General features: G+C 39.2%; 3 protein-coding genes across 11 annotated transcripts; 2 read left to right on the top strand and 1 right to left on the bottom strand.

Annotated features, from left to right (window-relative positions):
* Nucleotides 1-30,079: 30,079 nt before the first annotated feature.
* Nucleotides 30,080-69,246, top strand: JADE1 (jade family PHD finger 1). 8 transcript variants are annotated; one of them, XM_061442481.1, is made up of 11 exons: nt 30,080-30,317; nt 38,534-38,611; nt 49,903-49,985; nt 53,393-53,550; nt 57,172-57,359; nt 59,747-59,958; nt 61,330-61,497; nt 62,089-62,205; nt 64,966-65,496; nt 67,344-67,461; nt 68,295-69,246. In XM_061442481.1, the coding sequence occupies exons 2-11, from the start codon at nt 38,560-38,562 to the stop codon at nt 69,191-69,193; spliced, it is 2,526 nt and encodes an 841-aa protein (XP_061298465.1). In that variant the 5' UTR covers nt 30,080-30,317; nt 38,534-38,559; the 3' UTR covers nt 69,194-69,246. The 8 variants fall into 8 exon arrangements, with proteins under 8 accessions (XP_061298465.1, XP_061298500.1, XP_061298476.1 ...); XM_061442492.1 differs by lacking the exon at nt 30,080-30,317 and adding an exon at nt 30,334-30,460; XM_061442468.1 differs by lacking the exon at nt 30,080-30,317 and adding an exon at nt 30,729-31,185.
* Nucleotides 69,247-74,786: 5,540 nt separating this feature from the next.
* SCLT1 (sodium channel and clathrin linker 1) lies at nt 74,787-108,118 on the bottom strand. Its single transcript, XM_061442535.1, has 22 exons — nt 108,100-108,118; nt 107,773-107,898; nt 107,538-107,596; nt 106,769-106,821; nt 105,820-105,889; nt 104,699-104,754; nt 104,200-104,332; nt 103,665-103,787; nt 102,892-102,957; nt 100,363-100,433; nt 95,613-95,703; nt 95,355-95,446; nt 93,575-93,752; nt 91,393-91,491; nt 89,739-89,810; nt 88,726-88,800; nt 87,138-87,283; nt 85,800-85,992; nt 84,233-84,429; nt 78,867-78,945; nt 77,692-77,787; nt 74,787-75,031 (listed from the first exon to the last, which is right to left on the bottom strand). The coding sequence occupies exons 3-22, from the start codon at nt 107,580-107,582 to the stop codon at nt 74,969-74,971; spliced, it is 1,998 nt and encodes a 665-aa protein (XP_061298519.1). The 5' UTR covers nt 107,583-107,596; nt 107,773-107,898; nt 108,100-108,118; the 3' UTR covers nt 74,787-74,968.
* Nucleotides 108,119-108,413: 295 nt separating this feature from the next.
* On the top strand, nt 108,414-117,911 carry CUNH4orf33 (chromosome unknown C4orf33 homolog). Of its 2 annotated transcripts, XM_061442454.1 has the most exons (5): nt 112,311-112,506; nt 114,296-114,356; nt 114,559-114,607; nt 114,718-114,917; nt 116,537-117,911. In XM_061442454.1, the coding sequence occupies exons 1-5, from the start codon at nt 112,320-112,322 to the stop codon at nt 116,634-116,636; spliced, it is 597 nt and encodes a 198-aa protein (XP_061298438.1). In that variant the 5' UTR covers nt 112,311-112,319; the 3' UTR covers nt 116,637-117,911. The 2 variants fall into 2 exon arrangements, 1 of the variants encoding a protein (XP_061298438.1); XR_009741415.1 differs by lacking the exon at nt 116,537-117,911 and adding an exon at nt 108,414-108,569 and having other exon boundaries at nt 112,317-112,506; nt 114,296-114,860.
* The last annotated feature ends 26,268 nt before the right edge of the window (nt 117,912-144,179 follow it).

Genomic DNA, 144,179 nt, shown 5'->3' with positions numbered 1-144,179 from the left:
TGACACTTACTCTGCAGTCAACATTTGTGTTTTGCCAGCACCAGATATGTGACGGTATCTTCATTTTTTGATTGTGGAAACTCCCCTTTTATATAGCTTAGTTTATCTCTGTCTGAACTGCATCTTCTCCATCTTCGTATCCTGACTCCCATCGTGTCATTAGTTTTTTTTTTTATAAGGCCCTGAACAGTTTTATAATTTTCTGTTGGGGTTGTTTTTTGTTTGGTGGGGGGTTTTTTGCTTTGTTTGTTTTTGTTTTTGTTTTTGTTTTTGTTTTTGTTTCCTCTTTTACTACCTGAGCCTCTTCTGCTGAGAGACATAAAAGAAATCAGCCATCTATCATGACTGGGCTGACAAAGCCCTTTTAAGTGGCTCTACTCACTGCAGGGTCTGCATTAATTACCTGAGTATCCTAATACAGGGTGTTAGTTTACAGCTATCATCTTCCTTCTTTCTTTCCTGCAGGCAGGAGGTGGAATGCCTTGCTTGGCATATACTTGGATATAAATCCTGTCTTGGTTTGTTGCTGTTAGACCTCTGGACTTGTCATGGACTTTGGTACCCATGAGAAGCTACTTCCACAGACTCCTGTGTCTCCAGCGCAGATGAGCTGCTGTTGGGAAGGAAATTCTTTTCTTTCATAGTCTCCAGTGCATCACTTATTTGTACTCACTGGGCTTAGATCATTGATTGCTTTTGAGTATTGAAGCTTTGAATTTGGTTTGCTACACTGTGGAAAGCCAGCATGCATAGTGGGGGGGCACACATATGCATCTACTGTTTCTTAAGGGCCTTATATTCAGGTACACTGTGCTGTTAACAGACTCAGTCACACCTTGGTTCCTCTTGGGCGTACTATGTAAATCATTGTAAGAATGGGCCTTGTAGATGATGAGAAGTCTACTTGTCCAAGCAGCTAATAGTGAAAATTAATTCCAGATGAACAATGTTAAATCCACCATAATTCTAAATGAGAGTACCCATACAAGGATTTAATAGTTTAAGTATTCTGTTAGATTAATTTGGATTTCTGAGTGTACTTAGGTAATCAAGCCTTCCAACGTATGCTCTGAAATTATTTCCTACAGTCTTCAGTACTGTGGAGGATTGTAATTTGAAGATGTTTATACTTCTTGTTTATTCTGCCTCTTAACTGCTCTACCAAGTACATTCTGATACCATCTTTACTTCTCTGCTCACTCCCATGTGATTTGTCTTCGCAGCTGTATTTTAGGTGGGCAGAGATATGAATAAGGTCCAGCAATTTTTGTGGTCTCAAAACTCTTGTCTTAATGCTCCAAGTTTCTCTGAAGCTTATGTTACTTTACCAGAATGCTGTTAGTTTGCCACTGCAACAACTCAGCTGGGGTGTAAATGCTTTGGCTGTACCGAAAAGTTACTTTCACACATTTTCTTTCTCTTCAGATGCTGTTATCTAATGGATAGAACCCTGGATTGTCTGTTGAACAGAGAGGCTCCCATTTATGTGGTCATAGTTTCCAACTGATGTTGACAGAGGCACAAAGGCTGATGAGAAAGATTGGTTTTTTGTGTGCTTCTGGATGACCGTGCCCAAGGTAATGATCTGTAGGTTTCTAGGGTTTTAGCCAATTGTTTGGCTGTGATTCAAGGACTTCAGCTATGTGTTTTGGAAACACAGTTCTGTAGCAAGCATGTGGTAAAAACAATCTCTTTTCCAGTGCTGGTGCAGGGAAAGAAAACAAGTGACAGCAGTTTATTTTACCTGACATATTTACATGTAAGTTCTACCTTGCTAGTTTGTATATAGGACTATTCACAGAGGCATCTTTTGGGCTTGTTTTTAAAAATCAACGTATTTTCCCAAAGAATAGGGTTGTTTTGTTTATTTGTGCCCTGGAGTGCTTGTATATGCTTATGAAGGACCAACATGCATGTTCTATTTCCTGACAGTCAAGGAAAGTTCTCCCCAAAGAGGCAAACAGCTCAGTTAAACATTGTAGCTGACATGGAAGAGTCGCTGATGTGACAGTACTGTGGCTGTTAATGACAGGTTTACTGCTGTTCTTGCTGCCCTGAAGGATTTTTTTTTGCTGAAGGTAGGAATATAGCACAGGCAGTGAGAATTAGATGGCTGCTGCTTCAGATTGCTGGTTTTGCTTGCAATACTGCTTGGCATGGCTTGTAAGGAGATCTTTTGCAAAACCTGAAGTTGTCACTGTCAGCTGAGCTGCAGGCAAACTCCATTGTCTCTGATTGCAGATCTTTATTTGTATACGAAGAGCACAGATTTGCATTATGAGGTGGATGGGAGCATGGGGGGCTTGGGGCAGGTGGAGAGAATTTCACTCTGCCAGAAGGAAGGAATTATTATCCAGGCTTAATAATCTGAAACATCAGATAAATGTGAACATTTGATTTGATTGAGACATTTTTGAGCCACCAGAGGTATAGTCAAAGTGCCTATAAAATGTTGGCTTGGATGCTTATCTTCTCCAGAATCTGAAATGTATGTCTATGCGTGTGTGGAGGAGGGGCACTGGTTTGACTCACAGAAGTAAATGTTTATCTGGAAGCACTGCTTTTTTGAGGCCTACAATTTTTGAAAATTAATCCTTGAGGGACCACCAATGACCCATTTGTTCAAAAACCTTCAGCAGGAGCTTTAAATGAGTTGCAAAAAGAAGGAAGCCTTTTGTTGCTGAAAGAAGTTTGTCAACATACTGTCAGTGTGTCAGGACATGTACCTCGTCCCCTTACCCTGCTTTTTATTGACTATCCTCCTGTTTCATATTGTGGAAAAAAGCCAAGCTGTGCCAAGGACTGGGAATAAACTTGGTCCTTTGTCAATCCTATCCCTTTGCATCTTGGGGAAAAAAGACGTATGTATTTGTAAAAATGTATATGCACAGAAAAATGGAGAAAAAACCCTTAAAAAAAATAAATCCTACAAACCTTTAAGAGCTGATGTTAAGCTTTGGATAGCATTTTTTGTGGAAGAAAAGAGTTTATTCTTGGTTATTCCTTTAGCCACTTTTTATCAGCATGGTAAGAGGTGTCAAGAGGAAGCCTCAGCTGAGAGATGTTGAGCAAATGAAGGGAAGAATGTGTATAAAACTTACTTTGTATTATATTTCTGTCAAGTTAAAACACCTTCAATGCTGAATGTGACTCATAAATTTAGATGTTGTAACAGACCAAACAGCAAAGCTACATGTGGGAAAAACTATACAAAATGACCTTTGCAAATAGAGTCACTTAAGCTCACAGGTTTTAGACTTCGTATACATAGTTATCCAAGTGTGTCAGTATGGGCTGCATGGTCATGAACCCTCTTCATGCTCTGTTTTCCCGTGTTCTGCTGATAGTATCACCCTGATACAGCCTCTAGTCCTGTAGCAATCTCTTCTTTGACAGGCTTTGCCCATAGCATGGCACTGATGCTTCTATCAAAATGGACCTGACCCTTTAATCTCATAGACTGGAACCAGTTCCTGCTGGCAGAATCACTCCCCACTCATGTTAGACCCTGGGCTTCTCTGAACTGTGGCATCCAGGTTTGTTACACACTAGTGTTTACTTCATAGTTCTCCTTCTTTTTCTCTGTAAAACTGCAGGTTGCCTTTGTGTTGAAGGAGACTGACTGCACACACGTACATTTTCTGCTTGGCACATAAGTACTATTTTGTTGGTGTAGATCACTCCCTTAGCCCTATTTCTCATTCCCTGCTGTTTCTCAAAATGGCCACGAGCCACACATTCAGAGGTGTTATGGACTGAAAAACTATTGTTACCAGAATGTGAAAATCTATTTATAAAAGAATTAAAGGGAATTGGGTGCCCAAAACATTTGAATTTCAATTGGAAATATTCAGCCTTGTTAACTGAACGTATTATTTTGCCAGCTTTCTTTTAAATGATATCATGATAAAAGAACTCAACCTGTTTTCAAATGGCTGCATGTAAATAGCTTCTAGCAGGTGCTCAAATCAAGGGAGTCTATGAAATTTCAGAATGTGCCCTCCCCATAAATAAAGCTTGTTTCGTAAAAGTGCATGTGTTTTTAGTCTGGTTTATCAAATGTGTGAGACTATGATCTGTTTGTACTTCTGCTGTTTCGAGATTGGTATTTTGGAAGGATTCAAATTGCATCTGTCTTAAGTGGAAATTCCATATAAGCTTAGCTATGTTGATGTCAAGGCACCTCTAAAAATTTCATTTTAGGGTCCCCAAAGTGCAAAAACAGTTGCGATAAAGCTTCCAGCCGAAAATCCCCAAACCCAACAAACCAAACCGAACAACGACCAAGCAACAAAAAAAAGCCCTAAACTCCTTGAAACATCTTCTTTTTTCACCTGATCTGCAATTGCTCCAAGAAGCTGGCCCAGAAAACTATAGAATTGCATTTTATCTGTAGTTACAGACTGTTCAATATTCTTTATAGCTGACAGTAGGCAGGCAGTGAGGCGTAATTCTTTTTGTTCCTTTGGTTGTTTAGCACAGTAAGTAAATTTAGGTCAAACTCTAAATCATTTGATCACAGGCCTGGAGATGTAATACATTTTGTCTAATAGCTGGGGGAAACAGTCATTTAACCAAGTAACTGTTTCATTTCTTTAAGTGACTAATTTGAAAGACAAGGCACAGTTCATAGGAAAACAATGGATCCTACAATGCGATGTTCTCAGCCTGACCTTTGTGCCCAGCTGCATCTTGGTGGGGCCTGTGAACATGGAGATGAGTGCAAGCAGCATCATACTTATAATAGCGTTTAAGTTACATCATGCAGAGCATTGCATCATGTAGTAGACTACAATTTGCCTCTCTCCTGCCACAAGTTTTCTGAAGGTATGAAGTAAAAGCATTTAGTTAAAAGAAAAGCAAACAGCTTGCTTTACCTGTAATTTTAGAATTGTTAGGGCTTGTGTATTTTTCTTTATCCTGAAAACCCAGTTCAGCACTTTATTGCATACTGGCTATCACACTAGGAGCAGCTAAAACAGCAGGTGGATTTAACATGAAGGGACAGCTGTACTGATGAGCTGCTGTATAAGCAGATTATAAAATATGCAGTTTGAGAGGTGGAACTTATCTACCCTCAGTAAAGAAATCTTTGCTGGTTGTTATTTGATAACTTCAGCCATCATCTCTTGAAGATAAATGTTGATACTGCCATTGTAGCTATGGCTAATTCCACATTGACCTCTTATCAGCATGCAGTCATGGTTTTGACCCTTTGGAAAGGTTTAGTTCATAACAGAAATCTATTTTGCTGGTCTACTTTAATAATGAAACCCTCCTGTTCTTATAGTTAAGCACTGTCAATTGAGCATTTGTAATTATACAATATTCTTGTTCTCCAATGATGCAGTTGCTTTCTGTTTGGTAATGACCTAGGAGAGAGAATCTACATTCATATCTAAACAGAAAACCACTGAGGATCTGTATTGTTCAGTGAGATATTTTTATATTCTGATTTAACTGAAAAAGGACTTTCTACAGCGATTTTATTTTAAATGTGGAAAATAAGGCTGTACAACTAGCTTTGCAAATTGTTCTAGCCATTTCTTCCAACAGAACAAGTATCCGTTTTTGCTGTCTTACTACCACACCTTTTATCCTGGGCTCTCATTGATGTGCCTCCTTGAGGGAAGGTCTTTATTGTACCTTCATCTGTGATGAAAGTTTGCAGCAATTACCTCTCATTCTCTTCTTTCTCTAGAGCATAATATGTGCATAACTTTTTCAAATACATACTAGCTAATAAGCATATTTAAAATAATGTGTCGCAAGGACTAGAGAAAAATAAAATGTATACAGTTTAGCTTCTGAGAAGTCTTTGTTTTCAAACCCAAAATTTATTTCAGTGTTAGTCATATTCCTTTCTTTCATTGCACTTTCACTTCCCACAGGTTCTTTCCTCAATGCTGCTGCTTTGAAAATCTTTTTTCTTCATTTTATTTTCCATTTCACAAAGGTGTAGGGTTCTTGTGTGTTGTAGGTTAGGTTGTCTGCCATGATGCCTCTAGTAGCTCCTACCTTCCAGTGGTAACTGCAGGTGGTCCCTGTACTGTGTTTGTCACTACCTGTTTTTACTCACTCCTCCAGTAATGCAACACTTACTAATGCTTTGCATTCCACTTTTGTTTCTCACCAAAATTATTTGGGTTCTGCCCATTTATGGCTTGAACACTAGCAAGAGTTTTCACTGATTTGGCACATCATTCAAGATTTCTCATGTTCAGGTAGACATACAGAGAAATGCTTTAAAATAGAATGTCTTCCTTCATCTTCCTCCCTCCCCAGCTTAAATTTGATCCACATGCAGCTTGTAGTGGAGAAAAGATCTCTAATTTGACCAAAATAACTAAATCAAGTCATGCTGCCACATTTGAAACCTCATGTGGCTGAAGGAGTGAAGTGAGACTGGAGCACTGGAAAATTTTGTGTAGGCAAATGCAGACCTACGGTACTCTTACATTGAGCACATGTACTAAATTAGTTTAATGGTTGGCATAATTTTATCTTCCTGCCTGGACAAATCCAAAAAGATGAGCAAAATATTATGTTTTCTACAAATGGCAGTTGGGCTAATGTCATTTTGTATCTGCTTTGCACCTCTGAAAATAAGAGGACTAGAGGGCTTTTTTTTATTTAGGCATCAAGATGTATTTCTTTCTAACAAAATGCTTAGAAATTAAGTGTCTGGCTTTGTTTGTGGCACACTTTGGGAACAGTTTTACACACAGGCTTCTCTGGAGACTCCTCTCCCTTGGTTTTTCTATTATTAACATACAAATCACTACCGTTGTAAGTGAGAATGGAACCAATTTTATGATCTCTCACCAGGGTCCTCCCAGTCTTCTCACAGCTAGGGAAAACAAATGGGCCTTTTAGTGTACCCTGAAAGTCAATAGACTAGAACTAGTTTGGAGGGGCCGAGGGTGCAAGTGCCCAAACTGGGGGGCCCCAGCAGAGAGTGCACATCTGCCTCCTTTTAGTGGCATTCCTGCCGTGGTTCTCAGCTGCTGGCAGTCTGGTACAAAGAAATTGTTTTTTGTTGGCTTGTTTTTTTATAGATGCATGCTTTTCCTAAACACTTGAAGGCAAATTTCCTGAATACTTTAGTAATTTAATTTAGTACTTTAGTAGTAATTTAGTAATTTAATTGGCAATAATAAGCTCCTTAAATGCCATGGCCACAAGAGATCAAGAAAAGGATCAAAAGTGTTTTTTGATAACAAATGGGATGCTGATGCTGTAAGTGGCTATTGAATCAGACACATAGCAGTTCATCTGGAAGGGAAAAACTGTAGCTGAGTTGTAACCTCTGATAATCTAATGTAACCTCTGGTAATCTAATGGCAGAGGAAAAAGTTGATTAGGTTGGAGCTGTTAACCTCTTGCTGGTTTGTGGCAGAAATGCATTGGCTGCTGCTTTTTTGTCCTGCAGATGCAAGATTAAAATTCAGTAGGACATCACAGTTTTTCAGGTATAGTAATTTATTAAGTTTCTGTGTACAAAGTTGTAAGGATTAAAGAGAAAAGGAAATAGATTTGCAAAGACCTACTGTCTGTGGCTATTACTGGACAGGAGTGAATGAAAAAGGAAAAAGGAATTGCTTTGATTTCTGGTTTTGTTTAGTCTTTTCTCCCATCTTTCCCAGCAGAAGCTTCCTCACAGGGTGAGAATAAAGTAATGTTCTTATATCCTCAAAAAATAAGGAGGGGGGAGAAAGAGGGAGAGGTGCTGAAGTAGCTTAACATCAAAGATCATGTTTAAAGCAAATATATTTACTCTTAAGAGCTGAGATTGATTAGGCAAAATTAAGTTTATTGCTTTACAAGCAAACAATGATAAGAACATACATAATCTTTAAAATGGCATGATTTCCAGTAGAGGAAGATTTCCTCTGGGGTCTGGTAGTTATCACACTTGGCCTTGAGTATGTTGCTAGCCTCAGGTTACATGAGAACACACCGGGGCAGGACAGGCTTGTCTGAGTCAAACACCTCACTTTGTAAAACATGGCACCTCCATTTTGTGTCTGGCTGAGGGTACCAAAAATGTTCTGTCTCAGTTGTGTGGTTTTGGTTCTTTGTTGACTGGTTTTGAGGTGGTGCGTTTGGGTGGGTTTTTTTCCTTTTCAAAGAGCTTTATTTTAATGTGTGTTGCTTTCTAATAATGAAAAAAGTGGTAAGTTTACAAACCATGGAGTTTTGGGGCTCTTTAGCTTGCTTTAGATTTGAGTAACATAGATGTTAGATCCATACCACATACACTAAAGTATTTGCATCATGTATTATATTAGCATAGATTTTTCGATACCTCCTTGAGAGCTAAAACAAAAGATCTTGATCGCATTGCATATTTTAACACTGAAGTACATAGGCATTATGATATCCTTCTATATAAAGTCTTTATTTTCTCCAGGAAATTCATAAGAAATGGCACGTTTTCAAGTACTGGGCTTTGCCTCTGCAGAAAAATCAAATAAAGGAAACCCCAATTCTAACATATAATAATGCGATTTTCAGGCTTTGCCCACCTACGGTAGATGAACAAAAAAGAAAAGAAATTTAAGGACAGGGTTCACTCTACTCATTTCCTCATGGCTGACTACCTGTTTTGTTTTGTGATAAGACTAAAGACTCTCTGTAGACTAGAAGCTGTCTCTACTAGTGGCAAAAACAAAAGAAACCCATTTCTGGCAGTCAAGACAGAGCCATAATGTTCCAGATGGCTCACAGTATTTGAAGTAACTCTAATATGAAACAGTGTGTTTCAAAAGCTAGAATTGCCTTGTAGGTTTTTTTCTTTTCTCCCTCTCTTTTTTTAACTTGAAGATATTTGAGGAAGTCTATTGTTGAAGAAAAAGAAAGCATTGCAAAAAATGTGCCACTTCACACCAAAAGTTTGGCAGGTTTCAAAATAAACCAGGTCTTATCTTTAAGCTGTGCTCTTGTGGTGAACTCATCACAGGAAGAATCGCCACAATTCTGATGTTTGTAAATGATACAGGTTTGTCTTGGTGTGTATCTAGGATTTCTTACATTATCATACCTAAACATTTCACAGAAAGAGCCTGATAGAAGTGCAGTATCTTAAGATATAAACTGCATTCTGCCAGATAGATAGTCTTTGTAAGTATCAATCACAAATCTAAACTTTCCCTTTAAAGTAATTATTCAACAGGACAAACAGTCCTGATGCAGTTGAATGGGTGAGTGCAATAGTAATAGTAAAATCCCAAGCAGTGCCGGTATCAATGTATTTGCAAAGATATGTATAGATCCTAAGTTAGGAGTTGGTAAGCAGATAGAGTCCAGGAAGGCCAATAGGTTAATTTCACTGATTCTTCAATCTGCTTTTGAGATTCCAGGGACTTGCTTAGATCAATGGAGAAGATGTATTATTTAAAGCGAGCTATTGGAAAAAGGTATTAGAACTCTGCATCCAATCTCTCCTTGGTTTTCAACAAGACTGAAAATACTGGGTTGAATGTAATTGTAGCTAGCATAGAATCTATCAAAAATTAACTTACTGGATTTGAGTGAACATGTCTAAATCCTGGACAAAATACTCATTTAGCATGGTTTGGTCTCTTCTGTGCCGGTTATCTAAATTATATTAGATCCCAGTATGATGATGAGACTTGCCTGTCAGGCCACAACTACTTCCGACCGGCTGTGTGAATACCATGATTTATTCACACAAAAAGTAGGAATGACTACAGCCTTGTGAACAGTAAAGAAATTCCCTGTGGGACCAGCATCAGTTGGAAACAACCTTAAGTGCAGTTACAGTATCTCAAGGACACTGAAATTTATGTGAGCTTTTCAGCTCTATTCAGGGAAATAATTGTATGTTCTTAGTAGCTGCTGAATAGTAGCTTGCTGCTTTCATTTTCTAGAGGCTCCCAAATAAGGAGTAGATCAGTACTGCTTTGCAATTAAAGGCTTTCTCAGATGAAGTATACACAAGAGCTGTGGCCAACATGGTTTTGGGGAGATTTGTACTTTGGGATTGCCTCCTCCTTGCTCTTTTTCTAGAACCTTGTGTCTTTGGAAAGCTTTGGAGCATTTTCATAAATGCGTATGTGGTGTGACTGTGTAGGTCAGACACTGCATGTGACCCTTCCTATTTTAACACCATGAAACTGAGGATTTCACAGTCCTTAGGATTTACAGTGATGGATTTTTGGTTTAGTTCATTACGCTTTATCCCCATGTTTGGGTTTTGCCATCATGAGGTCATCTGGGAAGACCTGATACACAAGGGTCAATATGAGGATCTAAAAGGCTCTCACAGCACCCTGAATTAGTTCTGCCTCTACAAGGGGCTAAATGCCATGAATGCTTTCTGATTTGCTGCTGACTGCCAGCCCTCTGCTCTTGCACTTCTGGTACTCTTTCCTCATTCATCTGTACCTATTTGGATTTGAAATCCTTTCCCTCCTGAACCTGACCATCTTTTGCCATCTTCCCTTGCTGAATTCCTATTTCTTTTAGTTTCCACTTCTGTAGTGCTCTTCTACCTTGTTCACCATTTTCTGACAAATTTCTAGTTACCTGTTTTACTTCATAGAACTTGGAAGCCTGCAACTTGTGGCCCCAAGGAACTGAAATAGTCGCCTCTTCCCATCATCACGCCAGTGCCCAACTAGCCTCTGAGATGCAGCTACCTTTGTATACAAAATCTCCTAATTTTTATATGTTGTATAGGATATCACTTTGGAGTAGCTGGGTCACCTGTCCTGGCCGTGCCCCCTCCCAGTTTCTTGCCCACCCCCAGTCTGTTCTCAAGTGTAAAGTGAAGAAAGAAAGGCGGCCTTGATATTCTGCAAGCACTCTTCAGCCATAGCCAAATCATTGCTTTGTTATCAACCCTGGTTCAGTTGCAAATCTGAAGCACAGCACCATGTGTGCTGCTATGGCAGAAGTTAACTCCATCCCAGACATACCCAGCACAAGAGCTCATGTCATAGTGCATCTGTAGCATGTCCTGTGGTGTAAATGGACACCCAAAAGCTGCAAATGATCATCTGTTATCTCTGTGGCTTTCTGTGTTCATGAGTGATCTTTATGTGGTGCTGAAATATTTGTAAGAAACGGGAAGACGGTGCAGTGCCTCTTGCAGACCTGTAGTTTAGGTTGTGAAGCCCTGGAGGATAACACCCCTTCAGGAAGTTTTGAACAGCTTTGTGAAGACGTTTTGGCCCTTGGCCAGGCTCTGATCCAAAGTAGCCCTCCTAAACCAAAATACAATGGTGATAAGAGGCCTTTCAGCCACAGCCTCATAGATCTGCTGAACAGCTTGCTTTGGGCTCAGTTATTTTCTGATGTGAAATACTATGACTATGAAAAGCTATGGTCCTTGCCATCAGTCCTTTTAGCCACTTAATCTTGTACTCTTAACTCATTTTGTTGCAAAGTACATCACCCTGGTTCTGTACCTAAATACTCATAAAGGGTTCCATTATAACTTGTAAAAACGATGCCAGTTTTTATTAAAAACCTGTGTCACGCTTTCTGACTGTTTTCTTAATGAAGCAACTGCACAGCTGTCGGGATACCATTTATATTGGTGTATGCTACCTAAGCGAGAAGACCAATCTTGTTTTTCATTCTCAGCTTTGGTGTGGCAGGTGCTGCTACAGTGTATCATATCCATCCTGATTGACCTGATTCAGTACTGGCCCTTAAGGGCCAATACTTATTGGGCTCCTTAAGGTTGCGATCTTGTTAATGTTTTGAAGGTAACAGGATTAGGGCAGAGTCACTATTTGCATGGGAAATGCCTTTGGTGAAAAAAAAACCAAATGAAAGTACTAAGGGAAGTTTGTCTGAATTGCTAGATAGTTTTTTTTCTGTGCTACTATTCAGTACTTCACCAGTGGTGTGGCTGGGAGGTGGTTTCTAAGTTGGTATCTTTTAAATGTCAGACTTTTTTAAACTAGTTGTAGTAATGTGATATCATGGTGACATTTACCTTCAGCAAGAAGCATTAGTCTGAGGATCCCAGCCTTCTCCAGCAGGCAAGAGGTGAACTTTGAAAACTTGCCTCTTCTGGGGGTGCCAGTGACACCACATATGCTGCTACTCTAGTTGCAACACTGATCTGTTATAAGTTAACATGAGCGAGCAGTATCTTTTGTAGCTATCAGCTTTCCTTTAGTCACATAAGCAAATTTAAACCCAAAATCCAGAGTTGACAAAACATTGAAAGTGAGAAGCAATGCCAGTAAATCCAACTGTCTTTCCACATGGCACAGTAGCTTCTTGGGCAGCTATGTGAGAGCAGGTCTGTCTTGCCCTGCTGGGTTTGAAGGTGGGTGTGTGGGACTGAGAAATGATTTCTGCAGCTGAAAGTGAAAAAGCTGTCTGTGTTGTCAACTTTCAGAAATAAAACTGTGGCAGCACTGTAGAGAGAAATGTAAATAGAACTAATAACTCTGCAAGACCTGAGAGGAGGAAGTGCACCTCTAAGAGGCTGAAACTCAGCTATTTTGAGAGATGCTTAATGGAAACTTACCAGTTTCAAAGATAACTGACTTCCAAGAAAAACCAAATGAATTTGAGCAACATATAAGTACTCAGAATTCCTGGAAATAATGAAATAACAAGCTGTTATATTTTTGTTCTCCATCTAAATATCAAGGACCAGTTACTAACAAATGACCCCTTCATCTGTGCGTTTGCAGATGCTCACTGACTTTTACAGTGCAGGATTTTGACTGAATGGAAAATATCTCATAGGATAAAATGAGTTTTCTTCAATATTTTGCTCCAGGAGGTATATGGAGAGATATTGATGCCCATCAGAATTGAAAGGTGTTGGTATTGATAGGTACTGATGAGTACTGACAGGCATTGGTGCCTGTTGATCCCTATTGATATCAAAATGTGATGATGCATATAGGTATCAATGCCTATTATGGAATCTTAGAATCATAGAATATTTAGAGTTTGAAAGGACCTTAAGATCATCAAGTTCCAACCCCCCTGCCATGGGCAGGGACACCTCACACTAAACCATGTCACCCAAGGCTCTGTCCAACCTGGCCTTGAACACCACCAGGGATGGAGCATTCACAGCTTCCCTGGGCAACCCATTCCAGTGCCTCACCACCCTCACAGGAAAGAACTTCTTCCTTATATCCAGTCTAAGCTTCCCCTGTTTAAGTTTTAACCTGTTACCCCTTGTCCTGTCACTACAGTCCCTAATGAAGAGTCTGTCCCCAGCATCCCTATAGGCCCCCTTCAGATACTGGAAGGCTGCTATGAGGTCTCCATGCAGCCTTCTCTTCTCCAGGCTGAACAGCCCCAACTTGCTCAGCCTCTCTTCATATGGGAGGTGCTCCAGTGCCCTGATCATCCTCGTGGCCCTCCTCTGGACTTGTTCCAACAGTTCCATGTCCTTTTTATGTTGAGGACACCAGAACTGCACACAATGCTCCAGGTGAGGTCACATGAGAGCAGAGGGGCAGGATCACCTCCTTCAACCTGCTGGTCATGGTCCTTTTGATGCAGCCCAGGATATGGTTGGCTTTCTGGGCTGCGAGCACACACTGAAGCCGGCTCATGTTTATTTTCTCATCAACCAACACCCCCAAGTGTTTCTCCACGGGGCTGCTCTGAATCTCTTCTCTGCCCAACCTGTAGCTGTGCCTGGGATTGCTCCGACCCAGGTGTAGGACCTTGCACTTGGCATGGTTAAACTTCATAAGGTTGGCATCAGCCCACCTCACCAAGTGTGTCAAGGTCCCTCTGGATGGCATTCCTTCCCTCTAGCGTATCAACTGAATCACGCAGCTTGGTGTCATCAGCAAACTTGCTGAGGGTGCACTCAATCCCACTGTCCATGTCAGCGATGAAGATGCCGAAGAAGACCGGTCCCAACACCGATCCCTGAGGGACACCACTCGTTACTGGTCTCCGGCCGGACATTGAGCCATTGACCACAACTCTTTGTGTGCGGCCATCCAGCCAGTTCTTTATCCACTGAGTGGTCCACCTATCAAATTGATGTCTCTCCAATTTAGAGACAAGGATGTCGTGTGGGACAGTGTCGAATGCTTTGCACAAGTCCAGGTAGATGACATCAACTGCTCTACCCCTGTCCATCAATTCCATAGGCCCATCATAGAAAGCCACCAAATTGGTCAGGCAGGATTTCCCCTTAGTGAAGCCATGCTAGCTGTCACCAAGCACCTTGTTGTTTTTCATGTGCCTTAGCATACCTTCCAGGAGAATCTGCTCCAAGATTTTGCCAGGCACAGAGGTGAGACTGACTGGTGTGTAATTCCCTGGGTCATCCATTTTCCCTTCTTGAAAATGGGGGTTATATTCCCCTTTTTCCAGTCATTGGGACCTTCACCTGACTGCCATGATTTTCCAAATATGATGGACAGTGGCTTAGCAGCTTCATTCACCAGCAGCTTCAGGACCCATGGATGGATTTCATCAGGTCCTGTTGATACCAAAGTTGTGAAACCAATAGGTATCAATGAGTAGCAATGCCACTGAGTATTGAAATCAGTTAGTAGCAATGCCACTGATAGCAATATAGGTATCAAAACTGATAGCATCAATATCTTTACTATGCCTAAAGACTTGCAAGTGGGAATATATACAACCAGTGTGCTACCAGTAATTATTTATTGGCTAGTACATTGTCTGGAACAACAGTCTATTAGGCCAACCGGAAATGTGTTCACCACCCCAAACGCAAACAACTGGTAAGTCTCTTCTCACTAGTCAGGTGGAGGTGCATTGGCCTCTGTGGCTTCTTGGAACAAACTGTTCCTTGATCTGGCTGACTTTTTACTGTTACTTCTTTGGACTTTTATACCTTTTCATGGCTGTATTTGGCTCTCGAGTCCTTCAGCTACTGCTTCCAACTAAAAAAAAAAAAAAAAATCACTTTAATCTTTGTTTTTACTTATTACTACTTCTTATCTTGCATACTCTCCCACAGCTCAACAATAATCTTTCAGTAGTGCTGAGCCAAAGTCACCTCTGTGCTTTGCAGAACTCAGCCTCAGACCACAGAAATCTGAACTCCTGGGCCATGGGTCTGGGTTCACTTTACAATGAAAAGACGATAATGGCTCTCAGGAATATGTTAGAATTCCTGTTTAGCTGCACTGACTTGTTATATCCTTTAAGTTTAGTGGAGATGAATGTTGGATGGTCAGACCTACGAGATGTCCCTTGCTTGAATGTAATGATGAATGAATTTAAAACTTGGGGAGCACCTTGATGTTTTAGTGATGGTGCACACATGAGGTGAAGAGCAGAATCTGATTCTTCTTCTTCAGGCAGTCTATACCCATATACATCTATGAAGTTCACTTAGTCTCTAGCATCTGTATTTTATTTCTATATCTGAAAACATCTGTGTCCATATTGCTACAGACAATTGCTTTTCTTTCAAAGGAAAAATGTCTGAGAAATACAACTTTTTCTTCTAATTTTACTTTTCCCACCATAGTCCCATTTAAATTTCCCTAGTGTACCCTAATACTAAACAGACATCTTGGCTCTAACCTTTTTTTGCCCCTCCTAAATCGTTACTCCAAAGTTAGCAGGCTTTGTGATGTTCCTGAAAAGGTACTAGGTTACTAAATGAGGGAAAGCTTTTAAGAATGGAACCCTCATGGAAAATATGTCATTTCTCTATCGTTTTATTCTATATTAAATGTTTTCTGCCTCAAGTACTTCTGCTGATCATCACCAGGTGCATATATGTTAATGTGTTACTTCAGAGAGGGCTTGTCCTAGTGACATGAATCTTTCCATCCTCCTTCCTCACCTCGTGTTGGTTTGTCTTGTCAAATTGTCCTGGAGAACACAAACTGAGTTCCTTTTCGATTAAAACAAGAGGCAGGCTACAGAAGCGTATTTAAAGTGCTTTAACTGCTAATGGTCATTCAGTGCAGGAGCCTGGGGTACAGCTAGTATAAAGCATTTCCCCTTCCCTCCAGAAACGTCTGTAGCATGGGGGTTTGGCTTCCAGTAACACCTGCTATGCTCTTCAGACTTGCTCTGATTGTGCTGCACAACTTGCTAATGAAAGGGTAGCCACAATTATGCTATATTTTTGTCTACCTCAAGTCAGGTGTGAATCCTAAAATTAAGCTTAAATATTGGCATTTTGTTGGTAATTTCAACGGAATAGCATTTTTAATCAGCAATAGCCTACAAGCTTGTTTTAGACCTTACCATCATCAATAAAGCCTACTGAAAAATATAGGTCATCAGCACAGCAGTTTGGAATCTTAAGTCTTTAAAGCAGATGCTTAATATTTAGCATCTGTTTCATCCTGATGTTATCAGATGCTAGTAGAGAGTTCTGTGGATGGTTACCAGAGTGAAATATAATTCAGTTCTTTCACAGACATTCTTTGCTGAATTCAAGGAGTAGTGGGTCTTATTTTCACCACTAAAATAAATGCAAAGGACTCTTTTCTGTGTCAAGGGAACACATTTCTGAAGTGCAGGAGAGCCGCTTCTTAAGGATGGTGACTTCAATGGAACTGGACTTGCAGATCTGAATTTTACCCATTGGCACTGTAGAGCTCCAGAGAAAAACTTTCTGGTTTAAAATCTTGGGCTGTTTGTGTTTACATGGTGGCTTTCCTTCTAAACTGTAAGAATACAGATAGCAGAACTCCTGCCACAGCTCAAACCATGGCATGGATGCTTTTTAAAAGATTGCCATTGTGATTTTTCTCTGAACTTTCATTACTGAAACCACTCAAACTAAACAAAAGTATTCTGCCAATTTTTGTCTGATTCTGCAGATTGTTTTTATTATGGGGTATAAACCTCAGTATTTGCTGGTTAGTAAACTCCATTTACTTTCTGAATTCTCCTCAATTCTTACAAAGTGGACGATAATTGAGAAAATGCACTCAGAGAAATGTCAGATTTATGGTACAAAGAATAAGGACACTTCTGCATTATTTCTATGAAGAGTTCCACAAGTCTTATGCAACTTTTTTTCCTGAGTAGCTTCGCTGAGATCAGCGTATGGCCTTTCCTACAGAAATGATTACGTAAAGCTAATGTTTGCTGGGCCTTCAGTTTCAGAGGAGCAGCTCTATGTAGACAACTATATACTTCTTAGAGGACTTTAAGATTAGTCTTGGACACTTTTTAGGCTATTTAGAGAATTGGGTAGGTATGTACATGGGTGTATTCAGAATATAGGATGTTTTTAAAAGCTAACTCTACAAACCGCTTGTTGATTTCTAAAATGGAGATCTGCAGGCATTATGTTGCACACAGGGTTAAGGATCAGTTTGCTTCAGTAGCCATGTGTCCCTTGAATGTGCTGAAAATCTGAGTATCCCGAGGCAAAGATATAGCAAAGGGCCTGTTTCGAGGAAGGTCAGTATTTGTTGATTCAGACAGCGGCTGGACTAGGAAGTCTCACGAAAAGAGTGACTGAGAGAGAGGTTGTGAGTGCCCTGGAAATGTACCAGAGATGCCAAAGAAAGAGCGAATACTTAAGCCTGTTCAATCCAAGTCAGCCTAGACACATGTAGACTAAATAAGGAGGGCTGAAACCTAACAGCTTGATGAATGTCTTGACAGCACTTTCAGACTGTGACGTGTTTATGACACCAAGTTGGCTGGAGAAGTCCAAATCCAATTCAGTCACAGGATACTCACTCACTGTGGATACCAGCAAGGTCCCCGGCACAAAAATTGCTTCAGAAAGAGGGTGCTCTTGATCAACTAACCATACTGCATTTAGTAACCAGGGGGGCGCCAGTGCGACTCTGCATGGCCAGCAGAGTCCAAGTGACTCCTGTCTTGCTGCTGTTGCAGCTGCTGGGAGGATCAACTGCCAGGAATGAAGACTACATAAAGAATAAGCATGAGGAACAGGAAATAAGAAGCATTAAAATGAAAGAAAAGACACAAGACAGATTCTCCTCGATTAATGGAAGAATTTTTATGAGGAAATTTTATATTGACTGAAGCAGAGTAACCTTTGAGGGAACACGTAATTTGTGTTTTGGCAGCCAGATCTAGCCTGTGATTTCTGGTGAAGAGATACTTTGCAAGAGCTATTTACTTTGACCATGTAGATTATATTAGTAAAATGCTGTTAGGCTTTAGTTACCTATTCACAGGAAGGGATGGCTCATCAGATTTTGGGTTCAAGCTAGGAAAATTTTATAGCCAGCTCGTACTTTGAAGAAAGAAACCAAATTGCAGATTGTTTTCTTAGGCATTTGGAGCTTGGTATACCTAATGAGCAACTTTCTCCTGAAAATGTTATTGCTGTGGTCTATACAAATTAAAATCTTTAATTCATCTGCTGGTTTTGCTGTTTATCAAAGGACAGAAGGGTTTGGTGTAATCATGGCATATATGTGGACATTAAAGTAAAACCACTACAAAGGTCTGGAGTGAAAGAGTTTGAATGTTCTGCTGTTCTAGTCATCAACTTCTCTTCTGTTTTCCTTTTAGTTGTGTAGGATTTAAGTCACTTGATTCATTTGACCTTTAATTCAAAGTATGAAGGCTGATATCAATGAGTATAGAATAAGTGTTTCGATCTTGTACCATGGAATAAGTTTAACATTTAATGGAGTATTCCAAGAACATTCTAGAAATTATGTCCCAAAATCTGGGTTTAAAAAAAAAAAAGGGGGGGAAAGCCATTAACCCTCAAGTTTTATATTTTATGGCATTTTCCTTTCAGAACTGTGTCTGGAATACTAGAAGAGAAGAATTAGTCATTCTGAAGTCTGGAACCTAAACCAGTGCAGAATAAGGGTGCCCCTCCCTATTAAGTGTAACAGTCAGCAGTTCTTATCTAGAGGAAAAGCCAGAAAAGTGTCAGGAAATGAGGATATTCTGAATTCTGAATCACACATTCTGCACATCCACTAAGGGACAATTTGGGTTTTAGAATTTACCACAATATAGCTGTGGAATTGCCCTTCATGTATGTTACTTTCAGTTTGGGGGGGCTAGGAGGTGGGGTCGCTTGTTTTTTGGTTTGATTTCTTGGTGGGTTGTTGTTTTGGTTGTTTGTTTGTGTTTTCTGAGGTGATTTTTTTGTATGAGAGGGGAAGACATGATGCTCAAATATCCCCTACCCTCACAGTACAAGAAAAATTAATGCCAATAATCTGGGTTTTTTTTTCAAAATCCAAATAGAGCTCCACATATATCAGCAATTGCTTTTCTAAGATGATTTTGGATTATCAGGAAAGATCTGTATCTTTGAAGTTACAAAAATGGGTGTGCATTTAAAATAAACTGTGGTAATATTTCACGTATAGGTTCTCTTGTCTGTGTGACCAAAAATACGTATGTACACACAACAGGGATAACATGGTACAAGGACTGAACGTGTGTTAAGGAATACTATCAAAAGGAGAACTACCTCCTAAACATTTAAGTTGAAGTATCACTAAACTGTTTTCTCTTCTTTTAAAAACTAAGTTCTTAATTGCCTGGGGCACTTTAGCACTCCGTCTGCCAAGAACTTAGGAAGTTGTTTAATTTTAGGTATAATAGTCTAGTTGATGCTTCTGGACATAAATGTGTAAATGTGTCTGTGGAGGTACTGAGTCTGTCTGGCAGGCAGTTAACTTTCTTCATAGTAGCTTGTATGGTACTGAAAATACTGGACAAACATTTTCTTCTTGTTGCTTTTGCTTTATTTTCATGCAAAATAACATTCTATGTTTTTAATCACATGAGATCTGAGCATTGATTTTTAATTTGCATTATTTTATACAAGAGGAAACTGAATTAGCAGAACAGCTTTATCCAAAAAGTTAACTACCAGCTTACTACTTTTTTTTTATATATTTATATTTATATTTTATATAAAGATAACAAATCAGTAAATATTACAGTGATTAGTGTTAATCTGACATGTTAAAAAACTATCTAAATGTTAGCTTTTATAAATCATACTGCTCTAGAAGACTCCACTTAGGAAGTTTAGAATTAATTTGCAAATACCTATGTCCTTTATTGCTATCTGTGGTCTGCTTCTGGTCTTATCATGATGAAAAGCTGCACTGGGATGTACTGACTGCCACCTGAAGATTCCCCCAAAGTTTTGGTTGCTTGTTCACTCATGCACATGTTTATGAAGTTCTTCTCTCAGAGTCATCTTCCTGATCTCAATGCAACAGCAGTCTCTCTTGATTTCTGTTGTGCTAGTGAGATCACAGCTTTCATGCTTTCATGATTCTCTTTGCTGCTAAAAGAAAAAGAAAACTGGGAGGACTTCTCTGAACAGAAAAGAAGCAAACTGCTGGTGACAGAGCCATTGGTTGCCTTGAGAGTACCCGGTGCATCCTTCAGTTTAATTTGCTTAATATATGTAATTAATCAAGCAACTACAAAGTGAAAGAAATGTGTTTGTGGATTCAGTCTCTGTGAATTAGCGATAAACCATTTGATACTGCAGGATGCTAGTGCTTTCTCTGTGGGACTAATGATCTCTAATGCCTCAGCAGTCATTTGTAAAGCTCATCATCTTTACCTATTAACATGAAGTCATTAAATTTTGCTGTAGAAATCTTGGAATGCTCCTGGTACTACCTGTATTTGGCTGTGAATTTCTGATCATGAATAGGACCTTGAGTTATGCATACTCCCTTAGTTTTGGTAGTGTTTGCAGAGACATGGTGGATTCAGTTGAAGCATCAGCAGTTAATTTAGGGATGCAGGTCATTCTGCAACCTGAAATTTGACAGAATTACTCTTTTTTGGTGTTTCTTTTTGTTCAGTTTCTTTTTTTTGGAAGCCTTACCTCCCTGATATTTCTCAAGTCTTCTGTATATCAGCTATACGAGACAATTGAAGTGTGATGCATTTTATGGGAGTCTAGGGATTAAGGTGTCCTCTTCAGACCTTGACTTAAAAACAGCTGGGTGTGCACATTTCTGTGTAATGTCATTGGAAAACCTAACGCTACTCATGAGGACCAGTGACTTCAGGGTTAAAATAAGAATCTTAAATAAAGGTAAAGAGTGGTCTCCTGATGGGTGGAGATCATTTAAAATGCTTGGGCTGAAAAGCTACAAGTTGTCTAGAGACAGCTTTAGTGTGTGCAGGTGCTGTGCCTGCATTCTGTGCAGCTTGGGTACTTACATATGCAGCTACCGAGTCTGCATGCACAAATGAGAAATATTTGTATATGAAAACCTTTAGAACAACACACGGAGGCCAAACTGACAGAATTTTCAAAATTAGGCTCAAGACCAGGCCTTACTCCTCCCCTATGCAGCCTTCTTGCTGTTTTTCTTCCCTCAACCTCTTTAAAGGAAACTGATACTTTAACTGGAGTCCAGGCAAGTGGCTGTTGGTGTCATCTGTACCCAAGAGATAAGTGACGTAATCTCAGTGCAAAGAAAAAAAAAATATTGCAACTTCACTTGTTTCTCTCAAAAGGTTTTTTTTTATTTTTTTTTTTGTTTCTAAAAGAAATTCATGTGGTTTGCTGTCATTGTGAAGCACTGTGTCATCCTTATGAACTTCATCTCTTAGAAAATGTCTTATTTGTTTATTCCTGCAAGCTGTGGCCTCCATATGCCAGAGACTTTCCTGTACAGGGAACAAAATGATTGCTCAATAGGGAAGTGTGAGCTGAATTACTGGTACTATTAATATAGGTTAAAAATACAAAAGAGTTGTGATATCCTAATTGGTGTCCTGTGTCTGTAGCATAGCTAGCAAAAGTGTTATGCAAGTTTCAGACCTTAAATAGTAGTGTTGTTTCAAAAAAATGAATAAAGCATTAAGTTTCTTCCTGTAAAAAAGCAGTGTAGCCAGAACAGAATAAGTAAGTACAAAGATATGAGATATAATGTTTTACCCCCAAACTTAGGCAGAGATGTGTGTTCTCCATCCCTTTTATTAAAGTTGAGGCATTGTGCAACAGAGTGCATACAAGTCACGAAGCAGGATGAGAACAAGCAGGCCCTTTGGCTCTGTGGCACTGGGTTGCGAAATTCAGCGTGGAGCAAGTGGAAGCATCTAACCAATAGGTAGCCCTAGACCATCGCATCTGGCTTCACTGGGCTGAGGCTGGAGCTATGACCTCATTATGCAAACTCAAGCAGTTCAGATCATGCCAAACAAATAAGAGCTGCAGATCTTCAAGGAATGTTGCAATCATGCAGGGAGGTACTATGTAAGTTTAGAGTACTCCAGAGTCAGACAAAGGAGCAAGAATTTGCTGAACTACATTTTTAGCCTCGGACATCAAAGTCCTTTGAACCTAGTCTCCATAACCTAGAACATTTTTCACTTTACTTGTGCTTAATACTCCTGGACCTGGACTAAATTTTCAGAGTTAAATGTGTCTGGTTTTGTGCCAGGAAGTGTAAACTGGGTTAGTGTAGCAGTATGATTTCATTTGGTGCATGTGCTAGAAATGACATGCAGCTTTTACACCCTCTGTCAATTAAATCCTTGTTGGATGTTCAAGTTGAGATGTTGGTCTTCAATCAGGGTAGTGTGTTGTGTTGGAAAAATCAGTTTATTAAAACATCATAAAGTTTGAACGGCAATGGCTACATAGAATTCTCTGCAATTATAAAACATAGGCTCAGGAAGAATCCTGGCTCCACAGGTGTAAGTGGCATAAACACTCATTCCTGGTGAGAAGAGTCTTTCAACTCCTGCTTTTGGTTCCAATGGATGCTTACAAACTGTAGGTACACGCAAGGAATTTTTAAAGTAAGACAAGTATTGATGTCTTCTTCCCTTAGCTAGGCTTGGAGATATCCAGACTTTGAGATACTTGCAAAAACAAAGTATGCATGTGTGTATGTAGCAGAGAAAGATTTTGTGTGTATGCTGCAGCTTGATTTTCTGGACTGCTATTTTTCATGGAAAAATACAGAATTTTGAGTATTAGTGTATCTTTGGCAACCTTTAAAGGATTTAAAACACTTAACCAGCTGATGTTCATTGTATTGTGAAGGGTAACCAGCTCAGTCACTGGGGCTCCCTTGCTGGGGACAGCATATGACAGATGATGTACACATTTCAATACTTAATCATCCTGTTCACACAAAGTAACCGGGCTTATGCAGTCAGTGATCTTGGATTCTCATTACTTTACCTGAGGTTTGAGCCCTTTTTGCTGTCACTGGTTTCCTTCACTGCAATCAAACTCCTGCAAACAAGCTAACTAGAATATTTGAGGTGTGTGTCAGGCACTACTGAGTGCACAACACCTGCAGCAGTTCATTAAGGCAGTCATGAAAGATGCTTAATTTCATTCTAAAGGGGGGGGACCCCAAAGAACCCACAGGAGGAGCTCTTTGTAAAGCATGAAATAAACATGGAAAGGTAGAGCCTAGGCAGAGCTCTAGGCTCCAGCGCCAGCATGTGTGAGAGGAGCAATCCCTAGCTCCTGCTGCGCATCTGTCCAGCCTGTCAGTTAATATGCGCTTTATTACAGATGTTGTCAATCCAGAGCACTACAGCAGAGTGCCAGTACAAGTTGTACTCTGGCATGGGACTGTACTATGGTCCTGGAGCTCTTTCAGGCTTTCCTGACTTTATCTTCTATAAGCTTCCCCCCCCCCCCCCAATGTGCTGGGGCTGAAGGCTCTGCCTGGCTCCCTTAAGTAGTTAGGCCCTTTTCCAGGAGAGATCTGAGACACTGTGGGGTCACCTTTAGCTTTGGCCAAGGGCAGAGATGCTGCTACGGTTGGCTGAGTATTTGAGAAGCAGAGTAGGCTGGAACTGTGGTTTTGACAGTTACGTAAAGGATACGTGTGCTCAATGTAGGATGTGCCCATTCCTCCTTTAGAGATACCAGGTTACAGGCACTTGGCACTTTGCCCCAGTGCTCGCACTTCCATGCAAGGAAAGTAATCTGCCTCATATTGTCAAAGAAACATACATGGGTGATGGTGTAGAAGCATGTCCTCGATAAAAGAGGGAGTCTTTTCCGAGTTGTGTAATTTGAGGAGCAAACATAGATGTTTACCTGGTGCCAAAATCTGCCCACATAAGCAGATCAGACTTTTTTTTTTTCATGTTGTTCTGGAAGGTCAGAGCCTATTTTGTTTGCTGCAGGTTTTTTTGCTTAGTGAAGCAAAGTTCACAGGAGCCAGAGTAATGATTTGATGTCCGACTTTTCTTCATTCTTCACTGTGTGCTTAGTGATATACATCTGTGGCAGTCTCAGCTATGCAGTAGCAAAGGAGATGAAACTTCTAAATAAGCTATACTGTCCTTTGTCCATTAAAAAAAAAGTAACTTCAGAATTGCTGTTATAGATGGTACAAAATGACTTGAGGGCCGTTTACATCCTGAGTGCTTGCAGTATGTGCAGTGAAAATTTACTGTGCAGCTGTTTGAGATTCTGCCGATGAACATCTTCATGTGCAAAAACTCTGCTACCTCCTGTGACTCTCCTTGCTCTCCTGGAGTCTGAAGCAGAAATTTGGGCTTAAGACACATCCAGTGTTCAAATGCAACATTAAGGGTAGCTGACCTTTTACACTGTTTAGTTTCAAACAGCTCTGAAGGAGTAACTTATTGCAGTAAGTTAGGGTTGGATTATGAGATTGAGTCTCTTTGCTTTGCCAGGTGCAGCTTTTATTTTTCTCTCTCTGCCATTATGTCTCAATGTCTTATGTGCAAAACAGATAATAATTCTCTACCTGATAAGGGTACTGCGGATTTTCTGATGTTTGTGCATTTCCTCCTGTTTATTTCTGAAAAGCTCTTAGCAAAGAGGAAGAGTAACAGCATGAGACTGTGTTGCGTTGGGTATGTATTAACGCTGGCTGGATCAGAGAGGCAGCTAAGGCCATCTGCTGCAAGGTTATGTGGCTCGCTGATCCATGGGATAAACTGCCTTGTGTATCCCAATACTCTCCCCACTTTTTTGGGAGGAAGGTTAGAGAAGGGCTCAACTCCCTCTGTTGTGTAGGGGTTCTTTTGTGCTGGATATTCTGAGCCTCTTGTTGCAAGTCCTGTTTGCTAGTGTTGAACCTCTGAATATACGTAATAGTGAAAAAGAAGTATGTGAGGCAGCTTTTATTACGTTTATGCCAATTACAACTTTCTGAACTGTTTTTCTTTTGTCCTTACTTATGCAGTGAAACTGTAGAAAAGCTCAGCAATCAATATTGCCACAGACATTCAATTTAGTTTTCCTATGTGTTAAACCCTGAATAACTTAATTTCTAAACCTGTAATTGGTAAAGTAAAATAACTGAAGTAAACAACAGTTGCCTATTTGTTTGACTTAAGTTTTCTTTATTTACAAGTAACGGCTTCTTTACACCCTTGTGGCCTTACATCTGTGTACTATTGAGCTAAAGTTACTAATATTTGAAGTAGATTTCAGGACAACTGCATCTGAAATTACTGGACTGCTAACCAGAAAATAGTGTTCAAGACCAGGCTGGACAAGGCTTTGAGCAACCTGGTCTAGCGGAAGTGTCCCTGCCTGTGGCCGCGGGTTGGAACTGGATGAGCTTTAAGGTCCCTTTCAACACAAACCGGTCTGTGATTCTATGACACTATAAGAAAATTTTCCCTTTGTCAAAATTATGATTGACACATTCCTTAAGGGGGATTTCAAGGATGGAAACTGCTAAGCTGGTAAACTGAGGAGAGGGAGCTACAGCTATTGAAGTTGAAGAGAGAATCTCTTCTGCATTGTAACTTATGCCTAATTGTCCTAGGCATGTTTTCTGCCATGGAGTGCATGATCTCTTGGCCCTCGTGGCACACCTCAGTTTTGTGGTCTGGAAACAGCTTTAAATTCAATGAACTGCGAGTCATCACGTTTGGAAGAGGCTGTCCCGGAGGAGACCACAAATAGAAACTACTCTGGGGCAATTCCATGAAGTACCAAGTGGAACCCAAAAGGGCCACATGGGAAGATACTTCAAAGGTTTCTGCTCTTTCCAGAAATGTTACCACAAATTGCTCAGAGCAATTTCAACAGCTGACTTTTTTTTTTTTTTTTCAAGTTAAATCTTTTTCTGACTCCTAAGGATCAGAGCTGAAGCTGCCTTTTTCTTTAGGTCATTTTGGCACCAGGTTGTTACTGAAAAAAGAAATTGGTATTTTTGTGTTTCCCCAATAAACTGGTACCACTACTCCACTTTTAGCAAGCAGCTATCAGGATGCACTCTGCAATCAGAAAATCTGTAATCAGATTCTTTTGAACCCTTCTATGAGTCTTGTCACAGCACCTTTCTTTCCCTGCATGATTTATGCCTGCACAAACACAATTTAATATTGAAGTTCATCTAGATTAGCCAGTGTAATGGTTCTTGATGAGCTGCCAGATAGGCACATGTATATACATCAACTGAGATTTGATCTGCTACTGCTAAACTCGCACTTGCCTCAGGTATTCACAATCCATTCTTCCTGTACTTAGGGCATTACCCTGCCTGCTAATTACTTTTCTCATCATGTACAAAATGGTGGTGTTTACCTTAAAGGTGATGCATCAGCTTCATCCTGCTTAACTCACAGATCTGCAAGTTAACCGCCTGCTTCTAGTTGTTCCCTTGAGGTTCTTGTTCTACTGTTTTCCTGTCAGCTTCCGCTTTTCAATTCAAGTAATTTAGAAACACTTTGTTTCAGTAGCTGTTCTTTTAGATTTGGGAATTTAGTAAATTTTACCTATTGGACTTACCCATTACCAGTTCACTTTCAGATGAATACACAATGTCAGCAGATGCATATCCATGTAATGACTGTGTTTGCAAGAATATTTTAAGACATCTATGTGCCAAATGTCATGGAGGGATACTTTGTACTGTGTTATGTGCTACAGACCAGGCCAAAGGAGAGGATATAGTTTAATCATTAGAAACCTTGGAAGGGGAGCATGACTTTAGGTTTCTATTCTTGGTTTTAATGCTGACTTAACATGTGACTTGTGCAAATGACTTAACCTTTGTATGCCCTGCCTACCAAAACATAAAATGAATATTATAATCTCTATTTCTCAAATATTGTCATTAAAGAGACTAGACTAGTCTCCCTGTTACAAGCACCATGTTTGATAGTATGTTAACTATAATGTTCCGCTGTAAAGATTCATTTTCATCCCTCTCCATCCTCATCCCTTAATGGTACAACTTCTCCTTACTGGGGTGCTGGCTCATACACCCAGTTAGTAACCTGTCACAACAATTATATTTCAATAAAACAAAGGAACTATAAAACAGAAAAATGAGGCTCATGTGCACAGGAGAAAGCACATCTTTGGAGTACGGCCTGTGAATATGCAAATCACTCCTACAAGCAATCCTGGGAGCTGTAAACCTCAGCTTCAGAGTAAAAGGCAATAACATACTTAGTTAGTCTTAGTCTTTTTGGCCTCCCTAATCCAGACACACCAAAATTCAGTGCTTCTAGATAAAGAGAAGGAAGAAAAAGCCAGAGAACCGATTAATTTTTGTGAAATGGCCACGTGCTGTGTTGCCATAAATGCTGTATTTGGATTAGACAGAACTGTGATAACTGTGTTCCTCTACAGCCCATACATGAGCTGTGTGAGCAAGTTTTATTTCTGCAGGAGTAAAAAATATTGTGCTTAGGCAATTTGTAAGCAGTATAGATTCACATATGCATGATTCAAAATGATGTGTCCCCCCCGCTCATGTGAGTAGACCAACTAGAGACAAAATGGATCTCAATAGGATTTGGCTCAATTATGTATCCACCTTATCTCACTGCAATACACACACATCTCACAGAAGATGCTAAAGTTCTCTGTAAGTTCTCACACTTGAAGATTAAGTGTGAGCTAAAGTCTTGGCAGTGCTGGTTTGGATCAGAACTGTGTTGTTCCCCTCAAGTTTCTAATCTTCCAAATAAAGAAGAAGAAAATGGAAGTAGAAGTTCCTAAGAACTGGAACTAAAAGAGCAGAAGAGTAGTTTTGGGCTCTGAGTAATACTTGGGCTAAGTTTAACAGTGGGAAAGAACTCAACATCATTAGCTCCATCTTCCTGTGTGGAGACTGCAAGAATTAGTGGAAAAGATTCCCCCTCAAAAGGGGGTGGGGGGGGTGGGCAGAGCGGAAGGGGGGAAGAAGCTGAAGTATTTTATCAGACACTGCTGCAGCAACAGATTTCCATGAAAGGCTGGGAAAAAAAGTGCTGAAAAGGCAAATATTCTTTCCTTGTCTTTGTGAATTTGCTTAGAAATAAGTCAAGCAAGAGAAATCAAGAAACTATATAAAAAATCAAGGAAAAAAGAAAAATATGAGCGACTATATCTGATGAAACAACTTGGAGAAGGGACCAGAAGTTCTGTGTGGTAGTACAAAGCCTGACTCCAAGCCTTATACATATTCTTAGAATGCTCCTGGAATGGGTATTAATACTGAGACAAAGATGACTGAAGGAGGCACACAGTCAAATGACATTATTTATTATAACAAAGTAAGAAGTAGTCCATGAGCCCCCAAGAGGCCTGCAGACCACCGAGTGAAAAAATCCTCTGATCTAACCTGTCCCAGGGTTCATAGCACAGCATGGCACATGCTCTTCAGATAATACAGATCAACAAAGTTCTAGTCCCCGATCTCCTTGGCAGTACTGACAATCAGCGCATGCATGGGGAGGTTCCTGGGAGCTCAGGAGTGAGATGATGGGTATGTGGATAAGTCTGGCAATAAGGAGATTATTTATCAGATAGTTTGGCCTGGTCTGTCACAGAGATGATCACAGGTGCCCTGAATAGCAAAGAGCTGAGGCCTTGATCCTGTGAATATGAAAGACATTAACTGGAGTGCTGGTCTGGACACCCAGGGAAGTACAGGAGATTATAGCAAATTGGTGTGTTTTCTGATTTTCATGGAGATGAAAACAAAGAGAATCAAAGGCTTTTAGGCTCTACAACCTGAAGATGCTTCAGGCTGTTCTACGTATAAACCCACAACTGTCCTATTTTCACAGTAAAAAAATATCTTGGGGCAGGGAAAGGATATTTTTGTAGTGAAGTACAACTTCTTGGGATGCGTAGCAATGCAAGTCCTGTTTCATTCTTGGGTAGGTAGGTGGGTGAGATGGCAAGATGAATGACTCCGTTTGCGTGGATGAGTAATGACCCAGTTCCTCTATTGAGCTAAGGTGGGATTCTCTGGCAGACTGCTGTGGAGGCTGCGTTAATTTGTATTTGCAGTTACGGGGATCATGTTCCACAGATTGCCTTAATTCTGAGATTATGCCGAATCTTCTCCATGGTGTTCATTACCTCACACTGCATTTGCTCAGGAACTCTGCTCAAAAGGGGGAGTTCTTCAGTCGGGGAGCACAGGTGCATGGCATGAGGTAAAGTGATTTATGTGAAAAATAAATACGCATACTTTTTGTTTTTAATAATGGGAACTTTAGCATGTAATTGGGTGCCCATTTAAGATAATTTGGTTTCCTGCTAGACAGATACGAACTGAACCGCAGCATGTGTTAGCTCTTTAGCTCTTTCTGGTCCTTGCTAAGTGTCAAAGTTGGGAGCTGGAGGGGTAGCGCTGGGGTTGAAATGGGGATCCTGCAGTTTTATTCTTGCCCTGGCAATTACTCGCTGTGTATGCGGCCGCGCCATTTAACTCCTGGGTGCCTCAGTTTCTCTGCCTCAAACCCAGCACACTCTGTGTTACTCACAGGGAGCCTGTGCAGCACTGTAGTTCCTGCTTGTGAAATAGCCTGGAATTTTGGGGAGAGAAGCAGCAATGGTCGCAGGGTAACGCCAGCAGTGCCACGGGCGGGACCTGGGTGCAGACACCATTCGTTTCCCAGCTGCCAGCCCTGCGCCGTCGGCTCCTCTCGTCCTCTGCGAGCTCGCTCCATTACCAGCCCGGACGCGTTTGGCGCCGGGCGCCCGCGCCCCCCCCCCCCCGGTCTCCGGCCAAGTGGGCATAACCGGCTGCGGAGCACCTCGCCGGCGAGCTGCCGGGCGGGTGGCGGCTGCGAGACGGGCCCGGCCCGCCAACAGTTAACGGCGGCTCCCGCGGGGCCGCCCCCTCCCTCGCGGTACGCGATTATTAATTCCCCCCCCCCCCCCCCCCCCCCCGCCTTCCAGTTTTGGCAGGGGATTAAAGTAGCTCCCCCCTGTGGCAGCAGTGACCCAGAAACGAGTTTGATTCACGGAGTCCTTCCTCCATAACAAGTACAAACGTCAGTCAGAGGGAGTCTCTGTGTGTCTGTGGTGTGTGTGGCGCAGGGAGCCGCTCTCCGCGCCCGCTCCCCGGCGCCGCGCCGAACTCATGAGGCGGCCCCAAGCCCTCCGCGCAGGGGGAGCCAAGCCGCGCTACCCGCCCTCGCCGCCGCCGCCCCGCCGCCGCCAGCAGGTAACCGTGCCCGCCGCCGCCGCCGCCGCGCTAGCCGGGGGAAGCCGCCAGCACAGCCATATTTGATGTTTTTTTTTTGTCGCTCCGGAGGCGGCGGGAGAGCAGTTCGGTGCCGAAGGTCGCTGCCTAGTGGAAATAAGATAGTACGTCATTAACATGGCGCCAAGAGCCGCGCGGCTCGGTGCGGGGCGAGGGGAGGCGGCCGACTTGCGGCTCCGCTATCCCACAAGCAACTTGTGCCGGGCCGGGGCGGGCGGGAGGGACGGGGCGGTGGGAACAGGGCGGGGAGGCTGCGCCGGTGCCGGCACCGGCGGCTGGGTTTTTGTTCCGCCGCCGCAGGCGAGGACCGCGCAGCTCCCGAGGTGCTGCGGCCAACTGAGGCGCCGGCCTCGGGCTGCTCCGGGGGGGGAGAATCCCGGGGGCATCGCCCGCCGCGGGAAGCGGGAAGCATTGGAGTAACTTGGTAGACAGATGGCAATAGTAGAGCGCAGGTCCTGCTCGGATGGTGATGTGTGGGAAGGGGGCGGGGGGAGCCATGGCCACTGCCTGTCACCGTGTTACCCACATGTCCACTAGACCCATCGCCGAGAGCGTGTGCGTGGGGGAGGAGGTGTTCAGGGTGTGCACAAGCAGCTCTGTAACTACACTGACACACCACCCCCCCCTCCGAGCGCACTTGGCTTTCGCTTGTAGGAAAAAAAAATGCTTGGAAAGCATAAAAACTGCTCATCGGTGAAATTAAGCACAAGTTGCTCTGCGCCGCAGCCGGCCAGCCGTGCACTGCCTGAGCGCGGGAGGGAGTGCGCTGGGGCACAGGCACCGGTGGCAGCTCCGCTGGAGGCGGACAGTGGCGGGTGGGCCACCAGAGGTGTGCCCGTACCCACCGCCTGTGCCCCAGAGAGCGCAGGCCCTGTCCCGCTGCGGAGCAAGTTGCGGAGCTCGGAGCGCACGTGTTGCGAGCAGCCCCGCCGGGCAGGGGCGGCAGCGCTGCGGCCGGCAGGTGCAGGGCGGTCCCGGGGAGGCGGGTGCGGCGCGAGAACGGGCACGGGATGGTGTGAAGTGTGCAAACTCCGGCGGGGGCTCCGGGCAGGACGGAGCTCTGCCGGGGGGCTCGGCGTGGCTGTGCCCGGGTTTGTTGACGAGGGAACGAAACGTCACAAGCGGTGTCGAACCGCGAACCTAACAGCAAGAATTCTTGCGCCGGGGAGCGGCGGCCAACGCCAGAAGTTGGTTGGGCGCCGGTCTGGGTAGCACCGCGATTCCAGTGCAGGCGGGATGGGGCTGTGCTAACCGCTCCCTGCCCTGCGGCGGGCCGGCCTCAGTCTCCCGTTGGAGGTGAGCGCTTCTCCAGCAGTATTCCACTTGATGAAATTAGACAAAGCCGCCCGGCGGCTGCTGCTGCTATCCTGCTGGTCGCTGGGCTCGGGTAGCCGCCGGCGTTCCGAGGCCGTTTTGGGGTTTTATTTTAATTTTTATTTTTTTGCTTTTCCCTGCCGCTCGCGCCCGCCCGTTCCTTAGCGGTAGCGGTGGGGCGGTCGTTATTTTGGGAGGGTGGAGGCAGAGGGTGTTTGTTTGTTTGCACCGCCTGCTGGTTGGTTTCCTGTGACAAGAGGTGATACACAGTTTCCAGAACTGTCTGGGAGTGGGAGGAGAGACAGACACAAAATGAGCTCTAGTCTCTCTTGTCTTGCTGATGCTGCTCCATCCCCCAAACCGCCGTCCCGTCTCTCCCGCCGCAACGCGGGGATGGGGATGGAGGGATCGGGAAGGTGCTTCGGCCGTTTCGGGCAGTGCCAGGACTTTGGGGGAGAGGCAGCGGGGCTGGAGGTACCAAGTTTGATTTGTGGCCGGGGCCGAGCGGATTGGTTCTGCCGGCGGCGGAGAGGAGAGGCAGAGGGAGCTAAGAGGAGGACGAGGGGGCGAGCCGGGCCGTTTCGAGTGGAAACTGCCGGCCGTGCCGTTGCCCGGGAGGTGCCACCCCGCGGGGGAGGTGCAGCGAGGCCGCTCCTCTCCTTCCTTCTGCCCGCCGCTGGCCGTGCTTCGGCGGCTCCAGGGTGGGCAGCCGCCCCCCGCCGGGCGGGAGCTGAGGGAGAAGGAGGAGGAAGGGGCCGCCCCGAGCGGCACACGGCCGGCAGAGAGCTGGCGAGCGCGGGGCGGTAGGCGGCGGTTTTGAACTTAGTCTTGGAGCCCCGGCTTCCACTCGCGGTAAAGGCGGTCCCTAGCCGCACAAGCGGCTTGTTGGCATCGGTAGAGACACAGCTCACCTGGAAGGCGGTGCAGAAGGCCACGCTTCCCGGACGAGGGCGTCCTCTCACTAGCCTCTCCCTCCGTCTCTTCCCTCTGCTGACAGCTTTATGGGGATAGTTTATTAGATTCGCCTATCGGTGAAGTCCGCGGGATTTTGAGACCTGTCACTAGCCCAGCAAGGACTGGCCATGTGTGACCCAGAATCGTAGAACGGTTTTGGGTTGGAAGGGACTATAAAACATACACAGTTCCAACCCCCTGCCACAGGCAGGGACACCTTCCACTAGACCAGGTTGTTCCAGGCCCTGTTCAGACTGGCCTTGAACACTGCCAGGGATGGGACAGCCACAGCTTCTGTGAACACCCTGTGCCAGGGCCTCACCACCCTCACAGGGAAGAAATAATTCGTAATATCCAATCTAAAACTCCCCTCTGTCAGTTTAAAGTCATTCCCCCTTGTCCTGTCACTACATGCCCTTGTGAAAAGGCCTTCTCCAATGCATGGTTTGTATGGCATCACACAAGCATTAAAAATCGATTGCTGCTCCTTGGTAGCTGCTAGGTACTGTTAGAAATTCTGATAGCATTTAGCAACACATTTTAGTTGACACTTTAACATAAAAGCGGGAGGATGCTTTTATGCCAGCCTGTTTTCTTTTTTTTTTTAGAGGAAGATTTAGCTGTGATTTGGAATAATTTCCTTTTTAAGCAGGCGCTGTGTTTTAAGTAAGTCAAAAGCTGCCCACACTTGCAAACCTAAAACCTTCGTAAAAGTTATGCCAAAATATGCTTGTTATGATTCTATTTCTAGAGGTTTCTCACACTCAGATAATGTTGAAACAGCAAGGGTTGTACGTTTTAGTGGCAGGATTTTCCCTTTGGCGTCAGATACCACTCACTCCCTGCTTTTTAGCTATGTTTAATACATATGTTTAAAATAATAAACTCCCCTTTCCCCTCACAGCTGCGGATTTCCCTTCCAGCTTCTCTGGTTTCATTCCTAATTCACAGAATACTGTAAAAAAAAAAAAAACAAAACAAAACCCAAACCCTTCCAGTCTTTCCTCAAATGCTTTCTGCATGTGGTTAGAACTGTTGCTTTGTACTCCTGTGTTCAGCTGGAGCTGACCAAACTGACAGCTTTTTCTGTATGGAAGAGATGAACTGTGATGGGTGCAGGGTGAGTTGAATCAATTCATGGAGCCCAGTGTATTATTGCTCAAGGTTTTGGGCAGTCAAGTTGCACCGGCACAGTTTGGGAATAATTTCCTGTTGCTGCCCAGGTTGTAGGGTAGTGTTATGAGCTGACTTGCACAGGTGCATAAATAAGCATGTGGCTTGCTGAAAAGTGTTGGGCTCCTATGTCCAAATTGTGCTTCTGCCTTTCCTTGTCAAATTTTGAATAGGTGCACTGAAGTCAAAAGGAATGTTCCTTGTGGAGAACACTCGTGGCATTGGGACATACTTTCTTGTTTCATGAGACTTGCTTCAGTGTGGAAGAAATAAAAGTAAGAAGAAGGATCTTAGTGTTACTGCCCAGCATGGTTTGTGTCTTTTGTTGGTTCTATGATCAGAGGAGCATAATAATGCATACTGGTAAAAATAGTGACCAGTGAATTTGCTGTACTGTGTCATGTTGCTAGTTCTGACCCACTGTACTGCATCTGCCAGCAGATACTCGGAAGTGGACAGCAGTGTCAGTATTCCTAACCGTGTCTAGTTAATTGTGTAGAATTAGATGTTTATTGCTCACCTCCACAAGGATATGTAAATCCAAATGTGATTTTGTGGCCTGACATTGATAATATGACTATAATCCAGTCATTTCATTTGCATAGCATTTTACAAGTATGTTAGAAAAGGTTTAGTGCTTTCTTCAAAATGCAGTAGCCAGAAGAAACATTCCACGCAGTGTAATCTTACCTTTAAAAATGTACCATGTAAATCCAGAGTTATGTTTGTATGTTTGAAGTTTGTACCTAATCAATGAGTAAAGCTTTGCTTCCAGAAGCTAGCATGATGAGAAAGGATAGAAGAGCCACTGATGACTGTGGTTGAAGGCTGGTGTTTGCCTGAGTCCATCTGTGTGTTTTGTTGTCTGTGTGTGGATCTCTCTCTCCCTTTCTCCCCTTTCCCCCCAATAAATGGGTAAATGCTATAATAGAGTCCTCAGGAGAAATAACTGTCAGCAGATAACTGTGAGCATGCTGTGTGTTGGCCTGTCTGATTTCTGAATGGATGCTTTTAAAGTGAAGAAGCAATCATCTTTTCAAGAAACAAAACTGAAATGACATGCCAAAGTTGTTGGGTTATTTACACGTGTCACTAAAGTCTTGGGGAATGTTTGGCTTGATGATGCAGCAGCCTAGGGCTGCTGGACTCTTGTAGCTTCCCAAGTGTGAGCTCACTCTGTAGGTGAACAGTATATGGGTAAATGCCCTTTTGGGGTAGGAATTTGGGAAAATCTCCTGTAGAAATGTTTGTGATGGGCGATACAGGGTTCAGGGGCACTGCTTGGTTGGCTGCTTCCTTGCTTCATTTTGCGAAGGGGGTTGGCAAGTTATTCTGAAGCATGTGTGGGTGCAGTGAATGTTTTGTGGAAACTTCTGGACTAAACAGCAATTACGTGGTTGCATGCTGTTGCTGGGAGTTACGCTTGGTAACCTGGGTGGTCTCTTCCTGTCCTGCAAGTGCCGCAGAAAGGGTGCATAGTTTTTACTTACTGTTGGTATGAATTTTAAAGCCTGTCTTAAATATTTCAGCCTTTTTATGCTTATTTTACTTACAGGTATGGTGATCACAGCCAATATGTGCCATTAAACTAGCTGTGGTGCAGTCAGTCTTGATGAACCTGCATTTACTTCTGACTCGTTGGAATTGACAGGTGTACTTCAGTTTCAGAATACATTTTAATGAGCTCGGAGTTGGACCAAATGCATTGTGTATGCACCTGGGTATAGTAAGTGTGGGTCAGAATTAAGTCAGGTGAAAAATAACATTTTCATGGCTGTAAAGGGCAAGAAATTAAAAGGAAGATAATATTTCTGGCCCTCAAATCTCAGATAAGGAAAGAGAAGGAAATAAGTAATTTTACTGAAAAGTTTGATAGCTCTTCCTTTTTTCAGCGTAATAGTGATACGTCCTTATTTTTAGTTAATGGAAAGAGTTACTACAGGTTTGTTGTTCTTTTTTTTTTCCTTCTTCTTAAAGATTAAAAAAGTGTTTCTTGAATTCACAGTGTTCTCTAAACATGGTGGGAAAATGTGGTTGAGCAAGGAAAGCCTGTACCTTCAGTCTGCACCTAACCGTCACTGGGTTTATTTCAAATGTAGTTCTTGGGTGACTTTGAGGTCACCATCACCCAGTAGAAGCCAGTAGTCTTTGAGCTACAGGCACTGTGATACCCTAAAGGACAGCAGCATTTCAATCTGTGTGGTTGTAGTTCTTATTAGGTGTTGTAGTGTTATCTCCAGAATGTGTTTTCTGAGCTGTGGATATGAACATCTGGTGGGAACAGTGTAAAATTATTTTAGAAGTTGTAGAAGTTGAAAAGAGCTGTTTTATTATAATGGCAAAAGTTCCAGGGCATTGATCTTGGGAGGTTTGAGACTTGCTCTAAGAAGCCGAATGCTGCTTTTTCCATCTGTGATTTAGCTCCCTGTAAACTCAGGTTCAAAGATGAGAAAATGAGATCCCTGGATTTTAACTCCCCCCCCCCCCCCCCCCCCCCAGCTTCTATAAAGGAATCTCACAGAAGTTTCATCAGATGGTGTATTTCTTTGACTGTTATTTTTGAGAACACAGGCTTTTCACAGGCCAACTTCAGAGACCTGACCAGAGTGGACAAGGAAATGAGCTGTCTTACCTAATATTCTGTACTGCAGAAAAAGTGGCTTCTGTTCTGTCTTCTCTATTTTCCTGCAGAACTATTGAGTGTTTGGACTGTGAGGTGTGGATACCACTCTTTCCTTTAAACTATACCAACAACAAAACTGTTTAGTTTCTTGGGGATTTTTTTAAATACCAGGTAGGAAGGAGAAGCTTCCTGGTCTTCTCTTACTTTGTGAGTTAGCAGAAAGTAGGGATGGGAAAAGATGAACTCAAAACACATATATCCAGAAAGATGTGGAGGAGCAGGATGTCAAATTTTCTTGCTCCTTGCAAGGTCATGAGTGTGTCTCAGTGTGTATACACTACGCTACTTTGCATTAGGATGCATAGTACTTTTCAGACCATGGAGGAATAAACCAAGAAATGAAGATTTTTGACCAGGAATATCCCAGCTACATTTTTGAGATAACTTATTTTTTTATTTTCTTGCATATCCTTGGCCTTGTAGCAGCTAATTGATTTTTTTAGTCTTGGCCTCCTCTAGACCTGAATGTTGGCTTTCTGTGATACGTGTTTGTCAGAACTTGGCTCTGGACCTACTACATTTATACCAGACATATATTCAGATGACTTTGATGGTCCAGGGTGATCTGTGTGTTATTCATTGGCAGCATTTCTGTCTGCCATACACACAGAGTTCTGGTCTGCTTCAAAGCAGTTCTTTTGGAGAGAATTCTAGCACTGTAAGAGGTTGTCATTTATGATTCTTTATTCTCTGGTGTTAGACATTATCTGCGAACTTCTACTCTGTGAAATGGTAACAAAAGGTTTTGGTGAAGTGAACCATTCAGTTTACCTTCAGTGAGCGAAGTTTGCAGCTCAAAACTGTTAAAAGTTTCACAGACAACCATGTTAAATCCCACTCCTGAAGGTAACTCTCTGGGAGGGAGGCGTTCCCCCACATCTGTTTGCAAGTATAATGTAAAAAAGGAAGGCTCAGTGAAAAGAGTTTTGTTGAAGGCTTTCTAAGAAATCTCAGCTCATGTGAAAATGAGGTTAGATTTTCTGCACATACCTAGAAGCAAAGAAGTATTTCAGCATCATGGTTTCCAAATCTGTGCCTCTGCTGCTAGCAGAACACTCACCTTATTGATACTGTGATTGATAAGTGGTAAACGCAGAATCAAGGGGTTTGATCTGCTTCTAGAATCCTTGTCATTTTAACTCATGGTGGAGGTGCTGTTCTACACTTGTCATGTTTTTTCTGCTCTTCAGCTTACACGTTTTTATAGCTTTATACATGTAAATGTGCACTAGCTATTTACAGCTTAATTTTTCTGAATTTGATTTCATCCCACAGAGAATACTTGTGAAAATACCAACACCCTGTGAATAGCAGTTAAAAAGATACTGAACTTTTTGTCTTTGCATCACTGGCTCATGTGCAGTTGAGCTCAGTATTGGTAGAAGTCTGGCAGTTTATAGGAGCTTCTGTGCAGTCAGTTGGTGGTCTGACTCCTGAAGAACAGTGTTGGGCATGTGCCTGCAGGAGGATTTAACACTTTCACTGGTGAGGGTGGTGCTTTCCAACGCATAGGTGATGCATGTTTAGTTAATGTGGGAAAACTTGGCTGGCTACTGCTGATACTTCTTTCATATGTATATATATAAAAATACACACACATATATATGTGTATGACTTTAAACTTTGATTTTGTAAATCTGGCACTTTAAACAGGAATAAAATGGTTCCAGTACCATATTAGCCAAAGCAAATATTTACACAAGCAGTACAAATGTTATTGTATTACAAATCCAGTGTCAGAATGGGCAGGGGAAGTCAAGCACATTGACTGCAGCTATTTAGTGATTTTAAGACCTCTCAGAACAAAATATGCTCTTGCTTAGGGGTGAAAATGTTGGTGGGGCTGTCATTGATACTCTCCAATCTTGTTCACTTGCTCATCTGATGACTGCCTAATTAAGCGTCCCTGAGAAAATCACTGTTCATATTTCAGATGCTGTTTAAAGTTGTTTGTTTTCCTTTGTGTGCTGTAAATCCTCGAATGCCATCAGAAACACAATTTGATAACTCTGTATTATTATCTTGGGTTAAGTGCTGTCTCATTGCTTTGCAGGCTGCCTGCTGTTTCCCGGGGAGATCATGAAACGACGACGGCTTCCTAGCAGCAGTGAAGATTCTGACGACAATGGCAGTAAGTGCTCCTTTGTTGTACAGTGCAGTAGGTTACGAGTTTGAAAACACATTTTAATGCAGCGTTTTATCTGACAGAGGCATTTTGCATATTGGTAGGAAATGTGTATTTTAAGGATTTAGTCATTCTGAGTGCAGGTGGACAGAAGACTGGGGATTCCCCCCACTCTATTGACTATACAGTGTTAGCTGGTAAGAGAAACAAGTGAAAAAGTAGGTTGTCTTCTTTAAAATCTTTGCGAGCAGCATAATTTATCATTGCAAGGACAAAATTTGCACGGAGACATCTGCTGACATTGTCCACAGCTTAGTATCTAACAGAAGTTTGCATTAGGATTCTCATACTCTCTTATGCAGTGGAAGGGTATATTGCTTCAAACTTCATTAGGAAAGATTGATGGTGCATAAAAGTTGTTCCTTACGTCATTTGAAGATTATTTTATTTGAGGAATAACTAAAGAATTTGAATTCAGTAGATCAGTAAATCGGATATAGAATGTATTTAGTTTTTTAACTGTTTGTGTACTGACATAACTAACATTGAGCTGTTAATGGTGTTTTGGATTCCAGAGACTGATAATCTTCCATTAAGCAGGGGGAAAAAAAGGGGGGGGAGGGGGAGAGAGGAAGGTAAAATGGCAGTATGGGAAATGTTCCAGGGCGTTTCATTTACCCAACCAAGCAAGCTGATTGTACCTGACAATAGTGCAGCCTAGCCAGTTGTCAGAGAGATTTCCCTGGTTTTAATTTGATCTCTCTGGGTGGACATCTTCAAATCTGAAGTCGAAAATGATCAGGGAGGTTTTCCAGGTGCTTCTGAAAGCTTTGCTCTGAGAAGCAGAGCTACACCTGTGCTACACTGTGGCCCTGCACAGGTGACTACTTCACCTGCATTTCTTAGGTGTGTCTGTTCTGCATGGGAGTCTGCTCAGGTCTGGCCATATCTGCACCCTGAAAAGCCTTGGAAAACTGTTGCTCACTTGAAGTAGTGGTAAAAAGGATTGGAGGAGGTGAGAACTAGCAAGCCTATAGGAGTTAGTCCAAATGAGGACTGACTAAAATCTGTTAAAGAGGTGTGGGATTTGGCTTCGTTTTGGAGAGCTACCTGCAGTTGGGGGATTTTGGAAGACAAAAATGGGTGATTCAGACCTGTTTTTTCTGGGTTAGAAGAATACTTGGGGTTTTAAAAATTAAAGTTGGTGTATTTCCTCAAATGTAACGCATACTTCCCCAAAACAAAGATGTGTTTTACTTGTAAGATAGACAAATAGCTGCAAATGTGAGGGCTTTCATTATAATTTTGCTTTACTTTTTTTTTTTCATTCCCTGGGAGCTCTGTATTATAGTGTTTCATTTTGATAATACCCGTGTTTATTTTCACTCTTACTTTTACAATTCGATCCCCTTGTGTGCCTCGTGTTACGAAGGAGATAATTTTGGAATTGAAGTTCTGACACCGAAACAGTTGACTGATCTGTTGCTGATTATGGTGCTTGTTTGCAGTGCCATTTGATATATAGTCATCTGGAATAGAGCTGTCAACTTACAGAATTACGTTTTCCAAAAAGCTTTATTTTCATCTGTTCCAGAGATCAAGATCTAAGGAAATGAGTTAGGGAAAGAAAAACGTATCCTTGCTCTTTTAGGATCTGTCTATGTTAAAGCCTAACTCTTTGTTGAATAAGTTACATGGCAAAAGGCAGTTTAAAAGTATTTCCAAGTACTGATTGAAATATATACTGCTTCCCTTTCATGAGGCATCTTTTCTCGTGATTTGATTATGGTTTTTTTTTCCCCCTTGTGAAGCTAGTGGTCAGATTTAGGTACAGGCTCCTGTATTCATTCTGTTATAATACATGCTTTCAAAAAGATCAAGGATTAATAGTGAGAAGCTGAGATGCAGTGTAGGGACAGTGTCTGAGTATTTCTGTCACTCACACCTGGCTGAGTACAACGCTCAGGCCCTTTCCACTTCTCATGTTACAGGGATACCAGTAGTTCCTCACAACTATGTGTGAGTGGCAAAGGTCTCTTCTAACAGGTCTCACCTTCATTTAATCTTTTCTTTAGTAGTCTTCAGTAGAATTACTGATTACTCTGACAATGTTCATTCCAGTGTACGGATAGTAGTGTTAGAAGGGGAAGCAAATCTTGTTGCCTAAAAAAACAAAAGGTAAAAATTTCTGTTGAAGGCTTTAAGTTGTTTCATTAGCTGTTCTTCCTTCTTGGAGTTTCTGGAGTCAGAACACAATTAAATAGACTATTCTGAGCACTTCAGACAGCCATCTTCTTGTTGAAAAGTCAAAATTATAATCAACACTTAGTTGGAATCCTGTTGCCAAACATCTGCTTCCCTTCAGTCAGTGGCACCTCTTGACCCTTCAGTGCACTTGTTGCATTCCCATCATACTGAACTCAATGGCCCTTCAGCTCAGAACTGCTCTCCCTCATCTCTTGTGGTGAGAATTTGGCCTTCATCTCTTGGGTTTCGTCAGTTCTGAAGTTGAGTTTTCATGCCGTGCTTTAGGAGACGGTGTGATCAGGTGTCTCAGGTTGATCATGAGTGTCACTGGATAAATGTGGTTGGAGTAACCTGAATGAGGATGCTTGACTGGGGTAGACTCCAGCACATAGACTAGCATCACCTGGAAAATATTTTGGCATGAAGAAATACACATTCTACATTATTGAACTCAGGAACCTGAATATTTATAAGGTAATAATAATAATGCTACTAATAATGGAAGTTATGGAAGAAGAATGAACATACAAAAACTGTTTTCCGTTAGTTGAACTAAATCAGTTTCCTTGGTAGTCACAAAGTTACAGCCAAATAAGCCTCATATCCTAAGCACTAAAAATGTATTATGCTGAATATATGTGTACCTGTAGTTCTTCAGGGGCACTCTCCTTTTGTGAACTGACAGAAGAGAGGATCATTTTCATTTAGGGGTGAAATATAGGACAGAAGAAAGCTTAACTACATGGCTGTAGTCTTTGAGTACATACATGTATTTACTGACGTCAGATATTTTAGTGTGGGTGGTTATATATTATTTGCAATTTTTTAAAGCCTTGCACCTTAGAGGAAACCCTTACTTTTTTTCATCACTTCTTCTTTGCCTTCGAATTTGGTTCTTTCCCAAAAGCCAAATGCAGACTTCAAACCCCACAAAGTATTTTTTTTTATGTCCTTCAGCCTAACTGCTGTAAATCTTTAAGCCACGTCCCCTTAAAATCAGAGTTCTAAACCCTCATTTAGACATGAGGCCAAAATAGCATATTTGGAGCAGTGAGCAAGAGGTATCAGTGTAAGTTGTACACAACAGTTCCAGTTAGCCCTTGGATATCCGAGTGTGTTCTCAGAGATTTTGTTTTCTGAAATCATAGGTCACTTCTGAATATTTTATTCATGAAAGATAATTGAAAAATGGCTGCAGATAGAGTTCTGGATTTTGAGCTTAGATCTAAATACAGAAGAAAGGTATTGGGAGAGGCTTGTGAAAGGATTTAAGATTATTGGCACCTGAAAGTGATCTTTTTTTTTGTCATCTTGGCAGCTTGTTAGTTTCTGTCCCTTTCCAGGTAGCGCATTACATCAGCTACAGTAGATGTTAATATGAGCCAGGGCCATTATAAAAGCCTGCTACCACCTTCTTCAAAGCCTGTATTAAGTACATTAGTAATGTTTACCTCAAACTCAGTCATGTCCTTGTTACCTGCATGGCTGGCTAGTGCTTTTGTAGTTCTTAAGCAATTGTTCCATTGTATTTCTGCTTGCTCCTCCTTTGCAAAAACTCCTCTCTATGATCCTGGGTCTTACTGTCATCAAATGTTAGATACTGAAGCTGTTTTATCTTTCCTGCTCAGTCTTGACCTGACTTTTTAGCCTCATTGGTCTGTAGATCTGCAAAAGTCGTTTGTGCTGAATGTTCCATGTGCTTTGCTTTCTGGCAAGATAAAGTTGTGCAGGGAGTAGTTTCCATTTATAGCTTTAGGGCATTCCTTTCACACAAATTGCTTGGACAATTGTATTGTAGGGATCTTGGGTGAAATTCAGGCTTTCCTTGATGTCAGAGTTTGGTCAGTGTTTTCCATGAGTAAGGAATTCAGAGCACGATTTTCTCCACATTTTACTAGCTCTCAAGATGCTTCTTCATTTATTCGTGGAGGGGTTATCAATTTGTCATACTCCTACATGCAGAGCATCTGAGAGAAATACTGAAGACGCTTGCAGACAAAAGGAACTTGTAAGATTTACAAGATTGCACATCAGTTTCGAGAAATGAAAGATTTAATGCTTACGGATTATGGAGTATAGTTCTGTAAATTAGATGGACCCTTAGCCTATCTTTGCTGAACAAATGTTATTTTAAAGTTAAACATGTTTTGCCAATATCCATTGCTCTGGCTGAATGATGGGGATCTTAGGTTTAGAAAGGGCTTTTCATCCCAGTGGATTCCCATTGTGTTTGAGATGGATCCCAGAGTGCCTTCACAAAGGTTGCTGAGTACATAACCTCAGGTGTGTACATCATTTACCACGGAATTGCAGCTGCTGCTGGCCTGAGGTGTGGCACTTACTTAGCAGTATGAGTAATGCTGTGCACCATTTTATCAAAAGGAAGTGAAGAACATGTTTTGGTTTTCAGTTGAACTAGCTGGTAGGTGAGGGATGGTGATAAATAGTGGAATGTAATGTAGTTACAGTGCGAGAATTTGGGCAAAGTAGCAAGTTTAGGGGTTACTGCTGTGCTTTTGGACAAGGGTTTTGGCATTCAGATTTGATGCTGAGTGGTCAGAACTATCATATCATGTGAAGGTTATATTCACTGGGGTGGGGTGACTTTTGGTGAAGTTGTTGCTCTTTTGAGTGATTTGAAAGACTTACCTGGGATTTTAGGATATTGCATCTGAGGAAGGGACATCACATAATCATCGCAGCCATTTTGGGAGGCATACACCTTTCTTTACAGAACTGCTAGTGCTGAATACACCTAACTCCCCTGGAGTTTTAAGGCCTGACTTACAACAGTTGTGTTACCAACTCAGGAGGTGCTAAATTTGCTTTGATAACCTGTATTAACCTTGCCCTAAAATGTTCCATACTGTTAATGGTAAAACATTGCTATGGTGGGAAGCCCTGGGCTAGAGAGTTAGAGTGGCAGTTGGGTCTTGTGACAAAATACAAGGTGAGATCTAGGAATTCCTCTCTGTTAAAAGAGTGTCATGTGCCTCTGCATGGCACGTTATGTGCGTGGTCTTTGTAATTATAAAAGTCGTGTGTGTGCTACTGGGAAAAGGGATGATAGGAGGGAACTTCCATTGAACTGCTGTGGCAGGGAGCTGCAAAGGTTGGTTGTTCTGTGTGTCAGATACTGAGCAATTGTGCCATGTTCTTGTAAAGCACTGCAAAGATTGTATGGATCCATGCCTTGTTCGACAGCTGCAGTTGGTAGTTGTTAAATGGCACTGTAATGTGTGGGGTTTGTTCATCAAGAAGTTTGGGGGGAGGGAGGCTCTCTGTGGCTGTCGTTATGTGAAACAATACTCCTTTTGCCTCTGTAACTGTTGTACTCTGTAGGTAATGGGGGGAGGTCGGTTGTATTGTTGTACGGGGTTGTGAGAGAGAAAAGAGGGCTGAGTGGCTCGAAGTGGTGTCTTGTTGCAACGCTTGAGGGAAGGGGGCTGCGACGGTGAGGAGGCTGGCCGTGGACGCTTCTCGAAACTTCCCGAAACTTCTCGGTAATGAGACCCCTGCAACAAAGGGAACCAATGGGGAAGAGCCATGTCAACATCCGAGTGAGGAGGGGCGACAGGATTGGCCGGGGCCTTGACCCGGAGAGGATAAAGGACCGCCTCCCAGGGACCGCGTGTGCGCGTCTTGGGCGGAGCGGAGGTCTCCCCGGCGCGCCCAGCGCTGTTTTGTCTGCTATCGCTTACTCAGTTTAATAAAATTTATACTTTAAACCAGAATTGGCTACAATATTGATAACAGCACTACATATTCAGTAGAATCGGTGTTGCTTTTTCTGTTTTGATCTTGAATGAGACTATTGTGTATTAACACACTATTATATAAAGATAAGGAAGATAGACGGGCAAATTCTCCAGCAACAGAAACATGAGAAGGGGAATCTGGCTGTGTGAAACGATCTCGAATGTTGTGTTTGCATACATGCTCTGTGATAAGGCCTGAAGACTTCTGCATAGACAGCTCTTTTTGTACTTAACATAATGGGAAGCTGCCCTTCAAATAGTCTCTGTCTGTTTTCTTTGTGTTGGAATTTGGGTCTAGACATGGAGTTATGTGTAAGTGATAGCGGAAAGTTGTGGGCCAGCCACTAAATGGGGAGAGTGAGCATCTATGTTTTATCTTCAGATTGCAGATTTTTCTGACACAGCAGCACCTAGTTTGTCTCAGAGCGAGCTGAGGAACAGTATAGGCAGCTGGAAATGCCAGTGTTAAGCAGAAGTGACAGCCGGACACACATCCATGTCGGGGATGTTTTGCTCAGTTGTGCTGCCTGCTGTAATGGTGTAGCAGGAGTGTATTTACGGTGGGAGAGCTGCTTTCAGATGCCTGGTGATCTGAGGCTTTGAAGTGTTCAGAGGCTGGAGCAGCAGGTAGTTCTCCAAGGACACAGCGGGGTGCCTTGCAGGTGGCTTTACAACAGTCCTGTGTATGATACATACTAGCTGAGCCTTTTCTGCTCAGGCTGAGTAGTAGATTTGTTGAGGGGTAGAATTCCCTGAGGGTTTGAATGCTTTGTTGGTCTAGAGGAGTTTTGTATTTTGATGGACTTTTTTGAATCAAAACATATCCTCGATAGATCATTTAATAAATTGCTACAGTTAATTGATTATGTTTTTCCTTCTGCAGAGTGTGTTTCCCTCACAAATATGGAGAGAGAATTCATTCATGGTCCTTGATTTCTTCATTATCAGGAGGTGAATGTGCTACATACGCCCTGTAGTAGAAAGAGTATACAGTTTAAGGTGTATGTGATAGCCTAGGGGAATAGGAAGTTTTCTTACTTGTGTCTTAGAAGTCGCCTTTGCAGCACCAGGAGTGTTCTAGAGCTTTGCCTCTCCTGCTATGAATTGCACCTTGTTAGTAGCCTGGGATTTCTTCTTGGTTTTTGTCTGTAAGTGGATAAACACAAAGGGAAAACTGAGACATAGTAAAAGTATGATCCTCCTACTGTTCTCAGCGATGAAAACCTTTTAAAACATGTGAACACCTATGCTGTCTGAAAGGATCATACCTGTGAAAGAATAAGCATGTTCTTAGTATCTCTCCTGAGTGGTGGTGGGTCTAGCTACTAGGTTCATCCTTAACTTCCACAGTCATGTAACAGGATTGGCACTTAATGAGACACCTTTTGTCTCTGATGTCTTGTGATAATAGTGATGAATGCTCTGGGTGTGTTTGTTTAGCTTTGTGCTTTCTAGTTGTGTACTTTTTCTATTCACTGTTATTCACGTGGCTTTTGGTAGTGTGGGCTCTCTTAACATCTCATTAAGTTTCCATCTGCTGGAGAACTCATTTCTCCCATGAGGTGTATAACGTTATCTTACAGAAGTTTTATGTTTGCCAAATCCCCGTGATTCAGCCTTCCCTTATGTTTTTTGTTATTTTACCAAAACTGGGTTTAACTGTCTTGTTATTTAGTTGTTTTTCTAGTCTTGGTTTTCTAGTCCAGTTTAAGACTAATCCTAGTATTCAGAAAACTGTTGATGAATATAGTCATTTTGAATAGTTAATGCAAGAGGATAATTTTGGTGAAAAGTGTCTGTAATCTTTCCAGAATAACTCAATTAGGTTAATGTGCTTTTACAAGCGTAGAAGAGCTGGTTTGAATCTGTGTTTGTTTTGACCACAGTAGATTGTTCCTTCTGTACAATCCAGGAATGGTTCTTACTTCACATATTAGACATAAAAATCGGATCATTCATCCCTGAAGTGGTTGTAATTGCCTATGAACTTTTTCTTTCAGTGAGGTTCCTCTTCTGGATTAAGCATGAAAATTTGGAATGGATGCTGAAAAGACACATAACACCCTCTTTTTCCACCTGCACTTTTAATGGTGTACTCAGAGTGGGTGGATTCCTTATTAATGAAAGCAGCTCTGGGTAATACAGTGACCTGGTCCTGGCACTGTTGAAGGCAGTGATACTTTGCCATTAACTTTAATGGGAGCAGGGTTGAAAATCTGGTTTGAGATTTCCAAAGTATTAAATTTAATACTGTTAGGGGCTGGATAGTTTACTATCATTAGGCTAGCGCCTTCAGTTCCTTGCAGTTCTGTGTCTTAAGTGGTGGTGGTTTGACTCTGTGAATGCTGCCTTATAGCTGGGTTCTGTTTATTCAGTGAGTAAATGTTTTCTGTATTGACGCAAAGCCGTTGCCAAAGGTCATCTGTTAGCTATAGTTACAGATCTTAGTGGGTAGTAAAATCACAGTCCCATGAGAAATTCTTACACCTTTTTCTTCTAGTATTACGTAGAGTCAGTTTACACTGCTCAGAAAAATACAACAGCTTCTTCAGTAACTTACTAAAAACATTGTATGCTTTCAGTGTGTGTTCACCAATGTTATGTACAAGGAAACAGCTATTACAGAGCTATGTAAGAAACTATTTCTTCCCTTATTCATTGTAGGGAGTTAATTGGCATGGAAAAAATACAGCTTCTCCTGAGGAAGGCTGGCTGCATTTGAGTTGTCCCTTACGCATAGCAATTTTATGTTGTGTGCTTTGGTATAAAACTTTAAAAAAAGTAATTTAAAATGAAGTTTCTGTAGTTTTGGTGCTAAGAGTTGACCTTTCATGTTGCATGGGATAGTTAATTGATTTGGTGGCCTAACCCTTGCGTAGATAGACTGTGTCTAAAATAGAAGTACACATTTAAGACACTGTTTTGATGTGTAGCATCTGACTGAGTAAAGAAATGGAGAAGATACAGCAGGGATTATTTTACTCTTCACCCTTTGTGGCTTTTCTGCGGCATGAGAGAGACCTGGGAGTCCATCTTCTAATACCCATAATAAAACAAACAAACAAGCCCCATATGCTGCTTGCTTACTTGTCTTCAGCTTATGATAAATTGTCATCAGAGCTGCGTGACAGCACATGGGTAAAGATCCAGAAGTACATTGTACTGCTGCTACTGCTGTAGTTTTCCCAAATGCACGCATTACTTGGGAACAGCTGGATTAAACCTCCAGACCCACCAGCTCATTTCCCACAGAAACTTGTGAATCAAACACCACTTTGCCAATACAGCTTGGTGTTCTTAATTCCTTGCCTTGCAGGCTCCATCCCCCAGGCCCAGCAGTGTACAAAACACCCCAAACCACAGATGAATTAGAAATTTCAAGTGTCTGACTTGCTGGTGTAGCGGTCTGACTAGCTGAATATCTTGGTAGCAGATGGTTGGTCAGATATTAATGTCTTGCTGATGGAAAATACCAGAACCCACGAGAACTGAATACTGTCTGGGTGGGTATGAATGCGGTCCATCTTCTAGTGAGGCTCTTGATTAATCACATCTGCCTAAATGTTAAAATGTTTGTATTGTTATGGTGCAGGAAAAATCTGTTTTTCTGTCATGGATTTTAGCTGTATGTCTGACACTTTTTGAGTGCTTACGCTTACTCCCCTCTGCCTTTTTTAGGTTGAGTTTGGATAAGGCTGATAGGATCCTCACAAGTAGTTTCTACTGCTGCTTGTGGTTTTCCTTTAGTTTTCAAGGGAATGAATAGAAAATTGTAATTGTGAAATACAGGAGCTTAGGACAAGTGACCATGACTTTTAAAAAGCTTTTAAAATCACCAGCTTTTATATTAAAGTGATGACATGTGCTTAAAATAATCTTTTCTGTATTCTTATCTCAGAAGATTTTTAGCCGTTTGCTCTGTTACCTTGCTTTAGTTTGACCATTATGCATGTCTGTGTAACCTGTTACTCATTGCTGTGTACAGAGCAGTTTCTATTTGGGCAGATTCCTTAATGGAATCTGAAAAACTGAGAAGACAAGACAGAAGTGTAACTACGACATAATGAATTCTTCTGATGACTTGTTACTAGCTGTGTCTTTCAAGTGAATATCTTGGTCAGTTGCTTCACTTATAAAATGATTTTTTGTTTTGAGAGCTTATCCCATCCTATGCAGTCTGGTTTTGAACAGTACTCTCTGATCCCTAAGAGTTTTTCAGCTGGATGATGTAAGGTGATGTTGCTCTTATAGACTGTAGCTTACACTTTCTACTCCTATTGTCTATGTGCACAGGCAGTGGAGAAATGAGCAACGTGGGAAGGCCTTTGCATCTGTTCTGTTTGTCTGTACTTAATGCTCAGAGTTGCAAAGTCTGTGTTCAGAGTTCAGTGTGTAGGTCCTAGCTTCCCTATCATACAGATGTTACTTCAAGTCCTTCATCTCTCCATCCCATGAGGATTTATTGTTGGTTTGTTTTTTTTTTCCCATTGCTGCTGTGTAGTTGGGAGTAGAAAATGCCTGCTGTACCTGTAAATCTTCCTGAATTAAAATCAGTTGATTGGCACAGGTATAATACACTCTGGTGTCAAAGCACTGCCTTGACAGCAGAGTGTAGGTGCTTTCTCTTTTTGCTTTTCTCCTGTTACAATATTTCTGAAAGCTGACAGAGACTCTGCCAAAAGGTTTCAAGGCAAAGAGGTATAATTTGTTTGGAATGGAATGAATAATTATGCAGATGAAAATTATACACCACACTAAGAGATTTGCTCAGAAGAGACAGCAGCTTATTTCTGTGGGCTCTGCGGTGTGTGCACGGCAGTGGGCTTCATTTTGAAGAGGCTTGCTCTTTGGCTGACCAAAAGAGATATTTAGGACATTAATATGTTAGCTTGAAAGAGTACATTTCTGGCTGCCAGCAGACCTCCTGGTCAGTGATTAATCTGTAGAAAGTGGTTTACTGGTGCCCAGGGGGAAGCATGGTATGGGATAGCTTTCTTTCAATGCTGGGGGAAAAGGCTGGTAAGTGCTATGCAGCCAATGCCTCTGTAAGTAGAAAATTACAAACAAAACCAAACCAGAAGAGCAATCACTGAAGTTTACAACTGAGTAACTTTTATTTTCTGGTTCATTTTGAAAGAGTCTTTGGAGGTGTGTCTTAGGAGCCTGCCTCTAGTTTACCTTACTCATACAATTGCACTGAAGTCAATTGGCCTTCTTGGGTGTGTGGAGAGAGCAAAGGCTTTTATTGATAGATGGCAGCAGTGTCTGCAAATGATCATTTCTGTATCCTAGGTCTGTCCACCTGGTCTCAGCATTCCAGATCTCGACGTCGGAGGACGTCGTGTTCCAGACATGAAGATCGGAAACCTTCTGAGGTATTTCTGGAATGTGATTTGCATTTTGTTACATCTGTCAAGTACAGAGCCATATACATGTTCTGGTAATGGATCCATTGCTTCAGTTCTACATTTTCTTTTCTTTCTGCTACGTTTTAGCTGGCACTTTCCCCACATCCCCAACTTATTTTTTTGGCCAGGAGATAAGGGAGTTCAGCTGTTGGCACAGCCACTGCCAGCAGCAGTCTCTATCTGTGAATTTTGTTATAGTCTGACACCCGTTCAGCATGGCTGTGTAGTCTTTTTTTCTACTCTTCAGGCTTCGGGGTTTATTTGTAGCTTGATATGTGAACAGTGAAAGTCAACATTAGGTGCATTTATTGCATAGTTGGTATTGGGTCTTGGTATGTGATCTTTGTTAAACTGCTTGTCAAACTAGAAGTCTGCTTCTTGACAGTTCTGATTTGTGTAGTGTTTTGAGGAAATCCTGTTAAGGGAGATGCAAATCTTTGAACTTTCCAGGATGGATCAGCTGTTAGTAACGCGTAAATGCGATCCAGTTCTTTGGAAGTATTCTTGGTGAATCTCCCTATCTTCAGGCAAATACTGCATGGCAGACTTTGTGGAGGCTGAAAGTATTAATGTTGGGAGATAGAATTTCTTCATTTCATGTACTTGCTCAATACATGTATTTCTGGTCCATTAGTAAGTGATTGATGTTGAGTGAAATCTTGGTTTATTAATCTCCTCAATGACAGTATGCCCAGGTCCTGGAGAAGAGTTTTCACCTGAAGAATCTCTCTCATTGCTCAGTGTGAGCGACACCAAGTACTGGTGGTTTCCAGTCTTCTTTTTTGGTTGTTGGCTGTTATTTAAATTTTTCCTTTTTTCTTGGTGACTGTGGAGACCCCCTGGTGATGGGCTTGCTTTCCTTAGTTATCTCTTGTACTTCTTTTGGAAGTAGCCCCTTACATGCAGGTTTGAGAACTACCTCTGGAAAGGCCATCTGGAAGTAATTTGAGATAATTACAAATCTTGCTGTTGTTTTTTTGTGAGCTTCTGCTTTCTCACTGTTGCTGCATTTGTTGTCAGAATCTGCAGTTTTGTGCTGTTCTTTCTTGTCTTCTGAGCCTGGATGGACTTCTTATACACATCCCTTTAGCTCTGTTTCCCTGCCCCTGCTGCCTCCCTCCATTTGCATTGTCTCTGCTCACCACAGCACACTACTCTGATGAGAAGTGTGCTGGCAGGAAAGTGACACTTGCTAAACTCCCTGGGTGAAATCCTGCTCTCACTGAAGTTGGTGGCAAAATTCCATTGACTTCAGCATGGCCAGAGTTTCACCCTTCAGCTTTGAAGTGTTCAGTGCTTCTGAGAGCCAGCACTCCTGTAAGCTCTGCTTTGCTCCGGGCAGTCTGATTTCATCAGAAATTAGAGCAGAAAGAATGGTGTCACGGGGCCACTGGCCTGGGAAGAAGTTTCTTGGCTGCCAGGTGCTGCATTAGCTTGGCTTCTGAGGGAGTTTAGTGACAAATTTATCCTAGAGCCTGAGTTTCATTTGGCTCTTGGATGCAGCAAGGCTTGTGACCCGTTTTACATTTTTAGGCTTCTTTTCATTTGACATCTGATTGCTTTACATCAAACCACTTAGAAGTGCAGAATCCCCTGACCAGCTGTGTGTGTTTTGTGAGCTTGTTTACTTTGTGGCTTGTTTTTTGTTTCATGAGTGGAGCCTCACAGGGCTCGTAATTGGATTGTTGGGAACATTTCATTATATTCCATTACCTGAATTCTTCCTTTCCTTCATATGGTAATATTATTCTTTATTATTGGCAGTTTTTCTGAACATGTCAAGACAAATGTTAAGAAAAATGTCATGATTTTGTGCTATTTTTTGACAAAGCCAGAGTGGAAACAGAGACAGAAGTGGGGTAGTATGTGTGTGATGGGAGGGAGGAGAGGTGCCAAGATGTGCAGTGTGGTGAGGCAAATCACACTTTGAAATATTCTCAGAAGTGTAATTAACCATGAGTTTCACTGTTTTCCTGAAGTGCTTCACAAAAATCATAGGGAGTCTACTGAGGTTTCAGGTTTGTGACTATGGTATGACAGAAATGGCTGTCCTGGGAGGCTGCCTCATCAGCGCTCTGCATAGACTGGGCTCTTTCTCAGCCCTAGGCAGCTGCTGGCTGGAGCTAATGTAGAACCATTGCTCTCCAACTGGGAGGTTAGGTCCCTTTGCCCCAGTAGCAGTGCAGTAAGAGAATTTAGAAGCACTGCCCAGATCATCTGTCTCCTCCTTTGTAACTGTGCAGTGTGGGGCTGAGTGGATGCAGAACCGCAGAGTCTGCAGGGGAGCTTTTCTTAAGACGTTGCCTGTCTTGTTGTCCTGGTGGGGCTTATTTTCTGTCAGCTGGTTGTTTTTTTCCTTTAAATATGGCATTGAGCAGTTAAAAATGAGTGGATGTGGAGGTGAGGAGTGGTGAGAGCAGTTGTACTCCACAGCAGCCTTGCCGTGCAGCGAGAGCTGGATGGGGACAGCTGGAAGATGCACAAACAAGTGCAGGCTTGTACTTCTGCTGCCTGTGATAGCACCCTTTGTGTTCTGCAGTGCTGACAGGCAGTGGCTGACCAGGTTGAAGCTGCTACAGCAGTACCACAGCATGCCTGCTACAAGAATGAATCCCTTTTAATTTCATTCTATGGCTTGTTTAAAACAGTATCACTGCTTGTTTATGGCTGCTAACCCAAAGGCTTCCAAACATCTTGCTCATTTTAGAGGTGGATGCCTTTGCAAAGACAAAGTAAACTCACAGCTGTGATGCAGAGGTGTCTGCAGCTGATGGAACAACTGCACCTGTGCTGAGTAATGGAGTTGCCCCCACAGTTCCAGTTTGGGTCTTACTTTATTTGATCTTTTTGGTTATTATTTCAAATACTTGCACAAAGAGTCATCTCTGTAGAATTTCCTCTTGTGGCTGGTCATGGTAGAGTCACGCCTTGATTTCTACCACAGGGAATTTTTAGAATTGCTTTGGATTAGTCAGAACTCCAATAATTAAGAAAAAAAACCCAAACCTTGGAGGAAAAATGAGTTTTTCTTGTGCTGCTGTTTTAAGACTCAGAGCTGCTGCAGCTTTTATTGCAGAAGGGCAGAGGTGAAAGTGGATGTCAGCTTTTAGCATTATGCCTCCAGTGTACAGGGAGTGCCAGGACTTGTAATGGAGTTAGCTGGAAGTCATTCTGTCAGTATTTGCACCTTCAGCCATCCCTTTCCCTGCAATGAAGCTAAACTTCTGTTCTGCAGCAGGCTGGGTTAGTTCACTGGTGATACAGTGACCTTGTTGCACACTGTGCTCCATGGTTACTGTGCAGCTGTGAATCATAGAGTGTAAATATCAAATGTCGGTGTCTCTATTTTTCTCTCTTGGTCACTCTCTTTGCAGGTGTTCAGAACGGACCTGATCACTGCCATGAAGTTACATGACTCCTTCCAGCTGAACCCTGATGAATACTATGTGCTGGCAGACCCCTGGAGGCAGGAGTGGGAAAAGGGAGTTCAGGTGCCAGTTAGCCCAGGGACCCTCCCAGAACCAGTAGCCAGGTATAGTTTGAAGGAATGTAAATAAATACACAAACATTTATACTAGCAGCTATATCTACATTGCCTTGGCTTCTTGAGCTGTATTCCACAGTGTCTAGCTAGAAAGGTCTTGGTTCTTGGAGATGAAGAGCAACCTGCCTCAGCTTTTTGAATGATCAGAGAGGTCAAGAGTCAGGCTTGCTCTGCCTGTGTGTTAAAATGTGAATGTCAGAGAGTAATTTTTGGCATTACATTAGGATGGAGTGTGATGACAGAACCTTACAAATAGCTTCTATTTTTAAGTCCAGACTTGACCTCACTCAGCATTTCCAGGAGAGCCCTTGTCTAATGCTTCTTGTGTTTAGTTCCAAGCCATAGGTTCCTTTCAAGGAGCAGTTAGACAGACTTAAGGGCTAGGGAAAACACAGCATTTATTCTGGTTTTGAGTTATTTTTTTGGTTGTTTCATTTACTACCTTAGGAAATGGTTTGTTGTACAACATTTCAGCTGTTTTAAGAGCCATCCAGATGTGCATGTAACTAAATACATTAATGTGAGATTTTCTAGCTCTTACCCAAGAAACCCTTATTTTCCTTACCTTGTTTGTTATACTTGGATACTGTTTTCTGTTTCAAATTAAACAGTGGTAAGGGCAGGAGTGTGCTGCGGCCCAGCTGTCTATTTCATGCTTAGTTGGGATTGGAGCTGGAGAAAGTGGGAAGAACAAGCATTATTGCTATTTAATTCTACTAGATCACTTTGATTAAAGTCCAGGCTGGGCTGTAAGGTGTTACCAAATGACTCACCAGTGCTGATGGAGCCAGAACAGCCCGATCCCTGATATACAGCAAAAAATCATGGATAATGCTACGCTGCTTTTGCTGTCTTTAACCTTGGAGCAGGGGGACTACAGGAATGTTTAGCACTTCTTGTGTTCTGTGCAGCAGCCTGCAGACCGCTGCACAGCCCCACTAGGTCTGTATAGTGAGGAACTTCACTGACAGATCAGGTAGACCCTCTCCTTCCTTCTTCTTCCAAAGGAATGGAGGTGGATGTCCAAGGAGAACTTGAGATTTTTTCCTTGTGCTGTGCAGTTTAGAACATGGGAGCATACTGTTTTCCTGCAGTGCTTGTAGTCTGCTCTACACTGACCTCAACCAGTCCCTAACGTAAATGCACACACACTGGACATGTGTGCTCAGATTGTTGTCTTCTCACTGGTTTCTCCTTCAGGCATCTCCCAGGGCTGCAGGATGGCTGGGAGACTGTGGACTTCAGCAGAGGGAAACTGTCCAGGGGATCCCCACCCTGTTTATTTCAGGGAGGTGGTTTGGTAGCTGTATCAGATCCAGGTACTCAGGAGAGTTTTTCTCTGCCAGTGGCCAACAGAGATGTTGCTCCAAATTTAAGATACTAAAGGAAATGGGGAAAGGCACCACCCACAGTTGTAGGTATCAGTACAGGAGGCATCACTGCTGAGCAATCTTGTATGGTGCTGCTGGAGAGCACCTGCTGCTCAGAGTGGCTCTGTGATACCTGATTATTTTCTTGCTTGCTCCCTCACAAAATACTCGAACTCTGTGGTGGTGGTGCTGTAGAGCTGGAACTGTTCTGTACCTGACTGTGGGAGGAGAGGCAAATGTTCTGTGAATTGAACCAGCAGTACTGAAACAGTAGCTGATGTAGAACAGAGGCAAAATACAGTACAGACAGCTGATGCCAGCAACGTATGTAATGGTGAATTAAAGGTTTTGGCTGGTCAGAGCAGGAGGTGTAGCTTCAGAGGGGTGGTGAAAGGAGCAAGTCCATGTGGTGATTGCATATAAGCATAGTCAGGAGGATAATGCAGTTGGATGGCTTTGTCGGTATGTGGCAAGTGTTGCATTTTTTTACTTACTTTGATAAGAAATAAAGAGGTGGAAGTGGTTTATTTTGAAGCCAAACTGCCTGTGCCACTAGAGTGGTATATTTAGACAGCATGTGAAAAGTGCAGCCCAGAGTTTGTGGTTTCTGGATGGGGTGGTACTCAGGAAGGAATTTCTAGTGCAGAAGACACAGAGAGCAGTGCCCAGTTTCAGGTAAATATTCTGTGAGCTGTAATAATCCCTAATATTTTAATACTGTGCAGCATGACCAGGAATGATTTGGGCAGTGCAGTTAGGCTGGCATGGTCATTCATAGTTGTATTCTTCCTTTCTGCACCTCAGAAGCCGCAAATTCAGCATTTGGCTCCTAACCACAGTTGGCACCATATGTCAGATTGTTGTCTGAAATAAGCTAGATGAGGGGAAGATTTAGGGCTGTGCAGAAGACTGAGATAGGTAGAGGATTTACTGTGTGTGCAGATGAAGTAGTGGCAGATCAAGGTCTTCTGATGGGAGGAGGAGGCATTAACATGTTGGACTTCAAATGGGGGCAGAACAGGTTGGAGGATGTCCTGCTTGTTGTGTAGCTTAGGCCATTCCCAGCAAAAAGTTGTGTGTACATGGAGTGGTGTTATCTCCTTGCTAGTAGCATTAGTGCAACAAAGATCATCTGCACTGGTGCTGCAGGGGGCAGTCGCTTGGCAGTGTGACCTGTTGCTTCTGGAGGTACCAGCCTTACGTGGTGAAGTGGATTTGATCCAAACCGAATTTCAGTGTGTGCAGTTAACTAAGAGAAAGTCCAGTGTCCTCTAGCGAGGGAACTGTGCTGCAGGATGGAGTTACCTTACTGTTTGGAGGCAAGCCTGATGGTAGAATGACTGCTGTCCTTTGTGAACTGGGTGGTTTTGCCCCCAGTTCCTGGCTTTGCAAGGTTGTGGTATTGCAGGAATCTGACTTAGAACAAGTGATGTGTTGTAGGTACTTTACTGTTTCCTGAACCAATGCCTGGGGTCAAACAAAAATTCCATTGGCTTGCAGCTAAAATACACTTTCATGATTGGTTGTTGGCCAGCTGGAGCTTTCACAGCCTGAGAGAAAGTAGTTTCATCAGTAGCTGATTAATATTTGCACTTGACCCAGCATGGCATTAGTGAATGTGAAAGAGGAAATGCAGACTGAAAATGCTTGGGTAAGTGGAGGTAAAACTAGTGCAGGTTACTGATTCTCTGTGGAAAAGTCTTCTGAATTTCACAGGGATGACAATTCCTTAGCTACACGTGTACACATACACAAAACCCCTTCAAATGTAGCAGGAAATACTACTTTTTTTCCTTGAATTTTCATGATCTTGGTATTGTAGATTTCCAAACAAGTAATGTAGTTCAACAGATTGATTTTAAAAAAGGCTGGAAACCAGAGTTTACATCTGTGTGTATAGCAGCTATCACTACATGAATACAGTGTTCCCACTTTAGCTTTAAACAAGTGTGAATTTCAGGTAAGAGTAAGCACAACCCTATCCTCTAATCTTTCCATTTTATTTAGATTTTTGGTAACGAATCTGGTTTCTAGACTGCTCCAGTTAACATCTTATAATATCACCTGTCCGTTATGGAAATGTGCTGTACTGTTTCCCTTAGTGAGCATGATAATTGCTTAGGTGGTCAGATATGTCCTGATGATGGTTAGTCGCTTAAAGTGAGGCAGTTTGAGTTCTCTAGAAAAAAGTCTCTCAGCATCCCAGCATACCTGACATCCTCTTGTCTGTCTGTTTTAGGGTTGTGTCTGAGACGAAAGCCATCGCGTTTACACGACCCAGGAAGTACATTGTTTCATCAGGGTCGGAGACTCCGGAGCTGGGCTATGTTGACCTTCAAACCTTAGCAGACAGCATGTGTCGCTATGACCTCAATGATGTGGACGTAGCATGGTTGCAGCTTGCCAATGAAGAATTCAGAGAAATGGGTGAGCAATGAGTGATGGTTGTTTGTGTTTGTTTTTAAAGGTTTAAGAATAATTTGAGGGCAGCAGCAGGAAGAGATGGGGTAGCCATGGGAAGACGCGCCTGATGTGATTAAGCCATAAGATACAGGCTTTTGTAAGTGCTGAGTAGTATTTGTTTAGACCAGATCGGAGTCTAGCCGCATGGTTGGTTTTTTTTTTTTTTCTCTGCTGCTTTCTATTTCACAAGTCAATTCTCCCAGCGTTCCCGTTTTGCCATCAGGCTTCTTGAAGAGGACATTAGCTAGACTGTTCATTGTTTCCCCAGTTAGTCCTTTCCATTTACTTACTTATTTTTGTCTGTGTCATACCCATATCATCTTTTTAGCTAGCCATGTGGAGTGTAAAGAAAGTAGACAAGGAGTCTTGGGATGTCTGGAGAGCTTAATGCCATGCCAGTTGCACAGGGAATGAGACATTAAGGAACTCCTGTAGCGATCTATTGGAGGAACCTCCCAAACCTTACTGTGCCTGTGGGCTCCAGTTAGGAAGCAGGAAGAAGAGGTGTTGCAGGAGGAACAGCTCTTTCTTTTTCTGCAGGATGACTTGTGCATTGGAAGGGACAAGGAAGCAGGGCAAGAACAGGAATGTTGGTGAATCTGGGTTATGTGTCAGCATTGTGGCAGTCCCCTACTCTGGGTTACAGAATGCTCATACGGGTTTTATCTGGCTGCAGCCCACGTGTGGCATGACGCAAGACCTGGTAAACCACAAACTGACTGTTTAGAACTCTTGAATTAAACCCACATATGACCTAGCCATGACCTGGTCTCTTACCCAAACCTTTTTTCCAGATCTCAGGTCAGGCCTGCTCAGGTTTAGTGTTGGGCTTAAACAAGTCAAGCCAGTTCATAATTGAAGAGTTTAAGTTACTTTTCCAAGTGACCTTCAGGAAAACAGCACCAGCAAGTCCCCTTAGCTTTCTTCAGAATAAAATAAAAATACTTTTTATGATTTTCAGTTGATGCCCATCAGTGTAGATAATCCCTTCTGTCCATCTGTCCTGCCAGAACCAGAGGAGGGCTGCCACAGTGTTACACTGGGGTGTGAGTGGGGAGGTGTGTGAAGCCCTGAAGTGGCCATTCTGCTTGTTTCCTCTTGCTGCCTTCCATCTGCTCCTTGTGGGAAATGTTGGAGGCATTGATCCCTGCTGCAGAGATTTACCCGCTAGTAGGGGAAGCTGGAAGTACTTCCATAGAGTGTTTGTCTTTGACCTGCGGGAGCTAGAGAGGTTTTTAATCCTTCATTTTGTGGAAGTTATGGCTCAGTCACACGGAAAGCTGAAAGGAGGATTTTCTTGTTAAAACACACATCGTAAGGTTGCCATCTTCTGTATGTCACAGGAAACATTAGGTATTAGACCAAAAGTGGGATATCCTAAACCTGTGCTTCTTTGTAGTGATTTAACTATATGGAAATTCTTGTGCTAAACTGACTTGGCAAAAGGAAGATGACTGTTGGCAGTAGCATAGCTGTCCTGGTTTCACCGGGGCTTGTGCGGCATGATTGTGTGGGGAAGGTCAGTGCAGCACCAACCTTGGAAGTATTATGGCCAGCTCATTGTCATGGCAAGTGAAACATGGAAGCCAGAGGGGGAAGCACCATGCTCTTTTTTGATATCTTTCCTGCTGCATCTATGATAGATATTTTTGAGGTCTCTAATGGTAATATAATTAACAAAGAGAGATTATAGAATACTGTAGTACAGTCAGCTTGCAGCTGTGGTGTCATGAATAATTTTCTGATGGATGTCGTTTGAAAAGACCAAGTCCCAGATTAGATGGTGAATGTATTTATTGTCCCAGATTTGATGTTGCATGTATTACTGGTGTGTTTTCACTTGTCAAACCAATTTATTGTCAGTTGGGGTTGCACCCTCTTGAGTTGGAAGTTACAGAAAAAACAGCAGCTGTTGTTAGAAACTTTTAAGTTTGCCGTAAGTATTGCAGCAGATTTTGTCAATGATTTCCTCCCTCTGCCCTCATCGCTTTTGGTTCAAAACACTCTCAAATCCTTCACCAAAGAGTCAACATATGGGTTGCAAAATTGAAGCCGAAGCCATAGACGGGGCTGTACCAGAAGGAAAAATGAGAGCAATACCAGGAAGCCAAAATCAGTTTATGGAAATTTTCCCCAGGATTTTGAAAGATTTCTTTGGATATTGCACTTCTGTTAGGTTAATACAGTTATAAGACAACTTTGACTTTATTTTCCAGTTTCTCTAGTTTATGCTGGAATAGGCTGAGGTTGTCAAGGAATGAAATGTGCCTGCTCGGGGGTTGGCTGTATCTATTCAGCTGCTAAAACAGAAGCTGGAGCTGTGTGTTACCACTCTTTCCCCTGCTCCCCAGGGATGCCTGAGCTGGATGAATACACGATGGAAAAGATCCTAGAGGAGTTTGAACTACGATGCTATGAGAACATGAATCATGCTATTGAGACGGAAGAAGGACTTGGGATTGAATATGATGAAGATGTTGTCTGTGACGTCTGTCAGTCTCCAGATGGAGAAGATGGCAACGAAATGGTGTTTTGTGACAAATGCAATATTTGTGTGCACCAGGTATGGTGGCCCAGGGCACTGTGACGTGTGTAGGGGTGGTGACAGAAACTTTTCAAAACCATTAAAGATACGAGATGGGATTTTTTCCAGTGACATTGATCTGTTCAGTTGCACAGAGTTCATCATCAAGTGGTGGGGTGAATTCAGAAATTATGTAATTGACTAGAATTGTTACATGTGATTTTAGAAGTATCATGCTGAGAGGGTTAAAAGTAGTACTGTTTATGTGTGGAGGAGTTACAAGGTGAGGAGTTGCCTCCCCAGAACAGATGTGTCTTGTTACACATTCTCACCTGGTCACTTCTTGTCCTATATTCATATCCTCTCTGCACAGTATCAGTAACTGAGGCTCAGCAGGGAGGGAAAAAAGGGTTACAGGCAATCAGTGGGGACATAGGGAGGATTTATTATAGTAATTTTAATTTAATGGAGAACTTACAGAGCTGAGCTAGTGAAGCGCTATTATGTGCCCTTTTTGTGCCATTTAAAAAGTCTTCAATTTTAGCATTATCTGTTTCTGTGGATGCTTCTTATTGCAGCAGGTGCTTTTCTGTCAGTCTGTCCTTCCTTCCTTCCCAGCTCTAAGAAGTTTGGTTTGCCATTCATTGTTTTCGAAACTGTGGTTTTGTGAGCAAGAATGGCATTTTTGTGTATGTGTTACTTAAATGCAGTTGTACTAATGATAAAGAAATACACCTGCGAGAGCTGTGAGGTACAGATGGCTTTCTTGTGAGATATGCAGTGAGGTGGATGTTTTTAGACTTGTAGTGGTTCTCTTTCCTTAGTTTCTGATCACATCAAATCTGAAACTTAAGAGGATTAAAACTGACAGTATTGTGGACACAGGTCTCCATAACGGTGCAGTATCTGAAAAAAATGATACTAGTTCGATGCTGTTCTGCATTTTTCCCTCTGAATACAAAGTAAAACCTGATGCTCCTGAGTTAACATTGAGTACTGCACAGCCGAGCTTCTTAGTTGGTGATTCTAGCCTTTTGAGTTAGGTATAGCCCAACCCCTGTTATGTGAGTCTTGGTGATACTGAACTTTGTGGGAGCTGGCTTCTGGCAGGGTTGTCTGTCAGGAGTCCCCTTGCTGTTTGGGCTGGCAAACACATTTTTTTCTTTTTCCCAGATGATGTTGGCAGTGGTTTTTGCCTAACAGCTGGTCATGGCATCTGATCTTTGTGGGGAATGAATGGGTGGTGAGGTTGGCTAAGTTTTTGAAAGCATCCTGAGATCCTCCACAAGATGAAGTGTCTGTAGTGTCGGCAATCCCATAAAGAAGTGTTCGAAAGCTGGGAGAGGCTACATGTAAGCAGCTAAAAAGTAACAGAAATTCACATCATTCCCATGTTTTCTTTCCCCACAGGCATGCTATGGGATCCTGAAGGTGCCAGAAGGCAGCTGGTTGTGCAGGACCTGCGCACTTGGCGTTGAGCCCAAATGTTTGCTGTGTCCTAAGAAGGGTGGAGCCATGAAGCCAACTCGAAGTGGCACCAAGTGGGTCCACGTTAGTTGTGCTCTATGGATTCCAGAGGTAGGTACTGATCCTATGGGAGTGCTGGGCTGCTGGGTTCTGGGAGCAGTATGTTATAAAAACATAGCTCAGCTTCTTGTGTGTTGCTGCAGTGAGCTTAACATACATATGATAGTTCTCAGTAAGACAGTATAAAGGATTTTCAGTAAGGTGTACAGTCTGGCAGGATGATGCATCATCTATAAAGAAATTACATTACCTTTGTCAACCAAAATTAGGCCTCAAAAAACGAGGCCTTTGTTGCTGGCAAATCTCCTTTAACAAGGACACAAAGTACTGCTTTATTTTGTGAAGGGAACATTAAAGGTGTATCAGGAATGTTTGGATGTAGCAGTGAGAGCTCCTGTGGGTTTTCATCCTGCATGGTAATTTCAGAATGGTGGGTTTCACCTTGAAACTACCTCGTTCATGTGGTGAGGAACTGATGTTTTTAAAAAGGAATTGTAATTTTTTTTATTTCCTTACAAATTGAGGAACTTGGAACATGCTCGTTTTGCACATGCATAGAAGGAATTAGATTTCTTTGATAAATTGCTTTCCAGTTAACAGTGTAATGGTCGCTCTGTGGTTTTTAACCTTTTTTTCTTTAAGGTGAGCATTGGAAGCCCGGAAAAAATGGAGCCCATTACAAAAGTTTCTCACATTCCCAGCAGCAGATGGGCACTGGTGTGCAGCCTTTGCAATGAAAAAGTTGGAGCTTCTATACAGGTAATTTAATTGCACAGATATCTGTGTGTTTTGTTTTGTCAGTTTTTAGTAGATACACAAAACTTGTATCTGCCATAAACTTTATTTGATTTCCTGTTTGCTACTATGGACTTAACTGTATAGAGTGCTGTCAATGTTAGCATGTTCTTATTGACTAGTCAGATTTGAATAATAATAGCCAGGTCATCTGTCTGCTAGTCCCTGTTTAGTGACTTCTAAGACAAGTTGGGTATTTCAATGGGAGTTGTGTATAAAGCAGTTGGTTTCACACCACCAACTCCCATTCTTGTGCCAGTGCCGGTTTGTCTCACTGCATACTTTTGAAATTCTCCAGTTTCAGTTGCATTTGGGTTCAGCCTTTCTCACCTTATCCTGTGAACTGTGGCTGTTAAATGATCTGCACCAGGGTATTTTCAGACCAGGCAGTGTCAGTTCACGTGCATATTTATATAGCCTGTAAAGTACTTGCATATCCTCTGCAGTGGAAGATCACTCAGAAATGTTAAATAATCATTTTAAGAACACTTTAAGAATCATTTTAGAATTAGATTGTGAAAACATATTGCCAAGCCCCAAGTTTTTGAAAGAGGAGATACTAGGTTTCTTGAAACACAAGACAAAACTTTGACCTAGCTTACTCACTACCATATGATGGGAGAGCATGAAGACAGGTGACCCACTCTGAAGAAGTAGAGCTCTGTCCATTGTGTTGTGGCTGGCCTTGCGTTGCAGGGTCCAGGGTGGTCAGACCGGCATTAAGACACAAAAGTCCTGCTCTTCTTTGAAATTAGGTTTTATCCATTTACTTTACCCCTCTGCTCTATCTGATAAGGTTACCAGCAAAAGCTGTAAACCAGCACTGCAGCAGTAGTTCCAGTGAAACCTATCAGTCCATTCTCATTTAAGTAATGTATAAAATAGTAAATGTTAAGTTAATAAATCCGTCCACAGCATATAAATTTGCAATCGCAATGCCTCCTTGGAGAGCTGCCCCTTCCTCTTGGCTGCTACTTGGTGGATGCTGTTTTGTCCATTCTGTGGGGTAACCCACGGTAGTTTAAGTTGAATGCTTGAGTGTTTACATATGTCAGTGTGGTATGGAGGGGGGTGTCCTTCCGTATTTGTTCTCCCTTTCTAGTGCTGACACAGGAGGACATGCGCAGACATGACAGCTGCCACTTCAGACAGCTCTGCATTTGAAATTATGGGGAAAGAGACAAAAAATGGCAGTCATGCCTGACATCTTACAGCAGTCGTGAAAATCTTTGGTATCGTTAAAGCTAGCAGTGAGAAATACATAGATTTGTGTTGTGAAATTTTATACAGCAGAGAATAATATTATACAGAGTGACTGCAATGGGGAGGAAGTAGCATTAACTGGAGAAACTAGGGGAGATGGGATTTTTCAGAGATGTTGGGAGATAGGCACAGCAAACAGAAAAGCTGGCAGCTGGAGTGTGTGTGAGGCTGGGCATGGAGCAACCGCAACAAGCTGGGAAAACTGAGACTGTATTCTCCCAGGTTCAGCAGATTTCCTTCTCATGAGACAGGCTTCCCCTTCTCTCAGTAAAACATCAGCCACACTAAGATAATTATTCTGAATGGGAGCAGCTTGGAAACCGTGGCTGGAGTATTCACCTGGACTGTGTGGTGTTCCAGCAGGGCTGCTTTTGCTCTGCTTGTTGGTAACAGGAAAGGGCAAAAGATGGGTTGGTATTTTTAAATTCCTTTTATACGTTGATTTTATTGAAGAATGTTCATTTGAAACTTTTGCACTTTAAATTCTCCTGTACCTTTATATGCCATCTGGCTGCTGAGTGAACCTGAGCAGGAAAATCCAGCAGAGAAAGATATTTGGCTTCTTTACAAAGCACTGTGTAAACATCCTTGTGCAGCGCATTTATTTCTCTTTAAGGTTAGATGACTTGGGTTAAGCATAGTTTTGTTTCCTCCTAGTTAATAGCACCAATGTTCATTTCCACTCTAAATTCTCTTCACTGGAGGCTGAGGTGTGGGTTGATACAACTGCATATGTATGCCTGTGGGTATATACGTACACATATATATTTAAACCTTTCAGTTGTGGCTGGTGATAGCTATGACAGCAGTTTGCAAGAAGAAGTTACATACAAATGAAGTGCTAAATCAGCTGAACTAGTGCCCATCACACCATGATGGCTGGGCTCATAGGGAGGGAAGAAAAAGGACAGAAAACGGAATTTCCTGTTTTCCTCATGTCCCAGATGAAGTGAAAGCTGCAGTCAGTGAAGTAGTGATTGACAGCAATTTAATATTTGACATTATAAAATTGGGATAATGGGAAGAAAACTGCCCTTGGTTGAGGCCTTTTGGGCAGCACAGGTCCCAGTGCTAGGAAGGACTTTTAATTAAAAGTATCAGACTGGCCTGGAGCCCCCAAGGTGTTTTTCCCTCTCTTGCTGGCACAGCCAAAGTGGAATGATTTCCTTTGTGTAATGCTGCCTCACATGTGTGCCCAGTGCTGGTGAGAAGGCTCATCTTGTGGATTTGCTGGTTATTGAATAGGGCGAGGGAGGGGTTAACCACTTATGTCCCACCGGGCCACTTCGTCCTTACCTAGCCTGAAAGCACAAAATCATAAGCCTAATTAAAAGAGAGCAAGGAACTACATGCAGCTTAAAGGAAGAGCACGGGTACAGAGCATTCCTGGCTGCATGAATAGGTTTAGGCAGTCTGGCTTCTTAAATTTGTGTTTGATGAATTTTAATTTAATTTGTGCAGTGTTCGGTGAAGAACTGCAGAACAGCCTTTCATGTTACCTGTGCATTTGACCGTGGCTTGAAGATGAAGACTATCCTGGCAGAGAATGATGAGGTGAAGTTTAAGTCATACTGTCCCACGCACAGTTCCACCAAGAAAGTGGATGAGGAGACTTTCAGTGAAAGCCCAGGTCAGGAGAATGGGATTGGGATTCAGGACGGCTCTCTTCCCGCCCACATTGACCCTTTCCACAGCATGACTCAAAACCAGGAGGAGGCCCACAGAGTCAGCCTCCGCAAACAGAAACTCCAGCAGCTGGAGGATGAGTTCTATACCTTTGTTGAGCCTGTGGAAGTGGCTAAAGTACTGCAGCTGCCAGAGGAGTCAGTGGAATTTGTTTACCAGTACTGGAAGCTGAAAAGAAAAGCCAACTTCAACAAGCCTTTGATTACTCCAAAGAAGGATGAAGAGGACAATCTGGCCAAACGAGAACAGGATGTTCTGTTCAGAAGACTGCAGCTCTTCACACACCTCCGGCAGGATCTAGAGCGGGTAAGGCATAGTACTGCCTGCACATGCTTAAGTGGCACTGCCCTTCATTAGCCAGGTTTCTAAATTACGTTTTCAGTTACTGCCCTTGCATGCAGGTACTTCATGCTGCATCCTCACACAAAGTGGTATTGTCAGAGAAGACCATGAACACTATATTTCTATGGAGCACACCAGTTACTCATTCCAAACAGAGGGTTAGTTCAGAGGCCAGCAAGTCTTGGTAGTAGTATCCAGTCTCCTTATAAGCACGGGATTGTTGTATTTCCACGTACCTGGAGCTTTTGTAGCCTTTAAGGGCTTTCTCTGTGCCTTTCATCTGTTGCACAAGCAGGAAAAGATTATGAACCTTACTTTGATTTGCAGCAGATTGGTGTTTTCATTGACATAGCATAGCATTAACACATACAGACACTGGACTGTCTGTGTAGTAGGTTTGGGAGGCGTGATACTGCACTCCAGTTTTCAGTGTTTAAAGAGCAATTTTGTGTTTTAAGTACATCTTATCTTTTAGTAACCTGAATTCCTTCCTCTTGGGGTTGTTTGGGTTAACCAGTAGAGTTTAAGATCAAATCAGTTTAAGTTTAGAGAACACTTAAGATCAGTTTTAAGTTTAGAGACAGAGTACTGAAATAATTCCAGCTTTTCACATCCATACAGTATGAGGCTCATGGAGACCATGTACAGGACCTGGCTCAGGGGCTCATAACTCAGCCACAGTAACCTGTGGGTGAACTGGAGCCTTTCTTCCAGAGTAATACCTAGCCTTTAAGTCAGGACAGTGGGTGTTCATGCATCTACTGCATTCTTTGTAAAGTCCCAGTGGTTAACTACTCTTCTAAGGAATCATTGCAATTTTACTTGGAAGTTTCTTCTCTAGTTTCAACTAGAAATGACCCATACTAGAAATGGCCTATGACCCTTCTCTAGTTTGGTGAAATGGCATCTCTTGTTTCTGCTGCATGCTCAAGGCTTCTTTTCATGTTCTCTTTGATCAGCTAAATAAGTTGAGATTGTCACTGTGTTCTGTGGATCTTAAATGGTTCTGTAGGTATACTTCCCATTTTTAAGTGCAATGTCAAAACAGGATACATCATTCGAGTAATATTTTACTACTCCATTGTTCCCTGTTGATTTTAATTGAAGTTATCTTGGACATACAGAAAAAAAAGTCTTTTTTTTTCCTCTTCAAGATAATCAAGTTACCCAAGTTTATGAGTGACATTACTGACAGCGTCATCTATCTAGAAACAGACTAAAATCATGTCATCCAGTTTATGGAAGAGGTACTTTGATGGACATGATGTATTTGTTGTGCAGCTGGGCTCAAACAAGGCAAAGAACAAAAGGCCAGGGACTGTCTCAGAAAGGGGACCAGACAGACAAATCCCTGCAAATTAAGATCCACAGAGTAATAACAGTTAGTTAAACATACTGGCTTGCATGGGACTGGAACCTTTAAACAGAGCAGGACCTCGGCACGCAAGGTTACACATCTCAGTGTCCCCTTCTCAGTGACTGTGAGACCAGCCTACAAGGCTGTAATGCACAGGGCACCATACTGCGGCTGCATCAGGATGAGCAAGGAGCCCTGGGAACACTCACATGGACCCCTCAGCAATTTCTTACACTAGGAGAGAAGGAGCAAATGAGCTCTAGGAGAATAATATCTCAATTAAATGGTATTTAAGACTCTTCTGTAAGAAATATGTTCAAGAAGGTTAAAATACAGGTACACTACTAACTTGTTTAAATGGTGTATAGTGCTTAAACTGAATTAAGTCAAAGAGCAGATTGACAACATTATAGAAACGCAATTTCTGTAAAACTCATAACTTGATGTCTTCTAGGTGCGTAATCTCACCTACATGGTGACCCGAAGGGAAAAAATCAAGAGATCTGTTTGCAAAGTTCAAGAACAGATATTTAATACTTACGCAAAGCAGCTGGAACAAGAAAGAGTTTCAGGTATGCTTCAGTGTTGTCTTTTTCACCTAAGACCACAGGTACAAGCATTGAAGGGTTTGGCTACAGGCTAATAGGTAATTCTGAAGGACAGTCAGGACCATGATCATTTATTCTCATTAAGATCTTGTGTAGTCCACCATGCTTCAGCAGACTGGGAGAGATGTGGGTGGGTGGGGCTCTAATAGTGGGCACATTGCTATAGGAACTGGTAGGTCTATGCCCTTGTCTTAAGGGGCACTGAGTGGCTCATGGCTTCAGCTTCTGTCTGGTGTGATTCTTCAATGACTCTTTGTGACAGGAAGACATGACCTAGGTACCGTATGGTACCTCCAGAGTCTCTGCTTTATTAATGCCACTACTTTAGTGAATTCACATTAGTGAATTTTGAAAAGGTAGCACTCTGGTTTTAAAACAAGATGCAGTTTTTTTTCTCATTGCCTTTTCTCAGAAAGATTAATATCCTCAAACTTAACTGCATTAACTAGATTATCATTAAAGTATTCAGTAATAATAAATCACATTTTAGGCAGAATCAATCGGATTCACTTGCTGGTTGCTTCCCTGCCCTGGAGTCTGTCTTAGCAGCTACAGTAGTGCTAGGATTTGTATTTGCTGGAAGTGTAACTGGATGCAGCACAGCTGCAGGAAAGCAAACTACACCAGCAGTATGTTGTGAAACCAAGACATAGCGACATAACTGTGGCCAAATACCCATTGATTGTCAAGAAACACACCAGGTTCTGGGAAGAACAGTGTTAAAATACGTATATGCAAAAGTGGTATTTACCCAGATGTGGAATTCCTTGACTTTAACTTACTTTGTTTACATGTAGGTGTGCCTTCCTCATTCTCCTCCATGGACAATACAGTGCTGTTCAACAGTCCATCTTTGGGCCCCAGTGTCCCTAAGATAGAGGATCTGAAATGGCATTCTGCATTCTTCAGGAAACAGATGGGCACATCCCTAACTCATTCCTTGAAAAAGTCACACAAGAGGGACGGAGTAAGGGAGAGCTTGGGGAATGACAGCAAAGCCATTCTGAGGCAGCCCGGCCAAAAAGAGGGCAGTGCAGCTCCAGGGAGCTTTTTACATTTTGACAAGACCTGTGCAGAAACACGGATTGCATCAGCACAGCAGAAAAATAGCGTAGTTATACCAGACCATAGAAAAAGCCAAGACAATCGTTCACAGTGTGAGGTGACCAAGGCAGAACTAAAAGAAAAGACTTCTAAACACAACCACAAACCACTGAGACCTACAGAACTCTCTCAGAGGCAATCAGAAAATAAAAGGGCTGTGAACCACTCCAGTGGTAGGTCAGCACCTGGCATGCGGAGGGATATAGTGCCTAAATGCAACGGGGGTCTTGTGAAAGTAAACTCTAACCAGACAGCTGCAGTTCAAGTGCCTATGACACCCACGAGCCCAGTGAAAAACTGGGGTGGATTCCGAATTCCAAAGAAGGGGGAAAGGCAACAGCAGGGTGAGAGCCTAGAGGAGACCTGCCGCCAGAGCTCCAGCTACCCCTACTTGGGCAGAGTTTCCCCGAAGGACAGAGCAAAAAGCAAGCTCAAGCCCGACAGTGAGAATGATGGGTATATCCCTGATGCCGAAATGAGTGACTCAGAGACTGAAGTGGCTGAAAAGAAGTGCCGGCAGCAGAGGCTCAGTCCAAACAACACTATGAGCAGAAGGACAGACATTATCAGGAGAAGCATTCTGGCATCCTGACTGGACACAGGGACACAGAGTCACTGCCTACAAGCCAACTCCATATTATTTATTGATTTTTGAAAAAGAAGAATTAGACTGATGATGACCTGTTATTCCTGAGCTACATAAACATGTTTACATGCACTTAAAGCTGTTTTTTTTCCGTCTCTCATTCTTTGAGAAGTTTGAATCTCCTTTATTTGCAACTATCCTGAGTAAGCAAAGGAATGATGGGATTTGTGATGAACACTGAAGTCACAGAAACCTTTTAAAAGAGGCTAGGGTGGGTAGGGGGCAGTAGGCTGCATTCATCCCTTTTAGCTAAAAAGCATTGATAAAATTTTACTTCCTTCCCCTGCCTTCTGGAAAAGCACAAGCTCTTAATTTATAAGTAGCGTGTACTGAATGGAAGATGGTTGTTTAACCATACTGCACTGCTAAATATCTCATTACAAATGGTCACTTTTACCTTGGGTGGTGGTAGTCTTTCTCCTCTCTTTGCAGATGTTTCCTGTTGCATTCAGTTTCAGCAGAGGTGGCAGCTCAGACCTGTCTGAAAGCTCCAGAGTTTACATGTACATATACCTATGAGGTGACCAGATTTAACCATGCTGTTATGCTGGAGGAGGAGGAAGGGACTGGTCAGGGCTGCAGCTGTATTACACTGCAGCAGCTGGGAAAGATGCAGACTGAGCACGAGGACGCTCTCAAAATGGCTCAGTTCTGAGAAGGGAACCGGTGGGAAGCTTGTGGGTTACAGCACCCCATGAAATAACCCACCATCATTTAGTCAGTCACCTGCCTCTGTGAGTATGGTGACAACTCCAGAGAGAAATTTCAAAGGCACTAGTTTGTAGGATTTCCCAAAGTCCACTGCAGACGCACTAATGGTACGTACTGGGAAAGTCAGGCTTAGGATGCTAAAGGGTTGCTTTAAAATGGACATGAATATATATTTTTAAATAGAATAAAATGGAAAGGCAATAAATTGTGATTAGCTCTTTACAGTCAAATGAAGAAAAACTACTTCATTCTATTCTGGACTAGATTTGATGGAAGAAGGATCTCGTATTCTGGTTGTATACTTTTTTAGTAATTGCAGATGGCAATAACTGGTAAGCTAGGAGCAATAATATCAACAGATCATTAGGGTACTGTTGGGCCAAGTAGAGTGCACATCTAACTAGTGTGTTCGGAGCCTCCAAGTTTTGGAATTCTGTATAGCTGCAAGTCAGGTATGTACTGGTGAAAAAGCTGAAGCAGCAGTGTGTTACACAAAGGCATTAAAAAACCCCTCCTTTCCTACTCCTAGTCTGCTCTTACATCCCCTCACTTTTTAGTGTTAGACCCTTGCTTCCTGAGTAGGAGACATTTAAAGCCCAGCAGAACTCTGCCATAAATGAGTCTTCCAGAGGATTCAATCAAACAAGGCTTATTAACACCCTGTCTTGCTATGCAAGTTATCGCTTAATGAAGTATTTCAACTGAACATATCCCTATCAATAGTTTCACAACTCCAAAGTCTTACCCTATAGAGGGAGGGGGATTGTGCATAAGATAGTGTACTTTTAAAACAGATTGCTGGTCCCAAGAAGTTAGGTGAATGTCAGGACTTCCAGAGGTGAAAGTCAGACAGGGCACTGGAGAATCTGAAGTTAGAGTTATTCTTGTGATGTGTTAAAAGTACTTACTTGATCGACCATCACCAGACAGACAACAGGTGAATGCAGGTAGGTTCTGCTCAACATGCAAGGTTTTCCAAACAGGCGCTGTGCTTTTCTGTAATAACAAAGCTTGTACCCATATATGGAATAGTTTGTTAAGCCATAGAAGGAGTCTAAATTTCGATGCTTAAGTAAACATCTAAATTTTGATGCTTAATAAACATTTAACCTCGCACCAGATTGAAGGAGTTACCTTGTTAATTTGCACTATGATGAACGCTAAGGTTGTGCAGAATTAATGCCTTACCTGTTCTGCTACCTGCTGTTTAGGTTAATAAGCTTTCTAACTTTTGAAGTTAAATTGAACCAAAACCAAAAACCTGTAGGACTGCAGGATGCTCAGCTCTGTACGTTAGGTTTGTCCCCCATGCTTCACTGTCAGCAGAGGAGGTGTTGGAAGTACAGCAGTGACAGTACAAACCTGCCCCATCTTTTATTGTGATAGAACCATTTGCTGCATTTCTGTTTTTATAAGCATTTCCTTCTCTTGTGCAGACTGACCAACAGATCTTTGACTATGATTGGTGTATTTTGTCCAACTGTAGGTTAGTTGAAATTCTGTCAAGTTGCCTGGAATGCCATTTGTTAGGCTGCAGACTCACACAGACCTAAATGAAGGGTTACCCGTGTTGTGTATAAATATTAATTTCAGAGATTTGAGAAGATTTGTCATTACATTTGTAAAATCTTGTACAGAAGATTTTTCACTATGTGCCTAGCTTTGGTGTTCATTCAGCTGAAATTAAATAAGAAAGGTGCATGAAGAGAAACAGAAATAAAAAGTATATGTAGAGATGACTATTTTATATTACATGGCCCACTCTGTATTTATTTTCTCCCTTTTTTGAAGTATTTATAAAGACCTAGTTGAAGACAGCTGTTATTTTTTGTTAGAATATTCAGTAGACTTGTGCCTTTTTGTCTGTATGTGAATAAATGCTGTACATTTTTGCAGTATCCTTGCCCAGTGTTTTAGAATTCACAGTAGTTGTGTTTGAGGTTTTACATAAACACTGTGATGATACGAAAAGCTCTCATAGTTAACACCAGCATTTAATTTGGATTATTACAGCTATTAAAATGCAAAGAAAGGGGGTGGTTTTTTTTTTGGCTTTTTTGCCTTTTTTTAGGAAAAGAATTTTGTTACTAGCAGCTGTGCTTGTTCCATCAACAGAAGATTGTCTGATTTTTTCCTTGAAATCCTCAAAGAGCTGTTGCTTACCTCAGATAGTTTAGTTGTTGATGTCTGATGTCCTTCCAACATCCATCATCTTCATACGTATCCCACTGAACAGGAACCTGAAGTTTCTGACCTGGAGCTCTTCAGGATTAGTGTGCTGAATGTACATTCACTCTATGAACTGCCTCTAGTCAAGCAACACCGACAGAATGTTTGCTGCTGCAGCAGGATCTTGAGGAGACAAAGTATGCAGGGCTTCCTCTAAACTCAAGCATGGAACAGACTTGCAGCAGAGCAAGTAAAGTGAAAGACTGCAAAGGCGTATGCCTAGTAATACATCCTGAAAACCAGCTGTGGGCAAGTAATTTTTCTCAGATCTGTACTTGTATCACATGCACTCCCATTGCAGGCACTGCGAGTGGCACCCCTCAATACATTTCATAGAATGAGGATTAAAGAATGACTCCACGAGGGGTTACTAGTACAAGCTTATCAAGGTGTGGATGAGTCTGAAAGATGTTCTGGCAGCTGCTGTATGGATACTGCTGACAGCAGCCTTTCTGAAAGGCACTGTGCTGCTGGGGTGACACGAGTAAGGCTGGGTCAGGCCTGAGGACAAGCTCTGGCTTGGTGCAGGAAGGTACAAGGCATTTGTGAAGACCTTCAGTTTATCTCACCTGTCAGTTTATCATCTCACCTATTCCCTAGAATCATCTCAACTATTTCCCTAGAAAATTTTCTTACACATAGTCAAGAACAAAATTTTACTCAAGGGAAACAATATCACACTAGAGAATGTTTAAAATGCTTAGAAACTGGTGTTGAGTGGAAAAGTGAAAACTTCAGTGACAGAGTGACAAGAAATATACAGATAGAAACAAATGTAAAAGAACCAAGACAGATACTGCACAATTACCTGAAACAACCTAATATCATAGGGGAAAGAGCAGGACTTCCCTAATAAGCAAACCTCAGATTTTACTTCCCTCAGCAGGTGCCTTTCCAAATCCAGCTTGTGAGCCACATGCCAGCAGCCTCCTCTAGAAGCTAAACAGAAATGAGAGGTGGTGGTGGCTGACCAACTTCATTTGGCCACAGTCCCTTTTGTGGTTTGGACAGAAGTATTTGGTCAGTTTTTAGCTTCTTAGAGGGATTAGGCAGAGAGGAGGGCAATCTTTTTCTTTCTTGTGTCCTCTGCCATAATTCTGCTGCCCCTCGACTATTAAGTGCTTGTGTCATCACTGCGTTTTGTATTTTGGCAAGTAACCATTACACAAAAACTAGACCACAAGTTGAAATGAATACACCCGTAACTAAAAGGGAATGAAATAGATTCCTTCTGTGCTTCAAGGAACAAATGCACAAATAATGTTGCTCAAAAACTTACCTGCCATTTCGAGCTGGGTTTCACTTCCCAGCTAGAGCCTCTATTGAAGGTGTGATGGGATGAACAGCTCACACAAACCCTTCCAGATGGGCTGTCATTTCAGATGTGCATTATGCAAATGGTAAAAAAAAAGGTGGTTGGTATCACACAGACGGTTGATTGATGACAGTCTCACTGCAACAGACATTTGGAGTTTCCAGACAATGTGTCCATGTTGCTTTGAAAAATCTTGGAAGTCTTTAAGCAGAATTATAGATTGCAGTTGATACAGGTACAGGTACCAAACTGACAAAGCACTAGGAAAGAAGTGTGTACAACTGCAGGACAAGGTAACGTTCTCTGTGGAAAGCAGAAATTATTCTTGAGGTTGCATCCATTTTGCAGGCCCTACTGAAACAGCAGGTTTTCAGGAGGTGGCACCAACTCTAACCTTCATGTGATGAACAACCTGTGTTTGTCCTCTAAAATGTGAATGGTGAAGATCCACTGTGACAGATGCATGGGTTAGTCCCACAAAACAGCTTTTGTGAAGCCCTGGGTAAGCATTATCTACCAACTGAATTAGAAGTTACAAACCAGAATTACACTCTTCACGTTTAAGAGGAAAGAACAAGAAACTACATTACTTCAAAATCAGCACCTATCAAATGTTTATAATATATGCTGAAAGAGAAAACAGAGTTCAGCTCTCATTTTAGAATGTTACTTACGAAGTTTCTCAACTACCAAAGAAAAATACGTGCGCAAGAGGATTACCACATACTGGCATTTCTAGAATTTAAATACACCATTTCAGAATGCACAGAAGCTGGAAGACTTCACCAGCTTTGTGCTGATTGAAGTAACAGAGCACTCAAGTTCCCAGACAAGGAGAGCAGACTAATGGACAAACAAGGAACAACTGTAAAATAGTAATGAGCAGGAAAAAACACAACTGAAGAAAGATATGGTCTGAACAGCATTTTATTTACAAACTTTTTCAAAGAGGCATAAAACCAAACTGAACCAAAATCTTAACACTGGAAGGTAAGGAAGGCATTTCGCAGCTACATTTAAGTCCTTTAAATGACATTTTGTGGTATTCTTCCAATCTTTAGTATGCCTACAGATAGAGTATCTTGATCCACCCCTTTCTTACCTAAATAAACTAGGAAATGTTTATTTAAACATTTAGATAAAACATTAAGAATGGTTTAGATTTAGATCTAATCATTTAGGTTAAACATTAGAACTTAAAATCTAAGTTTTTACAAGCCTTGCTATGCATTTGGGCACCTCTTTGAAGGAGGGACATTCCACAGGCCTCCTGTCCAAGCTGGATGGGGCTTGGAGCAACCTGATGTAGTGGAAGGTGACCCTGCCCGTAGCAGGGAGTTAGAACAAGATAGCTTTTAAGGTCTCTTCCAACCCAAATTGTTCTATGATGACTTCAGTGCTTCAATATGAAGTTTCTCCATCAATCTTCTTACCTCCAACATGGTGTGAAGAAACAATGCAGGTGTTTACATATCTTCCACCTCCTTCAGGGGAGCAGCTTTTTTCTTCTGTGCTGTTATGAGGCTGAGCTGTAACTACAACCCACCAGACAGTTTTGTATGTAAGTTTTTGTAAGATCAAAGTATCAATATATCTTCAGTACAGAAGGCGTCATGAAGGAGAGGGAAAAAGTACAGGTAAGTGGGCATTTGGGGAAAGCAGCAGAATTCACAATGCACTCCATAGATGACTACTGCTTTTGTTTTATTTGAGATCCCAAAGAATTCAAGATTATCAAAGATTAGGAAAAGTACACTTTCAATACATCTACATAGAATACACAAAGTTTAAACCTGTGCAAACATTAGCCTGTATTTTTTATGTTTCCTACTGAATTACTATTATTAATGATTACTATTACTAATAAGCTAAGATTATATATATAATATTATGTATATATAATAATTACTATTACTAATAAGCTAGGATTACTATTCTTTGTAGTCACTGAACTAACCACGATAAAAAATCAATTTCTAGACTCCCTAATAGTGCAGCTCTAGCCTACACTGGATCTAATTTTACAGGTAAGCTGGATACTGTAATGAGAATAGGCAAGTCAGAAAGTAGTCCTCAACTGACAGGTTCAGAATACAGAGAGGATCTACCATTCTGAATCTCAGGAAATACATGCGTAACTGTTTAGTCTTATGAGAGCTAAAAGAGAACAAACACCTCCTTTCAGATCCAAAAGAGTGGACATGCTTTTAGCTCTACTCCTGGAGAACTCTTTTCCCAGCCTTTAGTGGGAACAGTGCTGGTATGTCTTTTCTGGGGTGGGTTCAGGGGAAGAGGAAGGAGCTTGGCACAGAAGTCTTTCAGTCATTACAGAGAAGCTTTGCCTGAGAGCAGGCAGCAGTAACCTCTGCCAAGCCTGAAGAGGGCAAGGCAGTTCTGAAGACTGGTAGCAAGATCCAGGCAACAATTTGGCTGCTAAACATCTTACAAATCTCTTTGTTACCTTTCAGAAGGAGACCGCTAAGGAATAGTTAATTATCAAGGTTTTCAGGAACAGCAAGATCTCTTCTTACATCACCAGCTGACCTTGTTATGACAGAGAACATCTACAGCCAGTAAACGCACCTTAAGTTATGACAGTTTGGCAGATACTCGCTGCTGTTAGGGAAAATTTGCCTTTTGTCCTAACTAGACAATTTGGATCTACCAAGCATATTTTGTCTGCAGCTCACATGGGATTCCCTTCCCTTAAAAGGCTGTAATTTGCAAATAAGTTTCCTAAGTCACTGTAAAAAAAAAAAAAAAAAAAAATCAAAAAAAAACCCCAAACCAAACCAGGAGGCAGGAAGACCACATTTACTTAACAGGAGACCAACCCGAGTTACAAGTTTGCTTGGCAAATAAGTGAGCCCAGTGTACAACCCCCTTGTGGGATTTGCTTCAAGTATAGCTTGAATAGCATGGAAAAAGAATGCTGGATGTGGAAAAAACCTACCAAATGTCCAGCAGAGGAAATACAGAATTATAGTAGTATGAGGTTTAGATAATTAAAGACCAAAGTTTCTCTCTGAGGAGAAGAAGACTTTTCATTCCAATATCCCTAATGTCTAGAAATACTGACCAGTATTGCTCAAACAGAGTTGTAAGAGAACTGAAAAAAGAAGGCAGCAACAGTTCGGCTCATTAAGTGATCACAGTGATGCCACAAGGAGGATGTGGGCATATAAATGGCCCTAACAGACATGTCTTGTCTGAAGGTTTTGGAATTACTGAAACATGGACTAGGCATGTTCACTATGGCAGTGAGATACATAGAACATCCCCTTTCTTCTCCTGGCCTAGAAAAAAAACAAGTTTTTTCTAGTTGGTCTGCACAACTTTCAGTATTTTTGACATTAAGTGCAAGAGATCTTGCACTTACTGTAGGTAGCTGACGCTGACTGCAGTGAGATGTACTCCTCCAACAATCTCTGGGGCCACAGCTACTGGAGACTACTAATGGAAATGCAGGTGCACAGACAAGATAATTCTGAAGTTTACATGATGCAGGCTGCAATTTGATGAACACTGAACTTGTCAGCCTGCAACTATTTCACACTGTTTCCATGCACTCTTTGTGCAGCCACACAATGAATTAGACCATTGAACTTATCTGGCTGAAAAAAGCAGAGAATTCCCACAAAACAGCTATGCTGCCTCCCAATTTTTATAAAGGCAGTTCTGTAGCCATCAACCCAAGGCATGCTTTGCTTTGTATCAGACTCCCAAGAGACAAGTGTAGACATCAGTGCAACATTTGCTCTTTAGCACGTGAAACCATCATTTGTGACTGCTGCAGTAGGTAAGCCTGCTTTATGTAAGCAGGAGCTGGGTTATTTGTCAGAGGTTTTATTCCTCTTTGTTAATTTGCTCCCATTTCTGAAGATGGAAATGATCATACACCTTCATTCACACATTTTGAACTACACAAGCTTAATTTGCATCAAATTTGTTTCCATAAACAAATTATACTGTCACTTAAACATCCTGTCAGAAGGTGGCATTTAATTGAATATGCATCAGTTTTGTCATGATGCACCCAAAACACAAGCTTGTTGTTAAAACTGTATTAGTAAGAATGCACATAAATGATCACGTCTGCTTCAGGAATAATACAAAATGGTTATTTTTGTAATATTCAGTGGAAAGATTTAAATGCACTTGGGTAACATGGTGTTTATTTGTTCTGTACCTTTTGAGTTGCCGTAGCTGCCCTCTGTTCTGCCTGGTTTAGACGCTTTTGAAGCCTATTGATGTATTCTCGATATTCCCTCATTAATTTTTCATCCTGTGGAATTGAAATACCTCATTACAAATGCAAAGTTCTTTTTACGGGATCCATACATACTGCAGTGAAGAAGCTTAGAACAAGAGTAACCTCACAAGTGGAACTGTTCACCACTTACAAGACGTCAGACATACAGCTGAAACATTATATAAAGAATTTCCAGCCCAAGTATCATATCCTATGACTTTTCCAAACATAGTGATCTGCAGAGAAAGTTTTACTCACTCCACCATGTTGAAGATGCATAAAAGCTGATATTTTAATCCAGGTAATTTAATTCACAATATCTTAAAATGTGTTTTATTTAGCTATACTTCAACTATACTCAAACAGACAAAGACTACACTAGGTAATACTAATGAGATAATAAACTTGATACAGATATGTTCTCTTCAGCAAAGGGTCTGTATAAAGTCTTCCAGAACTATATTTTACTTACAAAAATCTATCCTTGCATCAGCCCCATTTTTCTTCTCTAAATAATCTAGCATTACAAAAAACAACACTGGAGGATTTACCCTGATTAGAACTGCATGTTATCCCAGATTTATGAGGCTGACAGGATAGCTGTTTTCTAAAGTGGCCATTATTTACTGAACAATGCAATTCCAAGACAACCCTGCCATTAATCTTTAATGGATACCGCTATATACATATATGCACATACAGTGTAAATTCTACTATAGACATAGTATGCTGAGAATGTGGTATCTCTGCATATACTACATTATCCACAACACAGTGCCTTCTCCTTTGTAGAGGTATGTGTGCATAGACAGGCAAAATGACTTTGCAGATATTTCCTGTACTGTCTAAAACTGCCAGATTATGAACCCTGAAAAATGATCGCCTCTTTATCTTTCCTTGTAATTTGAGAGTGAAGGTCATTTGACCTCCTGCAATTTGAACATGTCAGTTGGCAGAAAGAGCAGGGGTTTCCTATTATGACTACTTCTGTCAAAAATCCTTAGTTTTTAACAAGCCAACAACATAGCTCACCTCAATAGGTTTCTGTTATTATCCTAATGTACATGCACCAGCTTGCAACTGAAAGTATTTGTCATATCAGTCAATCTTACCTCGGTTGCCTTTTCATTTGCAACTTCCAGTTGAGAAATGAGCTCCTGGTTACAAATTTTTTGTTGACTTAGCTCTCTTCTATTAATCAAAAGTAAAGATGTTGATTAACACACATTAGGGCATCAGTTATTGGAATATAATTTCATATGTTACTTTCTTGCAGTTTAGGCCTTATGGTATATTTTTAATTACAGAATTGCTCTTAAAACATTGATTTCAAAAGCACTACACAGCTAGAATTGCTTCACGATGAGATTCAAAACTATAATGCCAGAGGAATGGGATGTATTCAATACAACTTTGTCAAGAGCATTTGACATTTTACTTTTTCTTTACTGAATCTTCTTTTGCAAGAACATTACCAAATATATTGTAAATATAAGGTACGTTACAAGAGTGCATCCAATATTTAGAGCAACATGTTAATTACTGTCCTATAAGCAGACTTCAGTACGGACATTATTGAAGGTGGCCAGCCTGTCTGCCTCACACTGAACACATATTGAAAGAAACCAGTTTAACCGTATCTACATAAGGAAGTGTGAATGCTACTGAGCCAGTTGATTCATACTGATTGTTAACTGTCCCCCAATCATGAGACTTTAAAATTAAAATTAAGCAGTAACCCCAACTGCTGAATAATCACATCAGGCCCTACTCCATATTGTTTTTATTATGTGAGTAGGAAACAAAAGGTGAGCTTTTAGCATTCTGGCAGACAGGTGATAAATCCGTCAGCTGTATCAAGTACGTTCTGCAAAGCTCTCATATAACATATATGACATGTGCCAGCTGTTTTTTCAGTTGAATTATACTATGCTTCAGTTACTCTTAGTAATGATGAATTTTGTATACTGCCAGTACCTGCAGCTGTCTCTCATCCTGTTAATTTTTTTCTTTAAATGAACATCTTAAAATAAGCAGCTATAGCTGCCAAACATTACAGAAGTATAGCCAAGAATAACGTATTAGAAATGGAAGAAACTTCTTCATCTCAAGATGCTGTGCAACTCAGTGTATTGTACAGGATGTTGGGAGGAGAAGGCGGCCGTGCTGGCCAGCACTTCATGCACAGGCACCAAAAAAGGTCATCCTTCAGAGGCAGATTCTTTTCACTTATGGAAGAGATAAAACTGAGAACTCCAAAACCCACACACGGCTACTGCTGAGTCAGGGACTAAATGTGACAGAAATGTTTCACAAGCAGAAACTAGAACAAAAAAACCCTAAACAGCTGCAAAGATGACATAAGCTAAGCAAAAGATTGATTTAAATTTAAAAGCAAGGGGGCAAGGATTCCCTTTTTGTAAGTACTGACAATCATAATTTAAGTGAAAATAAAAAGAACCCCAAAGTCATTCAGTCTAGTTGGTTCAAACATAATGGATTCATGTTACCACAAACATTTTGAATTTCCCCCCCAAAAAAATAGTTCTATCTTACTGCTAGGGAACAGTGGCACATGGGTAAGATTGTTACTTTACTGATTTACTCATACCACGGACTAGTACTCAATTTTATTACTTTTTTATTAAAGAGTTAAGATTTCAGAAGCTCCTCAAATGCTTTGTTACATGGAATTAACTTCTATTTAGTCTCTTTCTCATTTAAGCCTACATTTATAAATTTTCTTGGGTACTGTTTGTTTTGTAAATTTAGTTTCTATTCCTAAAAAGAGAACAGACTTCTCTTACTACCCCTACTCAGGCTAAAATGTACCTTAGTTGAGCAACCACCCACAGGTCTAACAGGGCAAAGTAATATTCACAGCAAAGTTGACAGAACTGTCAATTTCCTGTAAAGTTTTCAAGTTTCAAGGATCTACCTTTTTCCCATCTGCAGTTTTCCAGGTCTACTCTACCCAAGAGCATTTTGTGGATAATTCAGTTATTTGATTGAATATGAGACTTGGCTTATCCATGTGAATCTGGTTCTGATCCTTGGTACAACCAGAATCATGTTCAACAAAAAGATGCTCTTGGTGTTGGCTACAGGTGAAGAGTTTGGTAAGGGCTTAATGTATAACCACTGGTTACGGGCAAAATCCTCTCTCAATTGCCCCGGTTCTTCCCTTCATTCTCAGGATTAAAACATAGAGATACATGAAAAATACTAATATGCCAATTCAAAAGGATTAACCATCTATTACCACCCGTATTGCAACCTCTTTCCTGTTTAGTTGTTTAACCTACTGACATACAGATGAGTCAAAGTGGACTTTACAGAATGAATGATTTGCCCTTATATTTAAATCTGCATAGAGTCTTTTACATTTTCTTTTAGTAAATGCTGGCCCATGCGATTACCCTGTTTTTTGCTTAAATAGTGTTGTCAGAACTCTTTCTCACCCCTTCTCAATCTATCCTGTATTCTTTTGCTACTGAGGTTTGTTTCCTTTCAATTTAAAAATTTCCTAAATGTTCCTTTGGTTTTGTTGATTTCACTTTCTCTCTGTGCTCTCATTTACTCAGCTGAAATCTGAAGAACTATATCGCTTTATATATGATTCTGTAAAGGTAACAAGAACAGTCCTACCCAGTCTCTTCCTCCCAAATACAGCCACAGGAATAAATTTTCTAGATTACAGTACTTGAGTGAAAGCAAGAGCCTTTAAAAATATATGCATGTATTTCTCAATTATTTCAAAAGTAAATTCTTTCCAATGACAAGAAATGTAAAATAAGCTGCAAACAGTACTGATTTTTTTTAAAATTTTTTTTACCACAGCTGTCAAAGGCAGATCACCTACATCCTTTGAAGTTTTAGGACATTCAAAATGACAGTGATCTAAGAGCTTACAACTTCACAACTGGAAGCTTTACAACCTGTAAATCAGCACCAGAAATGTGGATGGCATGTATCTCATCAAATTCACACAGATTTGCGAGGAAGTGACACTGAAGATAACTTATTCAACATTAAATCTAAATCTGATTTGGTTATTTAGATGACCTCAATAACGTTCCAGATAGAGGGGGAGAAAAAGAAATGGAAACTCAAGTATGTGTCAGTTACTAATTCATGAACTATATAGTTGTTAAATTATTCACTAAGATTTAAAAGCTCTTTCTGTGTTATGAAAAAAATTACCCTGAGAAATTTACTAAATTTATAGAATTTCTGTACTTCTCTCCTTACTATTTTCCATTTAAACCCTTAAATGAATGTGAAAGATTATTTTTTGCGTCTCAGAAGCTCACTTCATTCTACTTATTATTCCTAGTCAGAACTGAACTGGTGGTTCAATCTCAGACCCTTGCAGAGATACAACTATTAAAATACAAGCCTGTTGAAACACAGCAAGTAACCAAACCAATTCAACTAAAATTAAATGTTAATATGCAGTTTTGTCTCCAAATCCACATTTCTGTCCTTTGGTATTGAGGTGGCTTGACCCAGATGGCAGGTGAGCCCTCACCCCCTCACTCACTCTCTCCCCCGCCAGAGGACAGGGGGAGAGAACTGGAATGGTACCTGTGAGGAAATTACTCATGGGCCACAAGAATGACAGTAAGTAAAGGGGAAAAAAAGGATGCAAAAGCAATCAGTCCTCACCAGCAGAGCAATAGCAAGCCAGTATGAACACAACAGCTACCTTGAAGCACTTCCACCCAGTTTTACTGGTGAACATGACATCATATGGTGTGGGATATCCCTTTGGTCAGCTGGGGTCAGCTATCCCACTATGTCCCCTCCCAGCATCTTGCCTACCACTACCCTCCTTGCTGGGGGAGCACAGTGAGAAACAGAAAAGGGCTTGACCCTTTATTAGCACTGTTCAGCAGCAGCTAAAACATCACTGTTATTGACACTACTATGGTCACAGACCTAAACCATGGCATGCACTACAGAGGTTGCTATAAAGAAAATGAACTCCATCCCAGTCAAACCCCACACAGGTCTTCAAGAAGTATTAAATTCACCTTGATTTAAAATACAAAATTCCCCTCAAATTAATCGGACAGTAATGATTTCTATATGTGTTCATAAACACATATAACCAGTTCTAGATTTTTTTACATACATGCACACTCTTACAGAGGGAAACAGCCTAAATTCAGTAGAAAAACCTTGGGGCAACCCATCTTTAAATAAGTGCTACACTACCTTTTTTACAACCTTTAACAGCAATCACTCATTTAAATAACTATTTTATAATTGTAAATATTTGCTATCTCAGTTCACTTCAGTAAATGTCATTAGAACTTACAGTACATCTAAAATGGATGCAACCAAAACCCAGAACAGCTTCGTTTCATGCTCCACCAGACCAGATGCTTTGCAGGAATAAACAGAATAAACATTAGTCAGGAGGTATTAGCCATGCTGCCAAGAGCAACATTTTTCTTTGGAATGAGTACCTATGTTGCAAGAAGCTCTGACCTTCTTTAGTTACCTTCAAGGTTGACTTTCAGCGCAAGTATATTGAAGCAAAACTGGTTCCTTGCCCTCTTGCAAGGTGAAGGTGAGGTCTACTACCAATAAATCCTCTTAAGATGCTTAGAGGGAAGAAACCTGTTCTCATAAATGAAGACTGCAATGTATTTTTTATGAAGAAAATGGTGGAATTTAGTCTACAAGTATTCAATGCACTGCCAAGCATTGTTTTTTAATTTCAAGTTCAGTCTTACAGGCAATGATTATGTGTTTGATTTGAACTGTGACCCAGAGATCCAAGAAAGCACAGAATAATTTTCAGTGAAGCCTAAAAGGATCAATTTATTTTTCAACATTACCTACAGCTTTTTCACTTATCTACTACATTCTTGTATTATTAAAAGAAATAAGAAACTCATCACTCTGCAGCTACAGGTTGCAAAATTTGCTTTTCCTTCTTATGCCTTCTTCCTTTATTTAATTAAAAAAAATCACCTAACACTCCCTGATGTTGCTTCAGTTCTTAGAATTATTTATTTAATGCTTCCTTTATGCATCGGATTACACCTCACAAAACAAAACACTGCAGACTTAAAAGATGACAAAAGAGAAGCACAGAATATGTGAAAGTTAGCTGCCGCTGCTGGGAAGTTCATAAAGAAGCCAAAAGGTTTCAGACACCTTCACTTGGAAAAAGAAAGTAATGAGGATAGAAGTGAAAACCAGCAAGAGATCACGACTTTAAGCCAAAAGAATGGGAAACAACTACAGTAACAAACAAGACACTGACTCAATGCTTATGAGAGCTGCACTAACTGAAAACTTTTGGTGAAGCGCAATATAAAATGTTTTATGTAAACTACCACCCCAGTATACCCATATATGACTTTTTTAGGAAGTTTATGATTTCCTGAAAAACCTTCACTTATAAAGTGCATTACTATGCCAACAGTAACAGCTTCCAGAAAAGGAACAAAATTGCACTTACTCTAGCTTTCTGATCCTGGCTTCTGTAGTTTCAGTAATTTTGTTTGTTTCTTCTTTCCATCGATTTGTTGCTTTTTGCTGGGCTAATAACAGACATGTAAGTTCAGCAGTAGACTTCTGACTGCTGTCTTCCATTTCCTTAAGTCGAGCTTCATACCCATGTTCTCTCACATCACGCTCATGCTCCATTGTGCTTATCTAGAAGAAATACAATTCGGGCACAATCAAGTCTCTAACTTTTTTCTTCCCAACACTTAAGTTCAATTTATAAACATCTGTTGAAAGCATGTAACAGAATAATTAAACGTATAATTATATGCTCAAAGGCATACATGCTCCCAAGGCCAATTCAAGCAAATAGTGTAACTGACAATGAACGATAATGAGCCGTGTATGCTTATTTTTGGAAATAATCTTTATCCTTCTCCCTTGAGTTTTCTTCAAAGAAACACATTCTTTCTTTTTCATCTAGCTAAAATGTATCAGGAATTTCTTAACTGCATCTAAAATCCTTCGTATGTCACAGGAAAATGAAAACAATAAATCTTATCTGTGACTATAATGGAAGCCTGTCTTGATTATAAAAAGACAAAGATCTGGTATATGTTTTATAACTGCCACAAGACTGTTAAAACTGTTTGTAACTATTACAAAACTGATTCTTTGCTTTTAAACTACATTTGACTTCAGGGTTCTGGAGCTGTAGCAACATTCCCTATTTAATTTGTCTGCTTCCTTTATCTTGTGGTACAAAGTGGAAACCAGACTTGAGATGATCCCCACTCATAACTTGTAAAACTGCTTACCATAGTCTTCTTAATTGCTGCAGGTTCTTACATCCCTCTGCAATATCTTTACACTTATGCAGTTAAGAGCAGAGGGGAAACTACTAGCTCTGTATGTCTAGAAAGCACACCAAGGTTAAAAGCTGTTATTCACTCTAGAAGCTAAAGGTACAATGAATCTGCTGAGCTTACTATTAATTCATTCTAGCACCAGCAGTCTATTCAGGTGCATTTAATGGAACACATTCAAAAAGAATAATCTTTCAGGTAATTATCTTGTTTGCAACTATTCATAAAGAAGAATGTTCTCTGTTCAGAAAATACAGGGCCAATGTTTGACAACCACAGTATTAAATTATTTATTAGCTGCACACTGCACTAACAATATGGTGGACATACAAATAGAGGAACACTCTAGACTGAAAGTCATACAGAGATTCATAACACATTACAGACAGATAAATGAAGATCTGGAATTGGTGTAAATGAAATCACTTGAAGGGTTATTATTTAATTATGATATTATTTAATCTTATCATCTTAAACAAAGAACATTTGGGATCTTCTTATACATATTAAACCAAAATTTAATTGGCAGAGATTGAGTTACCTAATAGATTCTGAGGAAACAATGCTACAATGAAGTTGATTTTAAGCAGAAACCAGGAAGCATCCTTGAAACTTTCTTCCTTAAGATAAACTTTAAATGATTTTCTCTCAGAACTGCTGCCTTATGAAGTAATTATCAGTCATGTTAAAATAAAACTAACATATAAACCATACCTTTATGTTAGCTTTTCGTTGAGCCTCTATGACCTGTTTTCTCAAGTCCTCCATTTCTTTCTGCAACTGTTCATTCTCTTGCTGAACCTTTAGACTTTGTTCACTGATAGAGACACTCTTTTCTCTTTCTGATTTCAAAGTACTTTGCAAATTACAGACAACTTCCTGGGAACGGGATTTCTCCTCCTCAAAGCTGAAACAGAAGAAATGTCTTGCTCAAACTCAAGAGTTGAGCAACCACCACACAAGAGGAAAAAAAAATAAAATAAAAAAAATCTGGGACAGATCTTAGGTCTGATCCAGTTCAGCTGTTCCTGTTTCTTCCTGAAAGTTTGTATCAGCTCAGCATGTTTAATGGTTGACAGCTAGAACTATACACAAGTCAGCAAAGAATTTTATCCTGACGGAATTCATAAAACCAATCTAATGCTGTAACAATCTTAGTAAAATGATGTAAAACAAAAGATTTTAATTTTTACCAGATTTCCAGCTGAGGATTACTCTGGCAAAGGGGCCTACAAGATGCTGGAGAGGGACTCTTCATCAGGGACTGCAGTGACAGGACAAGGGGTAATGGGTTCAAACTTAAACAGTGGAAGCTTAGGTTAGACATAAGGAGGAAGGTCTTTACTGTGAGGGTGGTGAGCTACTGAACAGGTGGCCCAAGGAAGTGGTAAATATTCCATTCCTGGCAGTGTTCAAGGACAGGCTGGTCAGAGCCTTGAGCGACATGGTCTAGAGTAAGGCATCCTTGCCCATGGCAGGGGGGCTGGAACTAGATGATCTAAAGGTCCTTTCCAACCTTGACTATTCTATGATTCAGGATGATCAGAGTACAGAAACGACTAAAGCTTCAAGAGAATCCTGTATTTTCATGCTGAGAACTACAACCTCTTCCAAAAATGTGTACTGTTAGCTCTGAACACATACCTGAAACTCAGTATGCTATGTAAACAGTGTTCTGCATGTACTAGGAGATACCTCACTGTAGATGAATTTATATTATTATAAATTCTTCCTATTTCATACTTTTCCTACAAACAGTATTTAAAAAACAGAATCCAAATAATATACTATTTTCTTTTTTTGGGGGGGAGGGTCAAAAAATTGCTTACAATTCTTATCTCGTAAAGATCTTTCATTCTATAGCACATTATCCCCTTTAATTCTTTTACAGTGATTCATAATTGCCCTTGCTTCAGAACTGTGGTATCTGGATGCTATTCCAGTCACTGGTTAAAAAGACGTAACAAAAACCTAACACATAACAACACTTTAAATACTCAGATGTAATTTCTGTTGTTTTCCATGCCAATTTCTGTTACATCCATTACTTACTTCATTTCCAGCTGTTTCAGTTTATTTTGTGTTGTCTGAAGAGTGAGCTGAAGGTCATCTATTGTAGTCTCTGCAAGTAAGTACTTCTGATGCAGCTGCTCTAGTTTTCTGTTGTCAGATTCATATCCTTCGTCTTCCCTGTAAATCTGAAGAATAAGCTTATACGTAACATCATCTTTATCTTGCACTGGTGACTGACAGTGTAATACTGTGGTACAGCATAGTATTGTAGTGACAGGATGAGAGGTTCAAACTTTAACAGGGGAAGTTCAGGTTGGATAAAAGGAAGAAGTTCTTAACTGTGCAGGTGGTGAGGCATTGAACAGGTTGCCCAAAGAAGTGGCAAATGCTCCTTCCCTGGCAGTGTTTGAGGCCAGGCTGGTCAGAGCCTTGGGCTGATATGCAGACAGACTCCACAAAGTTGTGGAGTAGGTATGCTTTTATTCAGTGCTGAGGCGCATGGGGATTGCTCCTCCAAAAGCATGTGCACCTTTCCTTTGCCACTCAGTTTGTTTATATTACATATAATGATTACCTAGACATGAGATTGCTTCACGCCTAATACATATGCAAAACCTATTCCTGTCCAGTATTATAATTAGTTTTCTAGCATTCGTCCCATTGGTGTGCCTGCGCAGTGCCTCCTGGTGGTGGTCGTGAGGATGAAGGCCTGTAGTTCCTCTTCATCACCGTGAGTAACCTCTTGCTTTCACGCAGACTCAATAGGGTTTCGGCTCCTATCCAAACCTCAGGTTTGGTACAAGCTGGTTTTATGTACCTTAAAGCAGAAACTTGTCAAGTTTGCAAATTTTGTTACTCTGGCTTTCTTTTGTTCCTTTTCTTTCTAAAGATACTATTTAAACAAGAATGTCTTAAATGTTAAGTTATGAATCTTATCTACTACAATTCTGCCTAGCAGCTGTAACTCTTACAATTCTGCTTCACCGTTCTAGCAACTTTGACTCCTATGGCTCTGCTTCACCAAGCACAGTGACAGCTTAAGCAAGCAGACACAATGTTAACCCTTTATTTCCTGGTATCAGGGTGACAATGGTCTAGAGGGGCAGGGGACTGGACCTAGATGATCTTAAGGTCCTTTCCAACCTTGACTATTCTATGATTCTATGATACTGACAAGGAGGCTATTTATTCTTCATTGCACCTTATTTTCCAGTCATTTAAAACAAAACTGAATTTAAGTTTTGAAAAAAATTCATTATTGCTGCTACTTGGGAGAAGAAGTTTCCAAAGGTCTGGCATCCATTAATTTTTCTGTCTATTAAGCTTAACTGGAATATGTGGCAACATTCTTTCAGATTATGTCAAACATCTCTTCGTTCAGTTTTTATCCTTTCCAAAGAACCCTCTTTTTCAGTTTAGTATTACAGCTTTAAAATGCTTTCTGGATTACATAAAATCCTGAACTTAAAATGACTGCATGAAAATGTACAATTAAGAAAATCTACTCCTAGAATCAAGTAAGAAAATTAAGGAAAAACAAACCATGAGAAATGGGAAAAAATTATGTAGCTTTTCCTTCTGAAAAGTGATCTTAAACGTGATGTAAAAAAGCATGCAACTGCCTTACCTTTTCAAGTTCTGCTTCTACAGCTTTCTTTTCTCTAATAGCTCGTTCAATTTGACACTGTTTTTCTCCACATTCCTGTTTTTCAAAAGTCATTTTAAGATAAATCTAATAAAAAATAACTCTAAAAATTCAAGAAGTGTCAAAATTTAAAACCAGCCATTGTAAATGTAATTCTTGCTGCTGATATGAATGCATTTGATGATAATTACCTGCTCATTATTTTCTCTATAGGATCAGTCTCATTCATAATACAGACCCAAGACATGTAAAATGAAAGCTTTTTTAAAGAAATTTAACCCATACATTGTGCATATGCACTGAGCTCTTTTGATCTCCCATACAACTTGTTACAAGTGCTTGGTTCATTCAAGAATGTGATGACTGTAATGCACGGACTTTCTCTTTGCATGTTTATCAACTTTCATATATGTCATTTCTACATACCCAACTATAGATATGATATGGTACAGATACTCAGCTTTCCAAGCTTTATCCGTGAAAGAAACAGGAATACCTAAGAAATGCCATCACACGGGAAATATTTGCTAGAGTACAGAAACTCAGTGAATTGATGCTTGTGAACTAAACCTACGTCAAGGAATAAACGTACACAAAGAAATGGGTGGATCTACAGAACTGCATAATTTTATGCACAGACAGTCAAATTTTCAGGGAAGGTAAGGTACGACTGTATATGCATAAGGCAAACCTGTACATTAAAATGAAGTTTCAAACCAAATACGCTTTATACCTAAACATGAATCTCTGCACCAACTGTTATGACACTGCACATGACCGCTTTTCAAGTAATGTGAAAGGCACTCTGTATTTAATGTCTGGAGTTATGAAGGATGTAAAGTGCTATACAGTAATAAAACACAGACCTAGACAATTACCCATTATTCGTATTTTAGTTGACTGCATTTTAACCAGAATTTAGCATTCTACTGCATCAACAAAAACTAGAAATCACATTCTGCTATCAAAAATACTTTCATCAATCAACACCATACCATCTGAAGAGCTGAAAGTTCTTCTTCTAGTCGAGAAATCTGCACCTTATACTGTTTCTTTGCCATGTCTACCTGTGATCAAAGCCAAAGTAGAACACACAAACCCATGAACTATTTTTCCCTCTTGTTTTTTTATATATAAATATATATATTTATATATATTCTATATGCGCTGCATATATATAAAAATATCTAAGATTGACAAATCTTATTGTACAAATGTTAGAAGAATGTTTATTATTAACCCATACTTCTTAAAAAAAAAAAAAGGCAGAAAGGAAGACATCACAACAAAGCCTTATATAAAGAACACTAATTCTATCAAGAAAGCTGCTATCAGGTGCAATATATTTGCAATTTGTGTAACAAGACACTTCTAGATCACATAAAATAAGTATTCGTTAATACCTGGAGAAACATGACAACTCAGTTTAAAATTTTACTTTTTGTGCCTTTGATAGATTCACTTCTACCGAGACAATTTCAAAATAAGAAATAGGGAATTTCTAAGCTTCTAAATTCTATTCAGTAAAGTACTGTCACAACCAAAGTGGTTATCCTAGTTGCTCTTTAGCTCTTGTACTTCCTCTGAACCACTTACGAAAGTTTTAAGTAATCCATGCAATTTTTGTGATTCTTTCAGGTAACCATAAATGGAAAGCACAAACTGTATCATCATAGGCTCTGAAAATTTAAGTAGTATGCTCCTGACACCTCTTGAAATTAAAGGATTGGAAAGAAAAATAATCCTTTCATCCCTATACAGTGCACAGGCACACTGTGTCATAGAGACAAAAGTTAAAGGAGTCAAAATTAATTACACCACTGAAAACTTAAAAAAATGAAATAATTGCTTTACGCTGTTGTTTACTTGCAACAAAAGACATTGCCAACATATGCTTTTATTTCCTCTGGAGCTTGTCTTAAAATAAAGTCTCTCTGACATGCAGGTAATTACTGAGAACCTCCAGGTTCAGCATTTTAACTGCAGACAGGAAGCAACATAGAGAAAATTAATTTTGTGACTAGTCTTTTATCAGAAGAGCTTCAAGATTTCAGCTGCTTCTAACAACAAAAATCATAAAGAGACTACAACATCTTTTTTAGACATTTCTCTACCAAATTCTAGTTCATGACATTGAGACTTTTGGTTGTTAGCTTTACTGGGTAGAAGAGTCTTACTTGCCTAAATAGGGGAATATTTTTAAGTACTGAGATGCCACAAAACTGGCAGTATAACATTCAACAGGTCCTATGACAAGCATCCATCAGCAACTTCTCAAATGAGGCCACGTGTCATTAATTAAGTAACTTGGATAGCAATGCAACAGTGTTTTGACGTGCCACTGAACACAATCTCTGAGATAAAAGAAAGTGCCATTGTTTACATCTTCACAGTACAGCCTTCTCTACACCACTGTCTGCACAAACATCAACACTTCTTTCTTGAGAAATTTCAGAATATCATTTAGTTTGGAAGAATTTATGTCTAGATAACAAACCTGAAAAGTACAGTAGTGTCGGCATGCTGTCTTGCTATCTGTATTACCCAAACACTTGTAAGAAAACTGCTCATGATCATGCACCATCTACAGCTTTTCATGGTGAGGAAAACCAAAAAATCTACCCATTTCTTCTAAACATCATAACTTACTGCTTTTCTAATTCTTGCAGCATTATCTTCTGCGAATCGAGACATTTCATATTTCATTTTTTTTATTTCCTCTTCCTTTTTTTTCTCCCTAGAGAATGCCTAGAAAAAAAAAAAATAAAAAAAAAAATCACAAGTTGAAATAGTACTGGCATTTCAGTGGTGACAAAGCATCTCTAGCACTGAGAGAAGAAACCACACAGTCACTGTTCAAAACACCTTTCTTCCTTTTTGCTTTGGAGTAGCTTGACACTAAGACCCAACTAAAGAACAAGAACAGTGAGCATTTTGCATTAAATACACCTTCTTGTACATCAGTACCACACAAAAAGTTAGCATCAGTAGATGCCTTTTTCTCGAGACTTATTATTGGACCTTCAGATTTTGGCTGGGTGTAGAATTACACAGAAGCAAGCATAGGAACTCAGAGCTACTCTCCCATGTTCTCATTTAGGGGCAGATCTGTAATAAAAAATACCAATAATGATGCATAGGCAGTTCTCTGTTAGGAAACAAATGAGATACACAAAGCTATGGGGAAATTATGAGAAGGAAAAGATGGCACCAAAGGATTTCCTAAATAACTATAAATACATGAGAAGACTGTAACAAGATGATAACCCCTTTCTGTATAGCAAGAACAATCACAGAAGTTTAACTACAATAACATGAAGAACCCTAAGCTTTGTCAATACTTTATTCTGGAAGCAGGCCAGAAGGTAGCAGGATTTTCTTCAAGAAGCTAGTTCCCTTTTCTGTCAGAAAAAAAGGAGGTAGGTCTGCTTCCTTTGTCACAGAATTGAAATCAGGAAGGGCAACACTAACTTTAATATTTAAAAAGTTAAAGTAAAAATCTAGTTTAGACACTCAGGAGGCTAAAGGGAGACTAAAAGGGAGCATTTCTCTCCTTAATTGCTCAACGGTTCAACATGTTAGTTCAAATAAAGTAAATTCTAAGATTTTCCTGTTTATTCCCATGGACTTTGACTACACTGGGTTTCACTTACTGATGGCTACAGTCATCAGATATGTGTTAAAGTTCTGTCCTGACAGCAAACACAATTCATTAGAATTCTAAAATTCTGACTGAAACTGAAGCCTAGCATTAAAAAAAGAGCCCATATTAGACAAAAGTTTTCCAAGCCCTGTAATCTATCCCCAAAAGGGGCAAAGAACAGACTTCTGTAAAGTTAAGAACTGGGAAAAAAGGTTTTTTTTTGATCAACAGAAACATCAAGACTTCCTGGATTAGACCCTGTTCTTTAGGAAGTGTTGGTGGATAGTCTTGTCCTGACTTTGGCCATTTTTGTATCTACATACTTTTGGCATACTCTTCATGCTATGACAGTTTAATCATGTATTGTATAAAAAAAAAAAAAAAGTTTAATTTTCTTTGTTGACTTCTCCTACGCTTCCTTGTTTTTCCCATGTCTTCCTGAAATGGATTGATCAAAACTGCACATGAAGGTGGCACTATGTTTAAAGACATCTTTATTCACTCTGCATTCACTCTACACATTCTATTCATCATATTGAGGACCACAGAGGATTGTGCAAGTATATTCTTTAGAGACATCCACACTACCTCCTAAACCATTTTTTGTCTGGTAAGACTAAATTCAGCAACCAGTATGGCACATTTGGATTTCTTCTGCCATTTTATAATACATGAATAAACACCTTGGCAAATTCTTCCTGAATGCAAACTTCACCCACTGATTGCTCAGACACTTTTTCAGTTTCAATATCTGAACACAGAACTCACTCTCTTGCTCACCTATGCCCACTGTGTAACAAAAAAGTTCCTTTTAGTTTTAGCTTTTCTTTCCTAAGTTAGAAATTCATAACACAACTTTCGTTTTTATTCTGACAGTCCAATTTGTTTATAAGAAACAAGAAACATCTGTTGACAAGAAACTCTGTAAAAATTTTTTGAAAATTCAAGTTCAGGTACAGTATTATCACTTAGTCACCTTTATCCAGACACTCAACATATTCTTTGAAATTTGTACTGTAGAACAAGTCTAACTAATACATGGTCATATCAGAGTTTGTTATCTTACGCACTATGCACTTGTTGTAATTTTAGTACAACAGACATGCAACTTGGTTGTGTATGCACCGGACAACTGTAAGTGATTAAAGTATTGTAATAACTAAGAAGTATCTTCAACATTTGCCTTACCCAACTTTTTTGTAGGTTAGCTTCTTGTAAGAGGTGTATGTAATCTTGGGTTTTTGCAACAGCATCATGCTTCTCCCTTACTAGATTAGCAATCTTTTTCTGAAGTTCCACAATTTGTTTCTCCCAGGCTGCTCTTTCTTTTCTCTGCTGTTGAGCATCTTGGACAGTAATGCTTAATCTACAAGATAGTAATAATTTTACTAATTTAACAATAAGATGGTTAATTAATACACTAATACTTGCAAGGTAAACTAATAAGATGTATTCATAAGTTGCCAAAACTGCATTCCTGGTTTTCTGCTTGTTTTTGGACAGAGTCTTTGAGCTTAATATCCATCAAGTCCTAGAAACAAACAGAACTAAAAGAGTTAACTCAGATACCTAATCTTAGAAGATCCTTAGAAGAATGTTGCTATCCTGGGATACATCACTGCAAATGTTCTATGTTAAAACAGAATATAACAGCCCCAGAAGGCATACAGTTTTCCTCTGTGTAGGAAATGGAATAACTGGATGTGAGCACTGAAGTTGCAGCTATACCATTAGAACAAGAAACTACTGGTAATTTTACAACAGCTTGGAAAATCTTGTTTAATTGTGATTGTCAGTAGTGGTAAGCACGAAAAAGAGCAAGAAAGCCTCAGAAGTATCCTCAAAAAATCTCAAAGTTTCACAAGTACTGCTGGTTCAATGAAGTTCATGGTTCTAAATATCCACTGAGAGCACTTCAGAAAATAGAGACAACCATCATATCTTTGTAGAACCAAAGCCCAATTTTTCCAAGACCAAAAACTTACAGAATGTAAAATGAGCTAATTCCTTCAGACATTCTAAAATAAACTTAAGATCCTCCAAAATGCTAAGGCCAGCAAAATTCATCAAGTAGAGGTAGCCTCACTAGCCTGTGCAACAACTTGAGACAGTACTTGACCACAGATTTACAAGGTTGCTTCCCTAGTAATTATTTGGGTTCTAGAGTTATTGAAGAGTCATGTTTGCAAGGCTGGCCAAAAATGGAAGATGAACAGTCACACAATTATTTCAGTAAGAAACTTACATATTCTTAACTCTCAAGTCATTTGACTAATGTTAATAATTCAACAACATGAATTAACTTCAAGTTTGAGATACTTGAATCAAAAATCACTGTGCTCAGCCAAGTGTCTTATCCTTGAAAATGAAGGGGGAAAAAATTCACATAAAAGCACCCAAGTTTTACATCTTCCAGTAGACAGTGCTGGAATTTAAGTTCTACTCCTTAGCTCAAACTTATTCAAGCTGCTTTTGTAATTAGCATTTATTGTTAAGAAGGGAGCTTTAACAATGTCATTATCTTTTTCTGTGTAAATATTGCTGAACTAACACCTCAAAACAAATCCTATCTAACACAGAGGGGAAAAAAATCACTTCAAAACCTTCTAGTTTACATAAACATTTTCAAATTTCAGTGTCAATGGTTTACTTTAGAGTTCCACCCAAAGCTAACAACAGTTGAGTAACTAGAATTTATGTACTAGAACGAAACATATATGCCTCATTTTTTCTCCATTATAGTCAATAAAATCAGATGGCCTGTTTATCATTTTAAAAACACTGAAATCAGAAGCTATTCTGAAAGGTTGCAGAATATAACAAGATTGAGAGCAGCCAAGCATAAGATACCTGTATTTTGAGAAAACAGAGCTGCTCAGAAACACAAAACCCAGAGGCTGAAAAAACCCACAGCATTTAAACTTACTTGCATGTATTGTGTGATTAAAACCCAAGGAGCGATTGTTACCTTGTTTCTAGTTGTTTTATCCTAGTCTGCATTTGATACAAGTGTCTGCCAAATGCTGCTTCTCTTTGCTGGTCAAATAACATGTTTTCTTCCTAGAAAGAATGTATGCATTATCCAGACATCATCTGACCTTCAATGAACAAAGTAAGTATGTACTAACATAAAACAAGTTAGAGAACAATTTGGGATTAATTTTATGTCAGCATTCAGGTAACTGACTAGCCATTCAATTGCAATAGAAAATATTCCTTTCTCTACCTTTCTCTCCAACTGGGTTTGAAGCCTTTTTGTTGATCTGGTCATTTCATCAACCTTAACATTTGCTGTCTGCTCATCTTTTCTGGCTTGCCTGTATAAAGAAAATAGTCTGTGACTCACATTTCAATTATTACAGGGAAAAAAAACAACCAACAGATCAATTACAACTTTGTTGAAATAGCTGTGAAATGCGGTCAAATTTCATAACACTGCTCCTACAGGGCAGAAAACTTTTCTCCCTTCTCCTTCTTACTGTGTAGCATAGTGAAAGAGGAACAACAGATTCATTAAACACTTGTTCTGTGAAAATGACTTCTTTAAGACCTCTAACAGGAAGGTGTATGTGTTGATTACATATTTGAGAGGACAAGGCAAACAAGAACTTCAAGTCAAAGTCATCTTAAATATAACCAGCCACAGATACTTCATAGAAAAATCATTTACAGAATTAGATTTCACTTTTTATAGCAACCTGACCAGGAATTAAAAAAAAAAAATAAAAAAACATTAACCACTTCTGAAGAATTTGACTGATGTGCTTTGTAACTTGAAGAGGTTTTACATGAGGTTTAGTTAATGAATGAGATTTCCTCCAAAGTAGAAAAGCTTACTGAAATGGGCAACCCTCCTACTCTAACTTGACAGCAGAAAGACTGAGTCCTTCACCTGGGGTGTAACCCAATTAATTCAGGCTGCGTATCAGGCTAAATTTAAAGACCAATGATAGCATGTATGATACAGTTAAAAAAAAGAGCAAATATATTAGATAAGGTAATGCAAACTGGAGCACCAATAGTAATGAAAGAACCTAGAAAATATTTAAATAATCAATATGAAGCAAAACAATCCTTATAGTGACTTTGATTTAATGACATAAAAGACAAGAACCTATTATACCTACATGAAAATCTTAAGCACGCTATACATAATCCCAGCAATTCCATAGCAAATACTTAATTTCAGCTTAATTAATCAGAAAAGCTAATTTTGTTACAGCTTCCTTTAAAAGCAAAAAAAGTTAAAAACATTATTTCCAGACATATGGTCCTCATTGCAGGTCCAGAAGTTTGATCTTACTCCATCTGAATTATGCACCTTTCTCCTACAAAAATTACTGTTAAACCTATGAGGACATTAAGCTGCTTTCCTCCAGATATTTAAAATGTGCTGTAAACCAAAACAAAACCTTAAAATCCAGCAAAAGGAGAAGCAAACAAAGTCATAAAACTCAGAAAAGCTTAAATATAAAATATGAATTTTAAGGAACAAATTCAGATTCAGGTAAAATTCAGAGGTGTGTGTTTAACAGGCAACAAATTAATTCAAAAGATGCAGATTTTATTCTTCACTGTGCAATAAATCTTTAACATAACCTTGGCAAGTTCCCTGTTTAAAAGAATTAAGATTCTGAAATGCAGGTAGACTCTAGCAATGCCTGTTTTCTTAGTTTATATATTTTACCTACCAATATTTAAAAATATTTCATTAGCATATAGATTAAAACATTTTTAATATCCTCAGTAAAACTCAACAGTTCAAGCCACCACAAAGACCATTAGGTCACTGACTGTTAAGCATCCACTCTCCAGAGACAGCTGCTAGTAGTTACTTAAACAGAACAGCAATACAGTGAACTAAATGATTAGCTGTATACAACAGAGCTTTGAAACACTAAAGCACAAATAAATGTTTCAGTAAAAATTCTAGCATATAAGCATATTCAGTAAAAATTCTAGCATATAAGCATATTCAAACCTCAATTCTCTACAGAAATACATCAAATATTACACTGTCTCTGAGAGTGGCATATTATGGCCCTTCAATAGCTAGCATAACCGTACATAAATAGTACAATATAGTACATTTTAAATTCAGTTTATGTTAACATTGATGAGAAGCAACGATTTAGGTCTTAAGCACTTCTTAAGGAGTTTTTGCCCAAATTTCAGTTTTTTATTTTGGGTAAAGTCTGATCAAAAGAATAAAAGCTAACATCAAGCTGAAAAATAACTTCCATCAGAATTCTTCATTTTGTCTTCTTTTTCCCAGATTACTTGCCAAATCTTAATCTAACAGTATTCTTTTAGGCACATGTACTGGAAGCATAGCATGACAATATGTCAGGAGCATGCTTAAAGTGTTTCACGGCTACATGTCAGATTGCATACTTTGATGAAATTAAAGTATCTAAAGTTTATCAAAACACATTTATAAATTTAGCAGTATCAAAATGTCCAAAATTACATTCAATCTAGGCCACAAAAACCTAAATCAAACCTAAATTCTCTTATACACAAGTTTGGTTTTTTTAGATCTACTTTTCTGCTCCTGACTTTTTACTTTACCATCATAAATCAATGTGTATCTATTAAAATCAATCTAAAGGATTGGAATTGTATGTAATATATGCTATATAATTCATGCACACTACATCTATGTAACTTTGTGTTAAGAGAAACAAGTTGTAAAATACGCCAGACTTTTTTGAAAAAAATCACTGCAGCACTTTTAGACCTATACAGAGCTGCTGTCATTAGCTTTACAAATATAACAGCACCGCTTTCAGGGTTACAAGAACTTCTAGCTGCTCTGAGAGGACACAAGTGCAATCAGAGCCCATAATTAGATGCAAAAATCCTCCAAGATCCTCTTTTCCCAAAACTGAGAATGCTATAAGGGAGTGTAACAATGACAAAGGTTGCTCATGATCACTGCCAGCCAGATTAAATAGTTCCAGAAAGACTTCTAAAACAGCAGCTTGAAAGGAAACATTAAATCTCATGACTGTGGGTGAGAGACCTTAGAGAGAATTTAGAAATTTACTGAGTATCTAAAATAGGTTCAGTTTATGCTAATTGCTTTCAGCCCCACTTATTACATGAGTCACTGTAAGCATGTCAATGCAAGGGCAAAGATTTACAGATGAATAAGAGATCAAAACAGTAATTCAATACTAATATCCTCTGCAAAGAAAGAAATTCCAAATAAAGTAGGGATATGAAAATGTTATTTCCCTTCTAAGAACAGTAGCATAAGCAAATTGCAAGTGATGACTAAGTTTGAAAATATTTTATTTTGGCAAATACCCCAAGTACCATGTTAATCCTTGATTGCTTGTCATAACACTTGTTTTCCAAAACATGATTTATGAAAACAGTTTTTCCAAAGAAAAATACTGACTAATAAAAATGAGAGGTCCTAATAAGTCCCTCTCAAAAACACATTTTCAGTGACTGAGATAACCTGGCATTTGTAAGCAGGTTCTGGTCCTACATTTATTGTACAAAAGGAAATGTAAAATTAAATATTGTTTAAAACAAAATTTTTCTAGTAAGTAAACAACACTGTACCAATTGGGGTGAAAGCTTAATAGTGGAAGCAGCTAATTTTTATTGCTCTAACAGCAAGAAAGCTTGGATGCATGCAATCTTAAAAAAACCCCCAACTTTTAAATTGGTTAATAAATATTCAACCATGACCAATATTCAACACTAATAAATCTATTCATTCACCCTCAACCTGTACCTTTAAATGTGGGTTTTGTGACACAGTAACATTAATATCTATGAATAGTACAATTAGACTGATGCTGAAATTCATGTAATACCCAATCTTTACAGTGACAACCACTCAGCACTACAACAGATAGCAGCGGCTTTTCATGTAATATTTTGGATGGGTTCAGAAGAGAGGAGAGAGAAGGTCAGATGCAGCCAACCTAGGTTTCTCAATACCAGCACTGCTTGCAAAAACTGCATACAAAATTGAGTGCATGCACACAGAGAGCCATCTTTAACTGTTAACATAAAAATAGGAGTGATTTTTATCATTTTGGGGGTGATGTTCTTTAAAAACCAAAATAGAAAACCACCTAACAAAATCACAGCGGTTCAACTATGTTAAATATTTTAATCACAGTACTGAAGGAAATTACAGTATCTAAAAATCAAAGGAAAATTTAACTCCAAATTTAAGCACATTATACATTTTATGCCTATAAATATAAATGTTTATTTTAAAGAGCTTATTTAAAGTTTTAGGATAATGCTATAGAAGAAAAAAAAATCATCACTGGTTGATAACGAGTCCATTTCTTTTTTATTGTCATTCGACAAATCCACTGGTTACTAAAATTTTAGTTTTACCTCAACCACCACTAATTAGAAGGGTTAACTGATACAGTAAACTGGCACTGAACAGACTCTGGCTGTAAATACAAATAATCATGAAATTGTGTCACAGCTATTTTCCTCATTTTCCTTGATATACTTCAGGAATATAGTTAGTGCTTCTCTTACCTCTAATTTCCAAAGAGCCCACATTTTATCGCTCTTTATTGAGAAACAGTAAATGGAAATTTTATTAACACATTCAAATCTAAAACTACTTTGAACATTCGAATTTCAGAATGTTAATGGTAATTATGTCACTGGATTTTGAGTAAATTGTCTTCTACTTAAAATTTATCTCCAAAGTAAATTTTGCTGTGATATTGACACTTTGCTCTTTTTAAACCAACAGTCAAATGTTGAATATTTCAGACAACAGCTGAGACAAATAACACTAACTGGAAATATGCTACCCTAACACAGTTATGCACACAGTTCTAACAAACTTAAGAGGCTTTAACTGAAACCATTGTAACTATCATTATCAAGGCAGTTTACAGTATAAACAAGGCCCATGATATAGCAGCAGGTTAGAAAAAGCTATAGAACAGATAATAATTTTTTAATTGCCTGGTTTATACCTCAGTTGTTTTTGTTGGTTCTGTAGTTCCACATTTTGTTGTGCTACAATTTGCAGAAGCTGTTGATTAGTCTGCAAAATAAGAAGATACATGTAACATGCTCCTTATGGTATTGAAAATAGGTGTTTAGAATTGTGACAGGGCACTTCTACAGAACATAATACCATTAAAATAGCCAGCAAGGTCTATTTAACACTGTGGCTCATCTCCAAGGTTTAGATAGAGTATTTTAAAAGGCAAACACAGAAGTGATTTTAATTAATCCTCCCCATATTTTGGTAGCATAGAAACTTCCTGAGATGAGAATTGTAATACCTCAGACCAACTGTTCGCGTTTGCATCTAGTTTAGGTGCCTGGAATACCTTATGACAACGAACAGAATAGCAGAACACATGGAAAGTAGAGACAACAAAAACAATGAGCAATTGCTACTCCTTCATTTTTTCTATGCCAGCAAGAGCTGCCATTGTCCTTCAACTGCTTTATCATTTAAGAATCATTTCCTATTTTTGTTACGCTACTAGCCTTTTCTGGATCTTACATATACCTTACACTGAGATATTAAGAGATGACCACAGCTGCAGGCAGCATTCAAGATGCAATTGCGTTTTGGACTTGAACACAATATATTCCTTACCCCATCTCCTAATAATTGCTAACATCCTTGTTGCTTTTTTGACTGTTGCTAAGAGTTGTTTTCAGACACTTCCTACATCTAAAATACCTGTTCTGAGTGGTAACAGTTAATTGCAAGACCATCACAGAGTAGGCAAAATGAAAGCTCCCTCTTGCCCACATGCATTATTTTGTTTTTAATACCAATGTCAGATGAAATTCAGATACTCAAGATCATGAGATCTTTCTGCAGATTTCTGCAGTTTAATTTAGTTTTCACTACCCTAAGTAGCTTGACATCAGCAGTTAACACTTGCCCCAACACTGAATCTCATTTAATTTATAAATATGCTGAACATCTCTAATCTGAGCACATCTAGGAAATACAGCTGTTCGACCAAAATAAAAAATATCTGACTATTTACTGACTTTATTTCCTATTTTTCAGTTTGTTAGTTCAAGAAAGGTCATGCTTCTTTATCCCATGACATCTTTACACCTATTGGTTATTTTTGGATAAGAGTATGGATTACCATACGCCTATCCTTTGGATAGGACAAATGGATTACCTTTATGTTAACATCATCTGTTTCATCTCTTTCCATGAGTTCACGTATTTTACTCTCTCTCCTCTCCATATCAACTCTTTCCAATTTTATGATTTTAAGCATTCAGTGATTTTTTTTAGGTACCTACTACTGATGTTGTAATAGCAGATTAAAAGCCTGTAACCGCAAAATCCTCAGCAAAACTGCTTCAAAAGCTCATAACTGTATTTGCCTGAGATTTTTTTTTAGACAGCTACCTCCCAATAACTCTAAAGAATCTATCTTTACAGAATAGAGAATTTTGAAATGACATAATACACAAGGTTTCTCTCAGACTGTTATTTTGCTTTTATTAACAGGACAGCTACTTGCAAGATACAGTTCCGTAGTAATCTGCAATATACTACACAACATTGGTAAGGGCTCAACTGGAATATTTTACTGTTTCCAGCACCACAGTTCAAGAAAGACGAGACAATTGGAAAGAATTTAAAGGTGAGCTATGAGAATGATCAGATATGTTAAAAAAAAGGTCAAAGAACATTTAAAGACTTCACTGGCTTTGAACAGAATACAAAAGTGGGGAAAGGGAATAGATGGCAATAGAGAAGTTTCAATAACAGAGGTACCATGACAAAGAATGTAATAATCTTTCCTTCATACCTACACTATTTCACACCAAAGAAATTTGGCCAGTATTTTAACAAGAATATTTTAACAGGAGGTCACATCTGAGGAAAAAGGGTTCCAGTGACAAAGACGGAAGACAGTAGACTACCTACAGTAGGTCAGGATTTCACCTTGATTTTTTTACAGTATTCAAAGTTTTTGTTAATCCTGAGAAGTCCTAGCCTAAATCTTGGAGACTAAGGTGTCTCATAATCCAAGTATATGGATGAAGCACTGGTAGATGATCATTGCTCAGAAAAACATTTGAAAAGTTTGACAACAGACACTGAAGCCAGCAGTGCCAAACAATCAGTAAACATGTGGCAGAGAATAGCCTGTATAAAAGGTAATAATTAAATTTTTCCTTTCTGGAGATGGCTTTGGATGTGTGTAACTGAAGTGTACTCACCACATACTCAGATTATGAGTGTAACCTGACTTCTTGAAGAAAGAGCTAACATAATATTAAGAGCTAACCTCTCAACCAGGCTGACCAGCTGTTTGGAATTAAGGAAAAAAAGAGCTGTTACTACTTGATTTTTGACTCCTCCCCAGAAAAGTGCAATTCTGAAAGGCACGACTTCTTTTTCAACAAGGTATATATGAAGGACTTTTTGCTTTTCTTTTATACTTTGAGGCTCTAGTAGAACCCCTCCCCCATAATTTACTAGGTCATTTTTCAGAAGTTTTACTTACCAACTCTTTCTTTTCATTGGCTATGCGCAGTTGCTGAGTCAACCGCTGAAAACCAGTCAGCTGATCCTAAAAAGAGAATTCAGAGCTTGCTATAATTATTATCATCATAAAGAGTGTATAATTATAGAGTTTCATAGTCAACTAAAAACATTTCCCCAAAATGTATACACACTGCAGGAAATTCAATATGCCTTTGTAGATTTTAATTAGATTGCTTTTATCTGTTGACGTAGTAACCTGGATAATTAGATGTGCTACTGAAATATGTATCCAAGTTTCACTCAGTTATAAATTACCTCCTTCCAATACTCATACATACTTATTCCCAAAATATGAAAACATAAGCAGTGCCTTTAAAGTGCCACATAGACCATGATGCTATTATATGTATTTTTGCTAAGCACAGTAGCAGACCCACCCCTCAATTAAAAACAGCAAAAAAAAATCATTATTTCCAACCCTGCAATTCAAACACATCTACATGCACATGACTATCTTGTGCACATATACATATATACACAGTAAGACTCCATGTCCTCTGCAAGTTCCTGCCCATATATTTGAAATAAAGAATTTTCCAGTCATAACAGTGCATTTAGCTGATGAATCAGTGACCACATCTAACCATGCACCTTTAGGTAACTATTATGGAAAAATGGAAAATAACTAACAGTACTGGTAGGCACCTCCCTCCTTCAATTTGACTACACACACACCCATCATCTCTACAGTATAGAAAGATTCCAAGATTAACAAGAACAAATTAAAATTACTTTATGCTTTTGCATTTCAACCATGTGAATCCCTGTTTCAGTCAGGTATTCCTGGTACTTCTGCTGGAGTTGATCATGCTCCTGTACTACAGTCTGCCAAAGCTCTACTGCTTGCTCCTTTGCCTGTTACAGAAAAACAGTTTGTATGAAATATTTCATTATAGCACATTTTTACCCTCATCTATCATTCTCTAAAGAGAGGTCTTAACCTCTGTTTTTACTCTACTACAAAAATTTGAACAAAGTATTTCATTAATTTCCTGGTCTGGTTGACTTCCAGATGAAGTCAACTATGAGAAAACACAGACACAAATTAATTCTAAAAACCCTCATATTAATCTAGGAAAGAAGTTCCTTCAGGTCTTTCAGCTGAGAGTACAAACACTTATTTAGCTACAGAACACCAGAACGCCTCAAAAGAGTGTCAAGGAACTCTGAACAACTTAATTCTGAACCAATAAATAAATCAGCTTCCTCTAATCTGCAAAAGCACAACAAGAGAAGTAAAACATTTGTACTGTTTTATCTCACACACTTGAGTTTCCAGTTTTAGTTGCTCTTGAAGGTTTTTCACTATATAATCATCTGCAAGAATATCAGTTCCTAGAGACACAAAAGGAAAGGCGTCCAGTTGCTTCTCAATAGCCTCTTTCAACTCTGCATGCAGCCTGAAATTCAAATAACTTAGTTCAGCAAAGTATTTCTATAACAAGGATTTTTTTAACAACTGAAGTACACTATACCTTCAATCTGTACATACTGTTTACTTCTAAGTCATATTTAAATTTATTTTTATGTTCTATAAACATAATGGGCAGTTTGAAATAGTTTACCATCTAGTTCTTTTAGATACATAGTTAAATCTCCCGAACATGGTGCTGTAATCTATAGTAAGCACTTAAAGGCACTAACATTGAGCCACTGAACCTGTATGAAATCTTCAACTGTTAAGTAGGTTCAAAAGACTTCAAGGTCCTAGAGAAAAAGCTTTTCAATGTTTAGAAATCAAGAAAAGCAGAAGTGCAGTTATTTACCTTTCATTTTCTCGAGTGACTTGTTCAAGATTTTGTCTCATCCCTCTCACTTGTACCTAACATAAAAACAGGGAAGAGTAAGCACTCATTCAGTTGACACAAACTTTGTTAATTCTTTCAGGAAAGTCATAGGATGCTACTTAAACTAAAGAGCTGCTAAGTCCTGTATATTCCAGGTCTTGTTATATCTAAAGCATTCAAAAGCTATTATGAGCTATTAAACTTAACTTTAGGAGTTCTTATGGCTCTTACAGATTGATTCTTTATTAACTCAAGCTCTTTTAGAGATACAGTGGATAACTCTCATCTTTCATGCAGTAAGTATTTGAGAAAACAGTTTAAAAATTAACTGAGGACAAACTTCAGTTACACGAGTTGAATGGATTGTTTTGTTAACTAGTGCAACAAAACCATAGTGCTTCTATTGCCTTTGGAAATCAGCCAAGCTTCAAGACTGTGTTTGCATAATCCTTATGATAGACAAATTTAACAAATTAAGTGCATTAAATCAAAACCGGAGGATCCCTTCTGCATGTAGATCACAAGTAAAAATTGCTTTCTGGTTGCCACAGGTTTTAAATATTAAACATATCATTACTTTGCTTTTCAGTGATCATATGAAGCATTAAAAAGTTTATTTTTTCTGTGGCTGAAAGGTGGACAGTCCCCCTCTACCACAGTCTCCATGATAATCAACATTTAAAGAATTATTAGAATCTAAAGAATTATTAAGAATGAAGAAGGCTGGGTGCATCTACATTTGCAGGACTGAGCTGGACTACACGGCCAAAATCAGACCTGTAAGGTAAGAGAGAAACAGCTGCCTCACCTGAATGTCACCTGGGGAAATACCTGCAACCACATCAGAATATCTAGAGATACAAAGCACGTATGTTTTATTTTACAAAACTTCTCCAAACAGTAATCTGTGCAATTTGGACAATCTCCCAACCTTTTAGTTGAAAGCTCTCCATTCATCCATTTTAAGCAGACTGTAGTCCAGCAAGTTTTTGAAGTGTGGCGAAGGCAGACTTTCCTTTACTGACAAAAACTAATAGCCTAGACATCAATACTATAAAATACTAAAAATTTACAGTCTGAAATGTTAGGAACATCCATACCCGATAAAGCTGCTGCTGTTTTCTCATTTCTTCCAACTGTTCATAATACTCCTTCATCAGAGTTGACAAGCTAAAAAGTTGAAAAACATGCTAAGTTTTGTAAATGATGAAACATTGCTCTGATAATTAATGAGTTTTGAAGAATTCTTCATCTAAAGAACAGTCACTTTTCTTTCTAAGCTTGACATTCACCAGAATCAAATGAACAAATATAATTACTATTTTTAATGTATGATCATCAACAGCATATTTCTTCTATAACAGAACTTAGAACATGTAACATTGTAAACTAGCAGTAAGAGAGCATCAGTATTTCATACACAGAATCCCAAATGATGGAAAAGTAGACTGCTACTGCTTTCACATACAACAGTAAAGCAGCCTATAAGACAACGCAAAATAAGGTAGTTTCACTAATATCTTTTTTTCCTTTTTTTAAATTGAGAGTAATTACCTGAAAATTCTGCATTAAAGGGATAATACCTTAAAAGCTAACAAGAAACAATAAGTTATTTTTGTAACAGGAATGACAATAATTATTAAACAATTTACTAATAGGCAACTCTTAGTTGAAGACTGTCAAATAAGCACTTTTAAAAACAGCCACGTGACCTCAACAGACAGCAGTTACCTGTGTCACCTAGACCAGTACAATCCTAGCTGCACTTCTATTTATCCTCTTAAAATTTAGATTAGAGAATTCCTCCATTCATATCTCATCCTTTATTTTACAGATTGCAGAAGAAAAGTCATGTATTTAGTTCACTGAATGAGCAGAACAGTATCTAAAAACAACTACTACAGGAACACTTTTACAGATATATAGACAAGTTCAGAGCTGTGAATATATTCACATAAGACCAGGTTCACCTGGCTAAATGTTTAAATGCACATGATGATTTCTTTAAGTACTTCGTAGTATTCCCACTTCTCACTTGCAATCAGTTACCTTTCGTCCATCATCCTGGATCCTGACATGACACCACCACCGGGGGCATTTTTCTGTAATGGTATACTTTACATGTTAGTAATTGCACATGACTGCATGTAGTTTTAAATTTTTATATGCAACCCAAAGCTGTTGTTTTGTCTGTACTGTAATAATACACAATATCCCACATGACTGCTTTCAGGTTTACGCTCAAAAATACTTAGGTGGCCGAATTTGAAAAAAAAAAAAAATCAACTTTTTATTTTTTTCCTGGAGATGCTCTGATATAAAGCATAACTGGATCTGAGGGGGAATCATCTCACTCTTCAAAGAGCAATCAGAGGTTTGTGTAAGTACTAACTTCATTTCCATGCACCTCAGCATCAGCAAAGGCTGATATGCTAGCTTCTGTTCAGACCTTCAGACAGGTTGACGGTTCCCAGCACAAAAAATTCTCTTAACAAGAGACCAATCTCTTAGAAAAAAACATTAAGTCTGTGAGTGTCTACTAAAGGAGAAATCACATGTTCTCTCAAGGATATGTTCTCCTGCATATGACAAACTTTTGAAAATGCACTAAATACACCAGAATTTCACTGTTATGATAGTTTTATTCTATTGTTTATGCTTGGAAAAACAACAAGCAGCACTAGGGTTGTAGGATGGACCCAATGCAAGGCCAGGCCACTCTGTAGCAGGCTGTAGTCTATGTATAGAAAGATGTTTGTTGCAAAACTTCATTATGAAAAAAAAAAACCTTACTACTTCCTTCCCCAAGTTCACATACCTGGTCAGAAGTAGATCTCAAAATCTCATCTATTTCATGTAGCATACTTAGCCTTTGATCTGAAAGATACAAAGTTTGAGAATAAGAGCTATAACATGGGACATTATCTACATAAACCTGTCAGCCAAAAACGTTTAACAGCGTAGTGCTTTGAAGGCACACAATGTGTCCCGACACGACAAGTGTCAGGAGCGGGAGGGCAGCCCGAGATGCTGACCGCTAGCAGAGATCCCACCTGACTCCCCCCACTGTTGAGCTCAGTAGCCACGTTTCCTGTGGGAAACTTCATCGCCGCTCAATCAGCTCGAAGAAAGCCTGCTCGAAAAATACCGGAGAAACACCAGTTATTTCGCACGTTCAGCTCACCGTCGGATAAAGAAGACGGAATCAATAACTTCCAGACAACGAAGACGCACTTCCCTCAACCATCAGTTCCCACTTCTCTCGCTAAATAAAGCCCCAGCTGTAGCTAGGAGAGCCTCCACACACCTTCCCATCAGCCCGGAGCAGCAACCGCGCCAGTACCGCCACCACCGCCTGAGAAGAAAAGAACTCTGGGCACCCACCGGCCCTAACTGCCCAGGCGCGCCTCAGCAGCCATTAACCCCGCCTCACGCCGCGCTCACAGACCGCCGGAACGCCGAGCCCCGCTCTCAGCGGCGGCCTCAGCCGCGACCAGCCGTCTCCCACGGCGGGAGGCGGGATGGCTGTGTGTGTGTGTGCGCGCGCGCGCATCCACGCATGCGCGCTGGAGCGCTGTGGCGGCCACTGACTGAGGACGTAGTGGCTGGAGGTGGGTCGGAGGGAGGTGGGTGGGTGGGTGTCTGCGGGGGGTAAGAAGTGCCTTGCTGAACGCATCGGGGGGAAGTTGACGTCGGAGAAGGGTGCTCCGAGACCGGAGACACCTTGAAGCCCTCTGGGAGCTTATGCCTATGCCTGAAAGCGAAGTCTTAAATACGCTAAAAGCTACTGTCTCTGCTCGGTTTCCGACTTTCCTCCTGTTCTCTTGGAGCAATTAAGAAAAACATTAGGGTAATGACTTCTTGCTTGTCCTCTTACTTACTGGCGTGGGTGGGGTCTGGAACGGAAGACGTAAATCCGTTCGGTAGGGAGAGATACGAAGTGGTGGCCGCGGCGAGCTGCCGCAGATTTCTCCTTGCTGCGGGGGTCTGAGCATACCAGCTAGGTGTTCTCGGCATGTGTATCTTGAGGCAATGCAGTATGACTGCGAAGTGACTGAGAAAGTACTTGCTGTAAAACTGTTGAGCGTTTGCATGTCTTTACAGCGTATTAGCAACTGGTAGAGGTGTAATGTTTAACGGAGGGTTACCTCTTGTTTTGCTTTTCCGCTATTTCTATGTGTTGCTGGTTTTATTATAATTAAAAAGCATGCTAGTAACCAGCTTAGCTAAATCTGTGCAATGTAATAAACTTAGAAGTTGCACCAAAGGCTACTAATGTGGAAAATTTTGTATTTTCTGTCCTGTAAATTGAGCAACAGATGCTAATTAATGTTTTGCAGTTTCCCATAATTGATTTTTGATTGTTTTAAATTCCATGCTCTTCTTTTCAAGAGTAATAGTGGTTTGCAGCAGCAGGCTAAGTCTTCAGTATGTTCATTTAGGTATACTGTGAATTGTCCCTGCAGGAGTTAGTTGCTTTTTTTTTTTTTAACCAAAAAAAGTCGTCTATTGTATGGGTACAAATAGGGATGTGCATGTGTGATGCATCTCGTGTCTTGTCTTTGTTTTAGGCACTGCAGTTACAGTAGTGTCTAAAATAGCTTAGCAAGTTATATTATTTCGTTGCCTTTTTCTTTCTTTTTTTTTTTCCTATTAAACTTGCTATTTTGTGACTTTTCCGGAGACAACCTGTCGAATGTTATGCCTAAAGGCAAGCTTCACATTGCTTATTTCAGGAAGGAATTGCTATAGCTAGTCATGTAATTCTCGTGGTTTAAGCCCAGCCAGTAACTCAAAACCACGTAGCCGCTTGCACGCTCCCCCCGGCTCTTGGAGGGATGGGGAGGAGAATTGAAAGAATGTAACTCCCACAGGTTGTTACATTGTGGGACAATGTAACAACTCCAGTTACTAAGGTATAACACAAACCGCTGCTGCTGCCACCAATAATCATAATGATAAGGGAAATAACAAGGGAAGAGAATATGACAGCTCACCACCAGCCAACTGATACCCAGCCTGACCCAAGCAGTGATCTAACCCTTCTGGGTAACTGCCCCCAGTTTATATAGTGGGCATGAAGTGCTGTGGTATGGAATACCTCTTTGGCTAGTTTGGGTCAGGTGTCCTGTCTCTGCTTCCTCCTGGCTTTCCCTCCTCCCTGGCAGAACATGAGACTGAGAAAGTCCTTGGTCAGAGTAAACATTACTGAGCAGTAACTGAAAACATTGGTGTTATCAGTGCTGTTCCCAGGCTCAAAGTCAAAACCACAGTACTTCACCAGCTACTAAGGAGAAAAATGACCGCTACTGCAGAACCCAGGACACTCTGTATTTTAAGATCTTTCCAGCCTGCTTTTATTAGAAAGCTACTAAAATCTGGTAGTTCTTTCAAATAGGTGTTTCAGGCGTTTGCCTTGACCAGTGAAAGCAAATAGTTAAATATATTAGCACAAATTGAAACTGAATGATAGAAGGGAATGTTCACTTCTAAGTGCATGTTAATTTAATAATGTAGTATAAAATGGGTTCATAACACTTCGTTAATTTGTTTACATGCACCCATCTTGTCTTAAACTTTATTCTTTTCAGTAAGTAATCCTCCTTATGAAATTCTGTTTTGTTCCTTTTCATGGCAAGTGCACAAGGCACATGTATTCAATTTACAGGAATTCTGTTCATTCAGAAAACATTAGGAAGGGCCTTACCATCTGTGGAGAGTTCATGCTTATGCTGATCCGTGTTTGTAGCTTAAAAACACAGCTCTTGCCTACATTTTCTGTGGACTAATATTTTCTAAATCATTTTAAGGCTAAGTAGCCCATTGAGTATGTTTCAGCAGCTGTTTTATGTTGTGAAAGGGACTGTTTTTTTAACGTATTGGTCTTTTATTTGGTGGTATACATTGTGATTATTGCAGAAGAGCTGTCACTGTACTTGATTGGAATACCTGACTAATTATCTCTTTTTGTTTTAAACTGTGGTGATCTAGCTTTGCCTGTTTGAGTTAGTATTAATACTGGACTGTGAGCCCTTTTCTGCTGGCTTAAGAATGCTGTTAGGATGCTGTGTCTTCCCGTGCTTTGTACAATGACTGCTTTCTCTCAACTTGTGCAGCTGAGCTTCCAGAAACTCACCTGCTACTTGAGTTGGAGCAAACATTAATGATGGTAAGGTCTTTCATAGTTTCTAGGGCTATTCCAGGTCTCTTGCATAAAGCACATCTAATGCTTGTCTGGCTTATGAAGTTAAAATGCTGATATAAGAATTTAATTAGTTTTCAGTTTATTTAAATGGAGCCTTGTCAAAGTGGTATTCCAATATTTAACTTTCCTTTTTTAATAGACTTCCTAAGGTATCCAATGATTAAATCTATTGTTTTAAATTTTCTCTAATCTGTCACACTTCTTTGGTCTCATCATTATCTCCTTGATTGTGAGTGTATCTACTTATGTCTTTGGACTTAGGTCAGTAAAATAGCTAGAAAGGAGATCTGGTGCTTTTCAGGATGACCTATCAGTAAAGAGAAGCTGGCTGGTATGTCTGTAGCAGAGTGTATGAAACAGTTAATGTGCAGTTGTAAGAGCAAGGCTATGGCATATAGAGAAGTGTGCTATGTGTAGTTACATTCTGTCTTGTGCTACACGTTGATAATACTTGCAGAATGTGGTAAGCTACACTTACTTTTCTGTGAGTCCCAAGGAAGTAGGTAGTGAGGCAGAGATTAAATGATCCAATTTAGTGTTTCCCACTGTTGTTACAACTTAAGTACTGAGCTAGCATCTTTCTGATCACAGAACTTTTATAATTCTCTGCTGGGCTGTGTACTGCCAGTTCACTTCTTGTATGGCTAGATGTGTAAGGGAACAAATCAAGTATTGCTTTTGTGGATAAAAAATAACCATCAATATGGAATGAACTCATAATACTAAAGTGAAGAGGAGTATGGCTTCAGGGGCTTTAAAATTGTTTGGAAACTGGGCTCTACTGGTTCTTTTGCTTATTAAATAGACTAAGGCTATTCCTAAGGTTTGTACATTTCAAAGTGGCAACACCTGTTGGAGTGCAGTATTCTCTGTTCTCGCTCCTCTGCAAACATTCAATGTGTTTAATATGAGCTTGCAGCTTTGCTTGAAATCCTTTAGTTTGGCTGGTTTGCAATGACTGTGAAGGAAAGCTTTAGCTGTTTCATTGCGTTGTATCTCATTCATGAAAGGCCTTTCTCAGTCTGTTTTTCTCATGACACCAAATCATCTAAGGTCCTGTAGTGGAGTCTGTGTTTTCTTGATATTTTTTATGGCTTTGGAAGGTGTTTATTTAGGTACATACTTGAAATACCTTAATCACCTTCGGTAAGAGTCGGGATGATTTGTTACCATGCAAGTGTGAGAACCTATGAAAAGCATTCATGTAACTGCTTATTTAAGTTGCTTTGAAAAGTGAAACTGTTTCAGTTCTTTTAATATCTAAAAACGTGATTTGGTGATTGACTTTGTACAAAAGTGTGCTTTTTTTCCTGGCCAACCAAACAGTGCAGTTGGTGCTGAAATGGAATTGAAAATGATCATTGACAGAACCTTCCTTTCTCATTTATGTAGTGTATGAAGATGGAATTTACAATTAAACACACATGGGATGGTTTACCTGTGAGCCATGAGCCAGCAACAATTTGGCTGAAGTCAAACAATGTGGGACTGCTAGTGGAAGTTAGCGCTCCCTTCTTTAATGACCCTCCAGCGCCACTTGGAGAGCCGGGGAAACCTTTCAGTAGACTGTGGGACTATGAGGGTAAGCGTAACTGTTCTGCAGTTGTATCTAATTTGGGTAGACAGTAATATTCCTCTGTAGGTCTTTATTTAAGAGTCTGTGATGGTTTTTCTTTTTTTTTTTTTTTAACTGATCTAATGGTTGTGAGTGTATGACATCTAGTTCAGTTTCCTTGGTCACAGTACTGCTTGTACTGAAATGTAAAGTAAAAACTTACTATGCTGTTGTATCCAGAGCAGTCCAGGAAAGAGTTTAGTTGCAATCACTGCCTTCTCCTTAAGCAGCTCTTTAAGTAACTACAAGCCTCATGCTATATTCAGCTGAAAACTACCCCAAACTGTATAAATAGCAGTGCTCTTTTTTTAGTCAATGAAATGATTTTCATCACTAGCACTGCTGACCATATGGTGAGTGGCTGTTTTATAGTACTGCAACAATAGAAATTACTGGGAAAAGAAGCAAATATGTTATGTCACTCAGTGGCTGGGAAGAAATGGAGTCCAATGAGCTGGATTGATTTCAAGAATGATGAGGCTGACTCTCCCTAGTCAAGGAAGAGTGTTTAGTCAAGTGCCTAGTGTAGGCAATCAAAGTTAGTTTCTGAGTTACTGATATAATTTGTGGAATAACAGGGGCTTAACATTTGAATATCAAAATAATTTTGTGTAGTATATGTATATATAAATGCCTTTGCAATTGATAAGTAGAAGTGAAATCCTAAAGATGGGTTCTGCTTTTGCTTTAAGAAGTAGAGAATCTATGTCTATTTTAATTGGTTTTCCACAGTCTTATTTGAGGACTGGGAGAGTGTGAAATAAATAGATAGCAGCTTATAAAATATGATTCAAGACTGTTCCCAAATGGAATGGGGAATATTCTTATAGTAATGCTGTTTTCCTTGTTGCTTCCTGTCAATACTGTCACTTTCACCTGCTTTGAATAATGCAAAAATTTGTTTCTAGCTGTTCTCTACTTCCTAATTATTGAACTGTTCTGATTAAAGCCCTACTAAAAGAGTGTTAGCACCTCTCTGATATGATTATACTAAGTAGGCTTATGTAAAAACAAAATAATCATAATTCTAACTGAAGCTTTCTAATAATGTCATTGCTGTTGCGAAACACCATTATAATTCCACTTTGTGTTCCTGAAAGGTGGTTCAACATGGCTTTCAGGTACACCTGGAACAGTAATCACTTGTCTCAGTGCTTTCTTAACTATTTCTGAGGTTTAGCAGTCTTATTTATGAGGTGTGTGGTCTGCTGTGAGTATAACTTTCTCTTTTATTTTTTATTTTTATTTTTATCCTCAGGCTACCAGCAAAAACAAGACTTCCGCACTTAAGTACCCTTCCTGGAGTGCATGCCATATGTTTGATTAGGATCAGTTTATCTTGGTCAGCTTTGTTCACAGCAAGCATACTGGATGAAATAGCTGTGTGGTGATGCTTTTCTTATTTTATGGAGAGCTAACATGAGTTAGTAGGCCATATATTTCTGCAACATTGAGATGAGTGTTTTGAAAGTTGAAAGTGGTAAAGTAAGTAGATTACTACAGTGCTTTTTAAAGCACTTTATGATGATAAGCATTAGAAATAAAAGCTCTTGAAGTTACAGTTACAGCTCAGCATTTCAAATAGTTAGGAAGCTGTCAGTAGCGTGTACACAGCTAGTCAAGGTCTGGCATGGCATAGGCCAGAAATCATGAAACTAGAATTGTTTTAGGGGGATAATGAAAGTCTCAGGGTATTACAAAATAGTTAATATAAAATACTGCAGTGTGTTTTGGTGTTTTTTTTTTTTTTTTTTAGTTGTAGAAGCATTTTTCCTGAATGACAGAACTGAACAATACTTAGAAGTTGAAGTTTGTCTGTGAGTACAGCACTCTGAAAGTTGCATATGTTATTTGCATTTTGAGTTCTAGTGCTTGTAAGGTATGTGTATGAGGAAATTATTTATTATATGAGCAAATTGTTCCAACATGGGGAGTGTACGTATTTGTTGCAGAGCAGTGCACTAATAATTGTGCAACTGGCATAATTTGAAGAAAATGGTGCTCTGATTTTTTTGACAGCCATGGGCAGCACTTGTTGCTGCTTTCTGGCAGAAGAGCAGTATGGAAAGTAAGTGGTCAAGTACATTCATAATGTACAGAAAACCTAGTTACATTTAGGTACCTGTTGCCCGATTAGAAGATGGAATTACCTCTCTTTATTTTTCCTGTCTTTAACAGGAAGAACTTTCTTTAGAGTTTGAGGTGACCAGAATGAAAACCAAATGGCAGGGTAAAGTTCATCTTCCTTGGAATTATTTTCCACCATGCATTAATAATTTCAATGCATTTGCAATTCATGGCTCAGGAGAAGAAAGAAAATATGAAGCGCTTTATCCGGTACCTCAACGTGAACTACAGGAAGGACAGAAACCAGATTAGTAAGCATAAAATTAGCTTTTCTGTAATATATTTACACTATTTCTGGAATACTTAAAGCTAATCTGGCTTTCTTTGAGTGCTGCTATTATTTTAATTACACTGCTTAGCCATGGATCCATTGGCACTGTGCTTTCTATAAAGCACTGTGGCAGATAGCTGTAATTAGTGCTTCATTTCTGTATTATCATCCCTTAGATGCATAGAAAATGATGCGTTCAACACTGTGGGCATCTGTTTTATCACCTTTCTCAGTTAAATCACAGAGAGCTTGTTCTGCTTTTTCCTTTCCTCCACACCTCTCTGATTTAATGTTCATTTTACCAGGTACACTTCCAGGAGACCACTTTTGCTTCTCCCCTACTGTTCTAAGCAACCTTACCTCTACAGATGGCTCCATATTGGGAAAAATTTGAAAAGGCAGACTAAACTGAAAAATATAATAAAAGGATATCCAGTATCAATAGGAAAACTAGGATATCTTGATTTTTAAATTTTGCTTTAGGCTTACTTATTTTCTTTGACTGTAAGGCTGATATGATTTGATAAAAACTGGTACTTCTGGGCATTTTGTGTAAATGAACTAGCTTTAGTGGGTACATCGTAGTTCTTAATGCAAACTTGTTACTCAAAATACATTGGCAGCCAGGTAAGGTAAATTTTAGGTAAGTTGCCCTTTTTGTCTTTATTTAAGATAAACTTTGCTTCTGCAACTTTTTATTTTAAAAATTTTAAGCTGTTGCTAATAACTTCCCTTTCTTAGTGTTTGTAAGAAAGAAATACTATTTATTTTTCTGTGGTAAGCTGGCTGTAATATTTTCCTGTTCTTTCTATAGCACCCCTTTCAAAGAAACCCTTGACTTTTCAGACATTGATAGAAGATGCAATTATGTGAAGAGGTTGCTCCTTGCTACTTTCATTGCTCTTAGTTTGTCTTTACTTTTAGAAATCTCTTCCGAATAAGAGAATTCCATTTACCTTTTAAAATGATGAGTTTAGTGTCAGATGTTCCGTCTACTGTTTGTCAGTTGATTATTAATTAGCAGTTGGCTTCAGGTCTTCATTCTGTTGTTTCTGTGTGGTAGCTTAAAGGAGAAATTCTTAGCAAGAACTGATTCATAATGCTTAAAAGAAAATAAAACTTTTAGAGGGAAAAAATGTTCTCTAGCTTCGTTATCCAGTCTTCCTCTTTTTCTGTAAGGGAAAAATATCCCTGTGATACAACTTTTCAAATGGTTAGGAGTTGCAGATTTTTATTCTATTGGAGTGCAGGTAAGTCGTAAAGCAGGATATCACTGTGCGCTTGCTCTGACTGCAGTTCCAGGCAACATGAGCTGAGGGAGTTTAAAAGGTGAGCGCTTTAGCTTCACTTTATGCTGTGTAATGCTTGTTTGTAGCTGAGAATTTTGCCCTGTGTTTTTCCAGTATAAGATTTTCAGAAACATGGTAGTGTGTTTTATTTATAAACTTAAGTTTTGGAAAATCAACATGTGGAATGCTGGTTATGTTTCTGTCCAGGAAAACCTGAAAATAGGGATGAGTTAAACCTATTGAGGATATTGTATCTTAAGACACATACTACAAGAATCACAACTTTTTTTTATTTTGCTTTTCTTTGCAGTCATCGTCTAGAATTTTTTGAAGATTTGAACTTGAAAGGACTAATGGGAGAAGATTGGAAGCGGCCTGAATCAGATATTTTGAAATCTCTCAATAATTAAATGGATCAAGGCATAAATTTTTATAGCATTAAGGTTGTATGAAGCTGTATGGAAGCAACTTCATTCTGAGCAGAGTCTGTAAATATCAGATTCCTAAGGCATTTCTTGACATCAAAATCATTGATCAGTCTTAAAATCAACTGCAAAGTATCTGAATGTACATACTATGCAACAGCTGTGCTTCAGTTCATCTAGGTATGGAGTTTTTCGTATGTGGTGAATCTGCTCCTACCAATGAAGGGGAGAAGTGCTAAAAAGAAGTGCTGAAATTACAGCTGTGGTTTTGTGAGAGATCTAGCCTGAGAAGGCCAATATCTGGCTTGGAATCCTTCAGTTTCTTCTAGTTAGTCCATTTCTGCTGTATTTTCTTGTTTGTCATTCTGTTGAATGAGTCTTATGTGCCTGATTTTTTTTTTTTTTTTTTTTTTTTGATTGCAATCAGGAGAAAGAATACGTCTTCTGGGAACAGAAAAGAATGTTGCTATCATGGCATTTGTGGCCCAGTACTTGCATTGCAAAGTGCTGTGGAGGTATTGCACTACTCTCTCTTACACCTTACTATGCAAGTTTTTCCTTGCATGGTATTGAAGAGAAACTTAATCTGTGTTAGTTTACTATCAGACTTCTCTCCTTCAAATTCAATGTGGAATTTCTAATGATATTTATGTATGGACAGTAGATCTACAAAAGATTTCATGTATTCCAGGAAAAGTGTCTGGGACAAATAATGTTTAGTATAACCTTTTGATGTACCTACAAAAGCTCATTTGTTCCAAGACCTTGTCACATCACCTTAAGGATTTAGCTCAGACATAGGAGAATTTTGTATGCGTGCCAACTGATGTTAGAAATACTCTAATTTTAAATGCTTACATTTTCTATGTGCAGGCATGAATATTTTTAACAGTAGTGAATACTGTTAGATGGCAACATCTAATTGTAAGTTCTCACAATTTACAAGTGATACGTCATTTTTTTGTCTAGCATAGTATGTGATCCTTGACTGTGGCTGCTAACTTGATCCTATATAAATTAACTTGGGAAGCTTGCCCACTAACTAGATCTTACATCTGAAAAATAGGTGACTTTATAATCTAACTTCTTTGGTTTATTTCAGAATGAGGATTCAGACCAAGACATGGTCCTCAGTCACCTCCTAGAAAAAGGATTTCCTACATCTTGTTGAAATGTCATTATCAGAGGCTAAAAGGTCATGTTCTCTAGTTTTGTGAGGTTTGTTTTGTGACTCTGGGAGGATACAGCTCAGTTATAACTGAGGGAGTTATAACCCTGAGGATGTGGTGTTGGTTCGCATCCTCTTGTGTTGCAATTTCTTCTGAACAATTTAAAATCCTACAGCTTTTCTAGAAGGGACTGATGTTCTTGTAGTCTGACATCCCACTCAAAGCAGGGCTATTGTTGAAGCTAGGTGAGATCACTCGGGGCCTTACTGAGTAACTTGAATAACTCCAAAAAATGGAGCTTCAGGTGCTCTCTGTAGCCTGTTTCAGTACTTACTTACTCATTTCTCATGATGCAATGTCTGCCCATTGCTGTTGGTCCTTTCTGTATGTCTAACAAGAGTGACTTTTTTTTTTTATGTTGATTTATAAGTGGCTCTAAAAATCTGTGTAGCTTTAGATATCAAAACACCTGTGAAATTCTGCACAAGACTGCACTCTCCAAGTAATATTACTAAAAGGATTCTCTCTTCTATTATGAGCTTGTATACAGTAATAGCTATAGTCATGTTTTTGTGTCATCTCTAAATTTAACTCTCCCATCTTCTCAGACAAAATTTACAGGTAATATGCTTGCCTTTGTGAAAAACATCTCTATGTGATTAATATCTGAGAATGTTCCTTCAGAGTTTTTGTTTGGCTTTAGATTCCTTATTTGTACTTTCAGTTTTTTAGAGGTGTACTTTCAAATTTAAGGGTATTGGGCTTTTTTGGATGGAGACTTTGGCATGTCAGTGCACTCGTACATCAAATTGTTTTTGCTCTCTCTTAATTAGACACTGTAGATTTCTTGATATAAAGTGCCATCTATTGAAAAGTATAAGTATTGTACATTCAATTATTTGGTTTCTTTTCTACCTTCCATCCACATACAATCTTCTAAAGGCTGCCATCAGTCTGAAATACTGAATTATCCAAAAATATTAATTAAAACCACCTTCTAGACACCAACATCTCAAAGCTGCTTTTGAAATTTTGGTTAAAACAAAAAAAAACAGACCCACAAAAAAACTTGTCAAACTTTTAGTCTTTGTTTTCAATAGTTTGTTAAAAAAAAGTGTATGCAGAGGGTCAAAATGAGATTACTCCTTTTTTTTCGCAAAGGTGTTTTTCACATGATGAATAATATTTTGTACGTAAAAAACAATAAATCAAATTATTTATTCAGAGCCTTGATCTCGTATTCATTCCCACTTCAAGCTGACTACTTCAGATTTGACTTTGGCTGCAAATTATAAACTTTGAGGGAAGTAGATTACTTTCCCTAAATAAGTATTTTAAAGCAAAATAATTGTCTCTGCAGTACAAAATTTAATGTTGGATGCTTCTGAAAATGGGAATTATCATACAAACTTTATTTAAGGCACATGGTACTCCACTTGTTGGAGTCACTTGTATAATTTTAAGCCTTAACAGTCTGAACTGTTAAGTGCTGGCTTTCATCAGGTTTCCATATGTGTTCATGGAGTGCAGAGCTGGAATTTGTACACTGACTTGTTTCTAAAGTTTTAAGTTAAATGAATCCCTTGATAGGAAGTTACTTTAGGAGACAGTCTCTACATGAGGCACATGTTAGATGGAAGCGTGGTTTTCCAGCACGTAGTAATGAATTCATGGCTCATCAATGAATAACACAATGCTTGCCAGCATCACTTAAAGCTCCCAGGACTTTGCATGGATGGCTATCAGTGTTCATTGAGATGACTAGCTAGTTGGTGGTTTTCTTGCCCTGATCTGCTTTAAACTGGGCCTTGTTTTACATTGTGGAGTCCAGTTGTAGTCTGCCTTTCCTGAATTTCTACTTTTTGACAAGAGGAAAAGACAGAACAGACTGTTCTGCATGAGTTCCGTCTAAGTATGTGTTCATTAATTATTAATCTCAGTATAGAAGGAAGGTCATTCAATCCAGTCTAGCTAATGTATGTGTGTATATACATGCGTACATATGTAGGCATTCAGTATTGTGGTGGTTTTGTATGTCAAACATGTATCAAGAATAATACAGATAAACTTGCTAAATTGTCCCACTAGATACCCTTTATATGGGATACAAATTTGATGAAATGCAGGGCTGCATGATAGAAAGCAGGCACTCTATCCACAAATCCATTTCATTTTGTAATGGATTTAAACACTGAAACTCTGTAGGCACTTCTTATCCATTGCTCTCTTAAAAATAAAAAATTCAAGTGGATAGTATTTGGTTTTATACCAGTTGTATCATGTGATGTATTAAGTCTAAGTTGCAGGAAGAATTTTGTTATTTAGGAAATGGGAGAATACTTACTGGGAGTGCACAGTGTTTTTTATCCAGGCTGTAGATAACGTTAAGTGTGACATTTTCTGATGTGAAAAATCAATGTTGTGTCAATTTTTAATTCTTTTACTGTATTTAACCAGAATTCCTAAGGAAGTGAGGCTGTTGGCTTATCACTACCTTCCTGCCTTTCTGGCAATTTTGTCATCACCTTTCTGCCACTGCCACAATTTTTATGTCCATTAGCCAATTTCAGCTGAACTGGGGGAGCATACAGCCTCAAAAGATATTGGTTTCTTGCAAAATCTGTGTATGTCAACAGCTGGAGGCATACGAGTTACTGTCACAGCTTAGATTTCATAGACCTGTGTCCTAGTATTGTTTTGAGGTAAGAAGCTGATGAGACAGTGTACGGATGCAAATTTTTTTTTTTTTAATTTTTAATTTTTTTGAAACTTGAGGAAATAATTCCCCTGTTCTTGTCCTTTTTCAGGAGAAGATTCCACATAAAGGATAATGGATGGAGTTTCCCCAGGTTTAATGCCAGCGTTAGTTTAAAACAAGAACATAATGTCAACTTGTCATTTCCTCTGAAAATACACGTTTGGTTTAATACATTTTCTATTTCTGTTCTGTTATGACTAAGGAGAAGCAGAATACAAGCTTGAAAATACTGCTGTTACTTAAAATTGCTGTTGAGATAATGAATTTATTGCTGTTACATAGTGCTCAAAAGTGGTTTGCAGAAACTTTTAATTAGTTCTTATGTTCTGCTGCAACCATCTCCCTGTCCATAGGGCTATAGAATTACCTGTCTTAGTTCACACTATTGTTGTATTTGATTTACTAAATTTAATGAAATACTGAGCAGCTTTGATGTAATTTTCCCCCCTCTCTTCCTCCCTGCCATTCTTCTTAGTAAATACATGAGCAGTTGAGGCAGAATACAGCTTTGGATAGTTGCAACCTTTTACCTACAACATGATCAGGCTGAATAACCTGAGTGAGTGTGTGTATGTGTAATCAAATAAAAAAAAACAATCCTGAGCTTCATGAAAGAAAAGTATACCTATGAAGAGAACTTAGAATTGTTGAAACAGTTTTATCTTGTGCTTTTTTTTTAAGGTCCTTACACTAGTATGTTTATGGCTTGTGAAATTAAACATGAACACCAAAATTCTACAGAAACAATTCTATTCTCAGTCCTTACAATGTCAGCGAATCTTACAGAGTTGGTGTTTGAAAACACCTTGTGACTGTACTTCCAAAGACCTTGTTTTTTAAGCTTCTTGCCGCTAGGTGGAAGAAGAAGGTTATCAAAACTATGCCTTGGTGCTACCAGCCTAGTTATCCTTCACCAGATCCATTCCTTCTTACTGTATCCTTGAGTTTAGAAAAAGGTGTTTCAGTCAAGCTGATGATGGCTTATTTTGTTTTTTTTTTTTTTTTTTGAGACATCTTTATTAAAAGAAACACTATGCCAAGCTGTGCATAGTTCTAAATTTTCTTTTCCTACAGGAGTATTTCTGTAATTTTGAGACAAAATTAGCGGAAGATAAATTCCATGAGGTGACAGTCTGTAATATAAAAGTGTTATGATATGCAAACTTTCAAAAAAGGCTGTGTTTAATTCTGAAGGATTTTTGTTTTTTCTTTTGTGTTTTTTTTTTCTTTTTTCCCCCTTAATTTAAATTTAGCCTGGTTTGTGAGAGATTGTGCACCCCTTCAGGAGTGAGGCTCAACTGATGTGAATACTTTGGAATGAAGATTAGAGAATAATGTGAAAAAGTATGAAAACTGTAGCTTAAGAGGGACAGAAAATTGCTGTTCTTCAATACAAAAATGCAACTGAAAAGTTTTCTTTAAAGATAGCTTGAGTGGTATTGTGTCTTGCTGGCACAAGTGATTTGTGCCTTAAATGCACAATGGAGCAACTTAGGCTATCAGGTTTATCATGGTAGGTGATAAAAATCTAACATTTTGTGAAGTGACACTGCACAGTGTTTTGTTTTTTTTTTAATGCAAAAACTGTGAAAGGGAGTAAAATTTTGCTGGTATCTTTGTATACTTTTAAATATTTTAATATTTTTCTCCAATATGCCATATTAGATGTTAGAGCCAGTAAGATGTAATTTCATGCTGGATTATGTGTTTTGTTAGCTATGACTGGCGTAGCTACTGTAATATCTGTTCTAGTTAACTTGTTAGAAATGCAAGTCGGTTAATATTTGTATTGCCCAGCAATATGATACAATACTGGTGAATAAGTACTATGTTGCTTGCTATTTCATTTTCCCAGGCTGAGGTGTTTTGTGCCTCTGAAAGCCACAGAACAGAATGTTTGTTTTATTTTAAATTCTGACCATGTAACATACTTTCAAAATATGAATAGCACAGAGCATAGTTTGCTGCACATAAAATGTAACAGTATTCTTTCACACTGCTAGAGCCAGCTCTGAAGTGGACTTCGCTGCATTTAATTTTGGTACATTTATAGTAATGCTATTCAAGTTTGATAGTTAACCTGCATTTATTTTATTGATTGCTTCCTTTTGCTTTCAGTGAATGCTTTAGTTTACTACAGTGTCTCTGAACAGCAAAAGTACTGGCAAGTGGTTTAAGCCTGATTCTAGAACCCTTATTTATACTGGTTGTATAATCAGCTATACACAGGCTCATACAAATGATCCCAGTGAGATCACTGCAACAGTTAACATAAAGTGTATGATAATTATGCCTTTTTCCATCTACTTGTCTATTTGTTGAAATTAGTATCAGTATTATCAGGAGAATTCAGTTTTAGAAGCTAGATCTATCCAAGTATACTGCTTGGCACTGCTGGTTTTCTTTAATCTGGTTTAAACCAAGCAAAAGCCTTAGCAACAGGGTCTTTGTGGGGGTTTAAAGTGATGGTTCAGGAGGCACTGTTTGTATCTGCGCTAGCTATGAACGTACCAAAATATGTTCATGGTTCATTTTCAGAAATAGTAGACTACCGCAAAGCATGTGTAAATACTGTCAGATAGTTATGTAGTTTGTGTGCAAATACAAAAGTATTGTTACATGTGTGGTAAACCAGAACTAACTAAATTGTGTTCAGCCATGCACCGAAATAAAATCTAGATTGCGGTGGCTTCACAGCTGTATTCAAGCCAACCTAGCTAGACTAGTTCAGTAGCTTTATTGAAATACGCAACAGATTGGTGGGCGGTGGAGGGGAGGGCATAGGAGAAAGCAATTTTCAGATGTCATCTTCTTAAAATACTGAACTTCCCTCCATATGTTGTTTTTTTTCTTTTTTTTCTACTTTGTCTTTCATTTCATGACTTCATTCTGGTTGAAGTAAGTCACTGCAGGCACTGAAGTTTATAGCTTGTTGCTAGTAGTAGCTGTCACAAAATTATTCATCTCCAATTCTAAGCAGTGTAATTGGTTCTGTTCCTCTTACTGCTGAGTTTGCTTCCATTAGCAAATTAAACATTTTGGAAACTGGCACTTTTTCTCAGTGCTTTATATCTTACACAAGTCATGGTATTTATATTTAATTGTGCCTGGCACTTTAAATAATTTTCTTGTTTTAAAGTTGCGTATTACTTTTGTAAATGTTAATAAGGTGATCTGTAACCTTTTATGCTATTATCTACTTCCAACCTTTTTTTAATTTCAGCAAGGTACTTAGCTGTTTCAGAGAGAGGTAGTTAATAATTTCAGAAGACAAAAATGTGAGCTTGTACCTCCTTAAGGTCTTATGACTTCTAGAATGAAATCTTGAGACTTGGTGAGATGTCCATATTGTTGTCACGAGGAGTCTTTTGTAATCCCTCTGAAACAACTTTCAGGAACTTCAAAAGAACTTTTTCAGCTTGCCAGGAGAACATTCTCTGAACATTCTGCTGGGAGTGGGAATACGCTGTTGGCAGATGGAATTGCAAGTCTTTAACTCATTCAAAGTTGAGTGGTCCTTACGACTCCTAGTGACAAGTTACATGATGGGGAATGCTCCTCTATGAGCATCTACTTGCTAGGCTAGGGCTGTCTTCAGCCTGGAAGAGGAAGTTGGAAGATGTGGTAGAGGGCTACAAATCTCTGTATAGAGTTTGGACTGATAAAGCTGTAAAAAGAAGCTGGATAGGGGTTGTCTTGGATGGACCATCATTCAAAGCTAGTGTGTGCCATGGTCAGAGTAGAGAAAGGTACTTTTGATAACATTATATTGCCACTGTGTTTGAGAATTTTCTGTGAACTCGGTGAGAGTCTGGAAAAGGTACTGGGAAAAAGGATAAAGTGGAGGTTTTTAAGTATATAAAATCAAGTTAAAGAAACCCCTTCAGCTGAAGGTAATGGGAGGTTGGGAGTGTACTAGAATAAGCATAAGCTTTCTGTATTTCCTGTTCTTATTCTAGGGATAACTACTATAGTTTAAAATGTTGGCAAGTGTAAGGCACTTAGTTCCTTTGTAGGAAAGGGAATTTTTTGTATACTAGAAGTTCCTTCAGGCATGAGTCAGTTTCCAAATGTTGCTTCTCTGAGGTGTCAAGACTTCATATTCAGCATTCAGGATTGGAAAAGAGTATCTGAGCTAATGAGAAATGGATTTTTTTTTTTCCTTTCGTATTATTTCTGCACCTGCTTAGTTAGTTTTAATAGAGAAATAAATTGACTGCTTTCCATTTTAGTTAATCTGTGGATTTGATATTCGGATGAGGCTCTCCAGATTAATTAGCAGGCATAGTACACCATACAGGGAAAAGTAATCACATTCTGCATGTGTTAGTATCACAGTGCCAAGTCTTTATTTTCATCCTCCTGAGTCTAAAATGCCTGAAGTGCTTAAAATCATGATAGCATTGCTTATAAGATGTATAATTTATCTGTTAAAATGGGGATTATTGCATAGATTACATAACAAGCATTGACTGTATTCACCCAATTTTGTGTTCACTGTAATGTGATACGTGGAGTTTCCCTCTTTGGTTATTAACACCTTCCCCCTCCATGATTCTTAAACATATTCTGAAAGCCCTCTGTACTTTTAAAAAATGAATGTTTTTTTTTTTCTGCTGAAATCAAATTTTATTTTTTTTTCCCCCTGATTAGCAAGGCCCAGAGTAACCTCCTTAAAGCAGAACTTGGTCCAAAGATTTGTGCAGCTCTCTCCTTTTTGTTTGCCTTGTGTATTATCAACATTCACAGTTCAAAGCATTGGTTTACCCATTACAGCACTTAAAAATTGGATTTTAGTCAGAGGAATTGTCTGGTCCGTTTAAATTTCACAAAACATCTTTGGTGTCGTGTCCCACCACCCCCCCCCCCCCAAAAGATGATTTAATGGAAAAAAAAAAATAAAAGTCCTAATTGAAAATCATAATGATTCTTTCAAACTATTAAATATACTGCTCCTAAAAGCAGGCATTTATGGGTACAAGTTAATAGCTAGTTTATTAGGACTACAAGTAGTTTAGTTTTCTCAGGAGCTGTAGTGTAACTAATTATGGTCATAAGAACTGGATTGTTTAAAATAAATTCAGGGTATTATACAAAAGGAGTTTTCTGTTTTTCAGTAGGCCACATAATGGGAGCCTCCTAGCATTGCTTTCACATTTTTTGGCACTTGTGGTCTTTTCTAACTTAGTTGTGATGTTCCCTAAGCCATATCTTGAATAGAATTAATTGTGGATAGTTGTGTGTCTTTCAGCATCTAATTAGAACATACTAATTACAAGCTGTTTTGTGAAGCCTAGTTTCCATTGGATTTGTGTTCCATGTTCCCTAAACCCTTCTGTCTGCAGTAGAAATCACTTAAGATTCTTAGGTCTTACTAGAAAAAGTGACAGTTAAGGAGCTTGTAGTTGCTGTCAGACTCTGAGCTGACTGTCAGTCATCTGTTTCTCATAAATGGAAACAATAGGAGTATGTTTAGCTTTTATTTTTTGTGGTGAAAAGGTTAGCTGTTTGCTTACACGTACATTGTCAGCCTTCAGTAAGGTTTGTGAGCTTGCATTTGACATCTTGGGAGTTTTTTTGAAACTCCTAAGATGTCAAATGCGTTTGCCAAATGCATTGTCATCAGTACAATGGTGTTACTTTGCGATGGCATTACTTTAATATCTAATGGTTAAAAGTTGGCAGAATATGAAGTGGTGTGTGGGGCTGAAAGGCTGGGTGTTAGGAGACATTGTGCACTAGAAGAGCTGTATTTTTTAAGAAACAAGTGATGCTGCTTGTTACCCACTCTGGCATATTGATATTTATGATCAGGCCGTAAGTTGCAGTGAGGAGTACTGTACAGTACAGAATGTCCATTTGGAATCAGTCACTCTTGAGTGCAAGTTAATTTGAAAACTGAAACCAAAAAATTCATACCAAAGTTCACCCAGGGTGAGGGAGGGCATCTGTGGTAAGATGGTGAGGTTGTAATTTCAAATGTCCGTTCTGGCTTTGTTAAATCAACTCTGTTGGTCAAAAAATCCTTTCTGCTGGAATTATCTTGCTATATGATTTGCATATTGATATTATTTAAGGTATGAATGCATCTGTAGTCTGAATCAAATTTGGGCTGAATTCTGAAATTTGCTGAGCAGCATTTACAAGTTTGTGATTAGCAAGCAGTCCAATCTAGTATTCTAGCATCTGTGGATACTTCCCCTTTGATAGGATCAGCCCTCGGTTACAGAGCCATGCTATTAAATAAAACCACAAACATACAAATTGTATGCACCTATCTCCATTATTAACCAAGAATCTTTCGTCACATACTGATTGCAGTTTCTCAGAATGTAGTTTCTTTACAGTTTAGTTTTCTGTGCCCTCTGTGCCTTACTGTCCTTTGTCTATCCTAAGCAGAAGATTGTTTGCTCCTGGAGCTAAGCTGATGCCTAATTTACTTGATACGCTGGGTACATTAATCAGCTGATTGACTAGCAACTGCTTATTAAATAAAGTGCAAATGGCTAAACTGTACCCCTGTTCTCTTCATAGGGGATGTAACAGGAGCATCCTTCTCGCTCTTCACTTTATCACCACAAAAATTTTAAAGCTAATAAGCTTTGAAATAACTGTTAATGCATTGCACCTCCCCTACCTCCCCCCCCCCCCCCCCGATTTTAGATGAGGTTGTTCCATGGATTCAAAATTAATTAAAACAGGACAGATACACAAGTAGTGCAACTACTTAAGCTTAATTTCTGAAAAATGAGTCTGAAGTTCATATAGCTGCCAAAAGAGAAGGCCATTGCAAAACCTGCTTGGTTAAAATGCCTTTAGTAGTTTTGTCAATAGGAATTTTTATAGCTTCATTCACTACAGCTTTAAGTAGGGTTAAAGCTTAGTTTCTGTAATGGGCATTGCACTAATTATGAGGTTGTTGATTGGTGAACTTACACTTAACATTTGTATATAGAATTCTTTACCAGTTATATACAGTGCAATGAGCAATTAATAAAATGAATGCAAACATCTGGTCCTTAAATTTGTTTCCCTGTTCAGTTATTAACTTCTGATGGAGCAAAAAAGTTAGCTAATGAAGTTTTGATTTATGGGGTGTGTCTGTGCATAATTTAAGTTCAGATATTTTAATTTGAACTGGTAACTATTGTAATTGCTTGCATGAGGATAAAAAGCCACTGTCTTTTATAATGTGACTGCATATGCATGTGGTTTTTGTTACTGATGGAAAATTAGGATAGAACAGCCAAGCTGCTGGCGGAAGAAGAAATTAGATATGAAGTTAAATTCAGTATTTAATGAATGCTAACTGAGCTTATTTCAGAATTATAATTGAGGTTTGACTGAATGCTGGTGAATTCTCTCTGGAGAAGATTACTTTGCAGTGAGTAGTATCCTGCAAAGACAATGAAATGCCATCTGAAACTAACTCTTGTGCCTTTTCTTGGCATTTTTATTTTTACTTAATTTTCTTAAGAATTAAAGGCTTCTTATTTGTGTCCTTATTAATGAGATTTGAGAATTTTCAGGGAAAATAAGTTCAGAATGGTCAGGTGTTTGGAAGGACACAGTTCACAATATTTTCATGTCTTCATAGCCTCACAAAGGGAAATGCAGTTCCTAATTAAACTTACACAATAAAGCCAGACTGCATTCTTGAGCTTTTATTGAAGGTATCCATATGGAGAAAGTTTTCTCCAAACAATGCTCCCCTTTTCTGTAATTTTCTAGCAAATATATGACAAAAAAGTAGTTACTTGCATGGAGAAGACAATGAGTTAAGGAAGTCTCAGAGTTCTGGGTGTGCTCAGTGATTAGAAACAATTGAGATACATGTGGAAAGAGTTCTGTTCAGGACAACAGATGTTAAATTTCCCAAAGTTCTGTCAAAATCCTCCATTAAGGGTCAGTAATTGAATTATAAGTAAGTTGGATACAGCTAATTGGGTATCATGTCACTAATTTCATAGTGTTTTCTGTAAGTACAACATTTCTCTGTAAGTCTTGCATAGAGTTTGGATTAGATTGTGCCTTGCTGTAAATTTTCAGGAGGAAGTGGAGCCCCTGTGTCTTTATTAGCCACAGAGATGAGAGGGACTCCTAGTAATTTACCGTTCTAGCTTCTTGTAAGTGGAAAGTTGATGGTTATAGGTTTTCATCCTATGAAGTATCACAGTGATGAGTTGTGAATAAAGAGGGGAAGTACGTGGGTTGAAAAGATATTCCAGTATTCTAATGTTAATTGTAGAGAAATACAGGTACATGATTTCATCTTTGTGTGTTAACCATTCTGCCCACACATGTACTTTTTCACATTAAAAAGAATTTTAATAGTAAGTAAATTAGAGCTAAAATATTTTCCTTGGTAGATCACTTTTAAACCAGATTTGGTTAGTCAGTTTGGGTGCCTCATAAGACTGAGGGTTTCTTTAAGGTCAGGATTAAGAAATACTTTTCTGAATTACTTGATATGTAAGAGCACTAGACAAAAGGAAACTCTTAAATCTGGAAATTCTTACTTATACACAATGTTCTCTTTTAAGTGGAAATGGAATTATTTGATCTGTTTTTAAGGGTAGCTTTGTTCAAGAACAATATAGCATAAGATCCAGGAATATGTTAAATAGATTTTATTTTTAATAATAAATTCTGACCTTGCTAACTATTCTACTCTTTAGGTTTTCACATAAAGTATACTTTCTTCAAGGTTAAATGCAAGTAAATTTTTAATGATGTAAATCATGCTAAAATCAATTTCCATCTTGTTTTTCCCAGTTGTTCATTTACAGAGAGGTTTGCAAATTGACATTTGTTGCCTTTTTCTGTTTTTAACTGTCTTCCCCTTTATGACCTACCCCCCATTTGGTTACTAAAACCTGTACATCTTCACTTGTTTTAGTGTCCTAAAATAAATCGCTGAAATAATGCATTTTGAGTAATGACAGGATACTTTGTATCCCTTGTGAGCTGGCTCAGGTTATCTAGTAGAGAAGAAAACTTTGAATATCTCTATATTCAGCTTTATGGGTACTCTGTGAAGACCAAAGCTGTGTTTTTCCCTAGTAATTATCGAAAAGTCCAGCCTCACTTTAACACACTGTGCAGAACGTGAATATATTTTTTCAATAGCTCACACTTTCAGCTAACTGCACACTTAATGTTTTAGAGTAATAGGCTTTCTGTAATGTGAAAATGTTGGCAGGTAGTGTTTATAATGTTTGTATACTTCAGTGAAGAGTATTAATTTCAGGCAGAAGTTATGAGAATGGGTAGAGTGCGTCACCAAGACTGCAGCAGCTTTAGCTGATTATAGTCTTGCATTATACCTTTAAGGTTGTAATATGGCTGCTGTTGAATTGAATGACAAAACTTATAGGATTTTGCCCTGTGTGATCAAAATGTTTCTTGTACTTAAGCAGCAATTGCTCCTTACCTATGTTTGGTTGGTTTTGTTGCGTGTTTTTTTTTTTTTAAATACCATCTGCTGTTAATGCAAACACGCTGCTTCTTGCTGTTGAGGTAAGGATTTGGCATGGTGACTTTACCAATGTGAGTTACTAACTTGATGCTTTCTTTTTGCAGCGTAACAAAAGGACTTGCCTGAAGTTGGGCAGGTGAATTAGTTGCAATTTTGTCATTTCAGGTTCATCTGAGGCTTGCTTAGCCATTCTTTGATAGGGAAGATAAGCAGCAGCTTCCTCCGTGATAGGCTAAATTACCAGTAGGGATTGGACTTTACGTTGTAGTATATCCAGTCATCTGGTCAGGACCCAAACAGATTTTTTTTTTTCTGAAAATGCAAATTTGGCTGAGTTGAGTATATTGTTTTCCTTGCAAATAGAGGGGAACTTTTTCTTAATTGCGCCAATTTAGGAATCCAAGATATGCAGCCACTGCACATACTGACCCTATCAGTGGCGGTTTGAGGAAAGAATACTGTTAAAAATTACAAAGTAATTAAAAGCAGTGTCTGTATTTCAACACATGCACTTCAGTGCTTACAGTGATAACATTCACTAATTCTTTTCCATAGGTAATCCTCTGTATTTCTGAAATTCATATGTTGAAACTTGTGTTGGTTTAATTGTTTAATTTTGTTGGTTGATTAGTGCCTAAATAATAATTAATCATGAAATAAAAATGAAACTTGGAGGTACTTGTCTGAATAATGCAGATAATGAAAATATTTTAAGTATTTGAATATGCTTTCATTCAAAGTACTTTGCCAATATCACACTACAAATGAGGTTGAAATGATAATGATTTTCTTTTAAATGCCCTGCAAAGGGATCAATCTGCTATCAAAAGTGGATATAAGCTGGAGCAATTCAAATGGTGCATCATTTATTGAAAATATTTGCCACCTGAGAATAACAAATTTGATGTTATCAATGTATATATCATTGGAAAAATTTATGAGCATTGAAGAGATTGAACTGGGTCAGGAGCCTGATTTGTGAGTATGAACAGCTTCTTTTTGCCAATAAAGCAAAATGGGGCTTGTAAGCATGAGGCTGATTTATAGTGCCCAGTGGCCCTAATTTCAGAATTGAAGCAAGATGTTGTTAGAAAAAAAAATTGCAGAGGTAACTTTTTGTTCATTTTAGGCTTGGTGGTTCTGTGGTAGAATTTTTTGGCTGCCTGAAGGCCCTAGTGGTCTTAAACTCTATCATGGCATGTTTTCTGATTTACTGTTGCAGCAAAGGAATGGGAAATTGCTCTGTCCCTGCCAAAAAAAGCATGTTTATTTGATGTTGTTTAAAACTTAGTATTTTGTTACTTAACTAATTGGGAACATAATGACATTCATATTATTAATATTATACAATATTACTATACAATCGCTAATATGCAATACTAGTTTAGTTAATGCTGATAAACTCTTGATAATTGCAAAACCAACTCAAAACTTCATTGCATTTAAAGAAAAATTAAATTTTGCCGGCCTGAAACATGTGGCCAGGACACAGTTGTATCTGATAAGATCCATACATATGTGGCCTTGAGTAACGTGTTAGACTTGCAAGTGGCTCCGTATGAAAGCCAGAAACTGAATTCTGTTTTCATCACATCTAAGAGAATTGAATTTTAAAGTTTAAATTATTAGTGGAACTCATAACATTTACTTGCATACTGTTTTCCTGTTCATTATTTTCTCCATTAGTTACTGTTTGGTGTATTTTAAAACATTAACTCAAAAATGGAATCTGGGAGAGAGCTAGGAACCAGCTACCTTACTGCTGTGGATAGAGATAAGTCAGTTCCTACTATCAAGTAATCTTTGTTTGAAAACAAAGATTTGTTCTGGATAGCTAAAACTATGTTGTCTTCTGTTGGAAATCACATTCAGGCACACAGGGAAGTTCTGTCATCTAAGGGACTACACTTCTTTACTACTTAGGCTTGGCATTGATTGTTATCAGTGATGACTGTGGAGTGGTAACTGGTGGTTTAAACTTCTCTTCCTGGGTACAGCGTGCTTTCCTAAAACATCCCTTTAACAGAAAATATTTGAAATTATTTTGACCAATCTTGTAAGTAGTGGTGATACTAGTATAAAGCTATAGCTTAACCTCTGAAATTCAGAGAGACTTGGCTCATGTTCTGTTGCCACCAACTGCAAACCCATGTTTTTTGTGACTAGTTGGAATATTTATATAAAATAACTGTTACCGGTGTGCACATTCTTCAACTGCAGAGCAAAATTACTTCCCAGAACATCGGAACATGTTGCAAAACATGCTCTTTGTTTTTCAGTTAGTCATACTTGGTAGTCACAGAAGCTGTTATAAGTAATCCTCTTGTAGGGATGGAATAAGTCTGTTGTAACAGCTACAGTTTAATTATAGCCATGGTGTACCTGTTCCTTTTGGATCCAGCTTCTGACTTTGCAGATTTTTATGTAATGTATTTTGGAGTGATGCTTGTGAATGATCTTGTTGACTGCTAAAATTGGATTCTTTCAAGTGGCAGAAATGGAATTCTCCCTAATGATTTTTGTCAGAACAATGGAGAAACTGCGTAGGTTCCTCACTACTTGTAACATGCATACAGGACTATAAAGGTAAATAAAATTACAGTGTGAACTGTTTATTCTAGACAGCCCATAACTTATGGTTCATGATAATGTATTGACTTTTCTTAGATGTATGTGGATTTTACAGGATTTATGTATTGTGGAGTGTTTCACTGTACTTTGTTCTAAATGGAACCTTTAAGATGAAACACAATAAAGAAAAAAAAGATTCATAAAATGTTACCCCCCAAAATAAAAGCATGACTTCTTTATGTAGACAGTCTTAAAATGTTTTTAGTAACTCCTTAGAGCAGGGATTTTATATGTGGTTGATAAGAATGGTTCTTTCAATTAAAACCAAAAAAACTGTTGAACATTAATTGTATATTGCTGGATATTATTGTTCTATCAAAAATCAGATATAGGTATCTTTATTAGTGATGAACCAGCTGATGATCATCTGATTTGCTACAATTAGGAGCACCTTTTCACTCTGACCTTTTATCTTTTTTTTCAGTTGAGAACATTACCCTGGTGATGGAGTTCTGCAATGTTTAGGTCAGTTTCCAGGAGTAACAAAAAAATGGAAATGTGTTTAGAAATGTTGCTGTGTTATCTTCTGACCTATGGCTTGGGTCAAACCTTGTCTTGGACTTAATAGATGTGTCTTCAAGTCAGCTGTGAGATTGAGTGTGGCTTGAAGTCTTGAAAAACATTTTCTGAAATTCCTGGTAGTGCCACTTTAAATGTAAGTTTGGAAACTTTAAATGAAAGTTTGTAAAGTTTTGTTTGCAGAGTGTTATTAACTAGAGGGATTCTGGATTAATTTAGCAGCCAGGTCTCTTTAGCAGCCATAAACCATGCTGTCAGGGAAACTTAATTACACTTTAAGTGGGATGCAAATGAGTTGTGACACTACATCATTTCACATGAAAGGTTCATTGCTTACATTAACTGCACAATGCTCTCTCCTAAGCATAGGGCTCATTACAATTTTTCTGGTTTTTAACATGGCTACATCTGAGTATGGCTTTTACTTTTAATATGTCTCTTCTTAGTACATCTCCTCTCTTTAATTGTTTAAGCTTTAAGCCATTGAGTTTATTAAATGAGTTGAACCTGAGTTGCATAGAAGGTACTAAAATAAAGACAGACGTTAATAGGCTTCAAAAACTTTCACTTTGAGTTAACTTGTTATCTTAAGAGTTTTCATGTGTGCAGAGGTGTTGCATGTGTTTTGATACAAGACATTTCCCTTAATGAGGATGTTCATTTCTTGCTTATTTCCCAGAAAAATTAGAAGAAAAGAGATACTATTATTCTTGGTGATTTACCTTATTCTTTGGGTCATGGTAAATAATGATGAATCTTTTACAGTGGAATGAAAAGTGTTTATATTGACTCAAAACCAAGGAATTTTGATTCATTAGTCATTCTCAACTGAGAAAATAATTTATAAGGGTATGTCTTAAACTCCTAGACCAACTCCATAGTTACCCAGTAGGTTTGCACTATCAACCAATTGTATGTGCCTTGGTGAAATAGGTCGAAACGATGTTTGTTGGAAGCAGTATTTAGCTGTCTTTAAGTCTTAAAAAGACTTGATTTTCATCTTAAGTCTCCTCTACATATCTTGCTTTAGAAAGGGCAGGGGGTTGTAGAAGAGAATTTTGCTTTTCTGGCACAACAGCAAGTGGTCATGTAAATCCATTAACTGTTTTTTCTTGGAAGAATATCCTATCAGTAATGACAGGATATTCCTCAAGTTTTATCTTCAACTTGCATAGTGTAGCCAATTGATAGCACTTTGAAATAGTGTTGAAATTGTCCATTCTCAGGAATTTCTGGTGATATGTTTGATAAGAATATAAAATCTTTGGGCTTATTTTATTATCAGTAAACTTATTTTGTTTGCATGTTCACACTAAGCTAGAGTCTAGTTCAGCCCTTTATTGCTGCTTAGATAGGGTCTTGAAGGCAAGACTCTCGGGGACTATCATCACTTCACTGATAATTTGATAATCACCTATTAGTCTAGTAAGCCCTATTCCCTTTCACGGAATTTAGTGCTCATGAAAGATGCCAATATTATATCATTGAATATATCTTTAAATCCAAGGTCAGTGTTTTTCTGCAGCTGTGTTTTGTATAAAGAGCAAGTTTTTTGTCAATTCACTTGTGTTCCTGAGGAACATGCTGTAACCCCGGCTGCAGAGAGTGAAGCAATGATTCTGTCTCACTGCTTGCTCAGGTTGTTGTCAATTGCAGAGTTTGAATTCATGCTTTGGTAGCATCAATTATCCTGCTTAAGTCAGAGAGGTAACTATGGGACAGAGTGGGACTATTCCTTGAAATTAGTAGGTCTTCCCTAGGTCTTAGTTTAATTATGACTTTGGTAAAAACAATACCTGAAAAAGCTCTAATGAAAAGTTTATTACATCAGCAGTCTACCTCAATTTTAATTTTATGCATCTCTGAACTGTGTGTATCAGTGGCTCATTAACTTCAAAACTGCAATTTTAAGAAGGGTATCCAAGTTCATAAACACTGTTTGACATGATGCTGTGGACCTAAGCAACAAAAATCTTGCTTTTCCTTAGGGGGACAGAAAAAAAACAAATTTCAGATCTTTCACATCAGCCTTCAAATGTTGTAGTAAAGTAGCTGTAAAAATATTCCTAAGGAAACGTGTCCTGGGGGGGGGGGGGGGGGGGGAATGGAATACTCTGTGTCATTAACAGTTAAGGGTCTCTAGCACTTCTGTTCCAATACAGAATTGCACCTGGAGTTATAAATTCAGTACAGTCGCAGGGAAGTGCAACATGTAAAACAATTTTGAGGAATAAAAAGTATACGGATAAAACACTTGACAGTGTAGATAATAGAATACTGCATCATTTTCTATCAGCTAAAGTAAAGGTTATACACAGTTGTTTACTCAAATAGTACAATCTTACTGGAATGTTCAGCATTAAATTCCATGCTTGCTGAGGGCCAGAATGCCTGGGAGTAGATGGGCGAGTGTTCTTGAGTGCACTCTTCTGCGTGATTGTTTTCCTCTGCAGTCCTTTTCCTGCTGTTTTGTCTGTTGCCTTTGCTGAATCCGGTGAGTTAAGTGGGGAATGGACAACACTGTAATTTAGCCTTTGCTGTACCTGCCTTTCTAGCTCATACTGGGGAGGGTGGATGTGGGGAGGGGGTGGCAGTTGGGAAGCACTAATATATTACTGATATAGTTGTCTTGAAAAAAAAGGTAGCAAGGAAATAATTATTTCAAATATCCTGCCATCATTTCCTCCTGAGTCACAGCAGTTATAAACTGCCTGATTGATTATTTACAATGTGCTTTTGCAAGTGAAATATTTTGTTTTCCTGCAGTTATAATTTCTGAGAAAGATGCCATGGTGTTTAGTAACAATAATGATAGCAACATTTAAAAGATAATGCTTATTGAACTAAGGGAAAAAAAATTACCTTCCTTGAAATCTTCAGCTGTAAATATTATTCAGAATGTTCTGAATGAAGTGTGGTAAATAGATCGCTTACTTCGCTTTGAATAGTTATTTGTGATTTTTAATATCTTTACATTTTAATAGAAACACTAGGGTACATAAATGTCTTTACAACTAATGGTCTGTAACTAGAAACACTTTTTCAGTAGCCTTTATAAGTAGTATTTTGCTGCCATGAAATGACACAGAAGGTGGGAAATGTTATAGATTAAGTTGTGGAAGAAAGTTGAGACTAGACAGTGACACCATTATATTGAGTGGTATTTTATGCTGAATTATTTTAAATGGGATGTCTTGGGCCGCTTATCTTGATAAGATGTAGCCTGAAATAAAAGTTGCACTATGCTCACAGTGGTCACCAATTTGATTTTTTTCCTTTGTGGCTTGTCTTGTTTAGGGTTTTTTCATGTGTTCTTTGTCAAGAATGTTTTTCCTGTGTTCAGAGCATATTGGGAATCTGACCCCTTTGATGTTTTGGGGTGAAATTATAAATTTCACCTTCTTGTTTTTTTTGTAGGTGCTGTGATCTCGTGAAAACTATTTGAAAAGCAAGTATAGGGGAGCATTAAATCCTTCTTTTAGCATGAAGTAATACTGTTTCCACTCAGCCTCGTGTGATGAGTAAGAGCCTTAATTCTGTCTGGTTTAAAGGTGTCAGAAATTGATTCATTCTCCGCATGGAAGACTCGAACTCTTTCTCCTATCTATATGAGCTGTCAAACAGCAGTGTAAACTATTAAAAAAGGCATTTTTGTATTTCAAAAAATGAGACTAGACTTAAGCTGAAAAAAAGACATTGATGATACTACATGGTAAGTGTAGTCTATAAACTCTTAGGCACATACATGCCTGAAAGCTTGTTACCCTTTAATCAAGATGGCAAAAGCAGCTTGATACAGTATTAAAATTTCTCTTGCTCTTCAAGACATGAACACTCACCTCATGGTGTGTTTGCTTTGAGTAGTACATTGCATCCCTGTTGTGGAGCCTCTGCTAATATCATCCCTCTCCTGGATGTGCAAGTGAAAGCATAAGAAAGTGTTTAAATCAATGAAACAAACAAATAAACAGCATGTGGCTGATGCATGGCCTGTCAGTTAGAAAATACCGTGTGTAGGGCATATTGATGGCTTCTGGTGAAGAACCATACTGATATTGACAGCAGAAGTCTGTATGTGATGAACATCTGATTGGGATTATGTTTACGTGGAACTATAGCAAGTTGACATTTGAGAGGAAAATGTGATCCAGCTTTCTGCTATGAAAAAACTATAAAGTATTATAATAGTAATGGAGTTAATGTGTTCTAAACATGTTTTAAAACTTAAATTCAGCTATAGAGACTATATGAGCCTTTTATTTCTGTTCTATGTAAGAAAGAACATGGTGTTAATAACAATAGTATATCTTCTCGGGAATTCTGAGTTAATTTACCATTTTTGTATTAATTTCTAGCTTCCTTTTGATTTCACTTTTTAAAAACGTAGATACTAAGATTTACAGAGCATATAAAAAGCAAATTAAAAAGCCAGAGGAAAACGATCAAAAAAATCCTTGTTACTGCTAAAGTGATTGAATTTCTGTTAGCAGACACACCCTTGTCCAAATAATCACCACAATATGCCATGTTGAGGAGGTGCTGATATGCTATGAATTACTACAGGTTTCCATTTTGAACAAAATTGATTCATTTTAAGTTCTTCAGGGTGGGAAATATCAAAAAAGGTCTGTACTATCATGTCTTTTTAAAGGAATTTTCAGGAAGTGATCCTGTTAGTTCAAGGTTCCAGAGCTGTTTCAGGTTACTGTGGATGAATATTTCAGGCAGCTGAGTCCTTATTCCAAGTGGAACACTTCTACTTTGGTATAATTTCTTCAATAGTTCTGAAGTATTCCTAAATGTTGACATACAGTGCACCATTTTCTGGATTGCAGGTCAAATTTTATCAGGTTACATACATTCCACTGAAGTTTTTATCTTGTCTTCCTCTCAAACTACTGTCTTCACCTATACAGAAATACTACATTCGCTGTGTACAAAGTAGTAACTACTTCAGATTCTGATCAGATTGGAAAGCAAGTGAATTCTGTCTAAAATAAAGGAAATGTAATCGAGCCTTTTGAATTCCAAAAGGTAATTCTAGTTTAGTATTGTTGTAAATGCAGTGAGCACCTATTCTATGTGTTTTTATGGCTCTGATAGGTTTGAACTGATCTTAGTGTAGGAAATCAATGAAAGTCATAATGCTATGCTAGCCACTTCCTCTGGCAGGATTGTTGCCAAGTAGTTTTAGACTGATACAGTGAACACACATCTCATCTTTAGCAACTGAAGTCATTATTTAAATAACTGAAAAAAAAAAGTTAAAATGGAGCCAAATAACTTACACTGTATACATAATTTGAATGATTTGTGGCAAAGTGCTTCAGCTATAACATGGAAAGATGTTTGTATGAATTAGTGTTGTAGCTTGCCATCTACAAATGCTTCACTTGGCAAAAGTCCCCAAGGCAGAATTTGTGCAGAAAAACTTGCCACTAGGATAAACTCTGCAAAAATCTTAACAAATTAAAGACCTTGTTTAAATATTACTACACTTGTGGCTTCTACGATCTGTAGTACCTATGCTGATCTTTCCTACAAAGAAAAGGTGTGGCAACGCTTAAGCCAGACCATTTCTGCCATGGGATGGGATTTATTCATTTGCCCATAGCTACAGTTAATCAATGACTGAAAAATCTGGACTATAGATTCTAGACAGTGGAACTAGGCTGCATCCTATACTTCTCAGGTAGAAATATTTGTAACGGAAGACCTATTAGGGTATGATCTAGTTTTCACTGAATCTTATTTTTTGATAAAAACTTATCCCTGTATCATCTCTTTGGTGAGTTTCCACTGTTGTAAATTATGACTTCAAGATCTTATGTTTTAGAGATACCAAGAAAAAGTATATAGTATGCACACAGAACATGGTCTTAACAAGTTCTGAATCATTTTAAAATGATGATAATTAGATATATCAGGATTTAAAAATATTATATCATAGCCAGTTAGGACTCTAGCTTGTTACAAGTCAAATTCATTTACCTAATGAGGGCTCTGTGAAAGGTCCAAAAGGTGGTTAGGCAAGCAAGGGACCCTTGAAAGCAAGTGTAGAAAAGTCAATATGTTTTGGAAATGGCTTGATTAATGCTTACCAGTGTATTATCAATGTCGGTGTAGCTTTGGGATTATGACCGCATGAAAGTGTGTGGCCAGTTGAGAGAATGTAGTACAAAATTAATACGTTGATCTAATGTTAGGAAATATGCAAAGGAAGGTAACAGGAAAGATAAGGGATGAAAAGATTTATATATATAAGAAAACAAATATACTATTGTACATGGCTTAACATAAGTAAATATTTCTAATTGTATGGCATCTTAAAAATTTGCTCTTCTCTAATGTTAGTCTTGATTTTAGGGCAAATTATCTATAGTCCGTTGTGTTCACGTGTACACTGTGAGACTTAACGCCTCATTTCAGTTTTTGGTCAGGTGAATTTCTTAATGATACCTGATACTCCACCCACTTGAACTTGATTATCTCATTAATAGAGGAGGACAATACAAGTACTACCTTTGATTTGAACGTTGTTTTCACACAGGGATTCTTGACTGCTTCTAGGGATTTAGTAGCGTGCCTTGAATGAATTAACAGTTAAGAAAAAAAAAAAGGAAAAAAAAAAGTCCCAACCCTGTAAAATACTTCCATTAAGAGCTGTTTAACTCCCCCCCCCCCCCCCCCCCCCAATTAGGTGAAATAACAATCACAAAAAACTCCTTCAGAATGAATGTATGCCATAAATACCATTTTATAGGGTTTCCTCTGCTATTTTGCATTATGCTAAATAGGCTATTATTTTAAAGCACCATTTTACTTTTCTAACAAGAAGCCTGCAGCTTTTGCATCTGTAAGCCATCATGACACCCATGCTTGTGAATGGTGTCTGCAAACAGATTTTGGGGTGATTTTCTTTTTTTTTTTTTTTTTAAATGAAACTAAAGCTATGTTTGCAATTTGAAATACTGCACCTCAGAGCAAAAAACTTTTAGTTGATTATGGATTTGGGTTAACTTCGTCTTACAATGACAGTATCCTGGAGGTGGCAGCAAAGTACACACAAGAAAAGTAAAAAGGAACTCAAACGCATAAACAAGCAAGAGATTAATGATGCTATGCAGTACTGATGATGAGTCTGACTAAATGCATCAGCTTCTTCTAGCTTAAAATGACAGTGCAGGTAAATAGAGGATTGATGTATTTATCTCTCTTTTTTTTTTTTTTTTAATGGGTTTCATCCAGGTGCACCAAATTCCTGATTTTACATCTCCATTTTTAGCAGAACATAGAAGTTTATGCATCCCTTCATTTTCAGTATTGTTACAAGCAACTAAGGCAAAAAGCCCTTTTGATTAAATTTTTTTTTGTGCACCAGTGCAGCACAGTTCAAAACCTGTCTTCACTAGTTTGCCTAGATTTTTCAAATAGCTTCTCTTAATCTGGAAAGATACGTTTCAATCCCTCTTGTTTTTCATATCTTCAGCATTCATAATTGTATGATTAACTGGCAAGGTGATTCAAATTCTAATAACAGATTGCAAAGTGCATTATATTGGACATCCTAAGAGCCCTCTTTACTCCAAAGTATACATGCAGTAATGCCCCAGAGACATGAGTTATGGCTGTTGTACCTTGAATAACAAGAACAGTGAATGCTGGCAGAAACATTATTAAAATGAAAGAGAAAACCCTGGCTGCCAAATTGCAACTGTTGGTTTCAATGCTAAACTTGTTTGTCAAAATACAATTGGGTGGAATCAATAAAAGCTGGAGCCAGAGTGTTCTATAGGTTAGAAGTCTAATGCAAGACAGTTTGGTTTAGATCAATCTAAATGGGAAACTTTTTTGTAAAGTATATAGTGTAACCTTTTGCAAATGCATACCTGGCTTTGTTGGTTAAAAGAGAAGGCCTGGAGCATAGAGCGATTTATTTGCAGACACAATGTAGGCAGTAATGGAACGATTCCCTGCTTTACCTGTTATGCATAAATCCCAGCTTGTGTGAAACGCTTCAGGGGATCGAAAGATGTGTTCAAGAGAGACTTCACGTTTTGCCTCTGTGAAACGATATGCACACGAAAGGTTCGTTCAAAGTGAAAGGGGTAAAGAGGGTTGTCTCTGGCTATCATGAGAAAACAATCTTCAAGGTCTTGCTTCTTTCCTTTGACTTCATTAGTGAGTGACAGAGCATCAGTTGTATGGAAGTAGTGCTAGTGGGGCCAGCACATACACAAGTTACAGAGGAGGGGTCTGTATGCATCTTTTGCAGGAGCTTCAGTGAAAGCCTTCAAGGAAGTCAGAAAACGAGTCCATTCTTGGCAATGTATGGATACAATGCCCTTATCCTCAACCCTTTAATATATCCAAAGGGAAGGCAGTAAGTGGTAAGTGGTCCTGTTGGCTACTGTGGGACTACACACAGTACAAAATGAGTCATGTGAATGCTGATATTACAGTTTGCCTCACACCATGCCAGTTTGAAGAGGAAAGAAATTATGTCCACTTCCTCATCTCCTAATGTGTACCAGTGAAACTGGAAAAATCTACTAGGCTTAAGCAATAGGCCAAATATGTATAAAAAGTGAGTACAATTATTTGAGCAGGCAAATATAAACTGATACATTGTCTTGCTTTTGCACATTCCTTTTTCCCTTTGTTAATCAGACAGACCTAGAATTCTTCTCGGCGGTAAACCGTCTCCCTGATCAGTTACCATCTTCTGAGCCAGGTGTGCCCTGGGTGCATGTGGAATGTTGGGAAATCTTTTCACGCTTAAAGAGATCTCTGAGTGACTAGCAAGAATGCAAAGATGTAATGGACATTTTGTTAAAAAGGAGTGTTAGAAATGAGAGTCAAAATAAGCAGTTCTTTATTGCTACTTTTCTGTAAAGTAAAATTGTTGAACACAATTGGAGAAATTTTGATTTGAAATGCACTCCATAAATGTTAAAGAATTTCATCCTAAAATCAAGAAAAGGGTGCTAATACAGAACAATGCAGATTAAGCCAAGTCATTCAGCCATGACTACAAATAACAATGACTACACCAGTAGGTTGTAAAAGGACCACTGGTACAGTCTTTATTTGATTTATTTTATAAATATGTTGTGGGTCCTGCAAAAAACAAACGGAAAAATCCACTGCTTGCCATGCAAGCACAGATTATTTTTAAATTCTGGTCTTATGCTGTTAAATGCTCTCTCTCCTTTAAGTCTTTGTCTTTTTCCTTAGTAAGAGCTCAGACTTTTAACTTGACACACATGATCTCAGCTGTAGTAACTGACTCCCTGCACATTTTCAGTGTGATAGAAGTGTGAATTTAAATGTCTTTGTTGTTTGAGCTAACAGTTTTGTTATGTAGCTGGCCAAAAGCATGGAGATACACTGTGACTAGTGCTTAGCTGATTAGTAACTCATTAAGCTATGGGAATATAACTCTGATCTTTGAATTCATGGCTGGTAGATGTGTATACTCCTTTTTCTCCGTATTTGGCCTCCTTTCTGCAATGAGTTGCTCATATTCCTAATTATGAGTAGCAGATAATAATCGTATATTTATTTGATTCTTTGGGCTTCCTACTCTATTTCTTCTGTACCTGGTTTCCTCACTGAGAGTGATGAATCAGACACTTTGTAGAAAGAATGACTGTTAGAGGTTAGCAGTAGTGTTAGAGCTAATATAATGAGCTAAGACAATGCTAAGCTGTATCAGTCATCGTCTTCCTAATAGTCTGTGTTTTGTATGGGTTCTTATTTATGAATGACAATTAAGTGAAGCTGGAATTCAGCAGAAAGTCAAGAAGCAAATAGAACCAGTTATGCAAGTAGAATGGCAGATAGCTTATACAGGCTGAAATAAGGATTGCAAATTATTTGCAGTTTTCAAAGACTTTGAAGCATTAATCTCCTGGACCTTAATCCTGTGACATATAGAACCATTTAAAAAAAAAGTTTAAAAAACTTAGCAAAAATATTTTTAGTAATAAGAGACCAAAATTAGAGTAGGCAATCTTCATACCATTTTTACAAGTTCTTATGAAAGTCTTAAGCCTGTAATGCTATAATGATGATATTTCTTGGCTAATGACCTCCTACTGGTGTACTCCATCTGATGAAATCCATTTGTATGTTTTCTTATAAGACATGCATTCAGACTTTTTTTACTTTTACTAAATTTCTACTGATTGCAGCTGTCATCAGTTTATGCGAGTGGGAAGCATCAGATCAAATCTGTATTGTTGAGAGGTGTACTTTAAGAAGATGTGCTTGTATTAAGGTTGTAATATGTTACCCCTCATACCACTCAGGGTCCACAGCTGGGAAAGGTGGCTTTTAGGTAAAAGGTGAAGCTGTAGCTTCTGGCCAGATAAGTAGTTAATGGCAGAGCCCTGTCATGGTCTGATGCTTAGCCCAGGTAATTTCCCTGCCTCACAGCTTTATAGCCTGTTTCCAGGATCTGTGTTGTGACTACTTAGGTAACTAGTTAAATGTGAAGAACTTACATGCCTTCAATATGCTGATGTTATACATTTCTGGTTATTCTTTATCTCATGCAAAAATGCTACTGCTGTGAAGATTGTCAGGGGTTTGGTAAAGCACATTCATGGCTGTAAACCAGCTAAAGATGAAACTAAGAATCAAATAATACTGATGGGTACAGTAAAGTATTTTGGGACATTTGTAGATTTGGTGTGACCTCCTTGGTAGATGAGGATAGCTGTAGTTAATAAATCTTGTCTATAGTTTATTGCTATGTAGCAGAAGCTTTCAACCATGGATGGATTGCAGCTCGACTTTACTGCTCATTTTTCTGTTGCTCCTTACCTGATCTAAATTAGTGCTGTATGCATATGGGTGTATCTTCAGTACTTAAAAGGTTCTACCCACTTAAGAAATGTTGCAACAGATCTTTTCAATTACAAGCACTGAACGCAGTTCTCTGGTGCCTTTCTGCAGAGTTTTTGATT

This window comes from Pezoporus flaviventris, unplaced genomic scaffold (genome assembly GCF_033815535.1).
Source record: "Pezoporus flaviventris isolate CSIRO_AGI_PZ_B2104156 unplaced genomic scaffold, CSIRO_AGI_Pfla_v1 ptg000002l, whole genome shotgun sequence".
NCBI classification, from domain to species: domain Eukaryota; kingdom Metazoa; phylum Chordata; class Aves; order Psittaciformes; family Psittacidae; genus Pezoporus; species Pezoporus flaviventris.
The sequence above is the reverse complement of the archived record's forward strand: the minus strand, read 5'-3'. Positions and strand labels throughout refer to the sequence as shown.

Bases quoted from the DNA above. Each gene is read 5' to 3' on its own strand.
- JADE1 (XM_061442468.1), top strand. From the start codon at position 31,020: ATGCTTGGAAAGCATAAAAACTGCTCATCGGTGAAATTAAGCACAAGT. The intron at 49,986-53,392 runs GTATTTCTGGAA...CTCTCTTTGCAG, and splicing joins AAGATCGGAAACCTTCTGAG to GTGTTCAGAACGGACCTGAT. The intron at 59,959-61,329 runs GTATGGTGGCCC...CTTTCCCCACAG, and splicing joins GCAATATTTGTGTGCACCAG to GCATGCTATGGGATCCTGAA.
- CUNH4orf33 (XM_061442454.1), top strand. From the start codon at position 112,320: ATGAAGATGGAATTTACAATTAAACACACATGGGATGGTTTACCTGTG. The intron at 112,507-114,295 runs GTAAGCGTAACT...TTTTTTTTTTAG, and splicing joins TAGACTGTGGGACTATGAGG to TTGTAGAAGCATTTTTCCTG. The intron at 114,918-116,536 runs GTAAGCATAAAA...TTTTCTTTGCAG, and splicing joins GAAGGACAGAAACCAGATTA to TCATCGTCTAGAATTTTTTG.
- SCLT1 (XM_061442535.1), bottom strand. From the start codon at position 107,582: ATGCTACATGAAATAGATGAGATTTTGAGATCTACTTCTGACCAG. The intron at 84,430-85,799 runs GTATGGTTTATA...TATTTCTTCTAG, and splicing joins AACGAAAAGCTAACATAAAG to ATAAGCACAATGGAGCATGA. The intron at 78,946-84,232 runs GTAAGTGCAATT...TTTGATTAATAG, and splicing joins GCCAGGATCAGAAAGCTAGA to AAGAGAGCTAAGTCAACAAA.